Source organism: Oncorhynchus keta, chromosome 19, assembly GCF_023373465.1.
Source record: "Oncorhynchus keta strain PuntledgeMale-10-30-2019 chromosome 19, Oket_V2, whole genome shotgun sequence".
NCBI lineage: Eukaryota > Metazoa > Chordata > Actinopteri > Salmoniformes > Salmonidae > Oncorhynchus > Oncorhynchus keta.
Window position 1 is genome coordinate 54511054 of NC_068439.1, and position 144179 is coordinate 54655232.

Consider the following 144179-nt stretch of genomic DNA (forward strand, 5'->3'; position numbering starts at 1 on the left):
ATTCCTGTGGCGGTCCTAATGAGAGCCTGTTTCACAATAGCCTTTGATGATTTTTGCGACTGCACTTGAAGCAACTTTCAAAGTTCTTGAAATGTTCCATATTGATTGACCTTCATGTCTTAAAGTAATGATGTACTCTCATTTCTCTTTGCTTATTTGAGCTGTCCTTGGCATAATATGGCTATCTTCTGTATACCACCCCGACCTTGTCACAACACAACTGGTTGGCTCAAATGCATTAAGGAGGAAAGAAATTCCACAAATTAACTTTTAACAAGGCACCTGAAGCTGGTTGAGAGAATGCCAACAATGTGCAAAGCTGTCATCAAGACAGAGGGTGGCTACTTTGAAGAATCTCAAATATAAAATATATTTGGATTTGTTTAATACTTTTTTGGTTACTACGTGATTCCATATGTGTTATTTCATAGTTTTGATGTCTTCACTATTATTTTACAATGTAGAAAATAGTAAAAATAAAGAAAAATGCTGAAATGAGTAGGTGTGTCCAAACTTTTGACTGGTACTATGTTGAAAAACGACAGCCATCTACAGGGGCAGTACACCAAAATGTTAAATATACTTAATTAATAAATATTTAAATGAATAAATAGTCTAAATAAATAAAACCCCTTGAATGAGTATGTATTTTAAAGCTTTTGACTCGTCAGAGAGTAGAGAAAAGGAATGGATACCTCCAGGTATCTGTTTAACAATAATACAGTATATCGTTTTTTTGCAGAGGATATATTTTAAACTTTCCTCAAACCTGTTTAAAAAAAATTAGATATACGTTTTGTTTTATATAAATCTTTACATCAATACAGATTCATCCGTAACAGATTGTAAATTCCATTCCATAGTTTACTACTAAACTGATCAATGCACACCATATAGCCCAGGGGCCTTAGAAATGCCTCCCTAAGAACTTTAAATATGTATTTTCTAAAATTCCACCTCAAACCTTGTTGTTGTAGTACTGTTGTTTTGCGTACAGTATATTGCATATTTAATGTTGTATTATATTAAGCGTTTTGATAGTTTAGGATTTTACTATTTGATAATTGTATGATTGTAAATCGGTTTACCATTAAGTCTATGACCGAGAGAAACCAATGAAACCTACTACTACTACTACTACTACCTGTCCCAGACCTGCTGTTTTCAACTCTCTAGAGGCAGCAGGAGCGGTAGAGATACTCCAAATGATCTGCTATGAAAAGCCAACTGACATTTACTCCTGAGATGCTGACCTGTTGCACCCTCGACAACAACTGTGATTATTATTATTTGACCATGCTGGTCATCTATGAAAATTTGAACATGTTGGCCATGTTCTTTTATAATCTCCACCCGGCACAGCCAGAAGAGGACTGGCCACCCCTCATAGCCTGGTTCCTCTCTAGGTTTCTTCCTAGGTTTTGGCCTTTCAAGGGAGTTTTTCCTACCCACTGTGCTTCTACACCTGCATTGCTTGCTGTTTGGGGTTTTAGGCTGGGTTTCTGTACAGCACTTTGTGACATCAGCTGGGCTGATGGGCTTTATAAATACATTTGAAGGGCTTTATAAATACATTTGATTGATTGATACTACTACAACTACTGATATAAATGTCAACCCAAATAATTATTTTACAGAGCAGACTTTGAACTATACATTTTTTTCTTTGATGTTCAAATAAGGACAGAAGGGTACATTTTCTCTCAGGGACTTAACCGTTCTTCCAATATCTCACTCAGTATTCTGAACAGTGCTCTTTCTGGCACCTTCAAGGTCTCTCGACTACCTCCAAAAATTCCTAAGTGTCTCTGGGTCTGAATACTGTTCCATTTAAAATTCCAATTTGACCTTTAAGCGCCTTCTAAAACTGCCTGGGAACCTTGCATTTAGATTACATTAAAAAGAAATAGCAAAAAAGTTGAGGTCAGTGATTGTGGCACCCATTTTGAAAAGTTGATTTATTAAAGATAGATTAACAGAGACACATGCCATATTAATTCTTATTTGTGTTTATGACATTCCAATTTAGGCATTTAGATCCCACATGCAGGGAGAAATTACCATGACACTGAATTAATAGGCTAATACATGATACTGCAGTGAAGTGACTCTCCGAGCTCGATTTATATTAGGGCACGTAACAGCAAAGTTTTTTAAACCATCCTGCAATAGAAAACGTTTTTAAACCGTCCTGCAACAGAAAACGTTTTTAAACCGTCCTGCAACAGAAAACGTTTTTAAACCGTCCTGCAACAGAAGACGTTTTTAAACCGTCCTGCAACAGAAAAGGTTTTTAAACCGTCCTGCAACAGAAAAAGTTTTTAAACCGTCCTGCAACAGAAAAGGTTTTTAAACCGTCCTGCAACAGAAAAAGTTTTTAAACCGTCCTGCAACAGAAAACGTTTTTAAACCGTCCTGCAACCGAAAACGTTTTTAAACCGTCCAGCAACAGAAAAGGTTTTTAAACCGTCCTGCAACAGAAAACGTGTTCCATGGTTCCTTGAGATGTGTATAGGCTTTGGGCTTTGCCCATGTCACTTCTTAGCCACACCTACAACACAGATTAATAATACAGATTCATCTGGAAACCAATCTGGAAGCCATCACTACCTGTCCGTTCAGTTTGAAGAACGTTTTGGGGGAAAGTGTCGTTCAATTCAAACCTTTACACAACTTTGCAAATTTTCACCAATGTTCTTGAACAGACTGAGGTACGCTTGCACCGTCTGGTGTGGCGGGGTGTGGCTTAAAGCAATGATTAACGTATTCAAATGGCATGCTGAAAGCTTTCTCCAAACCACAACCTGGGTCTTTCTTGCCTGTGGCGGTCCTCACGAGAGCCAGTTTCATCATAGCGCTTGATGGTTTCCAGATTGACTGACCTTCATGTCTTAAGGTAATGATGGACTGTTTCCCTTTGCTTATTTGAGACATAATTTGGACTTGGTCTATTACCAAATAGGACTATATTCTGTATACTCCCCTACCTTTTCACAACACAACTGATTGACTCAAATGCATTAAGGAGGAAAGAAATTCCACAAATTAATTTAACAAGCCACACCTGTTAATTGAAATGCATTCCAGGTGACTACCTCATGAAGCTGGTTGAGAGAATGCCAAGAGTGTGCAAAGATGTCAAGGCAAAGGGTGGCTACTTTTTTGTGTGTTTTTTGTTTTGTTGAATTTGACCCCTTTTTCTCCCCAATTTCGTGGTATCCAATTGTTAGTAGCTACTATCTTGTCTCATCGCTACAACTCCCGTACGGGCTTGGGAGAGACGAAGGTTGAAAGTCATGTGTCCTCCGATACACAACCCAACCAAGCCGCACTGCTTCTTAACACAGTGCGCATCCAACCCGGAAGCCAGCCGCACCAATGTGTCGGAGGAAACACCGTGCACCTGGCAACCTTGGATAGCGCGCACTGTGCCCGGCCCGCCACAGGAGTCGCTGGTGCGCGATGAGACAAGGATATCCCTACCGGCCAAGCCCTCCCTAACCCGGACGACGCTAGGCCAATTGTGCGTCGCCCCACGGACACCCTTTCTTAGAATAATATGCACACGGATGCAGTTTTTGTGCATTACCTTGTCGTTGAGACAGAACTGCCCCCACGCCCAACTCTGAAGCGTCCACCTCCACCACAAAGGGTATCGTGGGATCTGGGTGTTTGAGAAATGGGGCGGAGGTTAATAAACATCCCTTCAGTTGGCAGAAGGCTTAGTCAGCTGCTGGACTCCACACCAACCTATAGGGACCACCTTTGAGGAGAGAGGTGTGAGGAGCATCGATGGAGCTAAAGTTCCTAATGAAATAGAGGTAGACGTTGGCAAACCCTCAAAAACACTGTAACCCCTTTATGGTGGTTGGGACTGGCCATGTTCTTACCGCGTCTACCTTCTTGACATCCATCTTCACTCCTTGCGTGCTGATTTGGTAGCCTAGGAAGGCTACAGCCTCCTGGTGAAACTGCCACTTCTCTGCCTTGACAAACAGTTGGTTAGCCAGGAGGCGTTCCAGGTATACTCGGATGTGAGCGATGTGATCCTCAAAGGTAGCCAAGTAGACCAGGAGTTTGTCGACATACACGGCCACCTGGCGTCTGAACATATACCAGAACACCTCATTAACGAATGCCTGGAACACTGACGGAGCATTGGCTACGCCAAATGGTATCACCAAGTGCTCGTAGTGATCAGACATCATGCTAAAAACTGTCTTGTGGATGAGTGAGATTGTATACCGGGCCCCGCGGAGCTGTTCGATGGCTGCCGTCACCTATGGGAGAGGGTAACGTTACTTGGTGATCTTATTGAGTCCTCTGTATTCAATACACGGGCATAACCCTCCATCCTTCTTGGCCACGAAGAAGAAGCCTGCAGACGCAGGAGAAGTGGACTTGCAGACAACCTTGTTGGAGCGCCTCATGGATGTACTCCTCCATGACCTTGGTTTCAGCCATCGACAGAATGTAGATGCCTCTGCACTGGGGCGCAGAGCCTGCAAGCCGGTCGATAGCACAGTCCCACGGACGGTAAGGAGGGAGACAGGTGGCACGGGTTTTGGAAAATCCCTCCAGCAGGGCATGGTATACCTCCGGGATGTTGGGCTGAAGGGCAACCACAGGACACTCAACCGACGTGGAACCACAGGGGATGGGAATGCAGGTCCTCCGGCATTCGGGTGCCCAGTCCGTGATTTTTATCCTTGAACATGAGATGGTGGGGTTAGAGTGTTGAAGCCAAGGGAGGCTTGAAGAAGGTTAAGTTCTCCTGATGGATGGACTCCATGGTGAGGGCGAGTGATGTGTGTAAGGGTCCCGGAACCTAGTGGATTATCAAAGGCTTAAACCGGGAAAGGATAGGAGAGCAGGTATGAGGTGATGTTAAGAGAGGAGGAAAGTTCCCCGCGGCACCGGAATCCACTGACACTGTAAAAACAGTATGAGGGACACTCTTTTTGGTGATTGACACCAAAAGGGTTTGTCAGAAAGTGATGAAGGGATACTCACACTTGCCCCAGGAGGTGGAAGATCACTTGGCTGTCCCTCTGCTCTCGTGGATCATGATTTGGGAGGTTTCAGACACTGCTGGAGCTGGTTCCCTTCTTAACCACAATAGAGACCCAGCTGTCTCTGTTTGTTTTGCTGCGACGCGGGGCGGCGTGTGACCCCAACCTCCATGGGTTCAGGCTCTGATCCAAAGTTTTCACTGAGGGAGGGAAAGAAGCAATGAGAGTACCAATGCTCCCAAAGTAGGTTATCCAGACAGATGGCCATCGCAAGGAGAGGTTGTCATCTCGACAGGTCAATTCCATCTGGACCTCCTCGCACAGTCCTCTTCTGAGTACGAAGCGCCGGCTCATTTGGGATGCTGCTACTGTCTGGAAGGTGAGCGCGTACTCGGCAGCAGTCTGGTCCTCCTGCCATAGTTGGAGTAGGCCCTCACCCCCTCTCTGCCCTCCGGTGGATGATCAAAGATACCTTTGAACAGAGTCATGAACCCCTCATATGAATCCAGACAAACGGGCATCGCTGACCTGGGTGGGTTGCTGAATTGGCTGGTGTGCTGGCTCGCTGTCCGACTGGTGGTAGAGTATCCTCCGCTAGTTGAAGGGAATGCCTCTCGGGTATGTTCGAGACGTTGAACACTGCGAAGAACCTCTTCCAAAGCCATCCTCAGTTGCGCCAGCTGGTCGTGGTGTTGATGAAGTACGTATCCCTGCTTGTCAACCATCTGGGAGATGTTCTGATTTGCTGCTGCTTCCATTTGTTGTGGTAGTATTCTGTAACCTTAATGCTGGGAGTTGAGAAAATGTTAATACAACAAAGAACATGGATCATCACAACATAGGAGTAGCATCTTGACATGAAAGACAGAAGCAATGGGAAATGAACCTAAGGGAGTGCCAGATAAAGGGAGGTAATGAGTGAGGAAATGGAGTCTAGGTGGGCCTCATGATGAAGTGCAGGTGTGCGTAATGATTTATGCCAGGTGTGCGTAATGATGGTTGCCAGGACTGGTGGTTCGAAAACCGGCGATGTCGAACACTGGATGGGAGAAGCGGGAGTAGACAAATATAAAATATATTTTGATTTGTTTAACCTCTCTGGTACCAGTGGGACGGTAGCGTCCCACCTCGACAACAGCCAGTGAAATTGCAGGGAGTCAAATTCAAAACAACAGAAATCCCATAATTAAAATTATACACCATTTTAAAGAAACTTTTTGTAAATCCAACCACAGTGTCCGATTTCTAAAAGGCTTTACGGTGAAAGCACACCATGCGATTATGTTAGGTCAGCGCAACGTCCCAGAGAACCCTAGAGCCATTTTCCAGCCAAGGAGAGGGCTCACAAAAGTCAGAAATAGCGATTAAATTAATCACTAACCTTTGATGATCTTCATCAGATGGCACTCACAGGACTTCATGTTACACAATAAATGTGTGTTTTGTTCGATAAAGTTCATCTTTATGTCCAAAAACCTCAGTTGAAATTGGCGCATTATGTACAGTAATCATTGTCTCAAACAAACATCCGGGGAAATTTCAGAGAGCCACATCAAATTACAGAAATACTCATTATAAACATTGATAGAAAATACAAGTTTTATACATAGGATTAAAGATAAACTTAATCCAGCCGCTGTGTCAGATTTCAAAAAGGCTTTACGGCGAAAGCACACCATGCGATTATGTTAGGTCAGCGCCGAACCACCACCAACCAAGGAGAGGTGACACAAAAGTAAGAAATAGCGTTAAAATGAATCACTTACCTTTGATGATCTTCATCTGGTGGCACTCCCAGGTCACCATGTTAGACAATAAATGTTTGTTTTGTTCGATAATGTCCCTCTTTATGTCCAAAAACCTCAGTTTTGTTGGTGCGCTTAGTTCAGTAATCCAAAGGCACAAAACGCCCTCTCAACATCCAGACGAAAAGTAAAAAAAGTACAATAAAAGTTTGCAGAAACATGTCAAACAATGTTTAGAATCAATCCTCGGGTTGTTTTTGTCATAAATAATCAATAATATTTCACCCGGACAAAAGCTTTGTCAATAGAAAAGGAGAAACAAGAAATGCGCGCTCCCGATCACACGCTGGACTCATGTTTGGAAATTTCCACTGTCCACTCATTGAAAGTGCTGTAGCTCCCTCATTTTCCAGAGTAAAAGCCTGAAACAATGCCTAAACACTGGCCACATGTAGAAGAAACCATAGAGATCGTGAACTGGGTCCTAAGTCTTTGTATGGTGAATAGGCTTTCAATGGAATAACAGCCTTTCAAAATAACAGTACTTCCTGGTTGGATTTTCCTCAGGTTTTCGCCTGCCATATGAGTTCTGTTATACTCACAGACATAACAGTTTTGGAACCTTTAGAGTGTTTTCTATCCAAGTCTACCAATTATATGCATATCCTAGCTTCTGGGCCTGAGTAGCAGGCAGTTTAATTTGGGCACGTGTTTCATCCAAAATTCTGAATGCTGCCCCCTACCCTAGTGAAGTTAACACGTTTTTGGTTACTACATGATTCCATATGTGTTATTTCATAGTTTTGATGTCTTCACTATTATTCCACAATGTAGGAAATAGTCCAAATAAAGAAAAACCCTTGAATGAGTAGGTGTCCACCTACTCATTATACTTTTGACTGGTACTGCATATTTACAAATGATCTGATAAAATGTTGAATTTGGGCTTTATTACTATAGACCATAAAAATGCAATGGATAGCACCTTCCTCAGTGGAAAAACAGAGTCAACAAAAAATCATTAGGAGGAAGGTTGTGAAGTGTCTGTTTTATATCTAGCATATTTTTAGGGACACATATTTAACCCCTTTTCTGTTGGAACTAAACTACCTCCATATTCCACAAATTGTTTTAACGGGTACTGGGTTAACACCAGACAAGTCCCAAAACGGAGAATACCGAATATCATATTAGTTAGTCGGCCCAACCGTATGGACGCTACAGACATTTTTGTTAGAAGACCGATTTTTCGGATGTCTCCTGGTCTGACAAACATCGCTGTAACTTACCCAGCCACTTTCCCCCACAGATACGAAAGGCTGACAGGCGGATGTGGTGGATTGAGACACAGCCCATGCAAAAAACAGATATCTCTAGTTTAAACTGACGGATTTTTGATGTGGATGTTTTTATTATGTTAAATAGGTTGACTAACGGGTGTACCAATAAACTCATCTGACATCTGACGTGGTTTATTGGACTATGAGTGCACCTTTATTTTATTAAACATTATGTGTAAGGCCTTGTCTTTTGATCGTTGATCCCCTGTGAACAAGAAGAGACATGTATTAGAGTTTGAGTTGGGAGCATCGGCAATGTGTTTGGCACCGAAAGCTTTGGCTGTCAAATCAAATCAAATGTATTTGTCACACACACATGGTTAGCAGATGTTAATGCGAGTGTAGCGAAATGCTTGTGCTTCTAGTTCCGACCATGCAGTAAGATCTAACAAGTAATATAACCTAACAATTTCACAACAACTACCTTATATACACAAGTGTCAAGGAATGAATACGAATATGTACATAAAAATATATAAATGAGTGATGGCCGAACGGCATAGGCAAGATGCAGTAGATGGTATAGAGTACAGTATATACATATGAGATGAGTAATGTAGGGTATGAAAACATTATATGAAGCGGCATTGTTTAAAGTGGCTAGTGATACATTACATCAAGATGCAGTAGATGGTATAGCGTACAGTATATACATATGAGATGAGTAATGTAGGGTATGAGAACATTATATAAAGTGGCTAGTGATACATTTAATTACATCAGATGGCAAGATGCAGTAGATGGTATAGCGTACAGTATATACATATGAGATGAGTAATGTAGGGTATGTAAACATTATATAAAGTGGCTAGTGATAAATTGATTACATACATTTTTTCCATTATTAAAGTGGCTATAGATTTGAGTCAGTATGTTGGCAGGAGTCACTCAATGTTAGTGATGGCTGGTTAACAGACTGTTTTTCAGTCTCTCGGTCCCTGCTTTGATGCACCTGTACTGACCTCGCCTTCTGGATGATAGTGGGGTGAACAGGCAGTGGCTCGGGTGGTTGTTGTCCTTGATGATCTTTATGGCCTTCCTGTGACATCGGGTGGTGTAGGTGTCCTGGAGGGCAGGTAGTTTGCATCCGGTGATGCATTGTGCAGACCTCACTACCCTCTGGAGAGCCTTCCGGTTATGGGCGGAGCAACTGTACCAGGCGGGGATACAGCCCGACAGGATGTTCTCGATTGTGCATCTGTAAAAGTTTGTGAGTGTTTTTGGTGACAAGCTGAATTTCTTCAGCCTCCTGGGATTGAAGAGGCGCTGCTGCGCCTTCTTCACCACGCTGTCTGTGTGGGTGGACCATTTCAGTTTGTCCATGATGTGTACGCTGAGGAACTTAAAACGCCACCCTCTCCACTACTGTCCCGTCAATGTAGATAGGGGGCTGCTCCCTCTGCTGTTTCCTGAAGTCCACGATCATCTACTTAATTTTGTTGATGTTGAATGTGAGGTTATTTTCCTGACACCACACTATGAGGGCCCTCACCTCATCCCTGTAGGCCGCCTCGTCGTTGTTGGTAATCAAGCCTACCACTGTAGTGTCGTCTGCAAACTTGGTGATTGAGTTGGAGGCGTACATGGCCACGCAGTCGTGGGTGAACAGGAAGTACAGGAGAGGGCTGAGAACACACCCCTGTGGGGACCCAGTGTTGAGGATCAGCGGGGTGGAGTTGTTGTTACCTACCCGCACCTTGTGCGTCTCCCACTAATATAATTGTTTATGTACCATGCATTTCACTATCCAGAGGTTTTGTTTCACAGGGTATATGTTTACCAATTACAACTTGAAGGCAAATCTAAAGAAATGCAAAGTTTACCTTGTTTGTTCTTCATGAGACCGGGGCACAAAGTAACACTTATAGGTTTTGCTTATTTAGAAAATATTATTTGAGGTAGATTCATAATATTTGTATACAAACAACATACAACATATCTAACATGCTGACCACACTGCTCGTGTCGTGTGCATGAGCGCTGCAAAATACATTTAAACATACATGTATTCAATTATTGCACCCACACTGCTTGCGTGCGAAAACGAGAATCTGTGTTACCAAGTGCTTAAATAGAAGTCATATTTCAGCGTGTGTGTCGTGATCATGTTTGGTGTGGGGGGACTAAATCTATTTGCGCGTGGCCGGTTTGAGTATGGTGTTAGCCAACATTACACACTGTAACAACATTTCTAGGACATACCAGTCGTTTTACAATTCAACCAAAAGTGGTGGTAAAATGCCCCCCATGTATTTCTCACATGGCTAATTGTAACAGGCTGCAGGGTTAATTATTACACGGTCTTCAATGGCAAAAATTAGAGGTAATTGAAATCTTCTCTGATTTGAATCTGATAGAAAAATATTATCCGTTGATATTTTATGCATATGTAATATTGCCCTAAAACAGAGTAGTCAAATATATACTTTTACAATTCAAAAGTATGAATATGACTTGAATATGAATACTTTTTCTAGGGTATTATCTTATCTTGTATTGGCATACTTGATGTAAAGAAGTGACCGTTTATATCATTATGTGAATGTGGCTAAATACCATTGCATTTTAGGTAAGGGGTTCATTGTAACAAATGTTACAATGTACTCCCAATACAAATCTAATCTAAGGCTTGTGACAAAATATAACAATAACTATACCAATCAAAAGACCACTTCTTACTGATAAAACAACTATTGCCTTTGTTTGTTATTTAATCATTGTTTATACAACGGGCGGATCAAATCCTGAATGTGGATTTGTTAAAACCGCATTCCAGCCGGTGTCTATTCCACAAGTTACCACTGGCTAAATCTATGATGTTAAAATGCCTATTTACTCTGTTCCATCTGGCGAATCCACTGTCTCATCAGCCCAGCCAGGCAAGTTATAAACTTGATCTCCACTTTAAAAAGCATCTAGACATTATCTCACATTTCTTTGAGACTAACATTTAGTTTTCAACAACAAAGAGATTTGTATAAACCTTACTGTCTGTCTCTCCAACATTTGCAACATTGTTTCAATATTCAAATTCGATCTCCAGCTGTCCCATAGTAATGAACGTGTTGGCGTCGGTAGTGTAGACAAGACAGACAGACAGGCATCGTATTTCAGCCAGTCGAAATCATGAATCAGCTGGCATCCTTTTTATGGATATACAAAGAAATGGAATTGGGAAAAAAGGTCCAAATGAAACAAAGTGCAGCTAGTTTGCAGTCTTTCCAGCTTCAGTTTGAAGTTGGCTAGCTCCTTCCTGATGAGAGAGAACTGTGTATAGGCCAGGAGAAATCGCTACTTATTCGCTCATTGTTATGGATGTATCCAAAAGTCACTAGAAAACAGCTTAAACTGTCATTCTGTCTGCACTGTTTGACGTGACTGTAAATTAGCCGTAGATGGCTAGCTAGCGAGCAAGGGATAAGACATTTGCCAGCCAGTATGGCAATGGAATATTTAGAACGGACGACTGATACAGAAAGATAAGAATGAAATGGGCATGGTCTAGTTATCTGAACAACCAAGTTTAGCTTTCTTAATGAACCTGAAAATCTAGTTAAATCGAGTTATTTCTGGCTTGTCTATTGATGTTAGCTGGCTAAGTCATTGAACCTGCTTTGTAGCATACTCCCGTGTTCTGTTTTTATTTGTAAGTATTGTACAGTCACTGGCTAGTATCTCCACTTGCAAATAAAAGCCTCACTCTGGGCAAGAAAATATGCTCCACTGCATTAAAATAGCTCCACTGCTAGGGCGCCCTCTGTTGCAGTTGAAGAAATATATACATTTTGGTCTATTATTTCATGTTTTGAAAATATATTTCGATGCATTTCATCCATAGACACTTGTTAGGAACATTTGTCACATCATTAATTTAAAAGTGTTGTGTTTCTGCGAAACCCAGAGGCTGAGAAATTGGCGATTGAGCTAATCTGACAACCCGACGCGACCTCGAGAAAGGAACTAATCTTGAGTGATGAACTCCAGCGGTTTCTGCAAGGTTAGACGGAATGTCTGGGCAGAATTCTAGTAGTGTGCTTTGCATTTTGAGTGAAAGTTTATGAAGACAAAAGCCAAGCGGGCGTATGGAATTATTTCATTGGGATGGACATAACTGAAAGGTATGCAGATATTTGATCTGAAAGGTGGGTGAAATGTTTGCTTCAGTATACATTTCATTAGTGTTAAAGTTATGTGTTGTGTCGCTCACGGGGATTCAAGCATTTTGTTTCGATTGGTTTAGGCTCCAGAGAAAGGCATTGAACATGAGAAATGGCTTCTGACTAGGCCTACAGGAAAAGGTGTGTTGAGTGAGGTGGTAAAGTCTTGATGTATTTTGAAAACTTTTCGGGGACAGTGTTGTTGATTTCCCTTGTGCGTGTGTCATTGCCCTGGTCAAAATATGTGCACTATAAAAAGAACAAGGCGTCATTTGGAATAACCCTCCCTTTCTCTCAATTTGTTGATGAGGTCTCTAGTGGCAAAAGTGTGAATGACATGTACCCACCAGAGGCAGAGCTCCAGTACCTGTATTTCCATATAGATGGGGCTCCTTCTCACACAGTGGGAAGTGGTATTGGGCTCAGGGCAGCTAGCGTGGCTGGCTAAGTGATTCGAGGGTTTGGGGCGTAGTAGAGCAGAGGATAGACCAGCCGCATGGAGATTGGAGAAACAGTCGAGTCAGCAAGGTTGGTCAAACACCCACAACACCCGCACTACAGTAGCTCGCCTGAGTCCCCTTATCGCCTCTACGCACGCCGTCCTGAATTAATGTTCTCGAAATTGAATATTTCACAAAGTTATGGATGCAAAATAAATCACAGCTAGGTAGAGGTAGAAAGTGCTTCACAAACCTTATTACGTATGGAGGGAACACAGTTAATTACCAGATGCACAGGCTCCTGGTTGATTTGTGAATGAGTCTCGCCCTGCAAGAGTTCTCGCTAAGGTGAGCTCCTGCTGAGGCGGCTACAGGTAATTTATTCCTATTTCCAAGTTTGCCATTTACTTTCTCTCCCCTCTGACAAGATTTATTCAAACAATAATGGCAATCTGTGGTGTTGTGTGTTATTGGAACAACTGTGCCCTGAGCTGGAGACACACTGAGAGCAAGGCTTAGATGTAACGAACCCACATTTATACCTTCTAGGAAGCTGAATGATCTTCACAACAGTATTTCTGTTCATGTATCCTCTTTAATCTTAAAGCAATAGTGTAAAGTTGAAAGGGCACTGCTCATTTTCAAAGAATGGAAAAAAGAGAATTGTCATTCTTCCATTTGCTGTCGTCAGGTGCCGCCTTTCTTTCCTTTCCGTAGGTTTAAGGGTACAGTCACTGAGTTCCAGTCAGTTATTATTGATGGGGTCAAAGGGCCCTGAGGATTCTCCATTGTGTCTTGGAGTGCTGTTACCTGTGGTTGACCTGTGCATTGATCATTCCGGTTACATAATAGTACATTGTTCACGTGGCTGAACTCTCTCTGTAATGCCAGGGTTGGCCCATGTGACAATGTTTCCATGGCAACATCAGAGTTCACATAGCGTTTGAAGTGTGATTTGACAGGGGCCATGGAAGAGTTCAGACAATAGGAGAAAATAGAGAATACAACATGAGAGGGGGTGGGGGGGGGGGTAGAAAAATATGAAAGTGCTATTTGGAAAAAGTGCATTCAGTGGAATTGTTAATTTGTCTTATTCTTTTTTTTTTTTTACATCGGTTCTCTTTAGAAAAACTGAAAAGAGAATGAATACATTTTCTTGTAGACAAAAGTACATTTTGGATCCTTTTTAACCTGGCTCTTTAAAAGGTTATACATTCCTCTTCTGTATAATGCTGAGTACTACAACACGTCCTCGGTTATGTAGCCTCCAAGTCAGAGACTGTGGGTTAAGAGAAAGACAAAACCTCTCACATTCTTTGGATACTTTTATTAAAACATTACTTGCCTCCAACATAACGTTTTTGTAAAGAATGTACATAATAATACTATTAATCATATGAATAATACTTTAACACTCACTTCATCAGTTAAGTAGAAATAGTTTTGCAGTTTTCAGGTTGGATTGTACATTTATATTTCAACGTTTTGTCAATGAGGCCATGTCTGCACTTCTCTGCGTTATTTGACTTCAGTAAGGGAAATCAACATGATCTTTATCCCTTCTGTTTTTCTGACATGAACACATCTCTTATCCCCTTTGTTGTTTCTTTCACACCCACTTTTGTTAAGCCACACGCTCACAGTACATCAAAATACAGTTTCACACACATCCCCCCCCCCCATCCGCCCCCCACACACACACACACACACACACACACACACACACACACACACACACACACACACACACACACACACACACACACACACACACACACACACACACACACACACACACACACACAGAGAGAGTTGGCTGCCTTGAGTGGAGTGTATAGTGCTGAGCTCTGGTGCTTTTATCAGACATTTGGTCATAAAACATCACACTGACAGAGGCAGCAGGCTCCTTTCTCAGCAGAACTAAGCAGAGGCTGAATTTCACTCTTCTATTGGCACCCATCCCCCACCGCGGCTCAAACAAACCTTCTTATTGACCCCTTTCTCCTTCCCGTTCTCTCCATCCTCTCTTTCTCCACTTCAACTGAAGTGCTTCTTCGGAGCGAGGGGTGTACCTCCGTTTCTAAGGACAACAAAGAATAAAAGCCACGCAATGGACTGTCGAAAAAGGGGCATTTGAAAAAAATCCCATATATATTCAGGGAGGAACACATTTTCCAATTTACTGTTACACAACATACGTACATCACTGAGCTGCAGAATATGGAGATTGTCCGATATTATTAATAAAGTTTTAAAACGGTTAATTTAAAAACACAATTCGATACACAATTCAATAAAAACCATGTCAGTTCCTTCTTGTCAGAATCAAGGTGAATCTTTCTCCTTCTCCAACAGACAGTCTAGGCTATAAATATCCCTCTAGTTGTTATATCCACAGTTGTTCACAGTTGTATGACAGGAAGAACAATTACAATCCTGTCTTGAAACCCATTTCTCTCTTAACACCAACACCTCCACGGCTGGATAGATAGAACAAGTCCAGCCAGAACTTAGGGTTTTGGTTAGTCACTGATCACAACGGTGGAGTGACTCATGTGTCTGGCGGTCATGTGTCTATGTCGCGAGCTGGCGAGGGTTCGTGGGGCAGGTTGGTGGAGTTGGGCAGGGTCTGCGAGTGCGACGTGTGGGGCGCATGTCCATGGCACACCGAGTTCTGCTGCAGCTCCAATGCCATGGTGTTCTGCGGGTGGGGGAACTCCTTCACTTGACGCCGGTACTCCAGGAACGTGGACGCCTTCGTAGCGATCGCCACCACGTTCTTGCCCACGAAGATGGTCGAGACTCTACTGTCCTGGAACAGGACCATGTTGACCCCACGGATCAGGATGGTGACCACGTTGATGGTGACTAGGCTGAGGATGGGATAGAGCATCATCTTCTGCGGCGACACGTGCTCCCCTTGCATGGAGATCTCACTGAGCGAGACGCAGGGCAGGATGAGGAGGAGGATGTAGCAGTAGAAAAACATCAGTCCCTCGGCCCAGATTGGCAGGCCGGTCCGCTGAGGTTCCCACAGGTTGGCCTGGATGTCCAGAAGATCCAGAAGATCTAGAGCCACCCAGAAGAGCCTCCCCCGCATGTCCTCCTTCTTCCTGAAGGTCCTCACGTACTCCATGTTGTCCAGAGCCACTAGAACCAAGTAAAGCCCTGGGACGCACACGGACAATAACAGAGTCAAGGCTTTCCGGGCCACAGTCTCCAGAGACTTCCTATCCGCCTTGCAGTTCTGGAAGACGAAGTAGAGCTTGATTTCCAGCACAAATATGTAGAGGAACCAGAGGATCATGGCGTAGCCGCGGCGGGCCGTGCGTACCTCGGCGCCCACCCACACGGCCACGTAGCGCAGCACGATGAGGAAGCAGATGTCCCCGACTAGCACAATGATGCACACGCCGATCTTCCTGGGCCCCTGGTTCTGCTCCACCAGGTAGGCGTCCATGAAGGCCATGCTGGTCATGATGACGATGGTGGTCAGGCACACGTGGCATTTGTCCGGAGGTGGCAACACCATGGCGAGGACTGGACCCGACCGCCTGCTGGCCCTCACCTCCAGTTCACGGTGTCCGAGTTTAGAAAAATAATCGGTTCCTATGGGAACACCAGTGAGTCATACAGTTAATCTATTGAGAGTCAGTCCAGTGAGTAAAAACAGTGAAGTTGTGGGGGAGGGGCGGGGAGGGTGTGTCAGTCTTTGCAGGGCTGCTGGTAGGTCATTTCTCAGGCCATGCGAACACAGGAACATCATCTCATCACTCAGCGCAGTTCCATTGATTCCCCCCCTGCTAGTAAAGCAGGCGCCACAGTGAGGTGCTATATGGCTGACGGTCCATGACTGATACTGGGATGCTAATCCACACACTGAGGGGGAGTGGAAGATACACAGAGGGGTGTGTGAGGGGCATGTATAGGACACAGAGTGCAATGTGAGGTTCTATGGGGTAGAGAAAAGCAGTGTGTTTGTGCAGCTCAGTCCCTCAGTGCGTGTGGAGGCTGAGAGAGATTCTGTTATTCAGTGTGTGGCGGAATCACCCTGTGGGGCAGCACTGGCGAAGGTGGTGCAGTGTGTGTGGCTCTGTCCAGTGGTGCAGTGTATGTGTTTGTGAATGTGAAAGCGAAAGAGGATTCTGCAGTGGCCAGATCCCCAGTAGCCATAAATCACAGAGACAAGGGAGGGGGGGGTCAGCGGCCCGTTGGGCCCCGCGTCCAACGCCAGCTTTCCCGGAGGGAGGCTCTCACACTGGGCCAGAGACACAACATCCTCTCGCCTAACGCCACGTGCCGGCTTCGCCACTGCCTGGGGGAGAGAGAGTGAAAGGTAGAGAGGGGGATGGGGAAAAGGAGAAAGAAAGATAACTGTCAGTGTAACTGGGCTATATAATGCAGCACTCATTGCCAAAGACAGCAGGCTGTCCACAAGCTAGAAGCCAGGGAGTGTGTCAGTATGGTTAAGATGGGGTCTTGTTTGTTACAGTGTAGGGAGGGAGGTAGATTCTGCATCACTCAGGATAATCTTAGACCGTATGTCATCGCTATCTCCCTGTGTAATAGGGAGTGCCTGAAGACCATGTTAAAATAACTTAGAATGGCAGGTAGGGGAGACTGGGGGAAATTGTAACAGGGGGCAAGTGTAACACAAGCTAGAGTGATAAAACTTACACGGTACATACCCAGAACTTTCATCACTCTATGTTGGCCAAACATTGACATGAATGACAGGTGTCAATGTTGTTGTCTCTTGCTAGGCATATGAGGTTTTGTCATGGCTGTTGGGTTGGGGACAATTATACAGTGCCTTCGGAAAGTATTCAGACCACTTGACTTTTTCCATATTTTGTTACGTTACAGCCTTGTTCTAAAATTGATAAAAGGAAGACAATATTTATGGAAGTATTCAGACCCTTTGCCATGAGACTCGAAAATAAGCTCAGGTGCATCCTGTTTCCATTGATCATCCTTGAGATGTTTCTACAACTTGATTGGAGTACACCTGTGGTAAATTCTGGGGAGAAGGGCCTTGGTCAGGGAGATGACCAAGAACCCGATGGTCATTCCGACAGAACTCTAGAGTTCCTCTGTGGAGATGGGAGAACATTCCAGTGAAAGGCACGTGACAGCCCGCTTGGAGTTTGGCAAAAGGCACCTAAAGACTCTCCGACCATGAGAAACAAGATTCTCTGGTCTGATGAAACCAAGATTGAACTCTTTGGCCTGAATGCCAAGTGTCACGTCTGGAGGAAACCTGGCACCATCCCTACGGTGAAGCATGGTGATGGCAGCATCATGCTGTGGGGATGTCAGGATATATGCAAAGATGAACGGAGCAAAGTACAGAGAGATCCTTGATGAAAAGCTGCTACAGAGCACTCAGGATCTCAGACTAGGGTGAACGTATACCTTCCAACAGGACAACGACCCTAAGCACACAGCCAAGTCAACGCAGGAGTGGCTTCGGGACAAGTCTCTGAATGTCTCTGAATGTCCCTGAGTGACCCATCCAGATCCCGATCGAACCTCTCTGGAGAGACCTGAAAATAGCTGTGCCGCAACACTCCCCATCTAATATGACAGAGCTTGAGAGGATCTGCAGAGAAGAATGGGAGAACTCCCCAAATACAGGTGTGCCAGGCTTGTAGTGTCATACCCAAGAAGACTCAATGCTGTAATCACTGCCAAATGTGCTTCAACAAAGTAAATAAAGGGTCTGAATACTTAGGTAAATGTAATATTTCAGTTGGCTTTTTATTAAAACATTTGCAATACATTTTTGCTTTGTCATTATGAGATACTGTGTGTAGATTGAGTGGAAAACATTGTTTTTAAATAACATTTTAAATAAGGCTAGCATGTGTAGAAAAGGGCAAGGGGTCTGAAAATGTTGTGAAGGCACTGTACATGAACTACCCAAATAATAACTTTAAATAACCTTGGGGTCCTGTAGAGTGACAAAGAAGTTGTAAACACATATAATCTGGGCACCATCGGAGAATTCAGATGTTTTCAGAGGAACTGAATGACCATGCAAAATAATGGGTGTTACTATAATCATTGGTTCCGTACAAAGACATACTCATATTTCTTACAAAATCATTACGTGTCTATGATAATAGACAATTCATATTTTTTTGTTGCTACATTTGAACCCAGCTACTGCAGCTAACCCCTGGCACCGGGGCAAATGTAGCAGACTTCCGGACTTTTCCCATTCAAATCAATACTGTGAGCTGACCGTCTTATGTGTAGACATAGAAATGGTATGAATGATTAGGAGACAGATGTAAAAAGTTACTAGACTTGTTCAAGTGGTCTCTGAGCAAAAGAGTAAAATACAAAAACTGTCAAAATTGCCCTCAGTCTCCCCTATCATATTGTGATAAAAGATGATAGCTCGTACTACTATAACTTCATAACTGTTTGGACCTTTGCCCCATTTACTCCTAGATCATTCACAGGATCTGCATGAATCCCAAGTGATCAGAAGTGGGTACACAATATCATAGAATAGACTTCTCAATACACACTTTCACAAGTTAAATAGACAGGATATGTCTATCTAAGTCCAAATAGGCCTCCATAGGAAGGATAGAACGTATTTTCTCAACAAAAACAGACGTCTCAATGCCAGTCAACAACGTTAGAGCATTCAGCCATCCTGCAGAGTGTTACTTAATATATCGATAATGTATCAAGCTTTCCCTCTGATTCTATTGAATGATGTTTGAAGGTGCGTGTGGTTTGACCTGCTTAGTATTCATATTGACGTGCACGTTGAGCGCTATGACAGGTGAGGTCACAGGTGCACTCGTCAACTCCAAAATTTACTGCACTTTGTAAAAATAAAAAAATGATGCTGGGCGCTAAACATTACCAGAATACGCCAGCCACTCGATCTTGGTCGCTTTATCCATAAATAACACACCAGCTTATAAATGCTAGAAGGGAGAAGAAACAGAACGGGTTAATCGAGCAGAAGTGTCTTCTTCAATTATAATTGGAGCGTCAGTCGTCACACTGTTACGTCCGACAGCCGTGACAGGTATACAAAATCGACCACACAGCCATAAAATCTCCATAGACAAGCATTGGCAGTAGAATGGCCTTACTGAAGAGCTCAGTGACTTTCAACGTGGCACCGTCATAAGATGCCACCTTTCCAACAAGTCAGTTTGTCAAATTTCTGCCCTGCTTACAGCTGTCCCGGTCAACTGTAAGTGCTGTTATTGTGAAGTGGAAATGTCTAGGAGCAACAACGGCTCAGCCGCGAAGTGGTAGGCCACACAATCTGAATGGAACCGCCGAATGCTGAAACACTTAAACACGTAAAAATAATCTGTCCTCGGTTGCAACACTCACTACAGTGCATATACTGTACATATCCTACATTACGGCTTCCTATATCACAACAAAGCATCCTTCACTCATGTTGCTAAACACCCTCGTAAAACTTACCATCCTACCGATCCTCAACTTCGGTGATGTCATCTATAAAATAGTCTCCAACACTCTACTCAACAAACTGGATGCAGTATATCACAGTGCCATCTGTTTTGTCACCAAAGCCCCATACACTACCCACCATTGCGACCTGTACGCTCTCGTTGTTTGGCCCTCGCTTCATACTCGTCGCCAAACCCACTGGCTACAGGTCATCTATAAGTCTCTGCTAGGTAAAGCCCCACCTTATCTCAGCTCACTGGTCACCATAGCAGCACCCACTCGTAGCACGCGCTCCAGCAGGTATATCTCACTGGTCACCCCCAAAGCCAATTCCTCCTTTGGTCGTCTTTCCATCCAGTTCTCTGCTGCCCATGACTGGAACGAATTGCAAACATCTCTGAAGCTGGAGACTCACATCTCCCTCACTAGCTTTAAGCACCAGCTGTCAGAGCAGTTTACAGATCACTGCACCTGTACTTAGCCTATCTGTAAACAGCCCATCTATCTACCTACCTCATCCTCATACTGGTATTTATTTATTTATTTTGCTCATTTGCACCCCAGTATCTCTACCTGCACATTCATCTTCTGCCGATCTACCATTCCATTGTTTAATTGCTATATTGTAATTACTTCGCCACCATGGCCTATTTCCTTAACTTACCTCATTTCTATGTATATATAGACTTTGTTTTCTTTTGTTCAACTGAATTATTGACTGTATGTTTTGTTTATTCCATGTGTAACTCTGTGTTGTTGTGTGTGTCGAATTGCTACGCTTTATCTTGGCCAGGTCGCAGTTGCACATGAGAACTTGTTCTCAACTAGCCTACCTGGTTAAATAAAGGTGGAAATAAATAAATAAATAAATAAAATAATCTTCCCTTTAACATACCCTCTTTGTTTGACACTGCAAGACAGAATATCTCAGCACTATATGTTGAGACTCGGAGCTGCGTTGGACACAAACGTACATTGCCACTTGTGAGAGGAAGCTTCAAGCAAAGACCAGCTGGTGATACAGACAGTACTGTCGTTTCACGTCTGTTCAGGAGAAACACAAGGCCACGCTGCTGTGCGCTTTTTGAAAATCCGAACGTGTTAATGCTGGATTGATGCTCAACAAGCAGTATTAACCAACATTTGATCTCCAAATCATTAGGGACACGTTCAGTCAGACGAATGTGTGCATCCTGAAGCTGACTGTGTAACACGCATTGGGCATGAAAGGATAAAGTGAACGTTTTAAATGAGACCTTGCCCCTAAAAGAAATGGAATTATGAAACGATGAAAATAATTTTGTTGCTCTATGTACCTGGCCAAGAATATGTTAACACGCTGTATTGTGATGATAATTGCCTGTTGAATAGTAGGCCTTCAAGGCTGAAGCGATAGATGTGGTTGGAGGTGTGTGCATCTCACAGGTGCCATCTTGAATTGGGCTTCAAGCCCAATGTTTGGGTTGGTCAGTAGTTTCCACAGCCACAATGTCAAAATTGTCTATATAGTAAAAATGTCCTTTTTGGTCTTAATTTAAGGTTAGGGTAAGGCATATGGTTAGCAGTGGTAAGGGCTAGGTTTAAATCCATATTTTAAGAAGATAAATTGTATTAATAGGCTGTGGTTACTAGTAACAACCAATTGTTTGAGGAGAGCCTTGTCACGATGCCTCGACTGTCTTGGCAACGCCAAGCACATTCACATAGAAAACCCCCCAACTAAATGTCCCTTCTCTGTCACGAATGTTGAATTCAGGTATTTGAACTTACTCTGCCGATTGTCCCTGGTGTTGATTCTTCAGCTGGTCGAAAATGTAGACACAATATCCTCAGTATTATTAAACTGACTTTGTGTGTGTGTGTGGCAATCAAAATGTTTGCTCATGACCAAAGTACATGCACGCGATGCATGCATACTAACAGGCGCTTACATGGTTTTGTACCTGAGCCAACTGGCACTCTAAAAATGTTGAGCAGCTGAAGGACCAATCGGTAGAGGTAGTTCAAATGAAATGTTATTTAACATTCTGGCTTGTAAGGAAAATGTCCTCTATTTTGCAGTGCTTTGTTTCAGACTGTATATGTATCAAAGTCAGATTTTTGTGGGCAAAGGTGAGCCTAGCATTGTTTGCTAGAAATAGTGATTTTTAGGCCACTTTTCTCCCAAATTCCAGACTGCTTTAGTGGAAAATAGACAGAGCTATCCATTTCCATTAGACCTATTGGATTTCTGTTGGATAATTGACTTTGTATCTTCGTTTTTTTAATGGTTTTTAATTGGACCGAAGACCCAAGGCCTCAACCAAAGGTTCACGTAGGGCTCAGGTTTTGATTTACATCTTCGGACAGTAGGCTCTGACAGGACTATTCATTTGTTGAACCCCTATGATTTTCCAATCGATAGACTGATATTGCAAAGACCAAGTTCCCTAATCTTTCATTTCTGACAAGTTTGTGGTTTATGAAAGTAACTTTGCCTTGTGTCGAGCCCTATTTCTTGTTAGTTCTTTTTGTTTGGAAGAAATCGATAGATACACATGGTAAGAGAATGAAAGGAATGTGGTAGGTTCTGGACAACACAGTGGATAGAAGAAGCCTTGTAAGGGCACTGTGCACCTCGTTTGTAATCCTATCGAGTGTTTCAATGTTTAATACCTATTATGTAGAACAGGGCCAAAGTGAGAGATTCAATTCAGAAAATGTTGATTAATTGACTAATTAGCTGAAGCCTGTGTGTCATTCTCATGCTATAAGGGACAGTGCGTCCATATATATATATATATATATATATATATATATCACATAATAGTTTAACTGACATTAATTATAAACTTTGTCAGAGATGTGTTTTCCTAATGAACGGATTAGCGTCTATATGCTCGTGATAACATGAGCCCGGCTGGACGGTTTGGACCTCTTCAGGAATTAAATGGGGAGAACCGTGAGATGCCATCAATGTTTCAGTGCTACGGAGTGAAGCGAGAACCGAAAATTGTTATACATTTTGTCAGTAATGGAGGATTGTTAATCAACTCTGTCACATTGTCTGCTAAACCGCCTTAGTCTGCAGAAACGTTGAGTGAGGCGTGTGTGGCAGCGCTTTGCATATCAATTCTATTAGCACATCTGTAATGTGTTGCTCTCATCCACTGTAGATCCATCTTGGGGTTTAGCATAGAGCTAGAATAAGTAGAATGGACATTCCAGGACAATGATCCATTATGTGGATTGGCAGCCATATTGGGTGATTTATTTAAAACGTTTGATGAATAAACAACTATCACCTGAATTAACAACTATCCAATCGTGCTAGTGCGCGATTGGACAGGAACATCCCTGCCGGCCAAACCCTCCTCTAACCCGGACGACGCTCGGCCAATTATGCACCGCCCCATTGGTCTCCCGGTCGCGGCCAGCTAAGACAGAGCCTGGACTCAAACCAGGATCTCTAGTGGCACAGCTAGCACTGCGGTGCAGTGAATTAGACCATTGCAGCACGCGGGAGGCCCTTCTAGAAAGTATTAACTTCGGGGTGTAAACTCTATATTTCATTTTCAATTAATGTGCAAAAGAAATGGGGAATTATGTGTTGATGGGTGAGAAACAACAATGCAATCCATCTTGAATTCAGAGGCTGTAACACAACAACATGTGGAATAAGTCAACGGGTATGAATACTTTCTGAGGGCACTGTATCTCTATGCTTATCACATCATCTCTCAGAATGCGTTGTTCTTCATGCAACAACAATACTATGGAACACAATATCTATTTTACCCATTCTATTTACACTGAGGAAAACATTCCGCGATGCTGGCCCATGTTGAGGCCAATGCTTTCCACAGTTGTGTTTGGGTGGTGGACTATTCTTGATACACACAGGAAACTGTTGAGCGTATGAAATCCAGCAGCGTTGCAGTTCTGGACACATTCAAACCGGCACGCCTGGCACCTAGTATAGTACTGTTCAAAGTCACCTAAATCTCTTGTCTTAGCCATTTACCCTCTGAATGGCACACATACACAATCCATGTCTCAGTTCTCTTAAGGCTTTAACATCCTTCTATAACCTGTCTCCTCATCTACACGAATTGAAGTGGATTTATTAACAAGTGACATCAATAAGTGACCATAGCTTTCACCTGGATTCACCTGGTCAGTCTGTCATTGCAAGAGCAGGTGTCCCTAATGTTTTGTACACTCAGTGTACATGGCAGCCACAGCCTTGTTATCTTGTGTGTCGTTCCAGACACCCAGGGTCCTATCAAGACACTTCCTCAGGCCCAGCTATGCATCACACCAGTGACAGAGGTCGGGGCAGACAGTGGTAGTAAAGCACCAATTTGTTTCTTTGCCAACTGCTCTAAAACACCACTGCCCGGAGAAGGGAAGACAGGACAGGTGTAACGGGTGATGAGGGAGAAGAAGACGACAGAAAGGTTGCAGAGCTTTAATAGTTAGCCGTCTAGGTTCACCGAACACGGGACTTCAGGGGTTTAGAAAAGGATTTACATGTAGCTTATTTGAGGTATTTTTACATTTTCATTTCAGGTTTTTCCTTAGTTGTTGGATAAGTGCGTTTCCCGTTTGCACTTTTCATTACACTTGATTGTTTGGCGTATACAGTATGTTAGCTTTGTGCCCAAGGGCATTCAAGTCCACAGAAGTAAATGTTTTCTTTCATAAAGTTTGTTTGGTGAACTGTTGCCTTGAGATAGACGTGCGTTTGTGGCTCCAGCACCTTAGAAACTCCATCCCTCATGTCAAAGCTTTGAGCATCTGCCTCTTTACCTGTGGCTCGGTGTCTTCAAAAACGGCGTACTCCTTTATCGGAGTCGTGATGTTTATGCTGTTGGGAAGATGTATTGTTATGCATTAAATAACTATCATAGTATGCAGCTTGGCTACAACCGCAAACTAGCTTCCTCCTCCCACTCAAAATACCTCAGGTGGAATATACAGAGTGTTCGCTTCAGTGTTGGATTTCAATCTGTTTTACTGCTTTACTTACTTCAATGTCAAAAACACTGCAGTGGGGGGACAGCTTGGATGTGCAGTGACTGAGGAGCTGTTCTTTGGCTTGCAAAACCTCCCCTTTTTTCCTCCAGACATAACGATGGTCATTACGGTCAAACAATTCTATTTTTGTTTCATCAGACCAGAGGACATTTCTCCAAAAAGTACAATCTTTGTCCCCATGTGCAGTTGCAAACCGTAGTCTGGCTTTTTTTATGGCGGTTTTGGAGCAGTGGCTTCTTCCTTGCTCAGCGGCCTTTAAGCTTATTACGACATAGGACTCGTTTGTGGATATTGATAATTTTGTACCTGTTTTCTCCAGTATCTTCACAAGGTCCTTTGCTGTTGTTCTGGGATTGATTTGCACTTTTTGCACCAAACTACATTAATCTCTAGGAGACAGAATGTGTTTCCTTCCTGTGCGGTATGACAGCTGTGTGGTCCCATGGTGTTTATACTTGCATACTATTATTTGTACAGATAAGCGTGGTACCTTCAGGTGTTTGGAAATTGCTCCCAAAAATGAACCAGACTTGTGGAGGTCTAAAATTTTTGGCTGATTTCTTTTGATTTTCCCACAATTTCAAGCAAAGAAGCACTGAGTTTGAAGGTAGGCCTTGAAATACATCCACAGGTACACCTCCAATTAACTCAAATGATGTCAATTAGCCTATCAGACGCTTTTAAAGCCATGACATAATTTTCAGGAATTTTCCAAGCTGTTTAAAGAAACAGTCAACTTAGTGTATGTGAACTTCTGACCCACTGGAATTGTGATACAGATAATTATAAGTGAAATAATTTGTCTCTAAACAGTTGTGTCATGCACAAAGTAGATGTCCTAACAGACTTGCCAAAACTATAGTTTGTTAACAAGAAATTAGTGGAGTGGTATAAAACTAGTGTTAATGATGCCAACCTCAGTGTATGTAAACTTCCGACTTCAACTGTATTTATGTCTCGCTGTTTTCATTAGTCTCCAAAATGAGATCCATATGTCGGCCTGGCTCTCCGCCATCGCTATCCCTCCCAGCAGGTGCTTTCTGATTCTGACGTCCTTTTGTGTTTGGGCTGAGCAGTGAACACTCTGCCAGTTTTGCTGATAGGTGGCAGATTGCCTCAGACCCTCCCAGTGGAACACAGAGGAACTTTGCACACAGCTCTCTCTCCTCCCCGTTAATGTCTTATTGAAGGGGAGGAGGATGCTGACAGGGTGGTTATCATTGGATCATGTCTTTTGGGACTCTTCCATGGGTTCCATTGCACCAGACAAGCTCAGTGGAACACAGTGCAATGACATCAGAGAAAGCAAATACAATGGGATTACCCATATTGCATTACTGTATGTGTGGCAATCTATTGACTTCACATCTGCAAACTGCAGGACTCAGGGCCCTCATGGGCCTAAGCCTTGCTCCTAATGCATAATCATTCCAATGGCATATGTATTTATTGGCTTGAAGTAGGTGTGGAAATTGCCTACTCTCTTTTGTTATCATTATTTCAGGCGTGTTTGTATCAGTTGCTTTCTGAAAAAAAGGCAGTTTAATGCAGTTTAATTTGAGGCTTGGGCATTTTGCGCGACCACAACACCGTGTTCTGCTATTTAGGCACACCTTAAAACCCTATTCTTCTCTCGGTTGCTTTACATTATTAGTGTGGTACTGCGGTATAATTTGGCTATAATTGCTTGTGAGGTTGCGGTGGGGCGGAATACTGAGTAGGACAACCTTTTGAGTAAAGAGGCTCGTTGTGTTTGTAGCTGTGGCTGAGATTATTTTACCATCCATTACGGATGATTAAGGTTGATGTTGCCTCTCTAAAGCACTCTGTCATATTGTATGTTCAAAGAACTTGAGTGTTTCAATGCACTCTCCTGTGATCAGGATTCCTGAAGCGTATTCCAGAGCTTTCCTTCAACGATTGTTGAAATAGGATCAAACGTAATCGCCCAATCGAATAAATCGAACATGACATGCGTTGGACGTGCTAAAAAATACTTCTCTCTCTCTCTCTCTCTCTCTCTCTCTCTCTCTCTCTCTCACTCCCCTAGGTTACATTTATGTTTAAAGCCCCTCAGAAATCTCTCACTCCACCTCAATCTCAACAGTAAAAACCAGGTGCTTTTCAACTTGACAGACGTGTATTTTTCATTAAAATACTAGAAATGTGTGAAAAACGTCACACGTGGCACATTCTCTACTCCCGAAGTGAGGGGAAAGAATCACGGCGAATCACGACATTAAGAGTCATCATCAGACGGAAACCCACAGACCTCTGACGTCACATTCCTCCTGACAGTATACGTCACTAATGCAGGGGAGGAACAGATAGTGCTTGTAAGGGCCAAGGTCCTCATACGTGCAGAGAGTGACACTGTCACTGTGTGGGAGTATTCATAAAGTCCTTCAAAGGAGAAGTACCAATCTCCTTTGGTACTTTTGTGACAGTATGGTTGGAAAGGAGAGAAGAGGAGGATACTTGAAAAAGCTTTACATCAACAGGTGAACCCACGTAACCCAGGGTAGATACATATTCCAGTGTTGGCAGAGCTACCACCAGAACCCCTGTTAAATAAATAGTCCAAATAGCCCCCCCCCCCAAAAAAAAAACACAAAAAAATTGGTTTTGAAAGTGCCTTTCTATTGAAGTATCACATTGTATCTTTTAGTTTTACTGGTTAGCTAACATTGGGCCATTTTTTGCCAGGTGTTTATAGGGGGGGAACCTGCACCCCTCAGCATAGCAGCAAAAAAGGACGAAGAAATGAAGGATCGGTGCTTCACACAGCAACAGCGAATAAATATACTGTGGTTATAGTGGTTAGAAAAATACTGAAGGTATTCCAGTTCTTGGAAATGTCTTGTAATGATTCACATCCATCCGTCGTGTCTTAGACTGGTAACAAGCTACTGTATGTCATAAAGCAGCCTACCGCTTAAGTGGAATTGTCCCTCAGTGAGAGTTAGAAACATATTGATTTTGCCTGTGCAAAACATGGCACAGTTCTCTAATGATGATTTGGTGCTCTGATCACCTCAGGCTAATAGTGATTTTTATCCACTGGTTATGCAGGGGAGATCCACTTAATCTTTGTGTCGATACTTCCCCACAACTTCCTCTTTGGATGTGCCTTGCCATTTCTCTCTCTCTCTCTCTCCTATCTCTCTTTCTCTCTCTCTCTCTCTCTCCCTCCCCTTTCTCTCTTTCTCTCTCTCTCTCTTTTCCCCTCTCCCATCCCATTTCTCTCTCTTTCTCTCTCTCTGTCTCTTTTCCCCTCTCCCTCCCCCCTTTCTCTCTCACCTCTCTTTCTCTCTCTTTCTTTCAGACAGTTGCCATTTCTGCTCTTGCCGCACTACGGGAGTGGCGTCTAACTTAATTGTATTCATGTTGCATGGCATTCGTGGTATCATCACTGCCTCACGATATCGCCGAAAATGACTCTCAAAAGACAGACACAATCCCCGAGACCTAGCACAATATAAAATAAAGCACTAATGGATTTAAATGCTGTAATTATTATCTGTTTAAAAAAATGTCCTTTTAAAAGTTGTGAGTTTTGTTGTTGCCCCCAGGCCAGACGACTCGCTGTATTTCCTATCCCAGGTAAACACACACCACATACACAAACACACAGTCTCCCTTCGCCCCTATGGCGTGCTTAAGACCAACGTGTAGTGAAGGGGAGAGAGCAGTCACTTTCATGCACCGGCGCAACGGTGTAGAGGAGTGGAAATAAAGGAGTGGAGAAGAAGATACTGAGGGAGAACGAGAAGGAGGGAGGGAGAGATGAGGGAGAGGGAAAGAGAGGGAGAGATGAGAGGGAGAGATGAGGGAGAACGAGAAGGAGGGAGGGAGAGATGAGGGAGAGGGAAAGAGAGGGAGAGATGAGGGAGAACGAGAAGGAGGGAGGGAGAGATGAGGGAGAGGGAAAGAGAGGGAGAGATGAGGGAAAGAGAGGGAGAGATGAGGGAGAATGAGAAAGAGGGAGGGAGAGATGAGGGAGAGGGAAAAAGAGGGAGAGATGAGGGAGAGGGAAAAAGAGGGAGAGAAGAGGGAGAGGGAAAGAGAGGGAGAGATGAGGGAGAGTGAAAGAGAGGGAGAACGAGAAGGAGGGAGGGAGAGATGAGGGAGAGGGAAAGAGAGGGAGAGATGAAAGAAAGAGAGGGAGAGATGAGGGAAAGAGAGGGAAAGAGAGGGAGAGCGAAACAGAGGGGGGAGGGAGAACCATACAGAGAAAGGAGGGAACTACCATGAAAGGGGAGAGGCGCCAATACAGAGAAAACGAGCGAGGAAATCTCTCAAACTGATTGAGTGCCAGCCAGACACACAGGGAGAATCATCTAAAGCACAGGTATAATGAACCAGACTATGTAGCAGTCCCAGGAAGCGTTCTAAAGGAGAACATAATGAATAAACTTTTTTTTAAGGGACTTCCGCAGAGACCCACAAATGAGGCAGCGTGGATGTGTCAGACAGGTCTTCCAACCCCTTTTGTGTGATTCATAATAATATTTTGGATGTTGTCTTGCGAATAACTCCAAAACAGGAGTTTTGATGAAATGACACTCAACTGTCACTCTCTCGCTCCCCACGGCGACACCTGCTCTGTACGATAATGAAATGGAAAACAATATTTCACTCAGGTTTAGAGATTCCTGTTCACACGATGACAAGACACCACCACACGTTGACTTCCATAGCAAACGGTTTCCGGCGAGGAATGAGCGAAAGAAAGAATGAAGTAAAAGTTTGTGAAGGTGTGTTGTATGTGTGTCATACAATTCATATGTACCCATGGGAACTCCATCCCCGAACAGGTTATTTAAAGACAATGCAAATTTAGCTACACTCTTAGAAAAAGGGGTTATTTGAGGGGTTTTCTCTCTTTGGAAGACGAGAGTTCTTTGTAAGGCAACGGTCTCTACCTAGACCATTAATCATTCTAAGAACAGTTGATGATTCTTTGAAAGCCAAGAAGGAATCTACATAGAACCCTTCTGCATCTGAATAAACTTTTGGGGTATTTTGTATATTTATACCCTCATATGACCAATATATTTGACATACAGTGTATTTGGAAATGATTTTGACCCCTTGACTTTTCCCCATTTTTTTACATTACAGCCATATTCTAAAATGGATTAAATTAAATGTTTTCCTCATCAATCTACAGACAATACCTTATAATGACGGAACAGGTTTTTTATAAATGCTTTCAAATGTATAAGTAAAAAACATAAAATGCTGTATTTATATACGTTTTCAGACCTTTTGCTTTGAGTCTCGATATTGAGCTCAGGTGCGTCCTGTTTCCATTGATCATTCTTGAGATGTTTCTACAACTTGATTTTAGTCCACCTGTGGTAAATTCAATTGATTGGACATGATTTGGAAAGGCACACACCTGTCTATATAAGGTCCCACAGTTGACAGTGCATGTCAGAGCAAACATCAAGTCTTGAGGTCAAAGGAATTGTCCGTAGAGCGCAGAGACGGGATTGTGTCGAGGCACAGATCTGGGGAAGGGTACCAAAACATTTTTGTAGCATCGAAGGTCCCCAAGAACACAGTGTCTTCCATCATTCTTAAATGGAAGAAATTTGGAACCACCAAGACTCTTCCTAGAGCTGGCCAAACTGAGGAATTGGGGGAGAAAGGCCTTGGTTAGGGAGGTGGCCTAGAACCCGATGATCACTCTGATAGAGCTCCAGAGTTCATCTGTGGAGATGGGAGAACCTTCCAGAAGGACAACCATCTCTGCAGATGGAAGCCACTCCTCAGTAAAATGCACGACAGCCCGCTAGGAGTTTGCCAAAAGGCACCTGAAGACTCTCAGACCATGAGAAACAAGATTCTCTGGTCTGATAAAGCCAAGATTGAACTCTTTGGCCTGAATGCCAAGCGTCACGTCTGGAGGAAACCTGGCACCATCCCTACGGTGAAGCATGGTGGTGGCAGCATCATGCTGTGGGGATGTTTCTTCAGCAGCAGGGACTGGGAGACTCGTCAGGATCGAGGGAAAGATGAACGGAGCAAAGTACAGAGATCCTTGATTAAAATCTGCTCCAGAGCCCTCAGGACCTCAGACTGTGGCAAACATACACCTTTCAACAGGACAACAACCCTAAGCACACAGCCCATCCAGAGCCCAGACTTGAACCCGATCGATCATCTCTGGAGAAACCCAAAAATACCTGACAGAGCTTGAGAGGATCTGCAGTGAAGAATGGGAGAAACTCCCCAAATACAGATGTGTCAAGCTTGTAGCAGAGATATTCACAAGTCTTTGAGGTAAAGTCCAAGTCAAGTCTCAAGTATTTTAGTGCCAAGTCTAAGTCAAGTCCCTTTTGGCAATGGCTTTCTTCCTGCTGTGGGTTAGGTCTATAAACCTTAAATTATTTGAAGAGACTCCCTTGTTCATTGGTTCACACTTGTATGAAAGAAAGCACATCAGGCACTATTTCAATCAAAACACATTTCCTTTTAAAATGTAGACAGTTTACACGAATAAAAGTAATTAAACTGGATATGAAAAATAGCTAACATAACATTTTAAGGTGCATGGTATTTTGTGTCAGACAGTCTATTTAACTTCATTCTGTCACACAAACAGAACATCTGTAGGTGAGGGAAGATACATGAAGATAAATGACAAGTATGAATGTAAACCAAAATTATAAATTACTGCACCACTAAAGTGTCCTATATATGACCTTTATCCCTAAAATATACTTGCTGACCTGGACACTTAACAAAAATACAATTTTCTGTAACAAGTAGCAAATTACTTCCTGTGTCCTAAGACAGAGAACATTTATGTTGCAGACAGGCTACATTTCAGAAAGATCAAGTTTGTCATCGTTCTTACACTGAGCCTGGCACGATGAGGGTGCATGATGAGGCCTCCATGACTAAACACTCTCTCCACTGGGGCACCGGTGTCAGGTACAGTCAACACTGTCATTGCTACCTGGTTGAGTCTTGAACAGTCTTTTGCATGCATTCTCCAAACAGATACTTCAATGTGGGGTGGCAGGGTGGCCTAGTGGTTAGAGCGGTGGACTAGCAACTGGAAGGTTGCGAGTTCAAACCCCTGAGCTGACAAGGTACAAATCCCTGAACAGGCAGTTAACCCACTGTTCCTAGGCTGTCATTGAAAATAAGAATTTGTTCTTAACTGTCTTGCCTAGTTAAATAATTATAAAAATGTAGCAAATAATCTCTGCTCTGACAGATGACTTTATGTCTCCCTTCTTCTTGCTGATCTTGTTGCGGTAGCCAGAGAATATTCTGGAGGTTTTGGCAGGTGGTTGTTCTTCTTCTCCACTAATGCTCTCCGAAACAGTGACTTGATGTAAATGATGAAGAATGTAACAGTATACATTGTACATGAAAATAAATCTTCATTATTTGAATGCAAGTGGCTTAGAAAACATTGCATGTTGCAATGCATTGTACCTACCAATCAGACTCTCCTTCAATTAAGCTTTATCTTCATGTGGTATGCGGACATCATGATCAAGCCAGAACAGGCAGAAAGATGGGTTCAGCAGTGCAGCCATTATGTATTACATTGTCATCAAATGGACGTTTTGTTGCCTGTTCATCCGAGTGCTCCATTCTGACATTCACAAACACCCCCTGGAATCGGTGTTTGAGTGACTACTGCAGTGCTTTTACTAGACCTGACTAGGTGACGACTTGTGTTCAGTATACTTTGCAGATGATAGTTGAGTGACAGTACACAAGGAAGGGCAGCACTGAAAGTCACCACTTTCTCCCCCGGAGTAAGGTCGGTGGCCTGCACAAAAAGTGTACAAAATGTCCACTAGCGCCAACAGCTGTCTCCATTCCCTTGGTGATAAGCAGAGCTCCTTGTTTCCCTGGGCCTCAGGTAGAGTATTGAGGCTTTGTTGATTCAGATTGGTGGCTGCTTTAACAAGCCGGAGGATGGAATTCCATCTGGTAGACACAGCAGCAGGGATACTACGATTGGCTCCGAACTCAGCTTCACATGCTTCTTTCAGACCACAGGTAGTATGTAGTAAGCTGCAAAGTTTAGTTACCTTAGCCATCACACAGTTTATGATTTTTGTTTCCTTGAGTCCATCTCTAAATCACAGTTGTAATGAATGGGCAAAGCACTGTAAGCACTGTTTCCTGCAGTTAGTTTAGATAGCTTCTACATCAGCATTGTACTCTTCACCTATTTCTTCCCATAGGCTTCCCATCTTCCCATCATCATCATCGCTTGCTTTGGGGAAACAAACTGTGAAGGCCCTTTTCATGTTTGCAGCGTTATCACATATGATATCATCTAATTGATGTTTTATGGTAAAATTATCGCATATTATTTCACATGTGTCACTGATTCTTTCCCCAGTGTGTGACCCTGTGAATCTATCACAGCTCAACAGAACTGACTCCAGTCTGGGTGTTTTTTTTTCTCTTCCATGGACCATGTAATGGGCCGCTACTCTCATGAAGCCCCTCATGGTCCTGTAAGTCCATATATCTACAGTGACAGACACTGATTCTGTCTGTTCTAGGGCACTTTTGATTGTAGCCTCTTTGTTCAGCGTTAAGTCATGCAGGCGCCTGGTCAACGTGGGCCTACTTGCTGGTCTATATTTGTCATCTACCACTGACATGAAGTGCCTAAAGTGAGGGTTGTCCACTAAGGACATAGGCAGGTTGCAGGAAATGAACAGGTCTTGCAGTGTAGCCTCTGTTATGGCCTTCTGCCTGGGGGGGCCCTGGCTGTGCACATGGACTCCTATGGTGGTTAAGAATGAGTCAATGCTGCTCTGTCCTTCTGTCCCTGCGCTGGCCACCTTTGCTTTGCAGAATTCAGTGAAACTGCAGATGAACAACATGATGGATAGTTGTTGCTGACTGGAGATGGAAGTACAAAGACACAACCAAATATATATTTTCCAGCAGAAATGTCCAAGAGGTTTGCATGCTTTGAACTCTAGTTTCATACTAAGCTACTTCCTAGGACCAGGCTACAACAGAAAGTACATTACATTCCAGAGTGGTATGCATGACGCCGAGATGTAACTCAATAATCTCTGCTAAAAAGTAGACATTTCCAGTTAGCTAAAAGACGACACACAAGAAAGCTAGCTATATATCCAGCTGGCATCTTCTTAACAGACTACTATTAGTCTAACCACATTGTAATGTTGTTAGCTAGCTAGCCTAACTGACCTCTCACGGTACGTTTTCAAACGTTGGGTGAAGTTCGATGGAGTTGCGCCAGCATCTTTAATGTTAATTGCACCAGTTTTGAAAAACAGCATTTCGTTTTTTTTTGCCACTGGAATTAAACTGCAGGTTCTTGTAACCAAATGTAATAACGAAAGCCTCACCACCTGATGACATTGTTGCTGATGTACGATTGTTTCACTGTAGTACTACAGAGACGTACGAATGACGCAGACGTTCTAGAACGTTCTTCAGCCTTCTGTATTAAACTACTTTCTCTGTGTTACAACACCGCCTCTTCCATGTTATCTGACAGAAAATGCACAACGACAACTTATCCCAGTACTGACTTGCATTGTTCACGAGTCTCATCTAGGGTCCAAGTCAAGTTTCAAGTCATTTTCTGAGACTCAGACTCAAATTTCTATCTCTGGCTTGTAGCGTCATACCCAAGAGGATTCGAGGCTGTAATCGCTGCCAAAGGTGCTTCAACAAAGCACTGAGTGAAGGGTCTGAATACTTATGTGAATGTGATATTTTATTTATTTTTTATGAATTTGCAAACAGTTCAAAAAATGTTTTGTCATTACGAGGTATTGTGTGTAGATTGATGAGGGAAAACATATATTTGGAATAAGGCTGTAACTTAACAAAATGTGGAAAAAGTCAAGGGGTCTGAATACTTTTAGAATGCACCGTACATGGATTACCTAGAAGCAACAATCATAGCAAAATATCAACATAATTCCTATCAAAACATCATTAGAAAAGTAAATGATGTTAACTGAAATAACAAATAACCAAAAAAGACAGACATTTCAGCAAAATTACAGTTCTTTTCCATATAATGTAAAATTAAAATATTTGTCCCCTTATTTAATTAATGTGCAGCTTTTACAATCCACACAAGTACTAAACAGATGATTTACAATAATTTGATGGTAGTTGACTACCATTTGATTTTCAACAGGTTAATGACCCAACACACCTCCAGGATGTGTAAGGGCTATTTGACCAAGAAGGAGAGTGATGGAGTGCTGCATCAGATGACTTGGCCTCCATAATCACCTGACCTCAACCCATTTGAGATGGTTTGGGATGAATTGGACCTCAGAGTGAAGGAAAAGCAGCCAACAAGTGCTCAGCATATGTGGGAACTCCTTCAAGACTGTTGGAAGGCATTCCAGGTGAAGCTGGTTGAGAGAATGCTCAGCGTGTGCAATGCTGTCATCAAAGCAATGCGTGGCTACTTGAAGAATCTCAAATATCAAATGTATTTGATTTGTTTTAACACTTTTTTAGTTTACTACATGATTCCATATGTTTTGATGTCTTCACTATTATTTTATAATGTAGAAAATAATACAAATAAATACAAATCCTGAAATGACTAGGTGTGTCCAGACTTTGGACTGGTACTGTCTGTATATGGTAAAAATTACAGCCACTACAGGGGCAGTACACCAAAATGTTAAATATACTTACTTTTATTGACAACAAGTGATTCATCCATTGATATTGAGAGAGAATGACCAAAACTATGGCTTAGATGTCTTTTTTTTGCTTACCCCACAGCTAGCATTAGCATCGCTGCTAGTGAAACAATTGGAGTGGTAGGGCCTATGGCAGGGTGCTTCAAAAATTCATGGCGAAATCCTCAAAGTCAATTCAAACCAAATGTTATTGCAACCGAAATACCATAACAAGATGCACGTATAGAATATTGGAGGATATTATGGGAATTCTGGTATTTATAGAACATTTCCCGTAAAAAATAAAAATATTTCAGAGAATACGCACAAACAGTTGTACCATGTATTCATACCACTGACATACTTTTCTAAGCTGTTTTGACTGCAGCTAAGAATATATGAAAGGTCATTTAGATTTTGTTCACACGTATGCCTAGTTATAACCATAGGTGAGTACGTAATCTGCAGATGATCTGTCTATCTGGTCAAAATCACTGATACGGCTCCCCCTCCACCCTCTGGCGGTATGGATAATTATGTCTCCAGAGAAACCTAGATTCCAAGAAATGTCCTATCTATCAAATTACTATTGGTGTAATTAGGTGGTTTTGGCTGGGACTGGCTGGGTAAGTCCATCCTGATACAGAAACGCCAAACAATGATTTAGATTTATAAACAACTGGTTTATTGGGAAAGTCATGAAAAACTGGAAGATTTGAATGAACCACCTATTGGGATATGTTTAAAAACAAGATGCCTCTGGGCTCGTCGGTAGTATGGGGGGGTTATGTAGTGCCTGAGCATGATTGTTTACCTCAGTGTTTACACTTTAACATCAAGAGTTTGAGTAATCTCAAACTGCTAAAAAGATAGCTGTGAGAATATTTATCGGTACCTAGAGTATAGGAATTGTTGTGCATCTGTCTGGTATTCCCTTAATCATTTTACATATCCAGTACTGACACAGTTATCTTCGCCATGGTCTCTGTCTTTAAAATGTGTTTTTTTCTCTGTGATTCTATTGAACAGATAGTAGGAGAAGAGAAGGGAATCGGAGCGAACAAGCAGTGTTTTGTATGATACGCAGCAAATTGGCAAGTGCTACCTCTGTTTTTTTTATGACTCAGTGGTGTTAAAGAACCCCAGCGTTGAGTGTGATTACATTATGTCGCTTTTACTCTGAATACTCAAAACCATATCCACCATTATCGTATTTCCCAGCATCCTCTATTGTAGGTTGATTTTCAGAATTGCTTGTTTTAATATCTGTGTTTTTGCATGTACATTGATTGGTTTATTAATCTTATGCTGCACAAAGATAAATAACATACATTTTTTACAAACAAATTACATCTGTTAGTAGTTGGATTTATTGCACCAGCTACGGAGATGGTTGTTCCAGTTTAGATGATCGAGGTAGTCTTCATACCCTGGCAGTCATTCTAAATGGTGGTTGTGGCTGATTCAAAGATCCAATTGTTGAATATCTTCACTTTAGCTGGATTCCAATAGGAATTACACATTATTTTGCAAGCCAGTATAATGTTACTTGCAGGCCTGATTTGGCCTAAACCAGGAGTTTAGACCACTGTGTTAGGGTGTAACTAGGCCCTAAAAGAAAGGACATATATACAGTATGTGATGTATTGTCAGAGTTACATTTTTGAAATAACAAAACTAAAGGGTTCTTGGCAGAACCGTTCATAGAGGGTTATAGGAAGAATCTTTAGACGATGAAAGGGTTATTGGTAGAACCATTTATAGAGGGTTCTATGAAGAAGCCAAAGAATCCTACATGGTTATACTTAGCACCTTTCTTTCTAAGAGTGTAAACACAACTTACAAATCGATACTCTATGTACACTATTCAGTAAAATAGATCCATATCAGTCTATCTTATTCCCCTAAGAGACAGTTATCTACCACTGAGGCCAAACAAAACAACAGGAGCCTTGTTTGGCATCAGCAAACACCAAATGACAGCTCAGTGGCAGCTTTCCCCATTGAAAAGAACAGACCTCTCCTGCCACTGTACTACACAAACAGATGGTTATTAAAGGGACTCGCAAAGCAATACCCACACAGACCGATGCCATGCACCATCCACAGCCAGGGAGATCCAGCCAGGCTGTCTGGTCTCAATCCCCCCTAGAGGGCACCTAACCGGGGAAGGATCGCAGAGGAGTCTTTAACCCACCCACCCCTCCTCCTCACTAGACGAGAGTGCTTGTCAGCTGATCGATTGATGTCTGCGCCTGATAGGCTGGACGGTGTGTAGTCGGTTAAAAGCCAAAGTGATCAATCAACCACCTGCTAACAGCCTCTCCAGAATGAGGACGGATCCCTCAACGAGCCAGAGAGAGAACCTCCTCTGCTCCTCCCCTCCTCTTTTCCTCCACTACTTATCTCCCCTGCTCCTCCTCCTCTTCCTCTCCTCCTCCTCCTTCAGTACATTGTACTGATCTATAGCAGACCTCCCACAGAAGCGAAGTGTGAACGACCGGTGTTCAAACCCATGTCTCCTGTGCACCTCAAGATTTGGTTAGCCCCCTGAGCTAAAGGCCCTTAGCTTGAGCCAATGTGAGTATTCAGGTCTAATGAAATGGTCATCTCCCTTCATCACACGCATCGAAAGGGAGATGCCAATTTTAAGACGAACAACAGTTTTTCACAGGTCACTATTACACTATCCCAAAAGGTTCACCATTCATTCTCAACCGTCTCCTCTCTCATCCCAATATGTTCATTTGTAGGGTGTGGGCTAATGAACCGGTTAAATGCCAAAGTGTAATTGAGAAGGAGGAATTCATCAAAAGAGCATTGGCTGTCGGGCCCTGCCAAAATGGGACTAAATCACTCTTGAAGATGTCGTCTCATTTTCGCTGCTGTATTATGGAGACCGTTCATCATTCTCCTGGAGGGAAAGACGGTAGAAAGACACTGTAGTGTGCTAGTTCATGTTGGGTCTTTGCTATGGCCTTTGACATAAACTGGCCTGTGTTTAACTGCCTCCCACAGACGGCGCCTTCAGAAAGTATTCAGACCCCCTGAGTTTTCCCACATTCTGTTAGGTTACAGCCTTATTATAGAATCGATCAAATCGCTTCCCCCCCCTCGTCAATCTACGCACAATACTCCATAATGACAAAGCTAAAACAGGTCTTTAGACATTTTGGGGCTCTGGCTGGGCTACTCAAGGACATTCAGATACTCCCGAAGCCACTCCTTCATTGTCTTGGCTGGGTGCTTAGAGTCGTTGTCCTGTTGGAAAGTGAACCTTCACCCCAGTCTGAGGTCCTGAGAGCTCTGCAGCAGGTTTTCGTCAAGGCTCTCTCTGTACTTTGCTCCGTTCATCTTTGCCTCGATCCTGACTAGTTTCCCAGTCCTTGCAGCTGGGAAGACATCCCCTCACCATGCTTCACTGTAGGGATGGTGCCAGGTTTCCTCCAGATGTGACGCTTGGTATTCAGGCCAAATAGTTCAATCTTGCTTTCATCAGACCAGAGAATCTTGTTTCTCATGGTCTGAGAGTCTTTCGGTGCCTTTTGGCAAACTCCAAGCGGGCTGTCATGTGCCTTTTACTGAGGAGTGACTTCCGTCTGGCCACTCTACATTAAAGGCCTGATTGGTGGAGTGCTGCAGAGATTGTTGTCCTTCTTGACGCTGCTCCCATCTCCACAGAGGAACTCTGGAGCTCTGTCCGAGTGACCATTGTGTTCTTGGTCACCTCCCTGACCAAGGCTCCTCTCCCCTGATTGCTCAGTTTGGCCCGGGCGGCCAGCTCTAGGAAGAGTCTTGGTGGTTCTGTAAGAATATTTTGAAGATAAATACACAACGCAGAGGACTAAAGGTCAAGAGGGAATGAACGATCAATGGAAATAGTTTAAATTAATGATCAATGGGTCAGAGACATAGGAGGAATTTGTCTGTACATTGAGCCTGAAACAGGATACTTGTTATTTGGCCATTGGCCCAATTTTACTGCAAGGATTGGTCAACCACAGGCTAGAGTTGATGGTTATAAATTTCATCCTGTCACTTTGTTCTGTGGATAAAATCACTGGGGAGAATGAACATCGACCCTCTATTCCCCAGCATGATTCGTTCTCTTTGAATAAACCTATTTTTCTCCCCCTGATTTGCTTTGGGGCCTGTCATTGAAGAGTAACATCAACTGCTAACAGTTCCTGTCACATTCTGACCTTAGTTCCTTTGTTTTGTCTTTGTTTTAGTGTGGTCAGGGCGTGAGTTGGGGTGGGCAGTCTATGTGCGTTTTCTATGATTTGGTATTTCTGTGTTTGGACTGGTATGGTTCTCAATCAGAGGCAGGTGTCGTTCGTTGTCTCTGATTGAGAATCATACTTCGGTAGCCTTTTCCCACCTGTGTTTCGTGGGTGATTGTCTTCTGTTCTGTCACCTTACAGAACTTTTTCGTTTCGTTCTTCTTTGTTGTTTTGTTTAGTCTTCTCTGTTGAATAAATATAATGATGAACACTCACCACGCTGCGCTTTGGTCCTCACCTCATTCCAACGACGAGCGTCACAGTTCCAAACTTCTTCCATTTAAGAATGGAAGCCACTGTATTCTTGGGGACCTTCAATGCTGCATAAATGTTTTGGTACCTTTCCCCAGATCTGTGCCTCGACACAATCCTGTCTCTGCGCTCTACGGACAATTCCTTCGACCTCAAGGCTTGGTTTTTGCTCTGACATGCACTTTCAACTGTGGGACCTTATATAGACAGTTGTGTGCCTTTCCAAATCATGTCCAACTAATTGAATTTACCACAGGTTGAAGCCAAGTTGTAGAAACATCTCAAGGATTATCAATGGAAACGGGATGCACCTAAGCTCAATTTCGAGTTTCATAGCAAAGGGTCGGAATACTATTGTAAATATGGTATTTATGTTTTCTATTTGTAATACATTTTTTAAAAACTGTCTTCGCTTTTTCATTATGGGGTTTTGTGTGTAGATTGCGGAAGATATGTTTTTATTTAATCCATTTTAGAATAAGGATGTTTGGAAAAGGTCAAGGGGACTTAAACGCAATTGAGTTTTTACCAACTATAAGTTGCGGCACTCATACATTATTCCCTGCTCCTTTAGTGCTCTCTCTGTTTCTGTGTCTGTGGCTCTCTCTGTTTCTGTGTCTGTGGCTCTCTCTGTTTCTGTGTCTGTGGCTCTCTCTGTGTCTCTGAAACATACAATTACAATTACCAACCCATGCCTTTGAATACAAATACCAAAGCCTACAGTTTCATGTTATTCGTACTGGTGTCTCAAATCAGTAGACAACCAACTCTCTAGTCTGAAAGAACTGCATGTCTGCTTTTGAAGGATAGGCAGGGAAGGTGAAGGTGAAACAAAGCAACGCAACAACAGCAAGAGAAGAAGAAGAAGACGACAAGAGGAAGTAGGAACAGCTGGAGACATCCAATTACTGTAACACTGAGACGCTTGACACGAATCCTCCGTGACACGTTGTGTTGCTTGTTAGTGAACGAACGCATCGTCACGACAGACGGCTTGCGCTAACCGGAATCTAGTGTTTTATTATTTTAAGAATGGAATTCTGAACTCCTCACATGCTTTTTTGGGAGGGATGCAAATGTTTCCGAGGGCAAAAGTGTCACCCACATGACCAGACTCCGGTGAGAGTCAAATGTTTCTAATGTTTCAAATGTTTCTAATGGGATAACAAGGAGCTGTCAATCTATTTCAGATACACTTGTTATTGTTATTTATTACAGTTAGTGGAACTTTGTTAATTGAGCATGATCTGGGCTGTTGTAATGTGTGTGTGTGTGTGTGTGTGTGTGTGTGTGTGTGTGTGTGTGTGTGTGTGTGTGTGTGTGTGTGTGTGTGTGTGTGTGTGTGTGTGTGTGTGTGTGTGTGTGTGTGTGTGTGTGTGTGTGTGGTTCAGTAAGTGTGTGTGTGTCTCTGTGTTCATGCGCGTGCATCCATTCGTGTGTGTGTGGTTATGACTGTTAATCGATGCCGTGTGGCTGTGTTGTTCTGTATGTCTCTCCCAAGTCCTAGTCATCTCTCTCCAGGCAGGCTAAGACCTCTCCTGCTATGTTGAGGCCCGAACTGGCTGAGCTTTGGAGAGAGAAAGAGGGATTTCAAAGCTGTAACGTTAATGGGAGGGGTAGAGAAAGAAACCATAAAGCTGCAATGGATAAAAGGAATCAATAAACGTTCACGCTCACATGTATATACACACACGCGCAGACACACACCACACACACACACACACACACACACACACACACACACACACACACACACACACACACACACACACACACACACACACACACACACACACACACACACACACACACACACACACACACACACACACACACACACACACACACACACACACACACACCTCACATACCTGAGCTTGAATGATGAGCATCCACCAGGGAAAAATTCTCAAATTCTCCAATTTCTCCCCTTGACTGAACCCCCGCTTTCCTCCCTGCTCCCTCGCGGCTCTCTTCTCATCAGAGATTTTTTTTTTCTTCGAAAAGACAGATCTGCCCTCTTCACCTCAGAGAAAGTTCACACCCATTTTCATTCAAAAGTTGTCTGCTGAACGTTTACTGAACGTTTACTGAATGTCCATATGATGTAGCTCAAGCCTCAAGGTCGTTTACCAGATAATGAAGTGCAAGTTATACATTGGTAATTATTAATAATATTTAGGGCTAGGGTCCTTTTTTCAGTATTTCCGCCTGACTGACGTGCCTAAAGTAAACTGTCTGTTACTCAGGCCCAGAAGCCAGGATATGCATATAATTGGTACCATTGGATAGACGACACTTTGAAGTTTGTATAAATTTTGTTTGAGATCCCATGCTCTTACAATGGAAAGCTATGGGTCCTATGCCTATTGTCCTGTAGCCCATCCCAGCCTTGTGCAGGTCTACAATTTTATCCCTGATGTCCTTTAACAGCTCTCTGGTCTTGGCCATTGTGGAGAGGTTGGACTCTGTTTGATTGCGTGTGTGGACAGGTGTCTTTTATACAGGTAACGAGTTCAAACAGGTGCAGTTAATACAGGTAATGAGTGGAGAACAGGACGGCTTCTTAAAGAAAAACTAACAGGTCTGTGAGAGCCGGAATTCTTACTGGTTGGTAGGTGATCAAATACTTATGTCATGCAATAAAATGCAAATTAATTACTTAAAAATCATACATTGTGATTTTCTGGATGTTTGTTTTAGATTCCATCTCTCACAGTTGAAGTGTACCTATGATAAAAATTACAGACCTCTACATGCTTTGTAAGTAGGAAAACCTGCAAAATCGGCAGTGTATCAAATACTTGTTCTCCCCACTGTAATTCTTTGAAATATGAAATATTATAGTTTAATTACATTTTAGGGTACTTGAGGATTAAATAGAAATGTAGTTCGACTTGTTTTAACAAAGTTTAGCGGTAGCCTTTTGGATTCCTTTGTCTGCAACTCAAATCGATGGTGCCAACTAAACTGACTTTTTGGAATATAAAGAACGATTTTATCTAACAAAACGACCATGCATGTTGTAGCTGGGACCCTTTGATTTGCAAATCAGAGGAAGATTTTCCAAAAGTAAGTGATTATTTCATCGCTATTTGTGATTTTATGAATGCCTGTGTTGGTTGAAAAATATGTTGATGTGGGGCACCGTCCTCAAACAATCGCATGGCATGCTTTCGCTGTAAAGCCTATTGTAAATCGGACAATGCAGTTAGATTAAGAAGACTTTAAGCTTTTAACCGATATAAGACACTCGTATGTACCTAGATGTTTAATATCCATACTTTTTACGATTATATATTTGAAGTGCGCGCCCCCATTTTCACCGGAGATTGTCGACAGGTGTCCTGCTGACACTACTCCTAGCCCTAAGAAGATCTATATAGATTAAGATCAAATGAATGCTCTACCTAATCACCAGGTGAATTGAATCATTTGTGTTTAACAGTTACGTACCTTATTATGACTGTTTTCAATTAAAATGGTCAACAATAAACAAAAATAGCTTCTGAGCAAAGAACAGTTTCTCAAGCAAGAATTTTGCTATGACCGTCTTGGAGTGGTCTGAGTGTGGAGGGGAAAATCTGAAAATGAGCTGTTATTGGTAGAGAGGTTTGGAACGCTCTTTCTTATCGGTCTATTAACAAATTTATCGCGTGGTGAGGACTCCATCCCACCAAAAAAGTATATCTTACACCAAAAAGGCATTATCATAATTTTCACAACATTATTACAATATTATTACAACCAACCTCTTTAAGTGGCGCTTAGGATTCACCCCATATAGACCCAAGGACAATAAATGTCTTGTAAATTCTGGTGTGATATAACTACTAATATGACCCAACAGGTTTGCAGGGGACAGACCTGAGCTTGAAAAGTCCAACTGAGCAAACACAACTGTGGGAAAGTGCATATTCCTTGGTTGCTGGGGCAACCGGTCTCTTGGTAGAACGGTCTTAGTGGTGGGATATGGAAGTGTGGAGTGTGTGTGAGAGAGAAACAGAGAGAAGGTGTGTGTGAGAGAGAAACAGAGAGAAGGTGTGTTTGTGTGTGTGGGCGGTGAGGGGGGTGCATAGGTGCGTGTGTCTGTGTGTATGCAAGAGAGTGATTGTGTGTGTGTGTGAGAGAGAGAGAGAGAGAGAGAGAGAGAGAGAGAGAGAGAGAAAACGAGAAAGAGAAAATGTAATAACAAAGACCCCGACTGACCCAGAGACTGTAAACAACGACTCCCCCCTCGGTGTAGAGCAAGGATCTAGATCTACCCATATAACAGTCAACATACGCTACGTTATCCGTCCTTACTCATCCTTCATGTTAAATATCCCTCCATCTACTCTCTCTCTTATGGATTATTCAAATGATGGGTCCCTCATCTAAGGAATTAGAGTGGTAGACATATGGTCCTATAAATTGGCTTCATCGGATAACACATTCTAGCTGAGCGAATCTCTATGATATACTGACACCTGTGTGTCCTAATGCACTATTACTTCATTCTGAGCTAGCTGGTGGATGCGTCCAAAATGGGGCCCTATTTCCTACATAGTGCACTACTATTGACCCGAGCACTATGGACCCTGGTCAAAAGTAGTACACTAAATAGGGAATACGGTGCCATTTGGGACGTAGGCCAGTGAGAGCAGTGAGAGCTGCGTCTGTGTCACCCAGCAAGATTAAAGTCATAAAACCTTGCAGGGAAATGACGTGACATTTCAGCCAAGCAGTAAAACTTCTTGGTCTCGGATGCTACTCTCTTTCACACTGTACTGTAAATCCGCCGCTAGCAACAAGAGGGTTTACAGTCAACTAGATATTTGCATGGAGTTGAAACATTGTGTGTGTGCGACGGTATCTGTATCTGTGTATGTTCACGTATGTGTGTGTGTGTGTGTGTGTGAGAGAGAATGACTGTGTAATGCACAGTGAGTATCTGTGTGTGTGTGTGAGAGAGAATGACTGTGTAATGCACAGTGAGTATCTGTGTGTGTGTGTGAGAGAGAATGACTGTGTAATGCACAGTGAGTATCTGTGTGTGTGTGTGAGAGAGAATGACTGTGTAATGCACAGTGAGTATCTGTGTGTGTGCCTCATCCATCAAGTGGAAAAAGAAGGGACAATGAATGACATTGAAAAGCTGTAGCAAACGTGTTCTGTAGTACATCACTCACTCATTATCTCGCTCTGTCCTCTCTCTCTTTATCTCTCTCTTTCTCTCTCTCTCTCTCTCTCTCCCTCTCACTTTCTCTCTCTATTCTTCTCACTCTCTCCCTCTCTCCCTTTCTTTCCCTAACGCTCTCTTTCTCTCTCCCTTTCTCTCTCTGTTCTTTTCTCTCTCTCTCTCCCTCTCTCTCCCTATCGCTCTCTCTCTCTCTATCTCCCTGGGACACAGAGGCCGATCACTGATAGCAGATGTCTCTAATTGCTGAGGGGAACTCCGCCCATGTCTCTGTCTCCTCTCCCTCTATCCCTCTCCTTCTGGCCCTGCCAGAAGCTAACGACCCCAGAGCCCCAATCTCGCTATCTGCCCATAACTGGCCTTATCTCCCACCTTCAGCATGCCTCTGCAGCCAGCCCCACACTACTAGGGAGGGACAAGGAGAGGGGGAGATGGAGGGCGAAGAGTGGGAGGAAGAGATGGGGGTGGAGGTAGGTACAGGGGAGAGGGGGAGATGGCGAGCAAGTGGGGGATATGGAGGGAGGGACATGGAGTGGAAGAGGAGGAGAAGATGGAGGGATAGACATGAAGTGGAAGAGGAAGGTGAAGGGGGAAATGGAGGGAGAGACATGAAGTGGAGGAGTAGATGGAGGGTGAGACATGGAGTGGAAGAAGAGGGAGATGGAGGGATATACATGGAGTAGTGCAGGAGGAAATGGAGGGAGGGAGGAACATGGAGCGGAAGAGGAGGAGGGAGATGGAGGGAGGGACATGGAGTGGAAGAGGAGGAGGGAGATGGAGGGAGAGAAATGGTGGAAGAGGAGGAGGAGATGTATGGAGACGGAGAGAGATGAAGAGAGATACATAGAGTGGAAGAGGAGGAGGGAGATGGAGGAAGAGACATGGAGTGGAAGAGGAAGGTGAAGGGGGAGATGGAGGGATAGACATGGAGTGGAGGAGGAGGAGATGGAGGGCGAGACATGGAATAGAAGAGGAGGGAGATGGAGGGATATACATGGAGTGGAGGAGGAAGAGATGGAGGGAGAGATGGATTAGAGGAGGAAGAGATGGAGGGAGAGACATGGAGTGGATGAGGAAGAGATGGAGGGCAAGACATGGAGTGGAGAAGGAGGAGATGGAGGGCGAGACATGGAGTGGAAGAAGAGAGAGATGTAGGGATATACATGGAGTGGAGGAGGAAGAGATGGAGGGAGAGACATGGAGTGGAGGAGGAGGGAGATGGCGGGAGAGAAATGGAATGGAGGAGGAGGAGCTGGATGGAGATGGAGGGAGGGATATGGAGTGGAGGAGGAGGAGGGAGATGGCGGGAGAGAAATGGAATGGAGGAGGAGGAGGAGCTGGATGGAGATGGAGGGAGGGATATGGAGTGGAGGAGGAGTAGGGAGATAGCGGGAGAGAAATGGAGTGGAGGAGGAGATGGATGGAGATGGAGGGAGGGATATGGAGTGGAAGAGGAGGAGGGAGATGAATGGAGGCAGGGAGATGGAGGGAGAGACATGGAGTGGAGGAGGAGGAGGGAGATGGCGGGAGAGAAATGGAATGGAGGAGGAGGAGCTGGATGGAGATGGAGGGAGGGATATGGAGTGGAGGAGGAGGAGGGAGATGGCGGGAGAGAAATGGAGTGGAGGAGGAGATGGATGGATGGAGATGGAGGGAGGGATATGGAGTGGAAGAGGAGGAGGGAGATGATATATATAATATAATAATATATGCCATTTAGCTGACGCTTTTATCCAAAGCGACTTACAGTAATGTGTGCATACATTCTACGTATGGGTGGTCCCGGGAATCGAACCCACTACCCTGGCGTTACAAGCGCCATGCTCTACCAACTGAGCCACAGAAGAACCACAAGATGAATGGAGGCAGGGAGGGACATGGAGTGGAAGAGGAGGAGGAGATGGAGGGAGATGGAGGGATAGACATGGAGTGGAAGAGGAAGGTGAAGGGGGAGATGGAGGGAGAGACATGGAGTGGAGGAGGAGGAGATGGAGGGTGAGATATGGAGTGGAAGAATAGGGAGATGGAGGGATAGACATGGCGTGGAGGAGGAGGAGATGGAGGGCGAGACATGGAGTAGAAGAGGAGGGAGATGGAGGGATATACATGGAGAGGAGGAGGGAGATGGAGGGAGAGGAGTGGAGGAGGAGGAGATAGATGGATGGAGGAGGGAGATGGAGGGAGGGACATGGAGTGGAAGAGGAGGTGAAGATGGAGGGATAGACATGGAGTGGAAGAGGAAGGTGAAGGGGGAGATGGAGGGATAGACATGGAGTGGAGGAGGAGGAGATGGAGGGCGAGACATGGAGTGGAAGAAGAGAGAGATCTAGGGATATACATGGAGTGGAGGAGGAAGAGATGGAGGGAGAGACATGGAGTGGAGGAGGAGGGAGATGACGGGATATACATGGAGTGGAGGAGGAAGAGATGGAGGGAGGGATATGGAGTGGAAGAGGAGGAGGGAGATGAATGGAGGCAGGGAGGGACATGGAGTGGAAGACGAGGAGGAGATGGAGGGAGATGGAGGGATAGACATGGAGTGGACGAGGAAGGTGAAGGGGGAGATGGAGGGAGAGACATGGAGTGGAGGAGGAGGAGATGGAGGGTGAGACATGGAGTGGAAGAATAGGGAGATAGAGGGATAGACATGGAGTGGAGGAGGAGATGGAGGGCGAGACATGGAGTAGAAGAGGAGGGAGATGGAGGGATATACATGGAGAGGAGGAGGAAGAGATGGAGGGAGAGACATGGAGTGGAGGAGAAAGAGATGGATTAGAGCAGGAAGAGATGGAGGGAGAGACATGGAGAGGAGGAGATGGAGGGCGAGACATGGAGTGGAAGAAGAGAGAGATGTAGGGATATACATGGAGTGGAGGAGGAAGAGATGGAGGGAGAGACATGGAGTGGGGAGGACGAGGGAGATGGCGGGATATACATGGAGGGAGGAGGAAGAGATGGAGGGAGGGATATGGAGTGGAAGAGGAGGAGGAGATGGAGGGAGATGGAGGGAGAGACATGGAGTGGAGGAGGAGGAGATGGAGGGTGAGACATGGAGTGGAAGAATAGGGAGATGGAGGGATAGACATGGAGTGGAGGAGGAGATGGAGGGCGAGACATGGAGTAGAAGAGGAGGGAGATGGAGGGATATACATGGAGAGGAGGAGGAAGAGATGGAGGGATAGACATGGAGTGGAGGAGGAGGAGAAAATGAAGGGATAGACATGGAGTGGAAGAGGAAAGTGAAGGGGGAGATGTAGGGAGAGACATGGTGTGGAGAAGGAGGAGATGGAGGGCGAGACATGGAGTGGAATAAGAGAGAGATGGAGGGATAGACATGAGTGGAGGAGGAGGAGATGGAGGGTGAGACATGGAGTGGAGGAGGAGGGAGATGGCGGGAGAGAAATGGAATGGAGGAGGAGGAGCTGGATGGAGATGGAGGGAGGGATATGGAGTGGAGGAGGAGGAGGGAGATGGCGGGAGAGAAATGGAATGGAGGAGGAGGAGCTGGATGGAGATGGAGGGAGGGATATGGAGTGGAGGAGGAGGAGGGAGATGGCGGGAGAGAAATGGAGTGGAGGAGGAGATGGATGGATGGAGATGGAGGGAGGGATATGGAGTGGAAGAGGAGGAGGGAGATGAATGGAGGCAGGGAGGGACATGGAGTGGAAGAGGAGGAGGAGATGGAGGGAGATGGAGGGATAGACATGGAGTGGAAGAGGAAGGTGAAGGGGAGATGGAGGGAGAGACATGGAGTGGAGGAGGAGGAGATGGAGGGAGAGACATGGAGTGGAGGAGGAGGAGGGAGATGGAGGAGATAGATGGAGATGGATGGAGGAGGGAGATGGAGGGAGGGACATGGAGTGGAAGAGGAGGTGAAGATGGAGGGATAGACATGGAGTGGAAGAGGAAGGTGAAGGGGGAGATGGAGGGAGAGACATGGAGTGGAGGAGGAGGAGATGGAGGGTGAGATATGGAGTGGAAGAATAGGGAGATGGAGGGATAGACATGGCGTGGAGGAGGAGGAGATGGAGGGCGAGACATGGAGTAGAAGAGGAGGGAGATGGAGGGATATACATGGAGAGGAGGAGGGAGATGGAGTGGAGGAGGAGGAGATAGATGGATGGAGGAGGGAGATGGAGGGAGGGACATGGAGTGGAAGAGGAGGTGAAGATGGAGGGATAGACCTGGAGTGGAAGAGGAAGGTGAAGGGGGAGATGGAGGGATAGACATGGAGTGGAGGAGGAGGAGATGGAGGGCGAGACATGGAGTGGAAGAAGAGAGAGATGTAGGAATATACATGGAGTGGAGGAGGAAGAGATGGAGGGAGAGACATGGAGTGGAGGAGGAGGGAGATAACGGGATATACATGGAGTGGAGGAGGAAGAGATGGAGGGAGGGATATGGAGTGGAAGAGGAGGAGGGAGATGAATGGAGGCAGGGAGGGACATGGAGTGGAAGAGGAGGAGGAGATGGAGGGAGATGGAGGGATAGACATGGAGTGGACGAGGAAGGTGAAGGGGGAGATGGAGGGAGAGACATGGAGTGGAGGAGGAGGAGATGGAGGGTGAGACATGGAGTTGAAGAATAGGGAGATAGAGGGATAGACATGGAGTGGAGGAGGAGATGGAGGGCGAGACATGGAGTAGAAGAGGAGGGAGATGGAGGGATATACATGGAGAGGAGGAGGAAGAGATGGAGGGAGAGACATGGAGTGGAGGAGGAAGAGATGGATTAGAGCAGGAAGAGATGGAGGGAGAGACATGGAGAGGAGGAGATGGAGGGCGAGACATGGAGTGGAAGAAGAGAGAGATGTAGGGATATACATGGAGTGGAGGAGGAAGAGATGGAGGGAGAGACATGGAGTGGAAGAGGAGGAGGAGATGGAGGGAGATACATGGAGTGGAGGAGGAGGAGATGGAGGGAGAGACATGGAGTGGAGGAGGAGGGAGATAACGGGATATACATGGAGTGGAGGAGGAAGAGATGGAGGGAGGGATATGGAGTGGAAGAGGAGGAGGGAGATGAATGGAGGCAGGGAGGGACATGGAGTGGAAGAGGAGGAGGAGATGGAGGAGATGGAGGGATAGACATGGAGTGGACGAGGAAGGTGAAGGGGAGATGGAGGGAGAGACATGGAGTGGAGGAGGAGGAGATGGAGGGTGAGACATGGAGTTGAAGAATAGGAGATAGAGGGATAGACATGGAGTGGAGGAGGAGATGGAGGGCGAGACATGGAGTGGAAGAAGAGAGAGATGTAGGGATATACATGGAGTGGAGGAGGAAGAGATGGAGGGAGAGACATGGAGTGGAAGAGGAGGAGGAGATGGAGGGAGATGGAGGGAGAGACATGGAGTGGAGGAGGAGGAGATGGAGGGTGAGACATGGAGTGGAAGAAGAGAGAGATGTAGGGATATACATGGAGTGGAGGAGGAAGAGATGGAGGGAGAGACATGGAGTGGGGGAGGACGAGGGAGATGGCGGGATATACATGGAGTGGAGGAGGAAGAGATGGAGGGAGGGATATGGAGTGGAAGAGGAGGAGGAGATGGAGGGAGATGGAGGGAGAGACATGGAGTGGAGGAGGAGGAGATGGAGGGTGAGACATGGAGTGGAAGAATAGGGAGATGGAGGGATAGACATGGAGTGGAGGAGGAGATGGAGGGCGAGACATGGAGTAGAAGAGGAGGGAGATGGAGGGATATACATGGAGAGGAGGAGGAAGAGATGGAGGGATAGACATGGAGTGGAGGAGGAGGAGAAAATGAAGGGATAGACATGGAGTGGAAGAGGAAAGTGAAGGGGGAGATGTAGGGAGAGACATGGGGTGGAGAAGGAGGAGATGGAGGGCGAGACATGGAGTGGAAGAAGAGAGAGATGGAGGGATAGACATGGAGTGGAGGAGGAGGAGATGGAGGGTGAGACATGGATTAGAGGAGGACGAGATGAAGGGCGAGACATGGAGTGGAGGAGAAGGAGGGAGATGGAGGGAGAGAAATTGAGTGGATGAGGAGGAGATGAAGGGAGAGACATGGAGTGGAAGAGGAGGAGGGAGATGGATGGAGGGAGGGACATGGAGTGGAAGAGGAGGAGGGAGATGGAGGGAGATGGAGGGAGGGGCATGGAGTGGAAGAGGAGGAGGGAGATGGAGGGAGAGAAATGGAGTGGAGGAGGAGGAGATGAAGAGAGAGACATGGAGTGGAAGAGGAGGAGGGAGATGGATGGAGGGAGGGACATGGAGTGGAAGAGGAGGAGGAGATGGAGGGAGATGAAGGGAGAGACATGGAGTGGAATAGGAGGGGGAGATGGAGGGAGGGACATGGAGTGGAAGAGAGGGAGATGGAGGAAGTGATATGGAATAGAAGAGGGGGTGAAGGGGGAGATGGAGGGAGGTTGAAGGGGGGTAAAAATGAGTTAGACTGGTTGGGAGATGAAGAAGCAAAGATGGAGTTAGGGATTAGGAGTGAAATGGGAGGGACGGGGGGAGGAAGATGGAGGTGCTGGATTGAGAGGGGCAGAGTAGCTGGGAGAGAGCAGATTTGAGGGATGGGATAATGCATGAGGTAAGTAAGAGTGAGGAGAGGGATCAGTTAGAGAGGAAGTGGGAGGAAGGAAGGTGAAAAACATGATAGAGGTGGAGAAGGAGAGTGGGATGTGAGCAGAGAACGAGAGAGAGAGAGGGAGGGAGCACGGTAAGGAGGAGAGATGGAAAGACACAGAGGGCAGGAGAGAGATGGATAAGGAGATAGTGAGAAGGAGAAATAACTAGAGAGAGACAGTCACAGAGCGAGAGACAGCCAGTGAGTTAACGAGAGCGAGATAGAGAGATAGAACGATGGAGGTAGGGAACTTCGGAGTCCATCTCCTGCACACTGCTCCCGCTGTCTGAGCACCTCTTTAAAATCAATTGAAGAAATTACCATGCAGCCAGAGTTCCAGCATTAGGATTTAATAATTTCATCTTCCTCCTCCGGTGCCTTTATCCCCTGGCCTCTCAGTTAATCTCTGCAGCACAGCCCCAGTGAATAATTAACCACGGCAGTGAGCAGGGAGATGATGAGCAACATACACACACACGCGCACACACACACACACACACACACACACACACACACACACACACACACACACACACACACACACACACACACACACACACACACACACACACACACACACACACACACACACACACACACACACACACACACACACACACACACACACACACACAGTGTATCAGTCACACACACACGACCAATGAGCAGTGTACACACACACACGTGCACACAATAGCAGGCATTGACGCACACACACATTTAGGAATACACATACACTATCTTTGATGAACACACACACACACACACATACATCTAAGAACACGGACACACACCCTACAGTGCATTATTGATGCACACACACACACATTCAGGGATACACATGCTTTCACACAGAAGCACACACCGCGGCAGGCACAAATACACACAGTGTACACACTCACGCGTGCACACACAAACTACTCTTATCGCCCAGCACGGCACACCGTCTCTCTCTGTTTCCTCTCTTACTCTCTTCTATCTAATTCCCCCCTGGCACTTTAGTAGATATCACAGTGGGAGTAAAGGCAGGGAGGGGAGAGGAGGAGGCGAGGCTTCGTCCTTCACAGCTTCAGATCCCTACATGACATAGCTGCTGGCTTGGCCTAGGTCTAGAGAGACTAAGCATGCTGGGTCTGGGTCTGGCTGAGAGAGCTGACCTGGTCTGTGTCGTTACTACCAAGGGCTTAGCTTTAAGTTCAACGTGTGGAGGGAGCCTTTATGTCAAGGCAATAAATGCTGCAGACTCAAGTGGCTGTCTCTGGATTGCTCCTGCAATTCAAACCACTTTCAGAGTCAATGCTGACATTCCAGTGGCTGTCTAGCTTCCGCAATCCACTCTCCGAGCCTTTTAGGAATAATCTTATATGGCCATTACACTCTAATGTTTGGCTAATATGATATCCTACCGTCTAAAGTCCTATTCACACCGAACTTCTACTACTAAATGACTAGGTATATCCCCTGGTATACAAAAACCCTCCACATACTACAGGGTGACACGATTTTGTTTCAAGGTCCTTCCAGCCGGAGAGGAACCAGCGACCTAACTACAAGTGGTGTAAATGAGGCTTAAGATGTGGCTCTTGGATTCTGCATGTTAGTGTCTCAGTACGGAAGTAGTCTCACATTAGATATCCAACCTCCTTCCAAACCTATTGATTAATACCAATAATACTCGTGAAAGGCCTGCGGAGGACACGTGTAACCATTGGACTCCATCTGTTTTGCAGCCTTTAAACTGTTGGGCAATTACAATTAGATCTAGTGTGAAGAAGTTATAAATTATTCACATTAGCCCAAGTGTTGACTAATTGTGACCATTAGAATCTTGACACTGCTGGTTAATTTGTTTCCCTGTATATTTATAGTGATAATTTGTTCCTGGGGAAGGCTAGCTACCAATGAAACATGAGGTGATTATTAGAGGAAGTGAACTTGATGAAGTTGGAGAGGGAGCTAGGTTGGGGTATGGTTGTGTGTGTGTGTGTGTGTGTGTGTGTGTGTGTGTGTGTGTGTGTGTGTGTGTGTGTGTGTGTGTGTGTGTGTGTGTGTGTGTGTGTGTGTGCGTGTGTGTGTGCGTGCGTGTGTCACGCAGACCACACAGTCCAACACTTCATCCTTCATACAGCAGGTTTGTTACCCGGACAGGGACAGCTAGCTACACAGAAATAGAAACCCAGCGTCATTAAATCCATCAGCGATGGCGGAGGCACTTTGATCTTTGTGTGAAATCCATGATGAGAATACACAGGAATAGCATAATTAGTGTGGGATAGATATGAGGAAATTGGAACATTGATCAGGTAAGCTACAGTGCAGACACAGGTTGCTTCACAAATGGCAGCCTTCTCCCTACATAGTGCACTATTGTTACCCAGAACCCTATGGGGAATATGGTGCCATTTGTGACACATGCGTGCTGTGAAATGAGAGACGTCAACCTAATAAAACATGGACCAGTGGAACAGAGTCTACCTTATGATTAACCTCATCCCCAGGCTAATTGTACAACACAATCTCGCGGTCTCACTTCAGTACTCAACGTGTATCTGGGGGATAAACATCTATGGGTGAAGTGAAAGTTGTTAAGGGTTTGACGGATTACGTTTGGGCATTCATTCAGAGTGATTAAGTTAAGGGTTAAGGTTTTGGACAGGGTTAACACGAAACAAAACAATAGTGCCTAGCACTGGGATTGAACCCATAACCTCGGAGCTGTAGCTCGCGGTTTAAGCCCTTCCTTTATCAATATCCAAGCCGCAATGGTATTGGATGGTAATAGGCATTCATGTTGCCCATAGTGGACGGTATTGAAGGCATCTCCCGACGTCCTGGGGACCTGGACAAACGTCTAATAATGCAGTGGATCTGGTGTGACCTGGCTGAATTGCCACTGTATTTATCTTTAAAGGACAATTATGTAGTGTTGTGTACCACCCGACTGATTTCAGATGGAAATGCGAGTTAAAGATCTGTCACTCTCATTGAAAATAAGTTTAATAAGCTGTAGATCTGGGTCTGTATTTACAAAGCGTCTCAGAGTAGAAAATTGGTCGTAAGTGCTGAAAATGGAAACATTTTACTCCTATTCTTCTGGATAAAAATTAAAGCTATGCATGAAGTACTACCTAGTTGACAGATATTTACTAACCAGGTAAGCGTTACCAGCAGGTGTCTTGATAATAGAAAAAGTAGTCAGTGGTTCCTGCACCACATGCAATTGCTTTGGAGATGTTAAAATAATGTTTTTATAGTTCTATATGATAAATCCATAAATAATGGAGACATACATGCTTTTGAAAATGATTTCACATGAGTCCTATTTCACATGATATGCCTAAATGCTTATAACCACATAGGCTAATAAATAATCACATATTTTTCTTTCAATTATTTAATTAACCTAGATTAAAATGTAATTAATGTTACTTCAAGTTATCCCTTTGGAGCGCAACATCACGTTGTGAAAAACTATTCCTTAAGTGGTCATGCTTATAAATTGGGGAATTAAAGGCATCTGGGGCCGATGTTAACTTTGAATTTGTTTGATTAGAATGATAGACCTTTCTAACGTTTTATGTAACATTATCAGCAAGTGGTTGGATGCCAACTGTGCCAAAGCAATTTAGAGTTGTTAAATGGGAGTGACGAATGTGTTGATAACGAGTGTGACTAGTGTGTTGATTTTTAACAACTATCAGAATTGTCACAAAAAAAATATGCACGTCAACATTTGAGCAAATAATTAAGAGTATGCAAAGTGATTGTGTCAGGTGAAAATTTGATCAAACATTTTACCTTCGGATGCACGATATATCGGTAAGCATATCGGAATCGGCTGATATTAGCTAAAAATGCAAACATTGTCCAGTTTAATGCCGATGTGCAAAACCGATGTAAAAGCTTACGTGCATACCTATATAACGTAGGTAGATAACGTGCATACCTATATAACGTAGGTAGATGACGTGCATACCTATATAACATAAGTAGATGACGTGCATACCTATATAACGTAGGTAGATGATGTGCATACCTATATAACGTAGGTAGATGACGTGCATACCTCTATATCGTAGATAGATGACGTGCATACCTATATAACGTAGGTAGATGACGTGCATACCTATATAACGTAGGTAGATGACGTGCATACCTATATAACATAGGTAGATAACGTGCATACCTATATAACGTAGGTAGATGACGTGCATACCTATATAACGTAAGTAGATGACGTGCATACCTATATAACGTAGGTAGATGACGTGCATACCTATATAACGTAGGTAGATGACGTGCATACCTATATAACATAGGTAGATAACGTGCATACCTATATAACGTAGGTAGATGACGTGCATACCTATATAACATAAGTAGATGACGTGCATACCTATATAACGTAGGTAGATGATGTGCATACCTATATAACGTAGGTAGATGACGTGCATACCTCTATAACGTAGGTAGATGACGTGCATACCTATATAACGTAGGTAGATGACGTGCATACCTATATAACGTAGGTAGATAACGTGCATACCTATATAACGTAGGTAGATGACGTGCATACCTATATAACGTAGGTAGATGACGTGCATACCTATATAACGTAGGTAGATGACGTGCATACCTATATAACGTAGGTAGATGACGTGCATACCTATATAACGTAAGTAGATGACGTAACGACGCCACGAAAAATACAGCGCTACACAGAACAAAAGCAGAAAATCATCCACTGCGTCTGTAGCAGACGTGAAACCCTCTGTCATGGCACTGAAACGGCTGCTCAACAAAACTGCCCACACAGACCGTGGGGTTAGAACTTGCAAAAGTGCTCTACAAGGGGCTGTGAACATGACCATGGGGTTAGAACTTGCAAAAGTACTCTACAAGGGGCTGTGAACATGACCATGGGGTTAGAACTTGCAAAAGTACTCTACAAGGGGCTGTGAACATGACCATGGGGTTAGAACTTGCAAAAGTACTCTACAAGGGGCTGTGAACATGACCATGGGGTTAGAACTTGCAAAAGTACTCTACAAGGGGCTGTGAACATGACCATGGGGTTAGAACTTGCAAAGGTACTCTACAAGGGGCTGTGAACATGACCATGGGGTTAGAACTTGCAAAAGTACTCTACAAGGGGCTGTGAACATGACCATGGGGTTAGAACTTGCAAAAGTACTCTACAAGGGGCTGTGAACATGACCATGAGGTTAGAACTTGCAAAAGTACTCTACAAGGGGCTGTGAACATGACCATGGGGTTAGAACTTGCAAAAGTACTCTACAAGGGGCTGTGAACATGACCATGGGGTTAGAACTTGCAAAAGTACTCTACAAGGGGCTGTGAACATGACCATGGGGTTAGAACTTGCAAACGTACTCTACAAGGGGCTGTGAACATGACCATGGGGTTAGAACTTGCAAAAGTACTCTACAAGGGGCTGTGAACATGACCATGGGGTTAGAACTTGCAAAAGTACTCTACAACATGCGATTCGATGGCATTCTTTTGAGCCTCTTTACTGTGTCGCCACCGCGCTCGATGCTAGGTACAAGGACCGCGACTTCGATGCAGACAAGAAACAGGGTTTACGTGAAATGTTACATACACAGCTGGACAAGATGGAAACGGACCCAGTGACCGAGGAAGAGAGGCCACGGACAGACAGAGCTGAAACTTCACTGCTTGAAATGTAAGATGAAATCCTGGTTGAGACTGAACAAATGAACAACGAAACAGTACACTGAGTGAAAGAAATATGTTTTGATTATGTTTTACTGGTAATAGGGACATACGTAAATGCTAACAAAATAACCTTTTGGTCAGTGTGTGTGTGTGTGTGTGTGTGTGTGTGTGTGTGTGTGTGTGTGTGTGTGTGTGTGTGTGTGTGTGTGTGTGTGTGTGTGTGTGTGTGTGTGTGTGTGTGTGTGTGTGTGTGTGTGTGTGTGTATTTCAACTATTTAACTGTACTAAAATGCTTAAAAGGCCGCAAAAATGTTTTTTTTTTTTTTTAGCAGGGAAAATATCAGATATTTGTATCGGCCAAAAATGTCAGATCGGTGCGTCCCTAATTATTTTGCCAAATTTGACAGTCACATTCACCGTGCTTGTCTGAAGCGTGCACAGCTGGCGATGCCTCATCACGATTGGTTAATTCCCAGAATTTGCAACAATGTCAATGAGCATCATCACTATTTTTCCTTTGCGGTACCTCAAACTGTTGTGATCATCGCTGAGAAACATTTATGAGTTGATTTTACTCCTGGCTCAGCGTTTGTCTGAGCAGTGTCTTAACATCATCCTAAAACCTAATCTGAGCTGGGAGTTTTGTTGTTGTATTAAAACCGGTTTTAACAGGATTCCTAGGACCTTTTCTGATCTGCATATTAGCAATATTTTCTATGCTTCTCCTCTGTAAGGGTCATGTTTTTTTAAACTCTCTGTTTTGTACATCAGTTGAAAATAAAATAATTTGGATTATTCACAAGATATTCCACAAGGGTTTAGAATGCACAATGATTCTCTACAGTGCTTGTTGTGTGACATAAATTGAAATCAGACAAACGTTTCAGACACCAGGAAATAGCAGAGCTATTTCTACATATTACATATATATATATTACATGGCGCCGGAAGAAATGGCATCAGTTTTACGGGCGCCCAACCAATTGTGCTATTATGTGTTTTTTTTCTCTTCATTTGTAACTTATTTTGTACATAATGATTCTGCAATCGTATCTTATGACAGAAAAGAGCTTCTGGATATCAGGACAGCGATCACTCACCTCGGATTAGACAAAGATTTCTTCAACAACAAGCAAGACTCACATGATATTCTCTAAACAGCCGGTAGGGCCGACATCCCAGTTATTCGCAAGAGGAAGCTGCGCATGTACAGAGGACGAAGAGCTGGATGCCTCGTCAGGACCCACAGAAGGTCGAGAAGGAAAGCAACGTACAATCAATGGACAATAAAATAGACGAGGTACGATCACGAATATCCTACCAATGGGATGTCAAAAACTGTAATATCCTATGTTTCATGGAATAGTGGCTGAATGACGACATGGATGTTCAGCTAGCGGGATATACGCTGCACCGGCAGGATAGAACAGCACACTCCGGTAAGAAGGGGGGTCTGGTGCACAAAATCTAAGGAAGTCTCTAGATTTTGCTTGCCTGAAGTAGAGTATATTGTGAAAAACTTCAGGCCACACTACTTGCCTAGAGAGTTCTCAGCTATACTTATCGTGGCTGTTTATTTACCACCACAGACCGCACTCAGTCAGCTGTATAAGGAAATAAGCAAACAGGAAACCACTCACCCAGAGGCGGTGCTCCTAGTGGCTGGAGACGTTAATGCAGGGAAACTTAAATCAGTTCTACCAAATCTCTATCAACAAGTTAAACGTGCAACCAGAGGGAACAATTTTCCAGATCACCTGAACTCCACACACAGAGATGCGTACAAAGCTCTCCCTCGCCCTCCATTTGGTAAATCCGACCACAACTCTATCCTCCTGATTCCTGCTTACAAGCAAAATTTAAAGCAGGAAGCACCAGTGACTCTGTCTATAAAAAAGCGGTCAGATGAAGCAGATCTAAACTGCAGGACTGTTTTGCTATCACAGACTGGAACATGTTCCGGGTTCATCCGATGACATTGAGAGGAATACACCACATCAGTCACTGGCTTTATTAAGAAGAGTATCGAGGACGTGGTCCCCACAGTGACTGTACGTAAATACCCCAACCAGAAGCCATGGATTACAGGCAACATTCACATTGAGCTAAAGGGTAGAGCTATCGCTTTCAAGGTGCGGGACTCTAACCCGGAAGCTTATAAGAAATCCCGCTATGCCCTGCGACGAACCATCAAACAGGCAAAGCTTCAATACAGGGCTAAGATTGAATCATACTACACCGGCTCCGACACTCGTCGGATGTGGCAGGGCTTGCAAACTATTACAGACTACAAAGGGAAGCACAGCCGCAAGCTGCCCAGTGACACGAGTCTACCAGATAAATCACTTCTCTGCTCGCTTCGAGGCAAGTAACACTGAGGCATGCATGAGAGCATCAGCTGTTCCGGACGACTTTGTGATCATGCTCTCCCTGATTGAGTCTGTAATACCAACATGTTTCAAGCACACCACCATAGTCCTTGGGAACCAAGAACCCAGAACCCAAAGGCAACCTGCTTAAATGACTACAGACCCGTAGCACTCACGTCCATAGCAATGAAATGCTTTGAAAGGCTGGTTATGGCTCACATCAACACCATTATCCCAGAAACCCTAGACCCACTCCAATTTGCATACAGCCCAAACAGATCCACAGATGACGCAATCTCTATTGCACTCCACACTGCCCTTTCCCACCCGGACAAAAGAAACACCTATATGAGAATAATATTCATTTACTACAGCTCAGCGTTCAACACCCTAGTACCCTCAAAGCTCATCACTAAGCTAAGGAACCTGGGACTAAACACCTCCCTCTGCAACTGGATCCTGGACTTCCTGACGGGCCGCCCCCCAGGTGGTGAGGGTAGGTAGCAACACATCTGCGATGCTGATTCTCAACACTGGAGCTCCCCACGGGTGCGTTCTCAGTCCTCTCCTTTACTCCCTGTTTACCCACGACTGCATGGACAGGCACGACTCCAACACCCTCATTAAGTTTGCAGAAGACACAACAGCCTGATCAACGACGAGACAGCCTATAGGGAGGAGGTCAGAGACCTGGCCGGGTGGTGCCAGAATAACAACCTATCCCTCAACGTAACCAAGACTAAGGAGATGATTGTGGACTACAGGAAAAGGAGCACCGAGCATGCCCCCATTCTCATCGACGGGGTTGTAGTGGAGCAGGTTGAGAGTTTCAAGTTCCTTGGTGTCCACATCAACAACAAACAAGAATGGTCCAAACACACCAAGACAGTCGTGAAGAGGGCACGATAAAGCCTATTCCCCACCAGGAAACTAAAAGGATTTGGCATGGGTCCTGAGATCCTCAAAAGGTTCTACAGCCTGAACATCGAGAGCATCCTGACCGGTTGCATCACTGCCTGGTATGGCAAGAGGGTAGTGCGTACGGCCCAGTACATCGCTGGGGCAAAGCTGCTTGCCATCCAGGACCTCTACGCCAGGTGGTGTCAGAGGAAGGCCCTAATAATTGTCAAAGACCCCAGCCACCCCAGTCATAGACTGTTCTCTCTACTACCATACCGGAGTGCCAAGTCCCGGACAAAAATTATTCTCAACAGTTTTTACACCCAACCCATAAGCATTCTAAACAGGTAACAGAGCAGTTACCCAGACTATTTGCATACCTCTCTTTCTACACTACTGCTACTCTCTGTTCATCATATATGCAAAGTCACTTTAACCATACCTACATGTACATACTACCTCAATAAGCCTGACTAACCGGTGTCTGTATACAGCCTTGCTACTGTTATTTTCAAATGTTTTTTTACTGTTGTTTTACTTCTTTACTTACCTAATATATGCCATTTAGCAGACGCTTTTATCCAAAGCGACTTACAGTCATGTGTGCATACATTCTACGTATGGGTGGTCCCGGGAATCGAACCCACTACCCTGGCGTTACAAGCGCCATGCTCTACCAACTGAGCTACAGAAGGACTACACTACCTACACAAACACACACACACACACACACACACACACACACACACACACACACACACACACACACACACACACACACACACACACACACACACACACACACACACACACACACACACACACACACACACACACACACACACACACACACACACACACACACACACACACACACACACACACACACACACACACACACACACACACACACACACACACACACACACACACACACACACACACACACATGAATACCTTTTTTTGCACTATTGGTTAGAGCCTGTAAGTAAGCATTTCACTGTAAGGTTGTATTCGGTGCACGTGACAAATAAACTTTGATTTGATTTGACACAGAGGCTTCTAACATGGTTTGGAAAAAGACCATCACCAGACAGACCTGCGTTCCAATACTATTTGTTTTCTTTCAAGTACTTCAGCTGTTATTGGTTTGAGTTCGCCTGGCGCAATGGAACAGTTCCACAGGTAATCTGGTACTCCAGACAAACTCAATCAAATGCTCAAAGTATTTAGAGGATTTCAATTACTACACTCTTAGAAAAAAAGGTAAAACCCTTTTGGGTGCCATGTACAACATTTTCCACAGAGGGTTCTACATGGAACCCAAAATGGTTCTCTTATGGCGACAGCCGAAGAACCCTTTTGGAACCCCTAGCTATTGCAACACAAAAGCCACCAGACCAATACTCTAAAATGTATTTTAAAATGAAAGCTTGTTGTCTGGCTGTTTACAGTTAGTTGTGGACTTCTCTTGGTATTCCTAAGTTCGCTCGGTTCTTCTGCATTGTTAGATATGAAAAACTATATGATGTGATGGCCTACCGTGCACTTATATTCAACATGTGATAGTCTCACTCCTGTTTTGATCAACAGACCATATCTCCTAGCTCCACAGCTCCGATACCTAACAGATACATTATGATTCCTACTGAGTCTCCAAATCCCCAAAAATAAATGTCAGCCCTTTACAATGATTATATGACAGATAGAATAGCATATAAATAATATTATCAATTTGCCAGGTCTGAACATAACCTTCAGAAGGTTGTATGGTGCAGGATGAAACATCATGAATCCTCGTTCTTAATTCTCATGGTGAACTCATGCAAAAAGAAAAGATTTCCAGGGCAGAAAAAAATTAGAACAAGAGGGAGAGAGGGAAGGGTAGAGAGTGAGAGGGAAGGGTAGAGAGTGAGAGGGAAGGGTAGAGAGTGAGAGGGAAGAGTAGAGAGTGAGAGGGAAGGGTAGAGAGTGAGAGGGAAGGGTAGAGAGTGAGAGGGAAGGGTAGAGAGTGAGAGGGGAAGGGTAGAGAGGGAGAGGGAAGGGTAGAGAGTGAGAGGGAAGGGTAGAGAGTGAGAGGGAAGGGTAGAGAGTGAGAGGGAAGGGTAGAGAGTGAGAGGGAAGGGTAGAGAGTGAGAGGGAAGGGTAGAGAGTGAGAGGGAAGGGTAGAGAGTGAGAGGGAAGGGTAGAGAGTGAGAGGGAAGATTAGAGAGTGAGAGGGAAGGGTAGAGAGTGAGAGGGAAGGGTAGAGAGTGAGAGGGAAGGGTAGAGAGTGAGAGGGAAGGGTAGAGAGTGAGAGGGAAGATTAGAGAGTGAGAGGGAAGGGTAGAGAGTGAGAGGGAAGGGTAGAGAGTGAGAGGGAAGGGTAGAGAGTGAGAGGGAAGGGTAGAGAGTGAGAGGGAAGGGTAGAGAGTGAGAGGGGAAGGGTAGAGAGTGAGAGGGAAGGGTAGAGAGTGAGAGGGGAAGGGTAGAGAGTGAGAGGGAAGGGTAGAGAGTGAGAGGGAAGGGTAGAGAGTGAGAGGGAAGGGTAGAGAGTGAGAGGGAAGGGTAGAGAGTGAGAGGGAAGGGTAGAGAGTGAGAGGGAAGGGTAGAGAGTGAGAGGGAAGATTAGAGAGTGAGAGGGAAGGGTAGAGAGTGAGAGGGAAGGGTAGAGAGTGAGAGGGAAGGGTAGAGAGTGAGAGGGAAGGGTAGAGAGTGAGAGGGAAGGGTAGAGAGTGAGAGGGAAGGGTAGAGAGTGAGAGGGAAGGGTAGAGAGTGAGAGGGGAAGGGTAGAGAGTGAGAGGGAAGGGTAGAGAGTGAGAGGGAAGGGTAGAGAGTGAGAGGGAAGGGTAGAGAGTGAGAGGGAAGGGTAGAGAGTGAGAGGGGAAGGGTAGAGAGTGAGAGGGAAGGGTAGAGAGTGAGAGGGAAGGGTAGAGAGTGAGAGGGAAGGGTAGAGAGTGAGAGGGAAGGGTAGAGAGTGAGACGGAAGGGTAGAGAGTGAGAGGGAAGGGTAGAGAGTGAGAGGGGAAGGGTAGAGAGTGAGAGGGAAGGGTAGAGAGTGAGAGGGAAGGGTAGAGAGTGAGAGGGAAGGGTAGAGAGTGAGAGGGAAGGGTAGAGAGTGAGACGGAAGGGTAGAGAGTGAGAGGGAAGGGTAGAGAGTGAGAGGGAAGCGAGAGAATCAGGGAATAAAAAAATCAAGGGCGAAAAGCGGAAGGAGAGAAAACGAGACACCTATATATATATATATATATAGTGAGAGGTATCTGTTTATCACATATAGCCATCTCTTTTACCCAACATGTCTGCCACTGGAGGGCTGGAGTTGGATGGGTTGGCTGGATGATTATTTCCCTCATTATTGCTTTCTACCAGGGCTGCTGCAGCCATCCCTCTCCCTCTATCTGGCTTTCAGATTAAACCATGGGCACTAATACTGGGTACCTCCTGCAGTTGGACAGAGAGCTGTGGATATGGATGGGTCCAAGGTCCAACTATCCAACTATAATAACCAACAAGCTCAATCTGGCACCCAAAACCATTATATAAAACACTATATGGGTTTTTACTCCTTATTGGAACACGCCTGATGTTTTGATGTTGTTCTGGGCCAGAGTGAGTTGTTTGTAATGAGCGAATCAGCTTACACCTGTGGAAACTGAACATGTCTAGTTGTAATGATGATGGTGCTCAGCAGCAAAATGAAGGCTAGGCGTGGATTCTTTCATCTTTGTTTGTTGATGTTTTTCTATGCTTTTCCAGGCTAATTACAGAGCGCTTCTGCTTCTCTCAGGATGCCTTGAGAAAGAAAATGGAACAGCTAAAGAGAACACGCTAATCACTGAACTGGGATCGACACACAGAGACACAGACTCAGATATGTGCACCAATGCGCACCAACATGGCACAAATGTCGCAGAAACATCACACACAAACACAGCACTAGCGGCAGTGGTGGCAGCCTGTGTGTGTTAGTGTGTGTGTGTGTACTTGTGTGTACTTGTGTGTGTGTCCTTGCATTCTCTCAGCAGCGCAGAAAAACTTATTGCAGCCGTGGGAGAGGAGCCGCAGTGTCTCAAGTGACACAGGAGCCATAGCAGTCAAAGGAGCTACAGCTCAGAGCCCAGAGGCAGTGACACAGCAGCCAGCTGCTGCAGCTAGTAGAGCTACTGCCCGCAGTCAAATCAAGCAGGCTGATTTTCCCCAGTCAGTAGACAAGCCAGACCAGTCCAGACCAGAAATGACAAGTTCAGACCAGCCAGGCCAACTGCTTAGCCTTCTACCCCAGCTAGCCAAATATAGTGTTGCTCAACCTGTGGTTTGCAGACCAGTATCGGTCCCGAAGGTGTTGCTGACCGGGTCGTCAGATGGTTCACTGAGACCAATTCAGTCAGTTTTTGTACCACAGCCTGTTACAAAAAAGTTGACAAGCACTGGTCTAGTACATTTCACACACCTAGGCCCGCTACTGCTGCTCAATGGGGTGAGATGCACCACCACACAGGCAATAATGTCCGACAAGCAGGTCACAGAGACCCAGACAGCAGGGTTAATTCACTGTGGCAGTGACCCCTGTCACTGAGCCGTGAGGGCTTGCAGCAGGGCAGGGGGGCAGCAGGGGACTAATGAGGGGGGAGTTGGGGGGGGTCACTGAGTGTGTGTTTGCACGGGCACACACACACATAGTTTGTGTGTGAGAGAGGGAGCGAGAGAGGGAAAGACAGAGAGCGCAAATGTGTGGCTGTGTGTGCGCTTGCTTGCGTGACCGTGACTGCTCGTACTTGCACGCGCGCGTGTGCGTGCGTGCGTGCGTGCGTGTGTGTGTGTGTGTGTGTAATTAAATAACCCAGTGTTCTGAGACAGCATAGAGGGACCACAGAACACCAGCCTGTTTGCTGACACTGTGGACCTGACTAAATTACACCCAGAGTATAGAATGTAATTACAACTGCACAGCAAACACTGCTTGGGCCTGGGGACGTTCTCGCCTGGTCCCGCAACTGATTGTGCTGTCTTGCCAGCACAAACTGATCTGAGACCAGGCTAAAGACATCCCCACCAGAGAGTCTCGCCTAGTGGTTAGAGCGTTGGGCCAGTAACCGAAAGGTTGCTAGCTCGAATCCCCAAGCTGACAAGGTAGGCTGCAAAGTCATTTTGTATAGAGCCATTGTGTATTTCTGCTTACATGACATAGTTACAGAGGACATTTCAAAGTCATTGCCGCGACGTTATTGGAGCATAGCTTGTTAGGTGGACTGGCTGCAGCATATCATGATCAATATAATCTTAAAAGGCAAATGCATCTTCCACATATTGTAGCTTGTCATGCGGAGTTAGGACAATGTTTCTCAGTATTTGCTGGCTGTGTTGAGTCAATGCATTCATCCCTTATTTAATCCCCGCTGCTAAATGTGCAAATGCAAGTGTATAGCTAACAGTTGTTTTTCTTCACACCCAGACTCCTGTTCTTACACAGCATGAGCATGAACCATAACTCAACTTTACCTCTAATATTCAAAAACAAGGCTGTTTTTCTCTTTCATTATGCAGTGCAAACAGCGCCGCGTTTCGCTATCAGTTTCATCAGGTTCACCTCTGTCGGTCTGCACAGCTGCGCCGTAACACAACTTCGCCTCCATCTGTACCCTGTACAGCTGTACAGACAAATCAATGTGAGCACAACCATCTGTTGATGTACACAAAGCAGCTGAGCTGGGCTTTTGCCTGTTGCCTGATTTACAGATCGTCACACTCTGAGATGATCTCCATTCGACTTGCGTCTTAAACGCCGTGGCGGTAGGGGCACCAGACGGCCTAGCCTCGTATTCACCCCCGAGCCTGAGACACACACACACACACACACACACACACACACACACACACACACACACACACACACACACACACACACACACACACACACACACACACACACACACACACACACACACACACACACACACACACACACACACACAAGGACATAGCGTTATATTTTACAGCGAATGCTGCAGAAGAAGTGAACTCTTTCGTGCACTGGTCTTTTGTCCGCATCACACCTACTCATACCCTAACTTCCACTAAGAGGATAGCCCTCTATGTCCTGGTGAAAATGGGTTTATATTCATCACTTTAATGGATTGTAAAAGAAACAATCTCTTTGGGATTACATGCTTTATTAATGTTTATGGCCACTTGGACTGCAGCCACCATTGCCTCTGGCTAACTCACCATCCCTGCTCTGTCCCCTGGCCAGTCCGAAGCAGCTTGCCAGCCACTGCATCTGTCCCCCTGCCTCTGTCCCCCTGCCTCTCTTCGTCTGTCCTCCTTCCTCTGCCCCGCTTCCTCTGCCATTAATCCTTTGAGGTATGACCTCTACTTTGAGTGTTATCCCTTTTTACAATCACCCTATGCCAGGGTTCCCCAATTGGCGGCCCGCCGGACGAATTTGGCCTGTGGGTGATATTATTTGGCCCCTTAAGTTTTCTGAGCAAAGAATAATAATTATATTTGTTTTATTGCTGGATATGAAAGACTGTAAAAACACCAGCAAATCAGCTCCAAGTGATTTTAATTTTGGAAATCGGTTTCAAAGTATTCCCACGCATGATAGAGCAATGTATTTGATCCTATAGAAATATAAGCAAGATTTGAAAGGATTATGTTTTAGTCAAATGTTAGATCTGTTTGGGCTTCTTGCGGTCAATTTGCAGTGTACAAATAATTTGTGCATGGCCATCTGACTGTCAGCTAAAGAAAGAAATTGTCACAGGGCTGAATTTAGTTGATGATCCCTGCCCTATGCTACCAAATCTTTTTCTGAGCAGGTTTCACCCTGCATAGGCATGCATAGGGCAATATTGTACATGCGTAAACTGGTCACATAGCAGTCATAAATGAATCGCGGAGTAGTGAGAGAGCAAGCATAGATTAGTACTTTAGCAGACATAGAACAGTCATAGACCAGGCACTCTTTAGTGGAGTGGTCTCTCCTCTCGTCCTTCTGTGGCTCAGTTGGTAGAGCATGGCACTTGTAACGCCAGGGTAGTGGGTTCGATTCCCGGGACCACCCATACGTAGAATGTATGCACACATGACTGTAAGTCGCTTTGGATAAAAGCGTCAGCTAAATGGCATATATTATTATTATTATTATTATTATTCCAGGACAGGACACACTACTTCAGCTGACTGATTTCCCATTAGCCCTGTATCTCTGATAACTGCATGCTTAGAGGGCTGCAAGGTCTCCACTGTTATTCGACCATGCTGGTCATTTATGAACATTTGAACATCTTGGTCATGTTCTGTTATAATCTCTACCCGGCACAGCCAGAAGAGGACTGGCCACCCCACATAGCCCGGTTCCTCTCTAGGTTTCTTCCTAGGTTTTGGCCTTTCTAGTGAGTTTTTCCTAGCCACCGTGCTTTTACACCTGCATTGTTTGCTGTTTGGGGTTTTAGGCTGGTTTTCTGTACAGCACTTTGAGATATCAGCTGATGTACGAAGGGCTATATGAATAAATTTGATTTGATTTGATTTGATTTGTTTCACCCTGCACCGCAGCCATGTGTGTGTGTGTGTGTGTGTGTGTGTGTGTGTGTGTGTGTGTGTGTGTGTGTGTGTGTGTGTGTGTGTGTGTGTGTGTGTGTGTGTGTGTAGGAAATGGTCTGGGAACAAGAGAAATTGCATTTTTTAATGCTGCAATTATATTGACATAATAAACACAGATGACACATCCATTAATAATAAATGGCTCATTAACGTTATGTTGATTTTAAAACTAAAAGCTACTTTCTTTCTCTAGTCCTGATGCTGAACTGAAATAGCCTCGAGCTGCCATTTCCACCGTCTCTAGCATTGCCACGTTTTGTACATTACGGTATCTAGGCCTATTGATTCCTGCTGCCATTTGGCTATTGATTGGAGTGGATGTCATTATGCCAGTGAGATTATAGCCCTGCAGCACTGTTTCTGAAGAGACGAGAATCGGTGATGAGATGACTGCTGACTGTTAAAGCGGCTGTGTGTTTCAGCCAAGATACCAACGCACAGCACAGCACAGCACAGCACAGCACAGCACAGCACAGCACAGCACAGCACAGCACAGCACAGCACAGCACAGCATAGGACAACACAGCACAGCAAAGCACAGCACAGCACAGAAAGAGCACAGTGCTCCAAAATACATCCCACCTTTCTCACTCTCTGTAGAAAAGGCTGACAAAGTGCACAGCGGAGTGAGTAAGCGCATCCTGTATTCTGAACACACACATCCCTTATTGGCATGGCTCACTGCAACCTAATATTCTCTGAGACAGCCACATCCAGCGCTACTGAGTTTAGCTTGCTCTGATTATTCAAATCGACCACAATTGACTAAAAGTGAGGAAACGGAAAGGGTTCAGGGGTTTGTTTGTGTGTATCAGTGGAGGCTCCTCAACTGAGGAAGGGGAAAACCATCCTTTTCTGAATTTCATTTTTTTTAAATTGTGAAACATTAAAGGTATCCTCTTTAGGTAAAACTATACTAAATTATGTTCATGTCACCAAATAATTTATTAAAACACACCGTTTTGCAATGAAGGTCAACAGTAGCTTTAACTACACTCTTTAGGGCAGCACCATGGTGTAGCCGGAGGACAGCTAGCTTCTGTATTCCTCTGGGTACATTGACTTCAATACAAAACACAGGAGGCTTGTAGTTCTCATCCCCTTCCAGAGGACGTCCTCCAACCAATCAGAGCTCTTACAGGATGAACAGACATGTTGTCCATCCAATAAAAAGATCAGAAAATGTAACTAGTACTGAAAGCATAAGCTACAGCTAGCAAGCACTCTGTAGTGCATAAAATGTGGTGAGTAGTTGACAGAGAGAGAAAGACAGTAGTTGAACAGTTTTGAACAAATTATTTATTTAAAAATTAAGGAGAGAGGGAGAGAGGGAGAGAGAGAGAGAGAGAGAGAGAGAGAGAGAGAGAGAGAGAGAGAGCTATATGTAGTTTTTTATATATTTTTTAAAACTTTCACTTCATTTACTAGCGAAGGCTATCCAACCCTGGAACTCTTCCAAGTCAAGGTAAGCTTTTGGTTGTATATATTTTTTTGCCACCGGGGCCTGCCAGTGTAACTGCTGAACTGCTTGCTGACTGTACTGCATGATTGTAGCAGGTTTACTAAGGCATTAGTTCTAGTAGCTACATTGACTATGACGTTACTATGTTGACAACGTTGCAGGCTGTGTGTAGCGGTTAGTGGTTATGATATGGGCTTGGAACATTTTTTTTTCCACCTGGTCACAGACAGCTGACGTGTTGTGCACTGAAGTTCAGAAGCGAAGGGAAAAGGTCAGAGGAGGAGAGCGAGTAGAGACGAAAAGGAATTATACAACGATCAAAGGGATCATGCTATTTCTATGTGGCTTCTATGAAATAGAACTGTGTTTGCGTGTGATCAGGGTTGTATTCATTCTGCCGATTCTGTTGAAACACGTTTCTAAAACAGAAGCAAACTGAACGTAACAGAGAAACATACTTGAATTTGTTCAATAGAAAACTCTTGTTTGCAACTGTTGGACTAATGGTTATCGGGGTGGGCAATTGCAGTCCTCGAGGGCCTGATTGGTGTCACAGTTTTGTCCCAGCTCCAGCTAACACACCTGACTCCAATAATCACCTAATCATGATCTTCAGTTTAGAATGAAAGTTGATTAAGCAGCTGCGTTTGCTAGGGATGGATAAAAAGTGTGACACCAATCAGGCCAACGAGGACTGGAATTCCTCACCCCTGGTACACCCTAGATCAGCTAGATGCAGGCAAGAGTGTGCAAGGCATTATTGAATGTGTCACTGTCTGTCACCTTGATCACTCAAATTTCTCTCGACCTGTGTGCATCTACGTTGTAAACCTTCATTCATAGGCAAGGTTGTAGCAACCTCATGATGGGTATAGGGATGTTTAGAGTATCATGTAGTAGCCTAAACCTATCGATGTTACATTGAACTGGGTGAATGGAATATGAAGGACAGTCATCCAATATGCTGTAATAGAAAATAAATTAAAAACATCCTCCCTCATCTTAAACGGCACCGACCGCCACTGCTGTGTACAGTATTTGTGTGCGCTTGCGTGTGTGTGTCTGTGTGTGCGTGCATGCGAGTGTGTGGGATGGTGTGTGTTTACTTCAGCCGTCTCTCTGCATGTTCTTACTGTTATGATAATACTGTATGTAGTTATAATGACATCCGTCTAGCAGGGTTTGAATTTAAAGAGACTCATAAATGTGATTTGAGGCGTATAGGAACACAAGCCACAGTACAGTTAGCATGCACTCTCATGAAAACGCTCTGACCTGAAATCTAGATTAAGGAAAAACCCCAGTGAACACAGTTATCAAACTGTCAGCCAGTCGTATTGGGTTCCGAGTGCTGTTTGTGAGATGTGATGTGTAGAACTTTGTGTGTGTGTGTGTGTGTGTGTGTGTGTGTGTGTGTGTGTGTGTGTGTGTGTGTCATATAGGTTCCTAGACTGTTTGTGACAGTTCATCCTGCTGCTATTGGACCAGGTCTCTCTTGGAAAAGAGATGTTATCTCAATGAGAAAAACCTGTATAAAAAAGGTCAAATGAAATAAAAATGTTTATCCCCATTTTGTTCCGTTTGCTTCCGTGTAAGAAATGTTTTTCAACAGAATCTGTGGCTTGATTTCATCACTGATCACACACAGTTCACTTTCATAGCAGCCACGTTGTATTCCTTCTCGCATCTATGCGCTCTCCTCCACCTCACCTCTTCTTTAGCTTATGGACTTCAATGCACAATACATCAGCTGTATGTGACAGGCAGTGATACAGCCTGACAAGATGAGAACAACAAGAGAACATCTGGTGAGGTCTGCACAATGCATCACCAGGGGCAAACTACCTGCCCTACAGCACAATCAGAGAAAATGAGTTGGAACGCGAGAGGAGCATCAGTGTGCCGGATAAGTTATCTGTAAAAGTTTGTGAGGGTTTTAAGTGACAAGCCAAATTTCTTTAGTCTCATGAGGTTGAAAAGGCGCTGTTGCCCCTTCTTCACCACACAGTCTGTGTGGGTGGACCATTTCAGTTTGTCCGTGATGTGTACCCAGAGGCACTTAAAACTGTCCTCCTTCTCCACTGCTGTCTCATCGGTGTGGATAAGAGGGTGCTTCCTCTGCTGTTTCCTAAAGTCCACGATAATCTCCTTTGTTTTGTTGACATTGAGTGAGAGGTTGTTTTCCTGATACCACATTCCGAGTGCCCTCACCTCCTCCCTGTAGGCTCTCGTCGATGTTCGTAATCACTACTGCTGTGTCATCTGTAAACTTGATGATTGAATTGGAGGCGTGCATGGCCACGCAGTCATGGGTGAACAGGGAGTACAGGAGTGGGCTGAGCATGCACCCTTGTGGGGCCCCAGTGTTGAGGATGAGTGAAGTAGAGATGTTGTTTCCTACCTTCTCCACCTGGGGGCGGCCCGTCAAAGTCCAGGACCTAATTGCACAGGGCGGGGTTGAGACCCAGGGCCTCAAGCTTAATGATGAGCTTGGAGGGTACTATGGTTTTGAATGCTGAGCTGTAGTCAATGAACAGCATTCTTACGTAGGTATTCCTCTTGTCCAGATGAGACATGGCAGTGTGCATTGTGATGGCGATTGCATCATCTGTGGTCCTTTTGGGGCGTTGTGCAGGCAAGGTGTAGGTGATATGATCCTTGACTAGTCTCTCAAAGCACTTCATGATGACAGAAGTTAGTGCTACGGGGCGATAGTCATTTAGTTCAGTTATCTTTGCCTTCTTGGGTACAGGAACAATGGTGGACATTTTGAAGCATGTGGGGAAAGCAGACTGGGATAGGGAGTGATTGACTATGTCCGTAAACACACCAGCCAGCTCGTCTGTGCATGCTCTGAGTACGTGGCTAGGGATGCCGTCGTAGTGCAGTAGTGCTATTGAGGCTACTGTAGACCTTTGCAAAATAGTTTTTGAATAAATTATTTTGTGATGTGATCATATTTATCATAATTTAGAATGGATAACTTTCTAAATAATTTACTACTTACATTTCTAGGAAATTCATTGAGGAGGATAGTCCTCCCTTTCCTCCTCTGAGGAGCCTCCACTGATGCATATTTTCTCCGATGTCTTTGTGGGGTGGCTATTCAACTTGAAATACCTTGGCTATTTATTGTCCAATAAATTGAGCATGACATATTCGTTTGTCAATGTTTCACATAGTAAAGATAAAATGAAGTGTTTACAGACAATAACACTGCAGACATCATAACCCACAACTCCTACTTTACAGTCAGAGCTCAGACTGTTTTCAGTCCTCAAGGAAGCCAGAGTGCAGTCTTCTGGAATAATGTCATTTCTGTTGGTTGCTTCTTCTCATTTCTGTCAGTGTCTGAGCCCCTACTTAACAACTAAACATTCTTTTCACTCACACAGTGTGAAGGACCATATCTTTGTTGTTATGCGTTTACTAGGAAGGAGATTTATTTTCATATTCAGTGTTATGGAAAATGTCAAACCGCAATAGGCGTATTTGAAGCTGCAACTGAAACAGTTCCTCTCACCTGAATTGTGGAAAGAGAGAGTGGGAGAGAGAGTGAGAGAGTGAGAGTCAGTCAGTGAGTGAGTGAGTGCGATAGAGAAATAGAGAGTGAGAGAGAGGCCTGTCATTTTTCAAATGTTTGAGAGGGTGATAAGGTAAGTGGTTGTGCTAGAAAGGAGAGTCAGAACCACAGGTAATGCAAGGTGTCAGGATGTCTGCATGTTTCCAGATTACTGGACAGTGAAGGACAAGGTCCATTGGTTAGTGCTGCTATCTCCAGCTCATTTGTAGGCCTATGCAAATAAAATAGTTTATGATGTCAGTGTATTCCTGTGTTTTTTTTTCTTTGTCATACATCGTTAATTAGCCAGTTTGAATTAGGATTCGGGGGTGTGAGTGCAGCACGCGCCGTTTCTGATTCTTTTTTTTTTGTGGGGTGGTGGGGGGGCTTCTCTTGGCTCCGTGCCAATGGGAAGAAATGTCTCGCGCTGAACAGGAGATGATTTTCTCTGTGGAGACTCCGAGGCATGAGCTGCTTTTTGCTGCTGAGTGGACACGCGCTGACTCCTCAGAATAAATAGCTGGTCTTAAAGAAAATTAGTGTTTTTCTCCCCCACCCGCCTCCCACCAAACGGAAACACCATCCTTTGACAATTCTCAATTTTTTCTCAACGCTCAATTTTTGGTATACAATCACTTGAAACTCTATTCACTCTATCTCATAGTGAACAATATTCTTGACCATACACACATCCAGTATCGAAATAGATAAGGCGTACTAACTTCATATTTATTCTTATGAATGTTATGTTGAGTAGCCTAATAAACTTGAGAGCGCAGAGGCAGGGACTCAAGGTAATAGAGCCGCAGCAGCGTTCATATTCAAACAGTCTGCATCCTTTGGAATATATTACAAACCACCCTCATTGACCTAACTTCCCCGAAACCCAATTATCGCCTTTGTGAAGGTCTCACCCTCCTCAAATGTATTCAAGGTATGCTAATATTTTGACATTCAAATGTAATAATGCACTTTTCTCCCTTACAACTGTGGTAAAACATTAAGCAAAATATTACGCAAAAGACATTTGAATATCTACTACTAGCTGATAAGTTTAGCGGACCCGCTTACCTCAACTGCTAGTCGCTGTCCAGGGTGCTGAAATTCCCCTATTCCTCTGCAGCAGGCTCCGGAGACGAACGTTTAATCCACTGAGAGCTAGGCACAGCACACAATGTAAAACGCGGTCCAACTACTGTGGCCGTAAATTACCTTGAAAAAAAACTCAATTCAAGCCAACAGCATCGATAGAATAAGCCAACTGTGAAAATAATATCTTCAAAAGTCTGATTTAAAAAACCGACGATGCAGAAGTAGCCAAGTGGCTATGCTCTCCACGGCTCCGGGCCGATTTTGCCGGTCTAATTGGCGTCTCTTTGCTATTTGCTTCTTCTTTCCCGATTTTTTTTCTCTCTCTCTCTCTCTCTCTCTCTCTCTCTCTCTCTCTCTCTCTCTCTCTCTCTCTCTCTCTCTCTCTCTCTCTCTCTCTATCTCTATCTCTATCTCTATCTCTATCTCGCTCTCTCTCATTGGATTTATGGTCAATTTACTTAGGCGGTCTCCCCAGCCTACATGTTTCGTAGCCTATACACCACCGGCTCTCTTTCCCCCCTTTGCCCCTCTTTTCCTCTACAGTCCCGTGGTTTGCTTTTATTATAGCAACAGTTTCCTACATGACGGTTAGCGAAACCAGTGAAGGGGGTGAGGGAATATCTTTCTCCTTCCCTGGTGGGGGTACTGTGCACGCGCTCTCTCTCTCTCATTTGCTTTCAACACCACATGAAGTGAACTGCACCGACTGCTACAGTAATTATACGAACTTATTGAGGATAGGACCATCCTTTTAAACTTATTCAGGAATCACTTATCCGACACACTGATGCTCCTCTCGCGTTCCGACTCATTTTCTCTGATTAGGCCTAGCTAATCAGTGTAAATTAGAATGATTGGCACGATGTGACGTAAATGCATGAGTGGGATTGGAGAACTGAAGGTTATATAGGCCTACCTTGGCTCAATCAAAGTGAATTATCTATTAGATATATCAAATCTAAGTTTATTGGTCGAGTACACAGTTTAGCAGGTGCTATAGTAGTGTGTGTGTGAAATAAGCTACTAAGGATTTCACTTCTCTGGTCACTGTATCACAGTTCTATAACCCATTTCTTGGTATCAGAGTAATATTTCATTTTATATACAGTACTAGTCAAAAGTTTGGAGACCTACTCATTCCAGGGTTTTTCTTTATTTGTACTATTTTCTGCATTGTATAATAATAGTGAGGACATCAAAACTATGAAATAACGCATATGGGTGCATGTAGTAACCAAAAAAGTTTTCAACAAATCAAAATATATTTTATATTTGAGAGTCTTCAAAGTAGACACAGCTTTGCACACTCTTGGCATTCTCTCAACCAACTTCACCTGGAATGCTTTTCCAACAGTCTTGAAGCGGGTGGTCATGTGCCTGTTACTGAGGAGTGGCTTCCGTTTGGCCACTCTCCCTTAAAGGCCTGATTGATGAAGTGTTGCAGTGATGGTTGTCCTTCTGCAATGTTCTCCCATCTCCCCAGAGGAACTCTGGAGCTCTGTCAGAGTGACCATCGGGTTCTCGGTCACCTCCCTGACCAAGAGTCTTCTCCCCCGATTGCTCAGTTAAGGCCGGGCGGCCAGCTGTAGGAACAGTCTTGGTGGTTCCAAACTTCTTCCATTTTAGAATGATGGAGGCCACTGTGTTTTGGGGGACCTTCAATAATGCAGAATGTTTTGGTACCCTTCCCCAGATCTGTGCCTTGACACAATCCTGCAACTGATTTCAATTTCAAATGTCATAGCAAAGGAACTTTATACTTATGTAAATAAGGTATTTCTGTTTTTTATTTTTAATACATGCATGCTGTGGGGATGTCTTTCAGAGGCAGGGACTGGGAAATAGTCAGGATTGAGGGAAAGATGAACGAAGCAAAGTACAGAGAGATCATTGATGAAAACCTGCTCCAAATCGCTCAGGACCTCAGACTGGGGCGAAGGCTCACCTTCCAACAGGACAACGACCCTAAGCACACAGCCAAGGCAACGCAGGAGTGGCTTCGGGACAAGTCTCCTAATGCTATTGAGTGGCCCAGCCAGAGACCGGACTTGAAGCCGATCTAATATCTCTGGAGAGACCAGAAAATAGCTGTGCAGCAATGCTCCCCATCCAACCTGACAGAGCTTGAGAGGATCTGCAGAGAAGAATGAGAGAACGTTTCCAAATACAGGTGTGCGAAGCTTGCAGCATTAAGGGGTATTATCATTAAGGGGTATTGTCATTAAGGGGTATTGTCATTAAGGGGTATTGTCATTAAGGGGTATTGTGTGTAGATTGATGAGGAGCAATATCTCAATAATCAATTTAGAATAAGGCTGTAACCTAACAAAATGTGGAAAATGTCAAGGGGTCTGAATACTTTCCGAAGGCACCGTATTTCCTTTCGAAGGTGAAACACTACAGTAAGCGTGTCACGGGTAACTTGGTGCATGAGGGAAGAATCAGGCGCCGAGAGCATATAGTTCCACAGGAAGACGCGCACTTTTAATATCGCACGGAAAATAATGGCCAACAAAACAGGGCGCGGAAAATGTGGACCAACCCAACACAACAGGATACCAGGTCCAGAGAGCGAACACCAACAAAACATACACACGTAACATATGAGTAATCCCACACGAAACAAGGGCGGGTAAACAAACTATAAATAAGGAAGCCAATCAAGCACACAAATAGACAGGTGCAACTAATAAGACAAAACAAACAGACAGCGAAAAAGGGATCGGTGGCGGCTAGTATGCCGGTGACGACGACCGCCGAGCACCGCCCGAACAGGCAGGGGAGCCAACTTCGGTGGAATTCGTGACAAAGAGTAGTTCTTCAGAATATATTAAAAAAAATTTTATCTAAGAAATCATATCTACCAATAAGTAATGAAAACATCTGTGGTACTACAATAGAATAAGTCAACGTTCCTTTGACTATAATAATCATTACTTGTGGAATTGCCTTTTAAGCGCTGTAGTTTATTGGTGCAAAGAATATTATTTTTCTGAATGAAATAATACCCCTAACCACACTAATGTGTGAAAGCAATTTTTGTGAACAAATGTTTCATTTTGTAATTATAACAAGGCTGGTAGAAATATGTGAAAATCATTTTTGGAGCTGTTGCAGCTCAAGTCTGTTGCAGCTCAAGTCTACTACAAAACCCACAATCCAATGCTCTGCCTCTCTGGGCAGGCTGGCTAGCTAGTTAGGTTGCTAGCTAGTGAGAAAACATAGCTACACAAAATAATGCAAAATAATGTCAATATCAGCACGTGTTGTAGCTCGCTGTGAGAGCTACTAAACAAGCTGCACTATCAATTTAGCAGTCTTACTCATGAGTTCAACTTGCGGTATGTCTCTACCACTGAGCTATAAACGTCTCTACCCAGAGAGAGAGGGAGACCAGAGTAATTTTTCTTTACCACAGAGATACACTACCGGTCAAATGTTTTACAACCGCTACTCATTCAAGGGTTTTTATTTATTGTTACTATTTTCTACACTGTAGAAAAATAGTGAAGACATCAAAACTATAAAATAACACATATGGAATTCTGTAGTAACCAAAAAAGTGTTAAACAAATGTAAATATATTTCATATTTGAGATTCTTCAAAAAGTCACCCTTTGCCTTGATGACAACTTTGTACACTCTTGGCATTCTCTCAACCAGCTTCATGAGGTAGTCACCTGGAATCCATTTCAATTAACAGGTGTACCTTCTTAATGTATTTGAGCCAGTCAGTTGTGTTGTGACAAGGTAGGGGGTATACAGAAGATATACCCAATTGATAAAAGACCAAGTCCATATTATGGCAAGAACAGCTCAAGTAAGCAAAGAGAAATGACAGTCCAGCATTAGGTCAGTCAAAATGGAACGTTTAAGAACTATGAAAGTTTCTTCAAATGCAGTCGCAAAAACCAAGTGCTATGAAACTGGCTCTCACGAGGACCACCACAGGAATGGAAGACCCAGAGTTACCTCTGCTGCAGAGGATAAGTTCATTAGAGTTACCAGCCTCAGAAATTCCAGCCCAAGAGTTCAAGTAACAGACACATCTCAACATCAACTGTTCAGAGGAGACCATCGAATTGCTGCAAATAAACCACTACTAAATGACACCAATAAGAAGAGACTTGCTTGGGCCAAGAAATATGAGCAATGGATATTAGACCAGTGGAAATTTGTACTTTGGTCTGGTGTCCAAATTGGAGATTTTTGGTTCCAACCACCGTGGCTTTGTGAGATGTGGTGTGGGTGAACGGATGATTTCCACTTGTGAGAGATGATGGAGTGCTGCATCAGATGACCTGGCCTCCACAATCCACCGACCTCAACCCAATTGAGATGGTTTGGGATGAGTTGGCCTGCAGAGTGAAGGAAAATCAGACAAGTGTGGGAACTCCTTCAAGACTGTTGGAAAAGCATTCCAGGTGAAGGCGGTTGAGAGAATACCAAGAGTGTGCAAAACTGTCAAGGCAACGGGTGGCAATTTGAAGAATCCCAAATATAAAATGTATTTTGATTTATTTAACACTTTGTTGGTTATTACATGATTCCATATGTGTTATTTCATAGTTTTGGTGTCTTCATTTTTATTCCACAATGTAGATAATAGTCTAAATAAAGAAAAACCCTTGAAGGAGTAGGTGTTCTAAAACTTTTGACCGGTAGAGTACTTTTAAAACTTTCCTGAGCATTTGACAATAGACTCCCAGAGCCCAGTTGAACATGAAGAAACTGAATAAAAAAAGGTTTGAATGGGAGTCAATTTGGTGTTTAGCTTAACAAGAAGTACAACATTGCAACAGGAAGTACAACATTGCAACAAGAAGTACAACATTGCAACAGGAAGTACAACATTGCAACAAGAAGTACAACATTGCAACAAGAAGTACAACATTGCAACAAGAAGTACAACATTGCAACAGGAAGTACAACATTGCAAATATTTTCCAAGATGTGAGATAATTAACGTGTTGTCTGTAATGTCGTATAGCTTTGGAATCGTGACATTACGTACTTTCGAGGAAGACAGGCACGTTTCTCGACTCATACTCTGACTTTGAGAAGGGACAATTAGCTTAGCAACCGCGTGACGCTGCATGACAACGTGAATGCGGTGTGTCTACAGCCAGCTGGGTGGGTCGTTTCTCCATTCATTGCCCAATGGGATTTCTATCTCTTTCTTATTGTAATATCTCGGTTTCCCACGGACACAGGGCGCATTGTGACATGGTAACTTGAAGTAGAAATGGAGTTGAATAATTTGGTATACTGTTTAGCTTGAGTACATCTAAGCGAAATATATACTTTGTCATGGCGGTATGAGTGGATGGATGCGTTCTCTAGACTAGTATGTTTATACCATCTATTGGTTGATTAGGCGATCTGGAGTCCAGTCAATTGTTTTAAAAACATTATGAAATGTGGTAGTGTGTTATCCCCTATCTCCAGTAAAGAGAATGATGTAGTTATGACACGTTCCTACACGTTTTCCTGATTTTCACACTCACCACTTAGAAGTTAAATCGTAAGGAGTTGTTTTATTTTACACACTGACAGGAGTTTCATCGAAATTGACCGGAGATTCATGATTTTTATTTCTGTGGGTGAATTATACCTTTACGTAATGTCACAGGGCGCAGATAGTCTATATATCCTTGCGGTCCTTTACGTTGATGACTTTTTACCACGTTGATTCATCGTCAAAACATCATTTTTTTTCTTCTTCTGTGCAACATGGAAACAACATTGATTCAAAAATGTTTTCCCCAAGTGTCTATTCTCTATACATCATTTCAAAGCATCAAATAACAGTTATTTAATGTCTTCACCTAAGAATTGATAGACATTTGAAGTTCATCTGGCCCTGGTGCTTTCCCTAATGATATTCTTTTAACAGCGGTGTCAAGTTCTTTCATACTGATTTCAGTGTCACAGCTCTCTTTAAATGCAAAGTGGATTTCTCTCCTGTCTCCTTTTTTATTTTTTTATAAATCTCTAATGTAAGAACGCTTGTTTTCCCCTTCCTCTATCCCTCTAGCGTGAACCCTAAATTTAAGTTTTTCCTGTATTCAGATTGTAGCCTACTGAACACAGACCTTCCTTTTGAGACACAGAGGAGGAATCTGCTTTCCTCTTCTGACAGGCTGAAATTATGATTAGTATTCTTGAGTCCTCCTGCAGCAAATATGCATTTCATGCTTGCATGCACACAGAGTGGCAGCTGCGAAGGACCCTCCAGTGACCAAGCGCTGTAGCCAGTCACATAGTCTCTTCAGATGTGTCCTAAATTTGCTCATGCTTTGAAACGCAACTTGAGCTAATGAGCCTTGGGGAACACCAGTCAAAAGAAATAGCTAACGGGACCATGTGTCACAGACTGTTTTGTATGGTTAGCAGTTAGCGCTACAGCAAGTACTGGTCACTCATCATCAGACTTTGACCTCCAGTGCCAAAATACAAATATCTGTCTGTTCCTCCTTTGCTAGATTAGAGAGTGTGTGGTCACATCATTATTTTTGTACCTTATAAAAGTATGATTTGACACATTCGGCCTGTCTGCCTACCTTGTAGACTCTGTACCCTTCCTCAGCCCCATAACAACCCTGCTTCTGTCTTATCACTGTACACACACAGACTAGTTTGGGATTGTGTGTGTTTGTGTGGTATAGTTTATGCAAGCCTGCATGCATCTTATTTAGCTACCTCTTTTGCCATTTGGGCTCATCTGCATGGTTCCTATCTGCATTATTTATTCTTCTTGCATGCTACACTCTCTTTCTTGCCTTTCTCCCCTTTGTAGCAGCACTATATGTCCAAACCATGCCAAGCCAAGCTCTACTGGCTGGCCTGGTTACGCAGCCACCATAGTTCCTGGAACTGTGTTGGAAAGGACAATGTGAACAGCCAAAATATAATGCCACAGTATTGTTTTTTTATGATATGACGGTACTTGGCGGTTTCTGAAAAATGTAAATTGTAAATGTGTTTTATGCTGTGATGTGGTGGTAGAAGATGTGGATAAACTATAAGCTCCAGTGGATAAGTCACACAACGGATATAAACGAAAACTTCAGACATTTTAAGAAGTGTGTTTTTTTGCATTTTGATTGCATTTTAATGTAGTCTTATAGGCAAGGCCTAATGTAATTTTATGTATTTCAAATATGAAACGAGTCACACATCAGGTCAGCCCTCCCAGAATGCTTCATTTAGACTGGACATTTTAACAAGTCAAGAGAAATAGAATGGGGAAGATGTTCTGATCTTCATCGAAGTCACAACAATAGACACACATAGTGTGCTTCAACTAATAACACACAACGTGTTGTATTGTTCTTGTCTATATTGAATGCATCATTTAAACATTCACAGTGTAAGTTGGAAAAAGTATGTGAATCCCGAGGCTAATGACTTCTCCAAAAGCTAATGGTGTTTGTTGTGGAGAGCACCACAGAAGAAGCCACTGCTGTCCAAAGTTGAAGTTTGCAAAAGTGCACCTGGATGTTCCACAGCGCTACTGGCAACATATTCTGTGGACAGACAGAACTAAAGTTGTGTTGTTTGGAAGGAACACACAACACTAAAACCTCATCCCAACTGTAAAGTATGGTGGAGGGAGGATCATGGTTTGGGGATGCTTTGCTGCCTCAGGGCCTGGACAGCTTGCTATCATCAACAGAAAAATGATTTCCCAAGTTTATCAAGACATTTTGCAGGAGAATGTTAGGCTATTTGTCCGCCAATTGAAGCTCGACAGAAATTGGGTGATGCAACAGGACAACGACCCAAAACACAGAAGGAAATCAACAACAGAATGGCTTCAACTGAAGAAAATATGCCTTCTTGAGTGGCCCAGTCAGAGTCCTGACCTCAACCCGGTTGAGATGCTGTCGCATGACATCAATAGAGCAGTCCACACCAGACATCGCAAGAATATTTGTCAGGCATATGTGTATAGGTGGCAGGGAAGTCAGGCGCAGGAGAGTCAAACGGAGTGTAAAATGGAGTCTTTTAATAATGTCCTAGGAACATGCTCCACAACACTAAACAGGAAATGAACATAAACAAAATATGGGTACGAAGACCCGACGCGCACCTATACAACAAACAACACTACACTGACAATAAACAATCTCTGACAAAGACATGAGGGGAAACAGAGGGTTAAATACACAACAGGTAATGAATGGGATTGAAAACAGGTGTGTGGGAAGACAAGACAAAACCAATGGAAAATGAAAAAAGGATCAATGATGGCTAGAAGACCGGTGACGTCGAACGCCGAGCACCGCCCGAACAAGGAGAGGCAACGACTTCGGCAGAAGTCGTGACAATATTGCTGAACTGAAACAGTTTTGAAAAAGAGGAATGGTCCAAAATTCCTCCTGACCATTGTGCAGGTCTGATCCACAACTACAGAAAATGTTTGGTTGAGGTTAATGCAGCCATAGGAGGGTCAACCAGTTACTAATTCCAATGGTTCACATACACAGTGTGTTCAATAAAGACATGAAAACGTATAATTGTTTGTGTTATTAGTTTAAGCGGACTGTCCTTGTCTAGTGTTGTGACCTAGATGCAGATCAGATCAAATTGTATGACCTATTTATGCAGAAAATGGTTCACATACTTTTTCTTGCCACTGTCTGTACGAGGTAGTTGTGGTGATTGATTAAGGTAATATGTACAGTGCATTTGGAAAGTATTCAGACCCCTTGACTTTTTCCATATTTTGTTACGTTACAGCCGTATTCTAAAATTGATTAAATCATTTCCCCCCCTCATCAATCTACACATAATGACAAAGCAAAACCAGGTTTTTAGAAACGGAAGCAAATTTATATTTAAAAAAAACTGATATCACATCTACATAAGTATTCAGACCTTTTACTCAGTACCCTGTTGAAGCACTTTTGGCAGTGAATACAGCCTTGAGTCTTTTTTGGGTATGACGCTACAAGCTTGGCACACATATTTTTTTCTCCCATTCATCTCTGCCGATCCTCTCAAGCTCTGTCAGGTTAGGTGGGGGGTGTTGCTGCACAGCTATTTTCAGGTCTCTCCACAGATGTTCAATCAGTTCAAGCCCGCTCTGGCTGGACCACTCAAGGACATTCAGAGACTTGTCCCGAAGCCACTCCTGCGTTCTCTTGGCTGTGTGCTTAGGGTTCTTGTCCTGTTGGAAGGTGAACCTTCTCCCCAGTCTGAGGTCCTGAATGCTCTGGAGCAGGTTTTCCATTAAGGATCTCTCTGTACTTTGGTCCATTCATCCTTCCCCCGATCGTGACTATTTTCCCAGTACCTGCTGCCGCTGAAAAACATCCCCACAGCATGATGCTGCCACCACCATGCTTCACTGTAGGGATGGTGCCAGGTTTCCTCCAGATGTGATGCTTGGCATTCAGGCCAAAGAGTTCCAACTTGGTTTCATCAGACCACAGAATCTTGTGTCTTATGGTCTGAGAGTCATTTACGTGCCTTTTACTGAGGAGTGGCTTCCGTCTGGCCACTCTACCACAAAGGTTTGATTGGTGGAGTGCTGCAGAGATGGCTGTCCTTCTGGAAGGTTCTCCCAAGGTTCTCCCATCTCCTCAGAGGAGCACTCTCAGAGTTACCATCATGCTCTTGGTCACCTCCCTGACCAAGGCCCTTCTCCACCGATTGCTCAGCTCTAGGAAGAGTCTTTGTGGTTCCAAACTTCTTCCATTTAAGAATGATGGAGACCATTATGTTCTTGGGGACCTTCAATGCTGCAGAATACTTGTCTCAGAGGTCTATGGACAATTCCTTCGACCTCATGGCTAGGTTTTTGCTCTGACATGCACTGTCAACCGTGGGATCTTATATAGATAGGTGTGTGCCTTTCCAAATCATGTCCAATCAATTGAATATACCACAGGTGGACTCCAATCAAGTTGTAGAAACATCTCAAGAATGATCAATGAAAACAGGATGCACCTAAGCTCAATTTTGAGTCTCATAGCAAAGGGTCTGAATACTTATGTAAATTTCAGTTTACATTAAAAAATATATATATTATCAAAAAATATCCAAAAACCTGTTTTCACTTTATCATTAAAATATATTGTGTGCATATTCATGAGAAAAAAGCATTAACCTGTTACTCCTACCCCCTACTTTTTCGAACATTCTGTTAAAAATCGCGCAACATTTCAGCGCCCTGCTGCTCATGCCAGGAATATAGTATATGCATATGATTAGTATGTGTGGATAGAAAACACTCAGACGTTTATAAAACTGGTTAAATCACTGCTGTGACTATAACAGAACGTGCGTTTCATCGAAAAGTGCAGGAAAATCTGATCACTGAAAATGGAAATAAATATCCATGCGCCACTTCCAGGAATTGTTCAAAGTGAACCGAATTAAATGAGGCCGAGGTTGCAGTGCCTACAGCTTCCAACCGATGTCTAGAGTCTTGTCATTTGATTCAGCTTTGATTCTTGGTCAAACCGAATCAAGGGAACCGATTCAACCTATGGGGGCGCTATGTCATTATTGGATAAAAAAACGTGCCCGTTTTAAGCGCAATATTTTGTCACGAAAAGATGCTCGATTATGCATATAATTGGCAGCTTTGGTAGCCAAACGTGACGCACCAAACGGACCGATTTCTCCTGCACAAATAATCTTTCAGGAAAAACTGAACATTTGCTATCTAACTGAGAGTCTCCTCATTGAAAACATCCGAAGTTCTTCAAAGGTAAATTATTTATTTGAATGTTTTTCTGGTTTTTGTGAAAATGTTGCCTGCTGAATGTTAACGCTAAATGCTAATGCTAGCTATCAATAGCTATCAATACTGTTACACAAATGCTAGTTTTGCGATGGTTGAGAAGCATATTTTTGAAAATCTGAGATGACAGTGTTGTTAACAAAAGGCTAAGCTTGAGAGCTAGCATATTGATTTAATTTCATTTGCGACTTTCATGAATAGTTAACGTTGCGTTATGGTAATGAGCTTGAGGCTGTATTCACGATCCCGGATCCGGGATGGCTCGCCGCAAGAAGTTAATGAAGCCAGTGACTGATGTGGTAAAGTCCTCAGTGCCATTGGATGAATCCCGGAACAGATTCGAATCTCTGCTAGCAAAATAGTTCAGTAGCTTGGCGTCCGCTTTATCGGACCACTTCGTATTGAGCGCAAGTTTTTGTTTGTAAGCAGGAATTAAGAGGATAGAGTTATGGTCAGATTTGCCAAATGGAGGGTGAGGGAGAGCTTTGTATGTGTCTCTGTGTGTAGAGTAGGTGTGATCTAGAGCTTTTTTTGCTTCTAGTTGCGCAGGAGACATCCTGGTAGAAATGAGGTAAAATTGATTTGTTTCCCTGCATTTAATCCCCGGCCACCGCATCTGGTTGAGCATTGTCTTGTTTGCTTATGTCCTTATACAGCTTGTTAAGTGTGGTCTTAGTTCCAGCATCGGTTTGTGGTGGCACATAGACAGCTATGAGAGATGAAAACTCTATTGGTAAATGGTGTGGTCTACGGTTTATCATGAGGTATTCTAACTCAGACGATCAGAACCTCAAGACTTCCTTAATATTAGAGATTGTGCACCACTGTTGTTGACAAGGAGGCACACACCCCCTCCCCTCAGATTACTAAGCAACTATTTACCAGTTGTGCACTCATTCTTCAAGAGTCAGGTTTTTTTTGTTTGGGGGATGTCTGTAGAAACGTCTGGAGACGTGGGACCTTAAAAATTGCAATAATAAGTGGGTGAATGCTAAGTAACCAAATAGCAATGGGCGTAAATGGCGTTTACCGTCCACTACATCCCTTGTTTAATGAATAGTTGATGACTATAGGATGGCAACAAATTAATTATAGGTTGTTTCAATGGTCTTTCTCCATTCTGATTGTTTAATAACGAACCAAACTAGGACAAAACTGACATTGAAGTAGTCCAAATTGTAGAACTTTTTATTTATTTGGCACTGTATCAAAATATCGTTATAGACAGCATTGTAAAAATCCATACCAGAATGTGGATCCATACCGGTACACTCTTAGATAAAAAGGAGCTATTAATTCATAATTGATTGAATTCATATAGCGCTTTTCACCCAAAGGAGGTACTCAAAGCACTTTACATAGTAGGGGGAACTCACCTCATCCACCACTAATGTGTAGCACTCACCTGGGTGATGCACAGCAACCATTTGCTTGTGCCAGAACGGTCACCACACATCAGCTAAAGACGTTACGCAGGGCAATGTCCCCTTCATTTCCTTGGGGTATTGGGCTCTCCTTAGACCAGAGAGTGCCCCCTACTGGCTCTCCAACACCACTTCCAGCATCATCTGGTCTCCCATCCAGGGACCGACCCTGCATAGCTTCAGAGGCAAGCCAGCAGTGGGATGCAAGGTGGTATGCTGTTGGCAATATAACCTAAAAGTGTTCTTTGGCTGTCCCCATAGGAAAACCCTTTGAAGAACCCTTTTTGGTTCCACGTACATTTACATTTACATTTAAGTCATTTAGCAGACGCTCTTATCCAGAGCGACTTACAAATTGGTGCATACACCTTATGACAACCAGTGGAACAGCCACTTGCATCTAAATCTTGTTGGGGGTGAGAAGGGGGGTGAGAAGGATTACTTACCCTTACTTACCCTATCCTAGGTATTCCTTGAAGAGGTGGGGTTTCAGGTGTCTCCGGAAGGTGGTGATTGACTCCGCTGTCCTGGCGTCGTGAGGGAGTTTGTTCCACCATTGGGGGCCAGAGCAGCGAACAGTTTTGACTGGGCTGAGCGGGAACTGTACTTCCTCAGTGGTAGGGAGGCGAGCAGGCCAGAGGTGGATGAACGCAGTGCCCTTGTTTGGGTGTAGGGCCTGATCAGAGCCTGGAGGTACTGAGGTGCCGTTCCCCTCACAGCTCCGTAGGCGAGCACCATGGTCTTGTAGCGGATGCGAGCTTCAACTGGAAGCCAGTGGAGAGAGCGGAGGAGCGGGGTGACGTGAGAGAACTTGGGAAGGTTGAACACCAGACGGGCTGCGGCGTTCTGGATGAGTTGTAGGGGTTTAATGGCACAGGCAGGGAGCCCAGCCAACAGCGAGTTGCAGTAATCAAGACGGGAGATGACAAGTGCCTGGATTAGGACCTGCGCCGCTTCCTGTGTGAGGCAGGGTCGTACTCTGCGGATGTTGTAGAGCATGAACCTACAGGAACGGGACACCGCCTTGATGTTAGTTGAGAACGTCAGGGTGTTGTCCAGGATCACGCCAAGGTTCTTAGCGCTCTGGGAGGAGGACACAATGGAGTTGTCAACCGTGATGGCGAGATCATGGAACGGGCAGTCCTTCCCCGGGAGGAAGAGGAGCTCCGTCTTGCTGAGGTTCAGCTTGAGGTGGTGATCCGTCATCCACACTGATATGTCTGCCAGACATGCAGAGATGCGATTCGCCACCTGGTCATCAGAAGGGGGAAAGGAGAAGATTAATTGTGTGTCGTCTGCATAGCAATGATAGGAGAGACCATGTGAGGTTATGACAGAGCCAAGTGACTTGGTGTATAGCGAGAATAAGAGAGGGCCTAGAACAGAGCCCTGGGGGACACCAGTGGTGAGAGCGCGTGGTGAGGAGACAGATTCTCGCCACGCCACCTGGTAGGAGCGACCTGTCAGGTAGGACGCAATCCAAGCGTGGGCCGCCGGAGATGCCCAACTCGGAGAGGGTGGAGAGGAGGATCTGATGGTTCACAGTATCGAAGGCAGCCGATAGGTCTAGAAGGATGAGAGCAGAGGAGAGAGAGTTAGCTTTAGCAGTGCGGAGCGCCTCCGTGATACAGAGAAGAGCAGTCTCAGTTGAATGACTAGTCTTGAAACCTGACTGATTTGGATCAAGAAGGTCATTCTGAGAGAGATAGCGGTGGAGCTGGCCAAGGACGGCACGCTCAAGAGTTTTGGAGAGAAAAGAGAGAAGGGATACTGGTCTGTAGTTGTTGACATCGGAGGGATCGAGTGTAGGTTTTTTCAGAAGGGGTGCAACTCTCGCTCTCTTGAAGACGGGAGGGACGTAGCCAGCGGTCAGGGATGAGTTGATGAGCGAGGTGAGGTAAGGGAGAAGGTCTCCGGAAATGGTCTGGAGAAGAGAGAGGGGATAGGGTCAAGCGGGCAGGTTGTTGGGCGGCCGGCCGTCACAAGACGCGAGATTTCATCTGGAGAGAGAGGGGAGAAAGAGGTCAGAGCATAGGGTAGGGCAGTGTGGGCAGAACCAGCAGTGTCGTTTGACTTAGCAAACGAGGATCGGATGTCATCGACCTTCTTTTCAAAATGGTTGACGAAGTCATCTGCAGAGAGGGAGGAGGGAGGGGGAGGATTCAGGAGGGAGGAGAAGGTGGCAAAGAGCTTCCTAGGGTTAGAGGCAGATGCTTGGAATTTAGAATGGTAGAAAGTGGCTTTAGCAGCTTTAGCAGCAGAGACAGAGGAGGAAAATGTAGAGAGGAGGGAGTGAAAGGATGCCAGGTCCGCAGGGAGGCGAGTTTTCCTCCATTTCCGCTCGGCTGCCCGGAGCCCTGTAGAACCCTTTTTGGTTCCATGTAGGGGGTTCTACATGGAACAAAAACAGGTTATCCTATGGGGACAATATAACCTTTTTGGAATATTTTTTCTAAGTGTATACCTTAAAATACAATATATAGCCCAAGACTAGTACAAAACACAGTCTATAGCCCTACTCTACCTAGTTCTCTGTATGACCTCCATGGTCTTGGTTGTGCTCTGTAGGGTGATCTGTGTATCTCATTAAGTGCCTCCCTGGCACTACATCAGCATACAGTCCTCTCATCCATATATCTTTCATAGCGTGCGTGTTTCTTATCCCCTGGCAAGAAGAGGTGTCAAATAGAAGGCTATGTGTTCCGAAGGAGTAGAAAACAGCTCCCCCTCCTCTTCCTCCTCCCTACTTCCCTCCCTCCTTCCAGCCTCGTGCTTCTCCTTGCAGCTCTTTCATCTGTGCTGCTCTATAAACAAACCTCTTTACCATTTCAAAGATTCCACCTGCGTGCTCTTTCTCCAGTATACAGTTCCACAGCACTGCATCACACCATGCCATGGGGAGGGGCAGGCCTGTGTCACCCACTGGCTATGTGACAAACCAGGTGGTGGTCATTTGGAAAAGGAGGAGGTAGGTGTAGGTATGTTTTTTGGGGATGTGGAAATATAGGTATGTCTATTTACTAAAGGTATTCCGTGTTCATGTTTGTTTGCAAATCTACAATATGTGAACAGTGCAGTAGTTATGTGAGAACACTGTATGGTGTGTGGGTGTAATTGTTGAATAAAGAGAGACAGTGTTGGAGAGAATCTTCGTCATTATGTCGTTATGTGTATTTTTGAAGGGGTTTCTGTGAAGGAGAACGAGGGATAGAAGAGGCATTGTGAACTGTAAAAATGTGTGTGGATGCGAATGCACCGTGAGTGTGTGTAGATGTGCTGTCAGTGTGTGAGTGGGAGCATGGAGGTGTGTTAAAAGGTTGGCTGGCAGAGAAAGAGAGAGAGACCTGTTCCAGGCTAGGACTCGGCTTAGATCAGCATGTTGAGTTTTTGCCAGAAATGTTCTCCCTCTCCGTTAATAATTTCCTCACTAAAGCCATATCTTATCAAACCAATTCCTTTTGTCTGTCACAGCACTTGTTAAAAGGGAAAGGTCAGTATTTTATAACTCAATGTTAGATGGTTCCTCACCCTGAAAGCAGTCTATGAACCAGGTAAACCATGGATTACAGTTTCTACTTTTGACATTAACTTGTTAAAAGCTGAACTTCCCCTTTAATAGACTATGGAGACTTTTCTCCCAAATGTTCATTTATATTTCATTGTAAGAATATTATTCCTTATTTCTGAAAGGTATTTTTATTGTGGTTTTATATGAATTGAATGGCTTACTCTTTAATCCTTCATACTTGCTTAACGTTGTTTTACGCGTTACATCTATTTGTTAGGTAAATACTTGAGCACAATAAGCATTTTGTAAGCCATGACAATATAGAAAATGGTATTTCATTTCGGGACTGAATTTAATGGAAGTGTGAGAGTGCGATAGAGACTAGAGAGAGAGAACGAGTGAGGGAGAGAGATTATAAAGTGGAGAGGGAGGTCAGCAGGGTATTAGAGGCATGGGGAGACTGAGAGCGAGAGAAAGAAAGGAATGATAGGTGAGAGCGAGAAAGAAAGAGAGAGTGTCATGCATAGCTGTAATAGGTGGCAGGGAAGTCAGGCGCAGGAGAGTCAAATGGAGGTTAAAATGGAGTCTTTTAACCTGTTAAGTCGTCCCTCTACTTTTTCGAACATTCTGTTAAAAATCGCGCAACATTTCAGCGCCCTGCTACTCAGGCCAGGAATATAGTATATGCATATGATTAGTATGTATGGATGGTTAAATCACGGCTGTGACTATAACAGAACATGCGTTTCATCGAAAAGTGCAGGAAAACCTGATCACTGAAAATGGAAATAAATATCCTTGCGCTACTTCCAGGAATCGTTCAAAGTGAACCGAATTAAATGAGGCCGAGGTTGCAGTGCCTACAGCTTCCACACTATGTCTAGAGTCTTGTCATTTGATTCAGCTTTGATTCTTGCTCAAACCGAATCAAGGGAACCGATTCCCTCGGGTCTCCGACCGGATGTTTTACGGACAACCTATAGAATTTACATCGCCTCCTGATGAATTTTATCGCTTATTAACGTGTACTAATACCTAAAGTTGCATTACAAAAGTATTTCGAAGTGTTTTGTGAAAGTTTATCGTCGACTTTTTGACTTTAAAAAAATGACGTTACGTTATGAAACGCTATTTTTTTCCGTTTATCACACAGTCTTCATAGATCGATATCTAGGCTATATATGGACCGATTTAATCGAAAAAAGACCCAATAGTGATTATGGGACATCTAGGAGTGCCAACAAAGAAGATGGTCAAAGGTAATGAATGTTTTATATTTTATTGTGCGGTTTGTGTAGCGCCGAATATGCTAATTATTTTGTTTACGTCCCCTGCGGGTCTTTTGGGGTGTTACATGCTATCAGATAATAGCTTCTCATGCTTTCGCCGAAAAGCATTTTAAAAATCTGACTTGTTGCCTGGATTCACAACGAGTGCAGCTTTAATTCAATACCCTGCATGTGTATTTTAATGAACGTTTGAGTTTTAACTAATACTATTAGCATTTAGCGTAGCGCATTTGCATTTCCAGAGCTCTAGATGGGACGCCTGCGTGCCAGGTAGGAGCAAGAGGTTAATAAAGTCCACGGAGTATGCTCCATAACACTAAATGTACATAAACAAACAAACAAACATGGGTACGAGGACCCGACGCGCACCTATACAACAATCACACTACACTGACAATAAAACAATCTCTGACAAAGACATGAGGGGAAACAGAGGGTTAAATACACAACAGGTAATGAATGGGATTGAAAACAGGTGTGTGGGAAGACAAGACAAAACCAATGGAAAATTAAAAAAGGATCAATGATGGCTAGAAGACCGGTGACGTCGAACGCCGAGCACCGCCTGAACAAGGAGAGGCAACGACTTCGGCAGAAGTCGTGACAGAGAGAGAGAAAATAATACATATGTGAACAGAATTTTGTTAGCAGGTGAGTGAGTATGAGAGAGCGTTTGATATTATACGTCATATTTTTTTATGTTCACTTTGAGCCTTGTCAATAAAGTATTAGAGAGAGAGAGGCAGTCATGTAGACGAACAGCTCCTGACTTGTTGTAACTTTCTGGTTGTTTAGAGTGAGATTACAAGGTTAAATGAGCAAAAAATACATAGGTAATCAAATTGTTCAACTAAAGATCAACACAGGAGGAAAAGATTGACATAGTGTGAGTTAAAAGACCAGTCGTAATCGTGCTAGCTAGCTAAATTCAAATGTGTCAGCTGGCTTACTGGCTAGCTTCAAATCTTTACTGGTGGTAACAATGGCAACATGGCCACTGAGGCAGCAGCAGCGGAGACTGAGAGACCCCACTCTTTAAAAAGAAAAATCCATCAGAAATCATATCAGAGAAGGTAAGAATCACATTTAAACACAGAATTCAGAAGGAGAACCCAAGAACTTTGTTTACTGGCTGCTCAAACAATAGGACTGTTACGAACCTGTTATTTTACACAGACTAACTAAGCCACTAACACCTGTCTGATAAGAACCAAATTACTTTGTTCCCCAAATGAACAGACATGGAAATGATCACACATTCACAGCCCAGTAAGGTGTATGAATCAAAAATGAATACAGATGGGCCCAAAACAGCACAGAAGAATACCAACAAGCAACCAGTAACCAAAACTATCAACCACTCTTAGATAAGTTTCTGCATACAACCGGTGGCGATTTAAGCATGTAAATCTTTTAAAAAAAAAATTGCTAAAAATTTGTCTCTCTGCCCTGAATGACGGGTCCACTGGATACCACATCCACTCACAGTAAAGAATTCATCAATCTAGCAGTAAAAAATATCAACAATATATTCAGGCAAACTGGAAAAGAAGCACAACTGAAATTGATTAAAAAAAAAACAAAGCAAAAAGGAACACACATGACAACTGGTTCAGTGCAGATTATAAAACTACAAGGAAGTAAATTAGAACACTATCAAACCAAAAGCACAGAGACCCAAATAATGGTGAATTATTAAACATACACTCAGAATCAACAAAAGCACAGTACCACAGCAAGCAGCTGACATTAATTGAGGAGTCCATAAACACAAACAACTTCTGGCAAAATTGGAAAAACCTAAAAAATTGTGACATATGGACAACCCATTTTAAAACACTCCACAACTCCTTTCAAATTGATGCAAACACAGAACAATGCCAAATTCATGAGACATTTACGAGTGAGGGAGATCCTAAATGAGATGCTCTAATTCACTAGTGCAACATTTCTATTGCCTATATTAAAACGGTTTAATTTGATTCCGAGTGTAGGTTATTTCCCTGACACCTGGAATCAAGGACTCATAACCCCAATCTTTAGGAACGGAGACAAATTTGACCGTAACAATTGCAGGCAGTTGTGTGAACAGTACCCTGGGGGAGGTTTTCTGTATTATTATAAATGTAAGAGTTCTAAACTTCCTTAATAAGCACAATGTCTTGAGTAAAAGCCAAATTGGATTTATACCAAAACATTGCACGACCGATCATATTTATACCCTACACACCCTGCCTGATGTCCACCAAAATAATACCAAAATATACGCTTGCTTTGTCAACTTCCAAAAAGCATTTGATTCTATTTGGCATACAGGACTGCTCTACAAAGTTATTGAAATTATATTTTTATCCAGGGGTGGGGCCTTCGCCAGGGTTGCAATCATAGCCCTGCACTCTTCAATATTTACATCAACGAATTGGCCACTATTCTAGAAAAAACACAGCCCCTGGTGTTAGTCTCCACAATTTAGAGGTCAAATGCCTACTCTTCACAGATGACCTGTGCCTGTTGTCACCAACTGCACATGGCCCACAGCAGAGCGTAGACTTGCTAGAGCAGTACCGCCAGACCTGGGCCCTGTCAGTAAACTCCAAAAATACTAAAATAATGATTTTCCAGAGAAGATCCAGATCTCAGGGAATTAGACCAAAGTTCTCAAATGGTATAAAATATATAGAGTACTGCACACACTTCTATTGCTTTGGTTAAAAAAATATCTTAACTGGACACCTTAATGAGGCAGTGAATGAACTGAGATAGAAAGCACGCAGGGCATTCTACGCCATTAAAAACAAATGTAAATACCTATTAAAATTTGGCTAAAACAAATTCATTGTGTCTTTGAACCAATTGTACTTTATGGCAGCGAGGTGTACAAAACAAGATTTCACCCAATGGTACAAACACCACATTGAAACCCTGTATGCAGATTTCTGTAAGATTATCCTACATGTCCTGAGAAAAACTACAAACAATGCATGCAGGTCAGAATTAGGCCAATATCCACTAATAATAAAAACAAAAAAATGAGCAATTAAGTTTTGGAAACATCTAAAATGCCGTGACCCCCCTCTCATACCATTATCAAGCCCTGCAATGCCAAGAGCTGAGCAAAGAAAATAGTACTCTAATCCAGCTGGTCCTGGGGCTGAGTTCACAAAACCTGTTCTACTAATACAATGAAGCCTCAGGTTCAGAACGTCCAATCAATCAGAATGAACCAAATTAGAACACAGTCAAAACAAAACTACATTGTTTATTGAGAAGCACAAACACAAAGCAAAATGCAGTGCTATCTGGCCTTAAATTGACAGAACACTGTGGCTAACTATTTGACCATGGTTACTTATCAAAACCTTAGAAAAAAAGTAAAGGCTGAGCAACCACTGCACCGCAACATAACCTGAGACAGAGCTGCATTTCCTGACAAAATGTCAAAAATATAAAACAATTAAAGAGTGTAATTCCCCCAAATTTGAAACCACTTTTCAAGGTTTCAACGACCTCTCTGATGAGAAGAGGCTACCCTTCCTGTTGGAGGATGTCAGGTATAGTCCCTCTCCGGCCTCTAGGTCATCAGGCTGCTGATTACCCCACACACCTGTCACGATTGTCTCGGGCACCTGTGCCTCATGATACTCACCTGGACTCCATCACCTCCTTGATTATCTTCCCTATATCTGTCCCTCCCCATGTTCTTCCCTCAGGTATTATAGACTCTGTTTCATGTCGGTGGGTTGTTTTTTTTTTGTGGTCATTGTTTGTTTAATTTATTAAAACACTCACTCCCTCAACTTGCTTCCCAACTCTCAACGCACTCGTTACCGGTGAGAACGCTGAGAGCTGTCGGTTGGCAGCACACCACATTGCTGCCTGCCGTAAGATGAGGGACAGTGTCTGACAGACCAACCAATCTGCACATATCCTCTATGCTTATTGTTGTTGTTCAACATATGTACAATGCTACGTTATGCCAATAATGCAAATTAGAGCGAGGGAGGGGGAGAGAGAGGAGAACCGAATTGTGTTGCCAGGTTGAGTGCTGAAGTTGATGGGTCAAGAGTCAAGGCTGGTCACAAAGGGGTCAATTTGTCTCCCACACCACAATCACCATAGTGACCCCATCATCAAGGTTTCGGCCTCATTACCCAGCAGCCCCTGGGCTCAGCAAGTTCTGACACTGTGCGCCAGGAGAGGGGAAAGGAACCACGAAGAGAGAATGAGGGAGGGATGGAAGAAGAGCAAGGAAGGAATGAGGGAGGGCTGTGTCTAATCAGACACTAACATCAAGGATAGGTTTGTAACTAGAGAACCATAGTGAAATACCTCCCATACAGATGTAGCGTCTGGCTAGAAATAACACACTATGATGAAATGTATCACAATTAAATACATCATAAGAAAGACTGTGTTCCTCTCAGGTTGTTTGGAATCTCTACTCAGGTTACATTATTGTCATCTCTCCATTGTCTAACGCTACGTGTGTTCTATTTAATTTGTAAGTCGCTCTGGATAAGAGCGTCTGCTAAATGACTTAAATGTAAATGTAAATTTCAAATATTAATTTACAGGCATAACCTTAACAAATCCCATGATGCTACCTGTCTCATTATGTTATGAAAGGTTTTCCAGAGAGAAAGGTAGGGTGGGGAGGAAACACATGGAGTAGAATGGAGAAGAGGATTAGAGAGAGGCCAATAGAAGAAGAGGAGGAAGGGGAGAGCGGGAGTGTAAACAAGTGGAAGAGGATAGGAGAGCAGGAGACAAAGAGGAAGAGGATTGGCTTTAGACTAGTACACGCGGTAGGAGCCATTCAGCTCTTATTTGTGTTAGCTCCGGGGCAGCGTAATGATAGATTTATACAACCCTCAAACGCTGACCTTTCAGTCTCTTTCTCTCAGCAGCTCCACCAGACGCCCACTTTCCCTCTACTATCCTCCCCAGACTGAGCATCCCTTCTTGGGCCTACCGTAGCCCGGAGATCCCTGCCGCTTCCAAATTCCCACCCGCTTTCCACATCTCTGTGCTGATGATTGGAGAGTCGGGCAGGGTTTGACCGCTGAGCAGAGCTGAAAGGAGAACAGAGAAAGAGAAAGGATGTGTGGGTTATTCATGCCAGTTCTTTAGAGATTGTAGATATAGAATAGAACTGAGGGCCGAGGATCCGTTCATTTCTCTGAAACCGAATCAGAATCACACTACAGTTGTGTAATCACGATGGCCTTTTACAGAGATACTGTATATCATAATAACAGCTTAGTGTGTGCTTGTCATTCTCTTTCTCTGTCCTTCTCTCCCTCTCTTTTCCTTTCTTCCAATCTCTTGCTTTTGCTTGCTGTCTCTTTTGCTCTCCTCCTCTGTCCATCTTTCTCTCTCTTTCTCTGTCCCTTTCGCTATCCCTTTTCTCATGTCACTTTCTCTCTCTCTCTCTCTCTCTCTCTCTCTCTCTCTCTCTCTCTCTCTCTCTCCCTCGCTCTCTCTCTTTTTCTCTCTGCCTCTCAGGTTATTTTTCTTTCTCTCCTACTTTCAAAAGCATGGTAGGGTAAAATATCTAGGCCCAATAGCAGTGACCCAATTACTCTAAGAGTTGTCCCACCCCTGTAGGATGTCTCTGTCCCTGGGGATCAAATCTGCCATGGAGAAGCTTTCCATCACTCTGCCCACTCTCTCGACCAGACACCTCATACTTCCTCCCTTTATTACTGTGTCACATGGACACACACACACACACACACACACACACACACACACACACACACACACACACACACACACACACACACACACACACACACACACACACACACACACACACACACACACACACACACACACTCACACTCCCTCTCTTTCCTGATATCAGGTTGTGTGGAGTTACTTCCTTAGCGCTGGCATCTCATCACACCTCCTGTCTTTGTTTGCATAATCTTGTCTGCGTTGTACAACCTTGTCATTATAATTTGATGAAGGAGGTTGATATAGCAGCAAGTGGGTAACTATTAATTTGCAGAGATTACGTTTTGCTGTAAAAGTAATAAAAGTGGTGGCTGCTGAAAATAGGTGCTAATGGTTAGGAATGAGATTCTCATAGTGATACAAGGTTCATTACCAGAGTGCATATCTATTTAACGTGACAAATTGAGAGTGCTTGATGTCAACCAATTTTGTAATGTTTATCTAAGACTGTCTTAGATTGAAACTCACCCGTGCTGAGATGCATAGGAAACCGACAGGCAGACACACACACACACACACACACACACACACACACACACACACACACACACACACACACACACACACACACACACACACACACACACACACACACACACACACACACACACACACACACACACACACACACACACACACACACTTAGAGCACACACACACACAGAGCATGAAAATAATAACAGTGTGATGACGTTAGCCGTTCTCAACCTGAGCATATCTTTCCTATCTGTCAGATCAGTGGAGGAAGCCTAGCAAATGGGGAGAAATGGGGGAACAGGATGATCTTCCAGCCGCGAGACGAGTCAATAAACACTAATTGATAAATGGGAGATGTCAGTAAATGTAATTGTGGGTCTAATCATGCTCATTAGTTTAATGGGGAGAAATGCTGAAACAAGTGAAGAATGGTCCATTCTTTGTCTGTGGAGATAATGTCTTATGGGTAAGAATTAGGGTCTCAAAACTACTGGTAATTTACCAAAGTTATCCAAACTTTTGGTAATTTTGGAAATTAACAGGTAATATATGGAAATCTATGGTACCTTTTGATAATTTTATACTTGAATAACAAACCAAAAAAATTTAGTCATTTCTGGTATAATTTTTTCCATAAACTGTGAAACTCTTTCAACTATTTATTTTTTTCTCAACTGACACCAGTTTGGCAACCAACACATTTACAACAATAACATACTAACATAATAAAATAAATAAACTGTGCAAAAAAATGATTAAGGATATTTCTTGCTGAAGCTCTCATATCAAACACCAATGGTATTTACTAAGTTGATGTTTATTTTTATTTTTGTTTTACAGCTTTGTCATAATTTTTTTATTTTTAAATCTTATTTGATTATTTTATATATTTTACATGTCATAAGGCCACACAGAGGGCCAGAGATAATTATAGACGATGATCTGTGATCATCTGAAGTACCCAACAATGACACTAAATGTCATGTGATAAAATTCCCTTTTGGTCACACTTTATTTGGGTAGTCTGGATTTTGCTAGATGCTCTACAGATGGTTATACCATCAAACAAACTATCTGCTGATAAGCAATTGCTTGATATGGTAAGGGTTAGGTTTAGAATAAGATTCAGGGTAAAGGTATACCACCTCTCTGCCCCTGTATACCACCTTCCTGTCCTTGCATATCGCCTTTCTGTCCCTGTATACCACCTTCCTGTCCTTGCATATCGCCTTTCTGTCCCTGTATACCACCTTTCTGTCCCTGTATACCACCTTTCTGTCCCTGTATACCACCTTTCTGTCCCTGTATACCACCTTTCTGTCCCTGTGTACCGCCTTTCTGTCCCTCTATACCACCTTTCTGCCCCTGTATACCGCCTTGCTGTCCCTGTATACCGCCTTTCTGTCCCTGTATACCACCTGTGTGTCCCTGTATACCGCCTTTCTGTCCACGCATATTCACTTTCTGTCCCTGTGTACCATTTTTCTGTCCCTGTATACCACCTATCTGTCCCTGCATATCGCCTTTATGTCCCTGTATACCACCTTTCCGTCCCTATATACCACCTTCCTGTCCCTGTATACCACCTTTCTGTCCCTGTATACCACATTTATGTCCCTGTATACCACCTTCCTGACCCTGTATACCACCTTTCTGTCCCTGTATACCACCTTTCTGTCCCTGTATACCACCTTCCTGTCCCTGTATACCACCTTTCTGTCCCTGTATACCACCTTCCTGTCCCTGTACACCACCTTTCTGTCCCTGTATACCACCTTTCTGTCCCTGTACACCACCTTCCTGTCCCTGTATACCACCTTTCTGTCCCTGTATACCACATTTATGTCCCTGTATACCACCTTGCTGTCCCTGTATACCACCTTTCTGTCCCTGTATACCACCTTTCTGTCCCTGTATACCACCTTTCTGTCCCTGTATACCACCTTTCTGTCCCTGTATACCACCTTTCTGTCCCTGTATACCACCTTTCTGTCCCTGTATACCACCTTTCTGTCCCTGTATACCGCCTTTCTGTCCCTGTATAGCGCCTTTCTGTCCCTGTATACCACCTTTCTGTCCTGAATACCGCCTTTCTGTCCCTGTATACCACCTTTCTGTCCCTGTATACCGCCTCTCTGTCCCTGTACACCACCTTTCTGTCCCTGTATACCACCTCTGTGTCCCTTTATACCGCCCTTCTGTCCCTGCATATTCGCTTTCTGTCCCTGTGTACCACCTTTTTGTCCCTGCATATCGCCTTTCTGTCCCTGTGTACCATTTTCTCGCCCACATATAGCGCTTTCTCTCCCTGTATACCACCTTTCTGTCCCTGCATATCGCCTTTCTGTCCCTGTATACCACCTTTCTGTCCCTGCATATCGCCTTTCTGTCCCTGTATACCACCTTTCTGTCCCTGCATATCGCCTTTCTGTCCCTGTATACCACCTTTCTGTCCCTGTATACCACCTTTCTGTCCCTGTATACCACCTTTCTGTCCCTGTATACCACCTTGCTGTCCCTGTATACCACCTTTCTGACCCTGTATACCACCTTGCTGTCCCTGTATACCACCTTTCTGTCCCTGTATACCACCTTTCTGTCCCTGTATACTGCCTTTCTGTCCCTGTATACCACCTTGCTGTCCCTGTATACCACCTTTCTGTCCCTGTATACCATCTTTCTGTCCCTGTATACCACCTTGCTGTCCCTGTATACCACCTTTCTGTCTCTGTATACCACCTTTCTGTCCCTGTATACCACCTTGCTGTCCCTGTATACCACCTTTCTGTCCCTGTATACCACCTTTCTGTCCCTGTATACTGCCTTTCTGTCCCTGTATACCACCTTTCTGTCCCTGTATACCACCTTTCTGTCCCTGTATACTGCCTTTCTGTCCCTGTATACCACCTTTCTGTCCCTGTATTCCACCTTGCTGTCCCTGTATACCACCTTTCTGTCCCTGTATACCACCTTGCTGTCCCTGTATACCACCTTTCTGTCCCTGTATACCACCTTTCTGTCCCTGTATACCACCTTTCTGTCCTTGTTTAACACCACTCTAAAGCCCTCTGGACTTCTTCAGCCACTCCTCATACTGCTCCTCTACCTTGCGAGAACATCTTTCTCCCTATATACCACTGCTATGTTTCTGTACCAGTCTAAAGCCCTCTGGACTTAGAAGGCTCACACAGGTACTCCTCATGCCCCTCACGGCTCCCCACCACAGTCCTGACATCCGTCTATAAAGCCAGATAGGGCCCAGAGGTTATCCGTCCATCTGCCAATCAAAGACTGAGGTGGACTACAGGCACCCGACACAAAGGAGGAAATACGACTGAGAGGAAGGACATATTCACGATGGAAAATGGGAGAATCGGGGTTTGACTGGTGGATTGTTTTCTCCTCTCTTCTTGTACATGAAGAAAGACCTTCTTGGCATATTGTTCCCTTCTTCTGTTAGAGAGACAAGAGAAATTTAGAGATTATGCAGAGAGTGGTAAATTTGATGTTGTGAGGAAGAGATGGCTGAGTGTGTGCTTGTGTGTGTGTGTGGCTGTGTCTATTTGTGTGTGTGTGTGTGTGTGCGTGTGTTTAAGGTGCTGGCATGTGCACATCTGAAAATTTCTGCGTGTGTGTGCGTATCTGATGGTGTTTGTGTGTCCCACTGTGCTCCCCCCATATTGGAGTTGGGAGCTGCTTACGAGACAAAGCACCCATTGAACCATTGCGCTCTCTAGCATTCTGCTAGGCGCCCATTAGAAGAGAGAGCTCCTATTCTCAGTCATGCTCCCATGCTCTCATTACCAGCCTACGCCACAGCGGAGGCAATATGGCTGACATTTAGCCATGAACCATTATCCTCTACCCTACTTCCTATCTAACCTGTGTTAATTGACTGAGTTAACAAGCGGGATAAAGACTATGTAAAATTACATTAACGATACAGTGTGAACGTACCAAGTCAGGGTTGGTGGTTTATCCCAAAATGTGATTATTTCGGGTAAGCTTTTCAGTAGTATATCATCCCATACGTTGATGATGCATAGTTTTTTGGGATAAAGTGAATGCTTTAAAATGCAAGTACAACTTTCACTACATGTGCAACGTTTCAGTACTGTAAGTATGAAACATACGGCATGCCGTTAGTGTGAGCATGCAGTAGGTCATCATTATGGTGGCCTCTTGCGTAACCCCCTCTCATTATGGGTGGAGATGCAGTCTGGTTTTCATCATGTTTAAACCAGCTGGCTGAAATAAAGAGATAATTACCAAAACACTGAATGAGTGTGTGCGTGTTTGTGTGTGGTTGTGTTCGTGCATGTGTGTGTGAGAGAGAGAGAGAGAGAGAGAGAGAGAGAGAGAGAGAGAGAGAGAGAGAGAGAGAGAGAGAGAGAGAGAGAGAGAGAGAGAGAGAGCAAAGAAAGACTGAGCAAGAGAAAAGTGTGAGAGAGACGGCGTGATGGAGAGGGAGAAGGAGCAAGAGAGATGGAACAAGATGAAAGAAAGTGCCAGGAAGAGAGAGAGAGAGAGAGAGAGAGAGTGCATGCAACTGAGCAAACAAGCTGATACTCAGTCACCATGGCAACGCTTTGAAGTGTAGGTACCATACCTGCTGCCAATAGGGGAGTTTGTGTAAAGTATGTTTCCGTTTGTCTAAGTTGTGTGAGTGTTGATTGGCGCTTTTATTGTTCTGCATGTACAGAATGATCTGCGTGGGTATATTTCAATGTGTTTTCTGTCTGTGTCATTCTATCGGGTGTGCAGGAAAGACAGACAAAGCTTGAAGCTTATTGGCTGATCCCTGTACATCCTTGCCCATATCCTCTCTCGCTCCCTCTCTCATGCTCTCTCTCTCTCTTGAATCCAATTCAATTTAAAGGGGCTTTATTGGCATGGGAAACATACACTCAGGGATAAATTTATTTTGTATACACCACCCTGTTCACAAAAGTGGTTCGCTCCAAACAGGCAGTGATTCATGTGGCTCGCTATGTAAAGAAGGCAGACAGGCATCGAGGAATTCAGTTACTGTTCGATTTGAACGTTAGAATGGGCAAAACGAGTGACTTGAGCGACTTCAGTGGGCACGCAATCACCAACACTGGGGAACTGAGGAGAGTGGAAAAACATTGCCTGGGCCGACTAATCCTGGTTCCTGTTGCGTCATGCTGATGACAGAGTCAGGATTTGGCATAAGCAGCATGAGTCAATGACCCCATCCTGCCTGGTGTCAACGGTACAGGCGGGTGGTGGTGGTGGTGTGATGGTGTGGGGAATGTTTTCCCTTGATACCAATTGAGCAACGTTTCCATGCCCTGAAGAATTCAGGATATTCTGAAGGTAAAGGGGGGTCCGACCTGGTACACGATGGGTGTACCTAAAAAACTGGCTACTATGTGTATGTTTACATTGCCAAAGCAAATGAAGTAAATGAATTAAATGAAGTAAACAAGGTTTCAAATGTTATATTACCAGCTACAGTGTTTTAACAATGTGCAAATAGTTGTAGTATGAATAGTAGGGGAAGACAAGTAAACAGATAAATATTGGTTGTATTTACAATGTCGTTTGTGTTCCACTGGTTGCCCTGTTTTCACGACAACGGGTCACAAATCTTGCTGCTGTGATTTCACATGGCAGTATTTTGACTAACAGACATGGGAGTTTGTCAGTGTTTGATTTGTTGTCAAATTCTTTGTGGGTCTGTGTGATCTGTGGGAAAGAATGTGTTTCTAATATGGCCATACCTTTGGAGGTAAGGAAGTGCTTCTCAGTTTCCACCTCATTTTATGGGCAGTGTGCACACAGCCTTCCTTCTCGGGAGAGCCAGGTCTACCTATGGCGGACTTTTTTAAATTGCAAGGTTAGTCTGTACATAGTTTTGGGTCTGTCACCAGTGGTCAGGTATTCTGCTACTGTGTACTCTGTTTAGTGCCAGATGCCAGATTGTTTCTTGGTTGATTCTTTCCAGTGTGTTAAATAGCTATATTTTTGTTTTCTTATAGTTTGGTTGGGTCTAATTGGGTTGCTGTGCTGTGGCTCTGTGGGGTCTGTTGTGTTTGTAAAAAGAGCCCCAGAACCAGCTGGCTGAGGGAACTCTTCTATAATTTCATCTCTCTGTAGGTGAGGGTTTTATGGTGGAATGTGTGGGCATCTCTTCCTTTTAAGTGGTTGTAGAATTTAACATCTCTTTTCTGGATTAAAACATTTGCGCGTATAGTACATAATTCTCCTCTGCATGCAATGTTTTGCGTTGTACATGAAGGACATTTTTGCAGAATTCTGTATGCATTCTCAATTTGGTGTTTTTCCCATTTTCTGAATTCTTGGTTGGTGAGTGGACCCCAGACTTTCAACCATTCAGAGCAAGGTATTTTTAGCCAGATCGTGATTGGGATGGCAAGTTTTACGTTCCTTTTGATGGCATAGAAGGCCCTTCTTGCCTTGTCTCTTAGATCGTTCACAGCCTTGTGGAAGTTACCTGTGGCGTTGATGTTTAGGCTGAGGTAGGTATACATCTTTGTGTGCTCTAGGGCAAACGGTGTCTAGATAGTATTTGTTGTCCTGGCAACAGGACCTTTTTTTGAACACCATTATGCTTGTCTTACTGAGCTTTACAGTCATGACCCAAGTCTGACAGAATCTGTGCAGAAGATCTAGGTGCTGCTGTAGGCCTTTTTGGTTGGGGACAGAAGCACCAGATCATCTGCAAACAGTACCCATTTGACTTCAGAGGCTGAGGGCAGGCTGGGTGCTGCAGACTGTTCTAGTGCCCTCGCCCATCATTGATACACAGTATATGTTGAAGAGGGTGGGGTTCAAGCTGCATCCCTGCCTCACCCCACGGCTCTGAGGAAAGATGTACAGTATGTGTGTTTATTGCCAATTTTAACTGCACACTTGTTGTTTGTGTACATGAATTTTTATGGTGGTGTATATTCCCCCCCCAACACCACTTTCCATCAATTTGTACAGCAGACCCTCATGCCAAAATGAGTTGATTTCAAGCATGTTGATTTGAATCTCTCTCTCTTTCTCTCTCTCTCTTTGTTGCACTCGTCAGGAGACCGGGGGAAGTTATAACATGTTTTGTATTTTAGTCTATTATAGACCTGTTTGGGTTAGTGATCATTTGTTGAGTGGCTCTCTATTTTCACCATGGTGAATGTTTATGTTCTTCTGAAATAGGAACGCAGAAATACTAGACATTTCTTTACTCTTATTATGGTGCCGATTTTACACAATTACAATCGTGGTCTTGACTCGGACTCAATTTGCTCCGGTCTCGCTTTAGGTGGTCTCAAATACAACGCTGCTATGTAGTGCACTATTTTTGACCAGGGCCCATAGTGCATTATGTAGGGAATAGATTGTCATTAGGAACAGAGCCTGAGCAGCAGGTACTGCCTTAGACTAGGCTAAGACTCTACAGGCCTACAACGCAGAACAATGCAGAGAATTTGTTTTGTTTGTCACATACACCAGATAGGTGCAGTGGAATGTGTTGTTTTACAAGTTCAGCCATAGTAGTACGGTGCCCTTGGAGCAAATTAGGGTTAAGTGCCTTGCTCAAGGGAACATTGACAGATTATTCACCTTGTCGGCTTGAGTATTCAAACAAGCTACCTTTTGGTTACTGGCCCTAAGCTCTAACCGCTAGACTACCTGCCACCCTATAATAATAATACTGATACTACCACGCTGTGACACACAAAGCACTTGTGGAGACACACAAAACACTTGTGGAGACACATAAACAGATCAATGTACACACCATATACACACCATATACACACCACAACAACATACGTATACATAATACACACACACACACACACACACACACACACACACACACACACACACACACACACACACACACACACACACACACACACACACACACACACACACACACACACACACACACACACACACACACACACACACACACACACCAAGACTCCCGTAGCAACACTCCACCACCCGCAGCAAAGTGATTCTCCTCAGGATCCTGCAGGGCAGAGTGAATAGGAGTGGTGTTTTCTGCCCCTTTCAGTTTGCAGTGCCTGTACTGCCTGTAAAGCCTTTGAACAGTGAACTAGTACGCAGGTACTCACGCACACGTGTGCACACACACACACAGCGATCAGTGACCGGCCTCAATAGGAATCATAAATACCCAGATGAATAAATAATGACACTGTCATATTCACACGCCTCCACCCACACCGAAGCTACTGTGCTCCTCATGCCGCGCCGCCTGTCACTCACTCCCTGCTCGAAGGTATGAGGTGTTTACTCACACACACGTGCCTGTCTGTCTGTGTCTGTGTACGGTCCAGAAAAGCAAACGTCCCCAAGCGTATTATGCCCTCTGCCATCTACTTAACCAGCAGCCGATTCTTAAAATGCTCCTTCACTCCCTCCATCCTTCATCCCTCTCCTCCTCCTGCTCCTCCTGCTCCTCCTCCTCCTCCTCCTCCTCCTCCTCCTCCTCCTCCCTAGAGGTGTATGCACCCCCTCATGGCAGTGTACAATATAAGACACAGGTAAGCACTACCACACATACAAAACCTATACCTACCACAGGAGAGGCTTTGGATGAATGCCAACAAACACCCTCTATGAAGCATGTCTCACAGAGAGAGCTCAAACTGTTTTTGTCGACTCATCGAATTTTCAAGACTAAAAGTTTTCTCCAGAGAAGAGCCAGGCATATCACAGTTATGTTGAGGATTTCACTCTCACAGTCTCAGCCTGTTCACATCCCTGTCAGACTTTGAGCAGTTGTGAGGGGGAATATCGAAAGTGTATGTGTTTGTGTGCGTGTATTTGTGTGTGTGAGCACGTGTGCGTCTACACACACTCCCAAATGCACACCCTACAACTCAAGCATAATTCTCTGCAGTCTATGTTCTTTAGCTCCATACAGCAACAGGGGTAGAGGGGCTTTATTTTCAGTTCAATGCACGATGTCAATAGACAATTAGACATTTACGTGATTCTCCCCGAAAGCTAATTACAAGTCTGTAATTAGTGGGAGCGAAAGCTCAAGTGTTCCCAAAATTAAACAGCAGAGAGCCACTTCCCGAGTGCTGCGCTGTGCTTGAGCCTGACACTGCAGCCTCTCACCACAACCTGAGAGTCAGGAGAGACACTCACTGTAGAAGGACTGGAGAGCTACAGTAGGAGAGAGGAGGAGTACAACAACACACACACACACACACACACACACACACACACACACACACACACACACACACACACACACACACACACACACACACACACACACACACACACACACACACACACACACACACACACACACACACACACACACACACACACACGACACCACGAACACCCCCACCTAGACCTGAGAGCCATTCACTGTAGAAGAAGGACTGAAAAGATAGGAGATGCTCAGTGCTACATTATGGTGGGATAAGGAGTGACAGGGGGCTAATAACAGTGCAGACTATATTCTTCTATTGGGAGGGACACTATAGATGCTTGACCAGCAGTTATGGGGGTAGGGTGCCACCATCACGCTTCCTAATTCATCCCTCACGCTCCCTCTTTCTCTCCTTACCTCCCTCCCTCTTCCGACAGCCCCTTGACAATTCTCCCCATACAGTCTGACTCCATTCCATTTCAATTCAATCCGTTCAGGGAAAGGATTTGAAATCCCAGTCGAGAATGTGAAAATAATTGACAATCTTCTGTATTGACTCGACTGTATTGGAAAAATCCTCCCAAAACAACTCATTCTTTTAATGTACAGTGTTAAATAACACTAACATGTGAGAACAATATGTTTTGTGATCAAATGTTTCATATTGGAATAATAACAAGGTTGGTAGTAACAGGGAAAATCATTGTGGAAATCTCTTGCAGCTCAAGTTGACCACAAAATCCAAAATGCAACCCTAGATAACTAGCTAGCAAATGTAGCTACACACAATAATAACAAAGAAAATATCAGCATGTAAATTAGCTAGTTGGCTGTAATATCGCCTACACAAACTACACTATATATTTAAGAGCCTACAATCTCACCATGTTCAACCTGCAGATGGGTGTGTCTCACAGAGTGGCGTCTGACATTCGCAACGACAGATATACTATTGAGGAGATGGGAAATGTTGCCGATGCTACGTCAATGACACGCGTGATGGATTCTGGGAAATTCTGGGACAAAGAGCGCTCTCCTTCAAGGAATTGGGCACTAGCTCAAAAACCCCAAATTTGCACGAATTTTGTCACAACTTTACAAATCTTTTCTGACATGTGAGATAATTAACTTGCTATCTGTAATATCGTATAGCTTTGGAATCATGACATTACATACAGTACCAGTGAAAGTTATGTTTTCTATTTTCTTTGTTGAAGAATAATATTGAAGACATCAAAACTATGAAATAAAACATATGGAATCATTTCGTAACCCAAAAAATATTTTAGATTCTTCAAAGTGGCCACCCATTGCCATGAGGACAATTTGCACATTCTTGGCATTCTCTCAACCAGCTTCACCTGGGATGCTTTTCCAACAGTCTCGAAGGAGTTCCCACATATGCTGAGCACCTGTTGGCTGCTTTTCTTTCACTCTGCGGTCTGACTCATCCCAAAACACCACAATTGGATTGAGGTTGGGCAAATGTAGAGGCCTGGTCATCTGATGCAGCACTCCATTACTCTACTTCTTGGTGAAATAGCCCTTACCTGGAGGTGTGTTTTGGGTCATTGTCCTGTTGAAAAACAAATGATAGTCCCACTAAGTGCAAACCAGATGGGATGGCGTATCGCTGCAGAAATCTGTGGTAGCCATGCTGGTTAAGTGTGCCTTGAATTCTAAATAAATCACTGACAGTGTCACCAGCCAAACACCCCCACACCATCACACCTCCTCCTCCATGCTTCACGGTGGGAACCACAGATGCGGATATCATCTGTTCACCTACTCTGCGTCTCACAAAGACACGCCGGTTGGAACCAAAAATCTCAGATTTGGACTCATCAGACCAAAGGACATATTTCCACCAGTCTAATGTCCGTTGCTCGTGTTTCTTGGCCCAAGCAAGTCCCTTTTTCGTATTGGTGTCCTATAGTAGTGGTTTCTTTGCAGCAATTTGACCATGAAGGCCTGATTCATGCAGTCTCCTCTGAACAGTTGATGTAGTTAACCCACTGTTCCCCGGTAGGCCGTCATTGTAAATAAGAATTAGTTCCGCACCGACTTGCCTGGTTAAATTAAATACCTTGTCACAGCACAACTGATTTGCTCAAACACATTTAAAAGGAAAGAAATTCAACGTGTGACTACCTCATGAATCTGGTTGAGAGAATCCCAAGAGTATACAACACTGTCTTCAAAGCAAAGGGTGGTACATTGAAGAATCTCAAATCTAAAACCTGTTTTGATTTCTTTAACACTGTTTTTGTTTACTACGTGATTCCAAATGTGTTATTTCATAGTTTGATTTATTCACTATTATTATACAATGTAGAAAATAGTAAAAATGAAGAAAAACCCTTGAATGACTAGGTGTGTCAGCTTTGACTGGTACTGTACTTCAAGGAAAATAGGTTTCATAAAACATATATACTGATTTTGAGAAGGGATTGCGTAACGATTAGCTTAGCAACAGCGTGACGCAGCTTGACAACGTGAACGTGATTGGTCGACAGTCTGCTGGGTGGGGCATTTTCCGGTCTTTCATTCGTTTGATTCCTTTCTCCTTTCTATAGTATCTCTGGCAACGACACCATGCAATGAACCATGGACTAAAATGAGAAAAGAAATAGGGAAATTGTGCAAGACCCTCTGTTATTAAATTACTCATTTCTTGAGGTAGGGATATTGCAAAACTGTGACCAATGGTGTCATTGGAGAGAAGACATCCTTCCAAGTTATGACATTGGCCAGTATTGAAATCTGACATGTATGATATTCGTTTTAGCGATGTACAAGTCGTATTCCTATTAACCCATTTAATCCCACATTTTCCCCAGACATGAACATTTCAAAATCTTGTGTCATTAGTAAGCCTTTGAAATAATCAACCACATTTTAATATTATTTTTTTTCATTGAAAAGTAGGTGAAAAAGTGTGTTTTATGGTCGATAATGTGACGGATACTGAATTAACATATTTCTCCTATGCAGTCATGAAAATTCTTCTATATCCCAGCCCAGTTATTAACACATTTAAAACTCTGTCACTGGCAGTCCGAAGCATTGCTACTAGAATGCCCCATCACATCATTGTATGACTTTTTTACAAAGCAAAAACCCTTATACAAATCAAATGTATCAAATCAAATCAAATTTATTTATATAGCCCTTCGTACATCAGCTGATATCTCAAAGTGCTGTACAGAAACCCAGCCTAAAACCCCAAACAGCAAGCAATGCAGGTGTAGAAGCACGGTGGCTAGGAAAAACTCCCTAGAAAGGCCAAAACCTAGGAAGAAACCTAGAGAGGAACCAGGCTATGTGGGGTGGCCAGTCCTCTTCTAGCTGTGCCGGGTGGAGATTATAACAGAACATGGCCAAAATGTTCAAATGTTCATAAATGACCAGCATGGTCGAATAATAATAATCACAGGCAGAACAGTTGAAACTGGAGCAGCAGCACGGCCAAGTGGAATGGGGACAGCAAGGAGTCATGAGGCATGGTCCTAGGGCTCAGGTCCTCCGAGAGAGAGAAAGAAAGAGAGAAAGAGAGAATTAGAGAGAGCATACTTAAATTCACACAGGACACCGGATAGAACAGGAGAAGTACTCCAGAAGTACTCCAGATATAACAAACTGACCCTAGCCCCCCGACACATAAACTACTGCAGCATAAATACTGGAGGCTGAGACAGGAGGGGTCAGGAGACACTGTGGCCCCATCCGAGGACACCCCCAGACAGGGCCAAACAGGAAGGATATAACCCCACCCACTTTGTCAAAGCACAGCCCCCACACCACTAGATGGATATCTTCAACCACCAACTTACCATCCTGAGACAAGGCCGAGTATAGCCCACAAAGATCTCCACCACGGCACAACCCAAGGGGGGGGCGCCAACCCAGACAGGAAGATCACATCAGTGACTCAACCCACTCAAGTGACGCACCCCTCCTAGGGACGGTATGAAAGAGCCCTAGTAAACCAGTGACTCAGCCCCTGTAATAGGGTTAGAGGCAGAGAATCCCAGTGGAAAGAGGGGAACCGGCCAGGCAGAGACAGCAAGGACGGTTCGTTGCTCCAGCGCCTTTCCGTTCACCTTCCCACTCCTGGGCCAGACTACACTCAATCATATGACCCACTGAAGAGATGAGTCTTCAGTAAAGACTTACAGGTTGAGACCGAGTTTGCGTCTCTGACATGGGTAGGCAGACCGTTCCATAAAAATGGAGCTCTATAGGAGAAAGCCCTGCCTCCAGCTGTTTGCTTAGAAATTCTAGGGACAATTAGGAGGCCTGCATCTTGTGACATGTAGGTATGTATGGCAGGACCAAATCAGAGAGATAGGAGAGGAGCAAGCCCATGTAATGCTTTGTAGGTTAGCAGTAAAACCTTGAAATCAGCCCTTGCCTTGACAGGAAGCCAATGTAGGGAGGCTAGCACTGGAGTAATATTACCACATTTTTTGGTTCTAGTCAGGATTCTAGCACTAACTGAAGTTTATTTAGTGCTTTATCCGGGTAGCCGGAAAGTAGAGCATTGCAGTAGTCTAACCTTGAAGTGACAACAGCATGGATACATTTTTCTGCATCATTTTTGGACAGAAAGTTTCTGATTTTTGCAATGTTACGTAGAAGGAAAAAAGAGAGATCAGGGTCCAGAGTAAGGCAGAGGTCCTTTGCCGATTTATTTGAGACGACTGTACAAACATTAAGATTAAGTGTCAGATTCAACAGAAGATCTCTTTGTTTCTAGGGACCTAGAATAAGAATCTCTGTTTTGTCCGAGTTTAAAAGTAGAAATTTTGCAGCCATCCACTTCCTTATGTCTGAAACACATGCTTCTAGCGAGGGCAATTTTGGGGCTTCACCATGTTTCATTGAAATGCACAACTGTGTGTTATCCGCATAGCAGTGAAAGTTAACATTATGTTTTCGAATGACATCCCCAAGAGGTAAAATATATAGTGAAAACAATAGTGGTCCTAAAACGGAACCTTGAGGAACACCGAAATGTACAGTTGATTTGTCAGAGGACAAAGCATTCACAGAGACAAACTGATATCTTTCCGACAGATAAGATCTAAACCAGGCCAGAACTTGTCTGTGTAGACCAATTTGGGTTTCCAATCTCTCCAAAAGAATGTGGTGATCGATGGAATCAAAAGCAGCACTAAGGTCTAGGAACATGAGGACAGATGCAGAGCCTCGGTCTGTTGCCATTAAAAGGTCATTTACTACCTTCACAAGTGCAGTCTCAGTGCTATGATGGGTTCTAAAACCAGACTGAAGCATTTCATATACATTGTTTGTCTTCAGGAAGGCCGAGTTGCTGCGCAACAGCCTTTTCTAACATTTTTGAGAGGAATGGAAGATTCGATATAGGCCGATAGTTTTTTTATAATTTCTGGGTCAAGGTTTGGCTTTTTCAAGAGAGGCTTTATTATGGCCACTTTTAGTGAGTTTGGTACATATCCGGTGGATAGAGAGTCATTTATATTATGTTCAACATAAGAGGGCCAAGCACAGGAAGCAGCTCTTTCAGTAGTTTAGTTGGAATAGGGTCCAGTATGCAGCTTGAAGGTTTAGAGGCCATGATTATTTTCATCATTGTGTCAAGAGATATAGTCCTAAAACACTTGATCGTCTCTCTTGATCCTTGGTCCTGGCAGAGTTGTGCAGACTCAGGACAACTGAGCTTTGAAGGAATACGTAGATTTAAAGAGGAGTCCATAATTTGCTTCTAATAATCATGATCTTTTCCTCAAAGAAGTTCATGAATTTATCACTGCTGAAGTGAAAGCCATCCTCTCTTGGGGAATGCTGCTTTTTAGTTAGCTTTGCGACAGTATCAAAAGGAATTTCGGATTGTTCTAATTTTCCTCAATTAAGTTGGAAAAATAGGATGATCGAGCAGCAGTAAGGGCTCTTCGATACTGCATGGTACTGTCTTTCCAAGCTAGTCGGAAGACTTCCAGTTTGGTGTGGTGCCATTTCTGTTCCAATTTTCTGGAAGCTTGCTTCAGAGCTCGGTTATTTTCTGTGTACCAGGGAGCTAGTTTCTTATGAGAAATGTTTTTCATTTTTAGCGGTGCAACTGCATCTAGGGTATTGCGTTCATCAGTTAGGTGATTAACTGATTTTTGCCCTCTGGCGTCCTTGGGTAGACAGAGGGAATCTGGAAGGACATCAAGGAATCTTTGTGTTGTCTGTGAATTTATAGCACAACTTTTGATGTTCCTTGTTTGGGGTCTGAGCATATTATTTGTTGCAATTGCAAACGTAATAAAATGGTGGTCCAATAGTCCAGGATTATGAGGAGAGAGTTTGCTACACTGAAAGTGAAGGGGCTGAATAATTTTGCACGCCCAATTTTTCAGTTTTTGATTTGTTAAAAAAGTTTGAAATATCCAATAAATGTCGTTCCACTTCATGATTGTGTCCCACTTGTTGTTGATTTTTCACAAAAAAATACAGTTTTATATCTCTATGTTTGAAGCCTGAAATGTGGCAAAAGGTCGCAAAGTTCAAGGGGGCCGAATACTTTCGCAAGGCACTGTATATTATACACATATATATATTTATTATAGTGGTAGGCTTCAGAACCAAGTGCACGATTATTTTGTACATCATTATTTTGAACAAAGATCAGTCAGACCTACTGGCATACAATATGTCTTGAATCAAGTGATCCTCTTTTCCAAAAACATTTCAGTCATTTTGATTGTCTTTTTCCCTTTTACTTTTCTTTTCTTCCTAGAGTCCGTTGTACTGCTTCTCCTCACCTTTTATTGACTGTTCTATTCTTCCTAGAGTCCGTTGTACTGCTTCTCCTCACCTTTTATTGACTGCTCTTTTCTTCCTAGAGTCCGTTGTACTGCTTCTCCTCACCTTTTATTGACTGTTCTATTCTTCCTAGAGTCCGTTGTACTGCTTCTCCTCACCTTTTATTGACTGTTCTATTCTTCCTAGAGTCCGTTGTACTGCTTCTCCTCACCTTTTATTGACTGTTCTATTCTTCCTAGAGTCCGTTGTACTGCTTCTCCTCACCTTTTATTGACTTTTCTATTTTTCTTTTATGGTCTTTTTCAGACCTTTTTCATTCGCTCTTATCTCCTTTTCTACTGTCCATGGTATATCTTGAACTCTCAATGTGCAGTGGCGCTTTGCATTTCTCACATGCATAGGTAGTGTTTGTCACAATGACGACTTCTATGGAACCGGTGCATCGTGTTGATTGGCCAGTGAGAAGCTTTGTCATATCTTGCCTGATCTTCAACAGTTGCAGCTAGTAGAGATCTCCTTCTGTGGCTCAGTTGTTTTGTGCCAAACTTTTGCATAAGAGACTATGCCACTATCCATGAGAAGGTGAGCAGGTTGATGGTCCCTCCCATAACATCTCTGTCAAATAAATGTCTGTTTACGAGTGCACTGTTGAGAGACCATGCAAAGATGGGCCACCACCACTTCTTAGACCTGATGGAGATATGGAATCTTGAAACCTGTAGGTTGTGAAGTTCAACACCACCCATGTGCTCATTGTATCGGTTGATGCATTTTGGTTGTGGGACTTTGCCAAAGGCACGTCGCTCCTTGTTCCATCTCCAGTCCTTTTGTGGCTTGAATGATACATCAAACAGACGATTTTGCCTCATCGTTCCAGAACTCCCATATCCTCTTTTTGTCATGAAGGAACTTGCAACCTTGAGGCACCTGAGATTGCTCTGCAACACCAAGAACAACACTGGGTCCCTGACCCAACCCAGTCTCAGGGAGGAGAGTGTGGGGTGGTGAGGGGTAGGTCATCATCACTGATGTTGTTCCTGTCATGATCAGTTTGCATAGGTTCAGCATATACATGCAAGAGCCTGGCTGGCAAATAGCCTGTCTCCCCCTCATAGTCCCATATCTGACCCATCGCTATCACAATCTCCGAGGGATAACTGCGATGTTGCACGCCTTGTCCGAGGAGTCACCTAGATCCAACATATCCAGAATTCGACTCAAAGTGAAACTAAAAGAAAGAACAGAGCAGAAAGTTAGGTTGAACAAGAACTATGTATGTGTATAAGTATGTGAATACCTGGTGCATACTGTTATCCTATTATCCTGTTGCCGTCAACAATAGTTTACTCATTCTATGGCCACACTGAACAAAGGTGAGTAATTGCAAATGCATATATCAATACTAGACACCTTAAAAATGATGTGTACCAAAAATCTTTGTCCTATCTTAATGTTAACATACCCTACTAACCTTCTGTTTGGGAGCTTTCATGCAGCCATCGTCTTCTCATGGTGCAACCAGGAAGTAAACAGCTCTGGTCATGTGACAATTTACACTAAACATGTGACACTGCACATATTTCCTTGACACCCTTTATTATTTCAATATTTGATGAAAATGCATTGATTAATCATTCAGTAAAACTCTAAGAGCCTTAGAACTTGAAACGTTGTTCTTACGGTCACTATTGTGACTGATGGGATTAAATAGGTTAACTTCCAGTGTAGTGAGAGCGACTTAATCACAGTACTACGTCATACCCGCCGGATTTCTGTCTGCTTTAATGCCAATAACTCAATACACCTGAAAACATAAAATGACGCAGGGCATCGATAGAAGACCATTCAGAGATGCACAAAAACAATATAACATTCAAAATGGGTGAACCTTTCCTTTAATGGAAATGGAACCGACCCCATTCAAACCTTGTATAATCAATCCTCTTGACACCCCTTGCACCTTTGCCCCCTTCCATTCTCGGTATCCCCTTTCCTTCCCCTTCTCAATGATTTCCCTCTCTCTTTGAGTCCATGTGTGGTGACTCCTCTCTCTCTCTCCCTCTCTCTCTCTCTCTCTCGCTCTCTCTCTCTCTCTCTCTCTCTCTCACTCACTCTCACTCTCACTCTCACTCTCACTCTCACTCTCACTCTCACTCACTCTCACTCTCACTCTCACTCTCTCTCACTCTCTCTCCAGATCATAATGAATATGATTTTATCGACAAAGAGGATCTGATCTAAGATCAGCTCTCCTATTCTGAGACGCTTTATGAACATGGACCCAGGTGTCCCAGCTCCCTAATTAGAAGAAATAATGCAAGGACTATGACTTCACAGTTGCCTCCTTGTTAGTTCTCTCTTTTCCTCACCTCATCATTAGTCTTTTTCTCTTCTAGTGGTGTCAGTGAACCTATAATATCCTTCCACCACCAGACCAAATCCTCCAAATCACTCCGCCAAACCAAATTACTCCTCCCAGCACCACAGCAACATTCATAGTCCCTCTCTCAAACATTTAAATCAACCAGAACTTCTTTCTCTCAGCTTGTATCTGTCTATCTCTCTCTTCCTCTATCATTACTCTTCCTCTCTTTCTCCTCCTCTTTTCCTATGTGTGTGTGTGTGACAAGACTGTGTGCTGTCGCTATCTCCTCCTGTGTGTGTGTGTCACAGGAGTGTGTGTTGCTTTCCTCCTGCATGTGTGTGTGTTGTCTCTCCTCAGGTGTGTGTTGGCGTGACAGAATGGAGAGTCATTGGGCTTGTTGTGGCGTTGTGTAGCTGTCAGCCCCGCGGCTGGAGGAAGACGTATGAAGACACAGAGACAGGAGGACAGGAGTGCATCAGAGAGGATTGAGCTGTCACTGATTCACAGCAAACTGCTCGGTCATCACACTGCTGCTGCTCAGAGCAGGTCAGCGAGACGGAGAAATAGAGGGTGCGGGGTGTGTGTGCGTGCTTGTGTGCCTGAATGTGTGAGAGAGAGACAGAGATGTGATAGAGCAACAAGCTCTCACAGTCTCACGACAGAATCCAATGTCAAATGTTAAAGGTTAAGTTTAGGCATTAATTCCGAATGGTTACGATAAGGGCTAAGTTTTGGGATACAGTAAAAATGAATTTGAAAAAAGAAACGAGTGCCAAGCCCTGGGATGGAACACGCGACCCTCAGAACTGAAACTCGCTGCTTATGCCCATCTGTCCACAACGCCTGAGTAAAACCCAGGTCCGCTTGATGGCCTCACCGTTGCCCCTAGAGGCTGGTTTTGAAGTCAACTCCCATGTCATGCTTACCTGGACGGGGTCGAATTTCGCAGTGGATCTTGAACCACCTGGCTGGATAGAGAGAACATAATCTTGAGAGAAAATGAGACAATGTTTACAGTATCTGTCTCTGTGTTTGTGTGTATCTGCATTTCATTTTCAATACATTTGCAAAAAAAAAAAAAATTTGTCATCTTTGGGTAGTGTGAAAAATCCATTTTGAATTCAGCTGTAACCACAGGAGGCTGGTGGCGCCTTAATTGGGGAGGACAGGCAGGTGGTAATGGCTGGAGCGGAATAGGTGGGAATGTATCAACAACATTAAACATACGGTTTCCATGTTTTTGATGCCATTCTATTTGCGCCGTTCCAGCCGTTATTATGAGCCGCCTTCCCCTCAGCAGCCTCCACTGGCTGTAACACAACAAAATGTGTAATAAGTCGATTGGTATGAATACGTTCTTAAGGCAATGTATGTGTGTGTGTGTGTGTGTGTGTGTGTGTGTGTGTGTGTGTGTGTGTGTGTGTGTGTGTTTCTGCACTACCCCTGTGTATGTTTGTGCCTGCATCCATGCTTGTACTATTCCTGCTCCTGTGTGTGTGTTTGTGTATGTGTGTAGTGCTGGCCATCTGCTCTGACACTGATAAATGTCTGTGGCTCTTTGAGGAGCGGCGCAGAGAGCCTCAATCCCTCCTGCCTGCCTGTCTGTGCTCATTGCACCCTCCTATTATTTATTAGTGAGCTAGGAGCCTAGCTACAGCCTGGAGCGCCTGGGTGGGGCTCTGTCTGTCAGGCTGCAATCTGTCTGCAGTAAGAAGCCTCAGTCCTGTCAGAGAGGGAGTCACAGAAACTGTGCAGATACTTTCTCCCCTCTGCTAATTTACTCACTTGGAATGATACTGCTCAAAAACAGATGGATAGAGATACAGAGCTTTGTAGTCTACCCACATCCAATTATTTCCACAGGCGAATAATGCCTTCCGGGGTACCACTTTCCTGCCCCGTGACTTGAGGTCTTTACAATTCACATAATATACCTTTCCTGGCTTGGTAATACAGCTCCAGATACAGAGTCTTGTGCCAGCATTGCCCAATTATTTCCGGAGGTGAATAGAGCTTGCTATAGTACCACTATCCTGCCTTTATGAATTGAGTTTCTTACAATTCCCATAGCATACCTTTACTGACTTGGAATGACATTGCTCACCAACAGTTAGAGTCACAGAAAGAGCTTTGTATCACCCATTTCTTTCCAGAGGAGAAACGCTTCCTAGGGTAGCCTTTGACAATTCTGGCATATGACTTGAGGTCCTTACAATTCACACATTATTATACCTTTCCACACTCGACACTGAATGATACTGCTTACCAACAGATGGAGATGGAGAGTGAGGACCTCGTACCATCACCACCTTTCCATTTGAGTAATCCAAAAGGGCATAAAGCTTTCTAGGGTATGTCTATTCTGCCTTATGACTTGAGGTTCACGCGCTATAGTAGACAATTGACATACTGTGTACTATTGTTGTTGCTGCTATATGATACTGCCTCTGTGCTGTATGATGTGTACAATTAACTGTGTGGCTTACTGAAGCCTACTTAAAAGCAAAGAGAAGGGTGTTAAAACGAGAGAAGGAACAGGCTGTTGTGACTTCAAAGTGATAATGCACCGCCCCACCAGTGTTTAAATTAACTGGGTCATGGACCACTTCCACTTCTTTCTGTTTTACCGGTTGTTGTGTGTCTGCATGTGTCTGTATGTTTGTGTGTACATATTTATGGGTGCGTTGTTACCTGTTTGTACAGACACAGAGAGAGTGAACAAGAAAGGGAACGAGAGAGAGAGCATGCAAACAAGAGGGAGAGAGAACGAGAGACAGAGGGAGAGAGAACGAGAGACAGAGAGAGACAGAACAAGAGAAAAACAGGCGAAAGAGAGACACACAGAGCGAGAGAAAGAGAGACAGATATGCATAAAGGACAACCAGTTCTGCCTCTTGGTGTTGCATGTTATCTGATCCAATTTTCCCTCAACAGTTCCAGATATGGCCCATCCATTTTGCACCACCAGCTGGGTAACGTAGATTGAGGAAGTCAAACGGTCGCTCAGCTGTCTTTATCAGAAGGGAATGACAGTTTTCTGTAGAGCCACTCTATACTGGGCCACTGGGGTAGACGGATGGCTCCTTTTAGAGCCCAGATGTTGCTTTTCTGCTGCTGTGATTCTGTTGAGCTGGCACAGGTGTTGGGAAAAGAGAGAGAAACGTAGAGAGAGGGGCACACTCGTTTGCTCGTTCCTTTGGCACTCTTTCTCTCGTCTCTTACTCTGTTTGGCATTAGCTTTAGAGATTCATTCCCAGAATCAGGACCGGTTTCCGCCAGCCTGCCTTTTGTTCTGAACACGACCTTTCACACTCAATCATAGCTAGGGGATTTACTCTGGACAAGTGTTCTCCTGTCCACCTTTTATGGTTGTTTATTCGGTACAGATTTTTGATTAAATAGCTGAAAAGGCTTCATCTAGACCTAATTAAACCATTTCTCTGTGTGTATGTTTCTGTGTGTATTTGTTACCTGTTTAGTTTAAATGTATATAGCAAAAGTCCAGAAAAACAGTGCTCATTTCCAAGAATTGCTCATTTGTCTTTCCTGCATCGTATTTCCTTTCCTCGCTCTGTGCCACTGACCAACAGTTAGTTACAAGATTGACTGTTCTAGAGTATTCCGGGTGTTCTTGCCTGTTAAAAGGACTGTCGTGGAAGTGACCACGAAGGACTCCCGGGCAGCCCACAGTGAGTGTCTGGTCTGCGTGGGTCCTCGTCGTCTTTGGTCAGAAGGGGATTTCCTTGCATGCCTTCACATGGAATGCGACACCGGTGTTCCCACAGACACTCACTGCTGAGCCCCACATGTAGAATCAATCGTCCGGTTTCCTGACGACAAATCGTTGTGGAAATTACCACGATGGACTCCAAGTTAAATGAACAGATCTTTATTATCAAGGCCGGAGAGGTTACAACAAACTCCATACTCAATGTACAAGTCTGTCAGAAGCTGTGAAGGGATGCTCTCCTTTCAGCACTCTTTATACTCATGCACCTCTGCTCTCAGGGTGCAATAGGATGATCATGACCTTGCACACATAATTTATAGGCGTTGGGCCAAAGTAACAATGTGTTCCCTTCTATCAGTCCCCTCCCTGAGAGCAAAGCCCCAGGACATCCTAGTGGTCCTTCTGTATCTCAGTTGGTGGCGCTTGTAACGCCAGGGTAGTGGGTTCGATCCCCGGGACCACCCATACGTAGAATGTATGCACACATGACTGTAAGTCGCTTTGGATAAAAGCGTCTGCTAAATGGCATTATATTATATTATTATATTATCCTAACACAGTAACAATAAACAATACATGTAGTCACTAATTTGCAGAGACACAGGAGACAAAAAATGTCCACTACACTCCCTCCTTTTATCACCATATGTGATAACAGAGATGTATTTGACTTCTTAACATACATTCAGTCTACCAACAGGAATGCATTTAGTAAATACTGATTGTTACATACAAGAGGCATAACAATAGGCAAAAGTCCATCTTTACCTTTTTTACATTATATGGTTGCTGTCGTTTAATGACATAACTTCAAACCTTCAGGTACTTAATCAAACATGGATACTAACTCATTCTGGCATATTATAGGGGGAAAGGGGAGTTCCTGGAGAGACAGCAAGTTATCAGTATCACCTTCTTTAGTAGCCTTGAACATGATAGTTGCTGAGACTTGAGTTGCCAGGGAAGTACAAATGACCTTACAACAAGAAAGCAAAATGATCAAACACATTAAACAAAAGATTCCAACTATCACCCAATGAGCTATCTGGGAGCCCCAAGCTCCAAAGAGGACTTTCTGCCAACCAGTAAACACCCACTCTGATTCCCCAGAATGAGACTTTGCATCATAGGCAATATAGTTAGCAAGATCAGTCACATTTGATAACACATCTGGGACAAACGTGTAGCAATCGATCAATGAGTGCACAAGTACCCCCATGACCAGCCAATAAGTAGTCAAGTGCCTCCCTGTTTTGCAGGGCCACCTTGCAGAGTGCTTTTACTTTCTCATTCAGAGCAACCAAAGGTGTCTCTAGTAGTATATCCCATTTCCTCAACGTTAATAGCCAAATCTCAAATTTCATTAAAAAGGCACATGCAACTCCATATTGGGACAGCAAAACACCAGCGAATCGGGAGAAGAAGGTCTGCACCTGAGTGACATCTGCAAGGGATCGCTTATTAAGATAAGAGTCGGCTGAACAGTCCCTGAACAGTCCCTGAACAGAACCCCCAATTCTGTTTCAGTGTTTCCAAGAACTCTCGTGGCCGGCACCACAAACCCAAGAGTACACGTCCCTCCCCAATTAGGTGGTTCACTTTTAATAAGCAAATCGACCACACAACCAATAGGTACCATTTGGGTCTCCTTTCAGTGATAGAGACTTAAAGACAGAAATTGTGCTCCTGTAACAGAATCATATATTACAAGAGAGCAGTTATTGCTACCATTAACCAACATAGTACAGTTACAAAAATGTTCACCCAAATGGTTACTCTAATTTCCTCTAATACACCAGGGCTACCAGGGCTACCAGGGATCCTACTATAGGGATGGGTGGGACACTGCAATTGTCTGGCTTAGGACATGCAAGGCTAAAATAAGCATTGCAGGTTGCTAAATAAGTCATAGGGTTGGGATCCCTTGGGGGGGTAAGTAGCCAATGACAGTATTTGGGGACAGTGAAATAGATAAGTTCACCCCCAAGGGAACCCCTACATATGGGAGACCCTAACCTACTTCCACAGGACCCAACACACATACCCAATAATAAGTCTTATGAGGTGCCATTTGTCACCATTTCAGCTGGAGAGTGGAACAGATTCCCTCCCTCATCTTGACTTTTTACTTCTCTTTTCATTCGGCTGACACCTCCTTCTGGACCACGACTTCGGGTCTGCGGCGTTTCCTTTAGCTCGAGACTTTCATCTTCACCTAAACGGCCACCCACTGGAGGGCAACCAACTGTTCCAATCAATACAATGGTGCAGATCCAGACAGACCAAATAGCTAAACCTGATATGGTCCTCTTCAATGAGGATCCATCCTTCTGTAGTCTTTTACCACCATGAAGTCTCCAGGGCACAGATAATCCTTAGTTCCTACTGATAGGTTGGGCAGAGAAGCCTTCATCTGTGGGAAGAGAGCCTTAAGAACATTGCTAAGTGAGACCCAGTATGCTACCATGTCTTCTTCCAGTCCCTCAACATAAACTACATCCAACATTATTAGTTAAACCGATCACACATTTTTTTTAAACAAAATAATTAGGCAAACACAGTAAATACTCCAATATGTATTTACAAGATCCACCATCCCTCTTTTTGACACATGGTTTTGACCCTGTGACAATTTAGCAAGGTATTGGAAAGTACAACGGGAACGGCAGGTCTATCAGAATCATGTGTCCTTTGACAGTGTTCAGCCCACTGCCATTTCTCAGTCGCATCAGCTGCTGCCTGCAAAACAACATCATTAGGAGAGAAGGGGTTCATGGGAACAGGAACTGCTGCCATCTGTAGAAGGGGGGAAAACAGAAAAGGAAGCAACCAGCTTGGCCGAACAATCAGCTTTAGCATTCCCTTGAGAAACACTGTCCTTTGCAGAAGAGTGTGCTTGGCACTTAACCACGGCAATAGATGAGGGGAGCTGAACGGCCGTCAGCAAAGTGGAGACAAGATCGCTGTAGTTTTTCCAGACGAAGTAAAAAATTATCTTCTTCCACAATGTGCCAAGATCGTGCACAACACCAAATGCAAATCTACTATCAGTGTAGATATTAACAGAGCAATCCTTAGTCAAAATACATGCTCTGGTTAAACCAAATAACTCTACTGCCCGAGCAGACCAGTGGCGGGGAGGTCTTACACTTTCCAGAGTTTGAACAGTGGTGACATCAGCATAGCCTACTAAAGGTGCAGCCCTGTCGTTTCGCTGGGCAGAGTCATCCACAAAAAAATCAAAGTCCGAATTCAAAAGAGGAACGTCTTTTTGGTAAATCCTTGGGCTACAGTCAATCTTAGTCGCCAATTCACAGTCATGTTCTTCACCGGCATCAGCTGTATGTAGGAGAGTAGAGAGGTTAAGTACAGTACATCTCCTTGGTGTAACATAAGACATCTTCAAAATAATGTTCTCATAATCTAACAATCTGGCAGGTGTAAGATGGACAGTTTTAGCCTGTGTAATAATGGCATGAACCACATGGGGAACATGCACCATCAGCTCATTCATTGTTGCAATATCAGAACATGCAAAAACCGCCTCAGTTGCCACAGCAACAGAGCGGAGGCAAAAAAAACATGCCTTGGATAAGTGTCTAAATGCTTGGAGTTGTACCCCATAGGCCTATAGCCAACTCTGTGGTACTGTGTCAACACAGCAGACATAAACCCATGATTCTCAGAGACAATGGAATGGTCTGGTGTCATCAGGCAAACCAAAACAGGGGGTTGACATTAGAGCCGGCTTTAACTTAATCAAGACTAATTCCGCCTCAGGTGTCCATTCCACCACTTCAGACATTTTCCATCTTTCTGCCATAAATACAATGCTGCAGAGACTGTACTGTCTCCGCTTAGTCTTTCAACCATGGGCCACAGTAGCCAGCCACTCCCAACAGTGACGTGCTGCTTTGTAACAAGTTTAGATGGGGACTTTATCGCCTCAAGCCTATCTTTAGAGAGGGCGCTACCCTCAGAAGTAATGTCATGAACCAAATATTTAACAGAATTTCTACACAACTGCATCTTAGATGGGGAAGCCTTAGGACCATTTTCAGCTAAGAAAATCAACAATGCCTTAGTATCTTCATGACAGATTTCCTCAGATGAGGATTAGGAAAACAGGTCATCAACATATTGAACCGCATTACTACCTCCAGGGGGAATAAATCCTTCCAGATTCCTCGCCATTTCCTTGCCCAAAATGGCAGGTGATTCAACGTAGCATTGTGGCATCACCGTCCAAGAAACGTAAAAAGAGAACCAATCCTACGACCCAGGTTCAACAGGGAGGCTGAAAAATGCATTTGCCAAATCTACAACTGAAAAACAGTTCCCTGGGGGAACTTGGGAAAGAACAGTAAGTGTGTTCGTCACCAGGGGTGCTCTTGCGTGAACACCATCATTAACCTACGAACTTGTACAAACGATATTCACCAGATGGCTTCCTAACAGGTATAATAAGGGTCTTACTGGCATAATTTGGGCATTGGATCAAAGCCCCATTTTCAAACAGGGCCTGATGGATGGGAATAATACCCTTTTCTGCTTCTTTGCTAAGAGGGTACTGAGCTTTATATGGTCTGGGATTATTCTTCGGGACAACTTTCACCGGGATGGCAACTCATCTTCCTGAAATCAGTCTTGGAGACAGCCCAGAGCTGTTCTGGCACGTCATCCAGCCATGGTATGTGGGAGTTCTCTTGGGACACGACCATCATACTTTCGTTAGTGTTACGAATCCCTTTTGGCCCGACAGTCTAGGGGGGGATGGTAATAAGACCCGTAACATAACTCATGCAAATAATTGTGACAAAGTAAAAGTGAGAACGAAATAACCACGACAACTGAAATCTACCGTCAAACTCAGGGTCAATCAATCAAATTTTATTTATATAGCCCTTCGTACATCAGCTGAGATCTCAAAGTTCTGTACAGAAACCCAGCCTAAAACCCCAAACAGCAAGCAATGCAGGTGTAGAAGCACGGGTTTATTAATAAACACACGGTAATGGGGGGAGCAGGAAAAGGGGATGAACTGGACCCAAGGAAAGAAACAATAATTATTCAAAAACACCCCTAAGGTAGACTAGCCTACTTTAACAACAGCTAACTAACCAAAAATACAGTGGCTGGTCCACCCAGTTCTAACTAGTGTATTTAACAAAGTCTACCTACGGGTAGTGTATGCCCATGGGCGACTTGTCTTGGTTTCCCCTTTTCCCACCAGCAAACAAACAAACACCATAACCAAAAACAATACTCACAGGTGATGACAAAGTGCTATGGAGGTGCTCAAACAAAAGAGAGGTCAATACACAAAGAGAGAGTGAACCACAGAGACCTACAGACATGGCTTTTACAGAGAGATTGAGCTCTGGAGCAAACAACTGACAGGGTTTTTAAACCAAGGGAAAGGAACTGTGATAGGGTAGGAAACAGGAGGAGGTGTGTCTTCTGATTGATGATTGGATTGGTGACTGATTGGGGAGTGATGATTTTCACCTGTGAGGGGAGAAGGAGAGAAAAGAACACAGGATACACACACAGGATACCGTTATCCGTAACAGTTAGGAATAGGTTGTTTCTTCTGAATCGTTCGAGTAGTAACCCAGAAAGGGGAGAAAACGGTCGCTGTTGATGGAGACCACTTCCCATCCCTCTCCCAGGCAACCCAATCAGTGACTGTCAATACACTTCATCCAAGATCCAGCATCTTTTCATTCTCGATTGGGGGTACTTCATACACCGATCTCTGTGTATCAGACAGCAAAACTCCAGCCACTGTAAATTCTTCACCGTAGCATATTCCATCAATTGTCAATTCCACTCTGCTTTTCTGCTTTGTCCATTTTTGTTGATATTCAGGGTCTTCTACACACGAGGGGACAGCTGTTGTGCAGTGAAGATGTTCCGGGACAGCCCCTGCACAGTGGTGTGGGGAGGTAAGTGATATCTCATACAGTGCCTACGGAAAGGATTCAGACCCTTTGACTTCTTCCGAATTTTGTGGTATTACAGCCTTATTCTAAAATGTATTACATATATTGTCACTCATCAATCTACACACAATACCCCATAATGACAAAGCAAAAACAGTTTTACAGATATTTATGCTAATTTACGTAAATATTACATTTAAATAAGTATTCATACTCTTTATTCAGTACTTTGTTGAAACACCTTTGGCAGCAATTACAACCTCAAGTCTTCTTGGCTATGACGCTACAGGCTTGGCACACCTGCATTTGGGGAGTTTCTCCCATTCTTCTCTGTAGATCCTCTCAATCTCTGTCAGGTTGGATTGGGAGCGTTGCTGCCCAGCTATTTTCAGGTCTCTCCAGAGATGCTCGATCTGGTTCAAGTCGGGGCTCTGGCTGGGCCACTCTAGGACATTCAGAGACTTGTCCCGAAGCCACTCCTGCATTGCTTTAGCTGTGTGCTTAAGGTTCGTTGTCCTGTTGGAAGGTGAACCGTGGCCCCAGTCTGAGGTCCTGTACGCTCTAGAGCAGGTTTTCATCAAGGATCTCTCTGTACTTTGCTCCGTTCAACTTTGCCTCGATCCTGACTCATCTCACTGTCCCTGGTGCTGAAAAACATCCCCAAAGCATGATTCTGCCAACACCATAGCGATAGTGCCAGGTTTCCACCAGACGGGGCGCTTGGCATTCAGGCCAAAGAGTTCAATCTTGGTCTGACAATCTTTAGGTGCCTTTTGGCAAACTCCAAGTGGTCTATCATGCCTTTTACTGAGGATTGGCTTCTGTCTGGCCACTCTACCATAAAGGCCTGATTGGTGGTGTGCTGCAGAGATGGTTAGCATTCTGGAAGGTTCTCCCATCTCAACGGAGGAACTCTGGAGCTCTGTCAGAGTGACCATTGGGTTCTTGGTCACCTCCCTGACCAAGGCCCTTCTCCCCCAATTGCTCAATTTGGCCGGGCAGCCAGCTCAAGGAAGAGTCTTGGTGGTTCCAAACTTCTTCCATTTAAGAATGATGGTGGCCCCTGTGTTCCTGGGGACCTTCAATGCTGTATAATTAAAAAAAATGTGTACCCTTCCCCAGATCTGTGTCTCTATACAATCCTGTCTCGGATCTCTACGGACAATTCCTTTGACCTCGTGGCTTGGTTTTTGCTCTGACATACACTGTCAGCTCTCGGACCGGGTCCGGCAGCCAGGGGTTGGTTTTGGGCTGGCTGTTGGTCAACCACACCAAGACGTCCTCCCAGAGGAACTGGAGGGGATTGTGTCGGTGCTGTTGCCAAGATTGGATTACAGTCAGTTCAAGTCTTCTCTCAGCCTTCTTCTACTTCCCTCGTCTTTCCCTTGCACTTGCTTTACCATCAGTCCTTTGACTGTTTTTTCCTGCAGAGAATTCGCTTCTCTCTCCCACTTCCTAAAATCATCCCACTTCACTTTAATCTTCATATTACTTCTCTTGGCTGCTTTCTCATTTCCTCCAATTTGTCAGAACTCAGGGTGCCATCCTCAGGGAAACCACCATCAGTCCATCTACTTTCACTGTTCCATTTCCCATTATTACTTTTTAATTATACCTTGGGAATCTACTTTGCTCTAACAATTATCACACTCATACCACAATCATTCTGGGAACTAATTTCCCCTTTTCAGTAAATTAGTCAGTCATACAAAAATCGTTCCACTCAATTACTTAATATTCTTAAATTACTTAAAATGGAGTCCCCAGAACTTCCATGTAGTTCGCAGAACTACGTAAGTATTCCCTGATACCTACAGACAACGTTTCTGATGGAGTCTATCTACCCCCACCTAGTCCCTTCTTGGCACTCTGGATCATTTTCTAAGCTCAAAACAGTTCTTATTGTTCACAATAAATGTAAATTGAATTTCTAACAAAAAAACTTCCAGGTATTGTAGATGATGTGTTTTTTCCCGGGTAGCCCACAGTGGTGTGGGCGGGTCCTCGTCGTCTTTGGTCAGAAGGGGATTTCCTTGCATGCCTTCACTTGGAACACGCCACCGGTGTTCCTTCACAGACACTCACTGCTGAGCTCCACAGGTAGAATCAATCGTCCTGTTTCGTGATGCCAAATTGTCATGAAAATTACCACTAAGGACTCCAAGTCAAAGTTAAAAGAACAGATCTTTATTATCACGGCCGGAGAGGTTACAACAAACTTCATTCTCAAAGTACACGTCTGTCAGTAGCTGTGAAGGGATGCTCTCCTTTCAGCACTCTTTATACTCATGCACAAACTAGGCACCTCTGCTCTCAGGGTGCAATAAGCTGATCATGACCTTGCACACATAATTTATAGGCGTTGGGCCAAAGTAACAACGTGTTCCCTTCTTTCTGTTTTTCTTTCTATCAATTCTTTCCCTGAGAGCAAAGTCAACACCAGAGGAAGTTGCCACCGCTATTTCAATGAAATGTCATGCCCTAGAGAGGAAATGCAAGTTTAGCTTCTACCTCCTAAGACTGATGAAGGCTACTTATACATATTCACAAATTGGATGTGGGAATTTACACGTGGAGTTGATAAACATAAACAAATGGGGGCACTGACAGTCGTCTGTGTAGCTAGCTAGCATGCTAACTTTATCTAGCTACACTGTAAAGATGAGCCAGTTGGCTCTATGTCTGGTTCTGGAGCTAGATTGGTCATAAGCATTGATTTAGGGAAAACTTTGCCACAGATGGAAACCACTGGTCTATCTTTGACTTTGTCATCTATTGTTATCTCTAAAGTTTTGGCATCTTCCATAATTTGCAGTTCGAATCCACCATAGAAATAGTTAGAAAGAATAAGATGAATAATATAAAAAAAACTATTTAGAGATAGCTGATATGTGTTTTTCTACACTGTAATGGACAAGGTGCTACCTTGGTAGGGGAAAGTTCAAACTCTAGTTGTCATATAAAAAAATGCAACCCCCTCCCCAATGTTCAAAATATATATATTTTATTTTTTATTTAACTAGGCAAGTCAGTTAAGAACAAGTTGTTAGTTGCAATGACAGCAGGTTCTGCCTTACAAACAGGACAACGGAATGGATCGCTTGCAGCGACCCAAGGAAACGACTACGAAAAAGAGGGAAACGCGGCGGTGTTCTGGCCAGACTCCGAAAAAGGGCACATCGCGCACCACTTCCCAGTATTCTTCTTGCCAATGTCCAGTCTCTCGACAACAAGGTTGATGAAATCCGAGCAAGGGTGGCATTCCAGAGGGACATCAGAGACTGCAACGTTCTCTGCTTTACGGAAACATGGCTTACTGGGAAGACGCTATCCAGGGCGGTGCAGCCAACGGGTTTCTCCACGCATACAGAAACAAACATCTCTCTGGTAAGAAGAGTGGCGGGGGCGTATGCCTCATGACTAACGGGACATGGTGTGATGAAGGAAACATACAGGAACTCAAATCCTTCTGTTCACCTGATTTAGAATTCCTCACAATCAAATGTAGACCGCATTATCTTCCAAGAGAATTCTCTTCGATTATAATCACAGCCGTATATATCCCCCAAGCAGACACATCGATGGCTCTGAACGAACTTTATTTAACTCTTTGCAAACTGGAAAACATTTATCCGGAGGCTGCATTCATTGTAGCTGGGGATTTTAACAAAGCCAATCTGAAAACAAGACTCCCTAAATTTTATCAGCATATCGAAACCAGGGGTGGTAAAACCTTGGATCATTGTTACTCTAACTTCCACGCATATAAGGCCCTGCCCCGCCCCCTTTCGGAAAAGCTGACCACGACTCCATTTTGCTGATCCCTGCCTACAGGCAGAAATTAAAACAAGAGGCTCCCACGCTGAGGTCTGTCCAACGCTGGTCAGACCAAGCTGACTCTACACTCCAAGACTGCTTCCATCACGTGGACTGGGACATGTTTCGTATTGCGTCAGATGGGAATATTGACGAATACGCTGATTCGGTGCATTAGAACGTGCGTCGAAGATATCGTTCCAATAGCAACGATAAAAACATTCCCTAACCAGAAACCGTGGATTGATGGCAGCATTCGCGTGAAACTGAAAGCACGAACCACTGCTTTTAATCAGGGCAAGGTGTCTGGCAACATGACTGAATACAAACAGTGCAGCTATTCCCTCCGCAAGGCTATTAAACAAGCTAAGCGTCAGTACAGAGACAAAGTGGAATCTCAATTCAATGGCTCAGACACAAGAGGCATGTGGCAGGGTCTACAGTCAATCACGGACTACAAGATGAAATCCAGCCCAGTCACGGACCAGGATGTCTTGCTCCCAGGCAGACTAAATAACTTTTTGCCCGCTTTGAGGACAATACAGTGCCACTGACACGGCCTGCAACGGAAACATGCGGTCTCTCCTTCACTGCAGCCGAGGTGAGTAAGACATTTAAACGTTTAACCCTCGCAAGGCTGCAGGCCCAGAGACAGCATCCCCAGCCGCGCCTCAGAGCATGCTCAGACCAGCTGGCCGGTGTGTTTACGGACATATTCAATTCCCTATACCAGTTTGTTCCCACATGCTTCAAGAGGGCCACCATTGTTCCTGTTCCCAAGAAAGCTAAGGTAACTGAGCTAAACGACTACCGCCCCGTAGCACTCACTTCCGTCATCATGAAGTGCTTTGAGAGACTAGTCAAGGACCATATCACCTCCACCCTACCTGACACCCTAGACCCACTCCAATTTGCTTACCGCCCAAATAGGTCCACAGACGATGCAATCTCAACCACACTGCACACTGCCCTAACCCACCTGGACAAGAGGAATACCTATGTGAGAATGCTGTTCATCGACTACAGCTCGGCATTCAACACCATAGTACCCTCCAAGCTCGTCATCAAGCTCGAGACCCTGGGTCTCGACCCGCCCTGTGCAACTGGGTACTGGACTTCCTGACGGGCCGCCCCCAGGTGGTGAGGGTAGGCAATTGCGTTCTGAGCCCTCTCCTGTACTCCCTGTTCACCCACGACTGCGTGGCCACGCACGCCTCTAACTCAATCATCAAGTTTGCGGACGACACAACAGTGGTAGGCTTGATTACCAACAACGACGAGACGGCCTACAGGGAGGAGGTGAGGGCCCTCGGAGTGTGGTGTCAGGAAAATAACCTCACACTCAACGTCAACAAAACTAAGGAGATGATTGTGGACTTCAGGAAACAGCAGAGGGAACACCCCTATCCACATCGATGGAACAGTAGTGGAGAGGGTAGCTAGTTTTAAGTTCCTCGGCATACACATCACAGACAAACTGAATTGGTCCATCACACTGACAGCGTTATTCAACCTCAGGAGGCTGAAGAAATTCGGCTTGTCACCAAAAGCACTTTCTACAGATGCACAATCGAGAGCATTGGCGGGCTGTATCACCGCCTGGTACGGCAACTGCTCCGCCCTCAACCGTAAGGCTCTCCAGAGGGTAGTGAGGACTGCACAACGCATCACCGGGGGCAAACTACCTGCCCTCCAGGACACCTACACCACCCGTTGTTACAGGAAGGCCATAAAGATCATCAAGGACATCAACCACCCGAACCACTGCCTGTTCACCCCGCTATCATCCAGAAGGCGAGGTCAGTACAGGTGCATCAAAGCTGGGACCGAGAGACTGAAAAACAGCTTCTATCTCAAGGCCATCAGACTGTTAAACAGCCACCACTAACATTGAGTGGCTGCTGCCAACACACTGTCATTGACACTGACCCTACTCCAGCCATTTTAATAATGGGAATTGATGGGAATTATGTAAATATATCACTAGCCACTTTAAACAATGCTACCTTATATAATGTTACTTACCCTACATTATTCATCTCATATGCATATGTATATACTGTACTCTACATCATCGACTGCATCCATATGTAACACATGTATCACTAGCCACTTTAACTATGCCACTTTGTTTACTTTGTCTACACACTCATCTCATATGTATATACTGTACTCGATACCATCTACTGTATGCTGCTCTGTACCATCACTCATTCATATATCCTTATGTACATGTTCCTTATCCCCTTACACTGTGTACAAGACAGTAGTTTTGGAATTGTTAGTTAGATTACTTGTTGGTTATCACTGCATTGTCGGAACTAGAAGCACAAGCATTTCGCTACACTCGCATTTAACATCTGCTAACCATGTGTATGTGACAAATAAAATTTGATTTGATTTGATTTAACTGCTTTGTTCAGGGTCAGAATTAAATATTCTTTACCTTGTCAGGGATTCGATTTTGCAACCTTTCGGTCCAACGCTCTAACCACTAGGCTACCTGCTGCCTGTGACCCTCCCTCCCCCTGTACTGTAAACAAATTTGCACACCCACCCCCTAATAAAAGGTACTAATAAATAATTATGACCACCATAATTAAAAATAACTGTAGCAACCTTGTGTTTATAAACGTGGATATGGACCTTACCACTTCAGCATGGTTTTGTGGTACAGTAGATGGCATGCAGGGCTAATAGGCCAGAAGGTTGAGAGTTCGCGGACCACCACGAACGAGGTCATTCTCCCTGTCTTTCTCATTACACTATAATCAGAGCTGGCTTCAGACAATGATCAGCTTGGGGGAAATATGATTTTCTACATTTTGATGCTATATTTACAACTTTATCAAATATGCAACACATTTTCCACCAACAGGTTTCTGTGCCAATGCACCACACACAATCAATAAGCAACGCATAATTGCATACCGATTATCGACTTCATCAAGGTTTGCGTTTCCAATACCACAATCAAGTAGAGCATGTCAATCTCAACAAACAGAAAATGTATTGCTCCCTACTAAGTATCGAAGGCTTGGTTTGACAATCTAATAATTTCATTAAACTTTGTTGTTTTGTAACAGATGTTTCTTTCCATTAATCGAATGCCTGATGCGCAGTTTGGATGCTGGAATGATATGAGTGGAGTGGATGAATGTGTGCAGGTAACCTACAGGAGACTTTTGAAGTAGCCTAATCAGATTAAAACTTTGACTAGTTGTGTTTATGCCACACACAAAAGGGAATACATTTTAAAAGTTAAATGACAACATTTTTTGCCAATATTGAAACGTTAGGTTCTAGGTCGAGGAATAGCTGCTCGGATCGAAAAGGAGACAGAACACGTGTTAAGCTTTCCTTAACAACTGGGCCTGCATGGGAGCGTAGGACGACATCAGTATCAGAAGTAAAAAATACAGCCAGTCAGGCCTGCTACTGTGCCTTTGTATAATCTTTCGACCCACAACTGATCCAAATGGAATGAAACATTCAAATAACAGGGCTTTTGCGCCATTATTCAAATGCCATTTTCACTGCAGTATACAGCCTAGAATAGAGCTGTCACTCACCTAAAAACAGTAATGCAATTATAAATTGTATTGTGGTTTTATAGAATAGTCTAGGTAGGATCGTGTTATTCTCCCTAAACAAGGTCAATAGGGGAGCTTTTTGTGCTGCTCGTCTCCATTGTTCTTTCATGTGCTTCTTCTGTGTCTTTTTGTCGGGCAAAACCTTTTGGCTTTCCACTAGATGCCACAATGTCAACATTGGCTAAATTGTAAAATTAGCTATTTGGTCTTCATTTAAGATTAGGTTCAAAATCACATTTTCCAAAGATACACTGTTGAAAAAGTGGGGTTTATGACTTTGTGGCTATGGTAATGATTTTGTGCTTGTGGTAGATCAACTTTAATATTGCAGATATATTGCAGGTTCTATCAATTTACTTGTTTGCATAATTTCTGATCACCCTTATTTTATTTAGATTTTTAGATGTTTTTCTATACTAGCAACTATTTGTGGAAGGTACTACGCTTCTTTCAGACCCCCTTGTACTGAACATTGTTGAGATACATCAAGTTTCCTTGTAAGACTATTTGGAGTGGTACCTGTGAAGCGAGCTGTTGCCTTTTGTTAGAGAATGTGAAACAATGTTGTCCTTTTGCCGCTTTTCATTAAATCATGCAGCCAACAAGTGCTCAGCATATGTGGGAATACTGTTGGAAAAGCATTCCAGGTGAAGCTGGTTGAGAATGCCAAGAGTGTGCAAAAGCTGTCATCGAGGCAAAGGGTGGCTACTTTTGAAGAATATCAAATATAATATAAAATATATGTTGATTTGGTTACGACATGATTCCATATGTGTTATTTCATAGTTTTGGGCAGCATTTCCCTGCGGACTGAACAATTCCAATCTAGTAAAGAATTCTGAGATGCTATTGTGAATTGGCACAATGACATAAGAGTAAAATCAAAAGCGCAATAAATACACCACCGATAAAACCAAAATTAGTGGATGTACTCATTATAACCGCACTAACCACACTATTAGTGATGTAAATTGACTATTTCATATGTTTTTGGTCATAGTAGTATGCCAAATGTTCCTGGATGTCGTACTACATTCGCCAAAATACGAAGTATACAATCAGTGGAGACTATTTCCCATGCATTTAGGGCCCATAATAAAATTATTCAGAAAATGGGCGTGGCTTCGCCACATTTAAAAATGCTGGATAATATGCATCCGAAGTCTGACAAGAGTAGATACAAATTCATTTCTTTAACTAATTATAAAAAATGTTAAGAAAATGTTGAGCAATGTTTTAAAGTAATAACTTTTCAAATCAGTGACATTACACGTTATGTTGGCTGACAATTTGTTAGTTATGCTATCTATGAACCGCACTGCATATCACTACAGCAGTATGTACTGGCAATATATGTTTGCTAGCTACATAACGTTAGTTGGCTACTAATACATTTAAGTTGTAAGTAAATTAACTATATGCTATCCAACTACCCAACGCTGATATCACCTTTCACACGGGAACAGCTGAGCCACTCAGGGAAGGTACACAGGAAACACTGCAGCACCACTGAGACCGGTGTTAACTCCAACAAGCTGCTTGTTACCTTCAGCCTGCTACTCTGTGGCAATGTATAGTACACCCCTGTCCTGGTCCAAACACCACAAATCAAGCTAAACAACTATGCCCAAACTGGTAAGACCGTAAGGAAGAATTCAAAAGCAGTTTGCGACATTTGTGATTTGTTTGTTTACATAAAGTGTGGAGCTATCAACCCCTTGTCATATGATGAAGCTGTAAAGTCTCAAAGCAACATTTTGCTTGTTTGCAATGTATGCTGTTTAAATGCGGTGCCTAACATTGGGATGCTGGACATAAGCAGGGATGATGAGTGCAATCTAGATGAGATAGTCGATGTATCAGCAGTGGGCACAGAAACATGTTTGACTGTTTCAATCGGAGAGGACTTAATTTTATCCATGTGAACGCACGGAGCCTGCTGTCGAAATGAGAGGAATTGAATCTTCTCGCTTCCAACACACGGGCTGCAGTTGCTGTGACTGTGACATGGCTCAATGGGTCAATTGAGGACGATGAGGTTGAGCTACCGGGTTATAGCATTCATAGGATTGACCAAAACCGAAATGGTGGCGGCGTGTGTGTTTTTACTATGAATGATGTGCATTTGAACCCTTGTTCAGATCTGAAAATGGATGGTCTTGAGGTTGCATGGGTAGATTTACTACTTCCTAAATGTCGTCCTATACTTGTTGGTGTGTGCTAATGGCCTCCTAAACAGAGTAATTTCTATGATTTACTTGAATCGAATTGCTGTGATCACAATGCATTTTCTGATAGAGAATGTATTCTGCTAGGCAATTTTAATACAAATGTGGAGTTATCACCCAAGAAAAGTTCACTAGCAAATGCCCTGTATAACTTTCATCAGTTATTTGGACTAAAACAACTGATTGTTGAACCAACCCGGGTGTGTATTGACAGTAAATCAACTATGGATTTGATTATTGTCTCAGATCAAGAGAACGTCTGTCAGTCTTAAATATTGGTTTTAGTGATCATATGGTAACTTACTGTACCCGTAAGAAATCCAAAATGCTACTAGAGCCAGGTAATAAATACATGAAGGTACAGTCTATGAAACAATACTCAAAATAATGTTTTGTAGAGGTCCTTGGAATTTTGGATTGGTCTCATATACTAAACTGTGATGATGTTGATTAAGCTTGGTATCTTTTTAAAGATCTGTTTCTGTCTGCACTCGACTCTCTGGCTCTGATTTAAACAAATTTGAATCAAACAGCGGTCAGAGAAATGGATCACTTCCAAGATCTTAGACCTCATAAGGAATATGGATCTCGACCTGGCCAGATTCAGAAGGACAAATCTACAACAAGTCTTTGACGGTTATATTTAACTGTAGAAACCAGGCAAGATACAAAATGGATGAGGTCAAATCCAAAAGTTATATAGATGCCTTTAATGACAACTTACATCAGCATCGTAAAATCCTGTAGTATTGGCCTGGATATTGATTATGTTTTATGTTATGACCAGGCAAAGATTGCAAATTATTTTAACACAGTTTTTACATCTATAGCCTCATCTCTGGTTAAGAAGGTACCCATCTGCACTGGACACTATGGCCAGTCTTTCATTAAGTTATGAAACCACTTGTCTCAGTCTTGATTCAGTGTCATTTTGATTATGGCTGCTCGGCTTGGTATTGTGGGCTATCAAGAAAGCTGAAAACGGGAATGCAGGTCATGCAAAATAATGTTCTCAGGTATATGCTGACTGTCTGCCCTAGGACCCACATAGTGGTACAGGAGTTCCAGGAGATGGGCTTGTTGCCTTTGGAGTCCAGAGGGGACAAACTTAAACTTAATCATATGTTTGACATCTTAAATGATTACATGAAAAACCACATTGATATGGTCTATAACCAACACAGTCACAATACCAGAGCTGGTGTTATGTCTTGTAAAATCCCAAGAGTAAACAGTACTGCGAGGAGCACATTTTTCCATGCAGGAATTTGTCTGTTGTATAGCCTTCCCTTGGAGATCAAGAAAATTAAAAGTAAACATAGCTTTAAAATGTTTTTCATTTGGACAATGTAGTCTAAGTAAGAGAAACCGTTCCACTGCCCCTTGTGCCCCCTACTGCTGGTCAGGTGTATTCATTTGAAGGACCGGTATGATGTGCAATTAATAGATTGTTTTAATGTGAAATGAATATGGTTGATTTTTAAGGTTAGGATGTCAATGTAAATGAATGTATTTATGGTTGTTTGTCATTTTGTCTTGTTTTTGAATCATTATGTGTTATTGTTTTTACCATCGAGGACCACTTTGGAAATAAGCGCTTTAATTAATACTTTCAAGTGATATCCTCTGGGTCCACATTGTGCATATTGTTGTACATGTCTTTTGCCCCAAACAAACAAATTCAATCAAATTTAATTGACTTGATTATTGTATGTTAGTATGGGTATTCCAACACAGCTTGGGTAAATTGATAAAATGTGTATGTATGTTTTGATGGCAGGTTTAAAACTTCTTATGGCTGCCATCCCGATAACGGGATCGATATGACAACAGCCAGTGAAAGTGCAGGGCGCCAAATTCAAAATATCAAAAATCTCATAATTAAAATCCCTCAAGCATACATGTATTTTATACCATTTGAATGGTTATCTTGTTGTCAGTCCCACCACAGTGTCCGATTTCAAATATGCTTTACAGCAAAAGCACCACAAACGTTTGGTGGTGACCTAAAATAATCGACAATAAACACAGCCATTTTTTCCAGCCAAAGATAGCAGTCACAAAAAGCACAAATAGAGATACAATTAATGACTATCCTTTGATGATCTTCATCAGATGACACTCATGGGACTTCATGTTACACAATACATGTATGTTTTGTTTGATAAAGTTCATATTTATCAAAATATGAGTTTTTGATTCACTAGTTCCAAAAACATCCAGTGATTTTGCATAGCCACATTATTCAACAGAAAGACTCATCATAAATGTAGATGATAATATAAGTTATACACATGGAATTATAGATATACCTCTCCTTAATTGAACCGCTGTGTCTGATTTTTTTTAAACGTACGGAATAAGCAAACCATGTAATAATCTGAGACGGCGCTCAGGAGAAATAGTCACAACTTCCGCCATGTTGGCGTCAACATAAACAAGAAATTACATGATAAATATTCCCTTACCTTTGATGATCTTCATCAGAAAGCACTCCAGGAATCCCAGGTCCACAATAACTGTTTGTTTTGTTTGATAATGTCCGTTATTTATGTCCAAATACCTCCGCTTGTTAGCACGTTTGGTATACATATCCAAACGCTCCTTCTGGTCAGCGTTATGTCAGACAAAAACTTCAAAAAGTTATATTACAGGTAGAATAAACATTTCAAACTAAGTACAGAATCAATCATTAGGATGTTTTTAACTTCTTTGATATAGGGGGCACTCTTTTAATTTTTGGATAAAAAACGTTCCCATTTTAAACAAGATCATTTGTCACAAAAAGATGCTCGACTATGCATATTGACAGCTTTGGAAAGAAAACACTCTGACGTTTCCAAAACTGCAAAGATATTATCTGTGAGTGCCACAGAACTGATGCTACAGGTGAAACCAAGATGAAATTTCAAACAGGAAATGCCCCAGATTTTGAAGGCACTGTGTTCCAATGTCTCCTTATATGGCTGTGAATGCGCAAGGAATGAGCCTACAATTTCTGTCGTTTCCCCAAGGTGTCTGCAGCATTGTGACGTATTTGTAGGCATATAATTGGAAGATTGACCATAAGAGACTACATTTACCAGGTGCTCGCTTGGTGTCCTCCGTTGCAATTATTGCGTAATCTCCAGCTGCGTGCATTTTCCCATTTGCTTCAGAGGAGAAACCCAACTGCCACGAGTGACTTATCATCGAATAGATATGTGAAAAACACCTTGAGGGTTGATTCTAAACAACGTTTGCCATGTTTCTGTCAATATTATGGAGTTAATTTGGAAAAAAGTTTGGCGTTGTAATGACTGAATTTTCGGGGGTTTTTCTTAGTCAAACGTGATGAACAAAACGAAGTGATTTCTCCTACACAAATAATCTTTTTGGAAAAACTGAATATTTGCTATCTAACTGAGAGTCTCCTCATTGAAAACATCCGAAGTTCTTCAAAGGTAAATTATTTTATTTGAATGCTTTTCTTCTTTTTGTGAAAATGTTGCCTGCTGAATGCTATGCTTAATGCTATGCTAGCTATCAATACTCTTACACAAATGCTTGTGTAGCTATGGTTGAAAAGCATATTTTGAAAATCTGAGATGACAGTGTTGTTAACAAAAGGCTAAGCTTGTGAGTATATATTTATTTCATTTCATTTTCATGAATAGTTAACGTTGAGTTATGCTAATGAGCTTGAGGCTATGATTATGCTCCCGGATACGGGATTGCTCGACCTTGATGAGCAATGGAACCAGGATGAGGACCATGTCCCAGGAATACCTGACATGATGACTCCTTGCTGTCCCCAGTCCACCTGGCCATGCTGCTGCTCCAGTTTCAACTGTTCTGCCTTACTATTATTCAACCATGCTGGTCATTTATGAACATTTGAACATCTTGGCCACGTTCTGTTATAATCTCCACCCGGCACAGCCAGAAGAGGACTGGCCACCCCACATATGCTCTCTCTAATTCTCTCTTTCTTTCTCTCTCTCGGAGGACCTGAGCCCTAGGACCGTGCCCCAGGACTACCTGACATGATGGCTCCTTGCTGTCCCCAGTCCACCTGACTGTGCTGCTGCTCCAGTTTCAACTGTTCTGCCTTATTATTATTCGACCATGCTGGTCATTTATGAACATTTGAACATCTTGGTCATGTTCTGTTATAATCTCTACCCGGCACAGCCAGAAGAGGACTGGCCACCCCACATAGCCCGGTTCCTCTCTAGGTTTCTTCCTAGGTTTTGGCCTTTCTAGGGAGTTTTCCTAGCCACCGTGCTTTTACACCTGCATTGTTTGCTGTTTGGGGTTTTAGGCTGGGTTTCTGTACAGCACTTTGAGATATCAGCTGATGTACGAAGGGCTATATAAATACATTTGATTTGATTTGATTTGGTCAGTGACTCAACCCACTCAAATGACGCACCCCTTCTAGGGACGGCATGGAATAGCACCAGTAGGCCAGTGACTCAGCCCCTGTAATAGGGTTAGAGGCAGAGAATGCTAGTGGAGAGAGGGGAACCGGCCAGGCAGAGACAGCAAGGATGGTCCGTTGCTCCAGAGCCTTTCCGTTCACCTTCACACACCTGGGCAAGACTACACTCAATCATATGACCTACTGAAGAGATGAGTCTTCAGTAAAGAATTAAAGGTTGAGACCCAGTCTGTGTCTCTCACGTCGGTAGGCAGACCATTCCATAAAAATTGAGCTCTATAGGAGAAAGCCCTGCCTCCAGCTGTTGGCTTAGAAATTCTAGAGACAATTAGGAGGCCTGCGTCTTGTGACCGTAGTGTACGTGTAGGTATGTACGGCAGGACCAAATCGGAAAGATAGGTAGGAGCAAGCCCATGTAATGCTTTGAAGGTTAGCAGTAAAACCTTGAAATCAGTCCTTGCCTTAACAGGAAGCCAGTGTCGGGAGGCTAGCACTGGAGTAATATGATAATTTTTTTGTTTCTAGTCAGGATTCTAGCAGCCGTATTTCACGAACTGAAGTTTACTTTGTGCTTTTTCCGGGAAGCCGGAAAGTAGAGTATTGCAGTAGTCTAACCTAGAAGTAACAAAAGCATGGATTAATTTTTCTGCATTATATTTGGACAGAAAGTTTCTGATTTGTGCAATGTTACGTAGATGGAAAAAAGCTGTCCTTGAAACAGTCTTGATATGTCCGTCAAAAGAGAGATCAGGGTCCAGAGTAACACCGAGGTCCTTCAGTTTTATTTGAGACGACTGGTACAACCATCCAGATTATTTGTCAGATTCAACAGAATATATCTTTGTTTCTTGGGACCTAGAACAAGCATCTCTGTTTTGTCCGAGTTTAAAAGTAGAACGTTTGCAGCCATCCACTTCCTTATGTCTGAAACACAGGCTTCTAGCGAGGGCAATTTTGAGGCTTCACCAAGTTTCATTGAAATGTACAGCTGTGTGTCATCCGCATAGCAGCGAAAGGTAACATTATGTTTTCGAATGACATCCCCAAGAGGTAAAATATATAGTGAAAACAATAGTGGTCCTAAAACGGAACCTTGATGAACACCAAAATGTACAGTTGATTTGTCAGAGGATAAACCATTCACAGAGACAAATTGATATCTTTCCTACAGATAAAATCTAAACCAGGCCAGAACTTGACCGTGTAGACCAATTTGGGTTTCCAATCTCTCCAAAAGAATGTGGTGATCTATGGTATCAAAAGCAGCACTAAGGTCTAGGAGCACGAGGACAGACGCAGACGCCATTAAAAGGTCATTTAACACCTTCACAAGTGCAGTCTCAGTGCTATGATGGGGTCTAAAACCAGACTGAAGCATTTCGTATACATTGTTTGTCTTCAGGAAGGCAGTGAGTTGCTGTGGAACAGCTTTTTCTAACATTTTTGAAAGGAATGGAAGACTCGATATAGGCTGAATAGGTTTTGTCGTGCCCTCTTCACGACTGTCTTGGTGTTCTTGGACCATGATAGTTTGTTAGTGATGTGGACACGAAGAAACTTGCCGCACTCAACCTGCTCCACTACAGCCCCGTCGATGAGAATGGAGGCGTGCTCGGTCCTCCTTTTCGTGTAGTCCACAATCATCTCCTTTGTCTTGATCACATTGAGGGAGAGGTTGTTTTCCTTGCACCACACGGTCAGGTCTCTGACGTCCTCCCTATAGGCTGTCTCATCATTGTCGGTGATCAGATCATTGTTGTGTCGTCAGCAAACTTAATGATGGTGTTGGAGTCGTGTTTGGCCACGCAGTCGTGGGTGAACAGGGAATACAGGAGGGGTCTAAGTACACACCCCTGGGGTGCCCCCGTGTTAAGGATCAGCATGGCAGACGTGTTGTTGCCCACTCTTACTACCTGGGGGCGGCCCATCAGGAAGTCAAGGATACAGTTGCAGAGGGAGGTGTTCAGTCCCAGAGTCCTTAGCTTGGTGATGAGCTTCGTGGGCACTATGGTGTTGAACGCTGAGCTGTAGTCAATGAACAGCACTCTCACATAGGTGTTCCTTTTGTCCAGGTGAGAAATGTCAGTGTGGAGTGCGATTGAAATTGCATCATCTGTGGATCTGTTGGGGTATGCAAATTGGAGTGGGTCTAGGGTGTCCGGGAGGATGCTGTTATTGTGAGCCATAACCAGCCTTTCAAAGCACTTAATGGCTACCGATATGAGTGCCACGGGGCGGTAATCATTTAGGCAGGTCTGGTGTGGTTGTCTGCTTGAAAAACATGTAGGTATTACAGACTCGGTCAGGGAGAGGTTGAAAATGTCCCTGAAGACACTTGACAGCTGGTCCGTGCATGCTTTGAGTACCCGTTCTGGTAAACTGTCTCCGACGAGCGTCAGAGCCAGTGTAGTATGATTAAATCTGAATCCTGTATTGACGCTTTGCTTGTTTGATGGTCCGTCTGAGTGCATAGCGGGATTTCTTATAAGCGTCCAGATTAGTCTACCGCTCCTTGAAAGCGGCAGCTCCAGCCTTTAGCTCAATGCGGATGTTGCCTGTAATCCATGGCTTCAGCAATAGCAAGGAGTCCTCACTGGGCCAGACAGACTGGTTATGCATCTAGTAGTGTGTGCAGAAAGGACCAGTCACACTACATACATAGTCACTGTGGGGACGACATCATCAATGCACTTATTGATGAAGCCGATGACTGAGGTGGTGTATTTAAGTTTGCTTGCATTAAGGTCCTCGGCCACTCGGAGCGCCGCTTCTGGTTCAATCCATGGGGCACCGTTTGACCTCACATTGTATTTTCTTAAAGGGGCGTGCTTATCTGCTGTACTCATAAATAATTTAATTAACAAATTTAGTGCCATTTATGGTGGCAAAATTGCAAGATTATGTTATAATGCTTTTATTGCATCAAATGGTTGTTTTATTCAACAGAATAGAGTATTCTTAACTATTGTCTGTGTGTTCTACTGAGGATGGGCCTCTGGGAGATAACACTGACAAGAGATGTCTTTTGGGTGATAAAACCTAAAGAATATTCCAGAGCATGAGTTAATGCTTCTGTTCTACACCATACCAGGAAGAGATGGTTCCAGTTTGGAGTCAGAGGGACAGACACTGGTCTCTATACAATGAAAACTGTTGATACAGCAGATACTGTCTGCTATGTATTATAGGTATCTTTCATACAAATCTTAACCTTGCGACCCATTCTATGCATCTGTTGTTCGTCATGTAGGTTGAAAGGGGTGTATCTTGGCCTTTTATACTTTTGTCTCGGCGCTCTCAACGGATCATCAGAGATGGTGATTTGTCGACCCGCCATCGCTATTGCAAAGCTCTCACTATTAAAGATTTAGTTTAATTATAACTCTGACTTGTGTGAAAAGATTGTCACTCCTCATTTGTTAGTAAAGAAATGAACCACCACACATTTCAGGATCATCCTCCCTACACACTTCTAACCATCTTAATCTTATCCACAAATGAGTCCTGATTGAACCCTCTCTATGACCTGCGGTAGATTACCTTAGGGCCAGCCTTTGGTATTTTAGGTTTCCTAGTGAGTGAGTCCTGATTGAACCCTCTCTAAGACCTGCGGTAGATTACTTTAGTGTCACGCCTTGGTCATTGTATTTTGTGTTTTCGTTATATATTTGGTCAGGCCAGGGTGTGACATGGGTTTATGTTATTGTATTTTCGTATTGGGGTTTGTAGTATTTGGGATCGCGGCTGATTAGGGGTGTTGTATAGGCTTGGCTGCCTGAGGCGGTTCTCAATCAGAGTCAGGTGATTCTCGTTGTCTCTGAATGGGAACCGTATTTAGGTAGCCTGGTTTCGCTTTGTATTTCGTGGGTGATTGTTCCTGTCTCTGTGTAGTTTCACCAGATAGGCTGTAATAGGTTTCACGTTCCGTTTGTTGTTTTCGTATTTGTATAGTTATTTCATGTATTGCTTTTTTCCTTTCATTAAAGACATGAGTAACCACTACGCTGCATTTCGGTCCGACTCTCATTCTACAAAACGAAGAACGATGTTACACTTAGGGCCAGCCTTTGGGATTTTAGTT

At 43.7% G+C, this 144179-nt stretch overlaps 1 protein-coding gene and 1 long non-coding RNA gene across 3 annotated transcripts; both read right to left on the reverse strand.

The window, feature by feature from the left end:
- Nucleotides 1-14429: 14429 nt before the first annotated feature.
- Nucleotides 14430-75201, reverse strand: LOC118397785 (transmembrane protein 121). Of its 2 annotated transcripts, none has more exons than XM_035792659.2 (2): nucleotides 74815-75201; nucleotides 14430-17009 (listed from the first exon to the last, which is right to left on the reverse strand). In XM_035792659.2, the coding sequence occupies exon 2, from the start codon at nucleotides 16224-16226 to the stop codon at nucleotides 15261-15263; it is 966 nt and encodes a 321-aa protein (XP_035648552.1). In that variant the 5' UTR covers nucleotides 16227-17009; nucleotides 74815-75201; the 3' UTR covers nucleotides 14430-15260. The 2 variants fall into 2 exon arrangements, with proteins under 2 accessions (XP_035648552.1, XP_035648553.1); XM_035792660.2 differs by lacking the exon at nucleotides 74815-75201 and adding an exon at nucleotides 21920-22011.
- A 45493-nt stretch (nucleotides 75202-120694) lies between these two features.
- On the reverse strand, nucleotides 120695-125462 carry LOC127909630 (uncharacterized). Its single transcript, XR_008072230.1, has 2 exons — nucleotides 125364-125462; nucleotides 120695-122506 (listed from the first exon to the last, which is right to left on the reverse strand). It is a non-coding gene; the product is annotated as an uncharacterized LOC127909630 (long non-coding RNA).
- Between the last annotated feature and the right edge of the window lie 18717 nt (nucleotides 125463-144179).

Coding starts and splice junctions, on each gene's coding strand:
- LOC118397785 (XM_035792659.2), bottom strand. CDS start 16,226: ATGGTGTTGCCACCTCCGGACAAATGCCACGTGTGCCTGACCACCATC.